The sequence below is a fragment of the Neopelma chrysocephalum genome, unplaced genomic scaffold (genome assembly GCF_003984885.1).
Source record: "Neopelma chrysocephalum unplaced genomic scaffold, ASM398488v2 Primary Assembly neopelma1_45, whole genome shotgun sequence".
Taxonomy (NCBI): domain Eukaryota; kingdom Metazoa; phylum Chordata; class Aves; order Passeriformes; family Pipridae; genus Neopelma; species Neopelma chrysocephalum.
In genome coordinates this window covers 17,170,551-17,292,446 of record NW_020897704.1, presented here as the reverse complement: position 1 = coordinate 17,292,446, position 121,896 = coordinate 17,170,551, and the positions used below count along the sequence as shown (strand labels likewise).

At 42.8% G+C, this 121,896-nt stretch overlaps 1 protein-coding gene across 4 annotated transcripts; it reads right to left on the bottom strand.

The window, feature by feature from the left end:
• Positions 1-4,469: 4,469 nt before the first annotated feature.
• FAM107B (family with sequence similarity 107 member B) lies at positions 4,470-64,732 on the bottom strand. 4 transcript variants are annotated; one of them, XM_027679506.1, is made up of 5 exons: positions 64,585-64,699; positions 62,677-62,797; positions 13,779-13,962; positions 9,606-9,759; positions 4,470-7,613 (listed from the first exon to the last, which is right to left on the bottom strand). In XM_027679506.1, the coding sequence occupies exons 3-5, from the start codon at positions 13,904-13,906 to the stop codon at positions 7,497-7,499; spliced, it is 399 nt and encodes a 132-aa protein (XP_027535307.1). In that variant the 5' UTR covers positions 13,907-13,962; positions 62,677-62,797; positions 64,585-64,699; the 3' UTR covers positions 4,470-7,496. The 4 variants fall into 4 exon arrangements, with proteins under 4 accessions (XP_027535307.1, XP_027535309.1, XP_027535306.1 ...); XM_027679508.1 differs by lacking the exon at positions 62,677-62,797 and having other exon boundaries at positions 64,585-64,732; XM_027679505.1 differs by lacking the exons at positions 62,677-62,797; positions 64,585-64,699 and adding an exon at positions 19,847-19,939.
• Between the last annotated feature and the right edge of the window lie 57,164 nt (positions 64,733-121,896).

The window sequence follows — 121,896 nt, the reverse complement described above, 5'->3', positions numbered from 1 at the left end:
CCCCTCGCTGCGGGCTGGGGAAGGGAAGCAAATACCTGCACGGCAAATCCTTCAAAGAGGCTTTTTGTGGCTTTAAGCAGAACAATTTGACTTCACCCAGGGATTGCTTCTAAGATTTTAGGCTCCTTGCTAATCAGAATGGTCTGGGTGGGAAGGGAACTTAACGATCACCTCGTTCCAAACCCCTGCCATGGGCAGGGACACCTCCCACTAAAACAAGTTGTTCAGGGCCCCATCCAACCTGGCCTTGAACTCTTCCAGGAATGGGGCATCAACAACTTTTCTGCGCAACCTGTTCTGGTGCCTTGACACCCTCTGAATAAAGAACTTCTTCCTAACATCTAAACTACATCTCTCATCTTTAATTTACCATTCCCCCTTGTCATATGATAATCTGCCGATATAAAAAGTCACTCTCCCTCATTTTTATAAACCCCCTTTAAGTACTGGAAGACCACAATGAGGTTTCTCTGGAGCCTTCTCTTTTTCCAGTTCTCTCAGCCTGTCTTCATAGGAGAGATGCTCCAGCCTCCGATCATCCTTGTGGCCTCCTCTGCACCCACTCCAACAGGTCCATGTTTTTTTTGTGCTGGGGACCCCAGAGCTGGATGCAGCACTCCAGGTAGGGTCTCCCAAGGGCAGAGGCAGGAGAGGAGGAATCACGTAACAAACTTCTGCCATCTTCCTTTTCACCCCTATAGGGCTTTTCTCATCACAAGCCTTCTGTTTAATTAAGGCTCTGAGATAAAAACTTTGAGATGTCCATACTTGTTGCTCATTTATGCTCTGTCAGACACCCACTGAATTGTTATTCCCATCTGCTCCTTCCCCCTGCATTCCCAGTATTTCTCATATCCACTCCCCACAGGCCAAGGGCTCAGGCTAGCTTTCCCTTCAACCTGCAGTTGTTAGCCTCAAACACCCATTTTAGGATCTGTCCCAGGGATTCCTCACTAATTAAATGCCTTTCATTACAAACCAGCCCTGGGAAATAATCCAAGGGCAGGGAGGCCTGAATAGGCAGGAAGAGCTTGGGGTGAAAGGAAACAATAGAAAAGGAATCAAAAGCACAATGAGGCTTCAGGTGGAAAAAAAGGCACACAGTACACTAGATGTGAACACAGATTCAGGCTGAGTGCATCATCCCCAGAGTTGTTGTTTAACCTTGGGTAGGAGGTGGAAACGTTCATCAGTCAGGCACTTGCCTTCCCACTGTCTGTTCCTCCTTTTTCCTCCCCAGACAGCAGTCCCTGCTTTCCAGCATCAGGACTGAGTGGGTCTACCCTCAGAGAGGCCTGTAGGTAGTTTGCAGTTCACCTCTAGTCTGGTCATCAGCGACACAATTTCCCAATAAGCAGGGAATAGATTTCTTGGTATAAACCAGAAGCAACTCCCTTGCATCAAGAAAACAATAAAAAATGCAAGATCTGTGTTTGAAGAGAATTTACTCCTTGGTATTTAAAGTTAATTCAATTTGTATTAGAAATGAGAGGAAAATTTCCGTAACAAACCACAGGCTGTGAGGTATGGAGCCCACTGTGCTTAGCAAAATCCCAAAAGCCACTTTGTTGCTGAGGAGAATTCACCTGAAGGATTGGCACCAAAACAAAGCTGGATGAAGACAAGTGCTGAAACTGAACCTTAGGAAAAGTCACCCCTTATGGTCCATGATCACAGTGATAAAGGGCTTTCCAGGTTTGACAGTTTAAGTTTAAAAGGTCTCTATCTTTTCCTGTTGCTACTGATGAAAGCAAATTCCTTATCAGCTTTTCATCAGAGAATCTTTTAGGCTTTATTTACCAAAGGAAGAGTTAAAGGACAGATAACCTGTTGGACACAACCCCTCCTTCAGTGAGACCATTCCCCATGGGCTGGGCTGCCATGTCCTGACTCCAGAGCAGGTGGGATTCACTAAAGGGGTTCAGGCTTGCTGGGTGCTCTTTAATTTTTGAGCACAATGAAGCAGACTTGGCATTTCAATTTCATTATGAAAGCTTTTTTTCCCAATAGCTGAAGAAGAGGAAAGAAGCACGTTTCTCCTTCCCGCCTAATCAGGCTGAAGTTTCCAGGTGCCAGCCTCAATCTGTGTTAAATTGCTCATGCCATCCACCCGGAGAGATTGGACTTGGGTGCATAATAGGAGTTAATTCTAAAAGTGATTACTCAGATAATTAAATACTACAGCTGTAGTGGGTGATTCTGGCTTCTGGACCCCTCTCTCTCAGGTGCTTTGCTTCTCCTCCTTCCTTCACACCACTGTGGAGATGCCACCTCCCCTCCCACTGGCCGGTGTTTGGCCTGGGGCAGGTCCCTTCTCTCCAGCCCCCTCCATGTCCCCAGAAGCACCAGGGCTGAGGACTCCATGGCACCAAGCACCAGAGCCGGTGAGCACAGTGGAGAAACAGGCTCTCTATCAGCCAAGGAGCTACAGAGAGATAAAGGTCCAAATTTACTAAAGGTATCCAGGTGCCTCAACTATCTCAGGGAGCAAAACTCCACGAAAATGAGCAGGTGTTTTTGAGGTGGCGTTCAAAATTGCCCAGCTCCAGAATCCTTGCAATGTAGATAACGTTCCCTCTGAGTCAGGGAGTGTGGGCTCCAGCTCCACAGGGCTGCTCTGATATAAATGGAAAGCAGATGATTAGCTCAAATGTACACACCTGAAGTTCAGCAAAACGGACCCCTGGGTACCTAAAGAACAGGAGTAGTCCCCACTAACCTCAGAGAGGCACCACAGGCAGTGGGATGGACCCAATGCAGCCCTTACCTTGGTCTGAAGCAGTGCCAAGACACAGGCTGTGGACCACAAGCACTGGGGTGGCAGTCAGGATGTCTGTGCTCTGTCACCACCACCGAATACTTCCTCTGGCCGTGGTTTCTGCCATCTCCATCAAAAATATCCATCCTTATTATTAATAAGAGCACCACAAACCTTTAATCTCATAGATGAAATATTCCAAGTAGAACACAAACAGTTTAAAGTGGCAGGGGGAGGGTGAGGATATCTTGTATTTCCACTCCTCCAGGTCTCATTAAGTCTGTGCTCTTCTTATTGCCATGACTTGAGAACCCAACTTGCCCTTCTGTTCCTCACCCTGGAGACGTCAGTTCTGACCCTATGGAAACTGCACCACGGAAGCTCTTCAGTCTCCAGTTATTTTCTTAAGTGGAACGGGTCACCACACGTGCCATCAGCCATTTTAGGTTATTAACACTACCCATGGATCCTGTAACAGCACCTAAGGACCTCAAGGTACTTCTTTCCACATAGCTATGGCACGACAGCCCATCTGCATATGGCCACAGGAGCACAAGCAGAGCCCCCAGCAGAGCAGGACTTGCAGAGCCACATGACAAAACCTATTAGCTCAATGCAATGCAAAAAAGCACACAAAAGGAGGATCATCTTTTCCACTGGACACGCTACAAAAGCAGATCACATGCCCTCACTGTTCTCTTTCTGGAGCTGGAGCGAATATCAAAGGATAATTCAAAACACATTTGGATACACTTGAGGTAGGAGAGCACAGGGCAGTATCTCCAACAGGCCATAGAAACTCACCCCTTATTAACTCTGTTCTTTCTTACCTCCCCCATATTTGACAGCTCCTGGAGTGGGTCCAGCATCATTGCATCAGCAGTACTGCCAGGACCCATTCCACATGCTGAGCAGTTTCTGAAGGAAAAAGCATTTCCTGACATCTGTTCTGAATTCACTGCTCTTCTCTTCCCCCACTTTGTTTCATCCTGTGCTCCTCTCCAGCTCCCCCTCCACTGCCACCTGTCCCTGGCTGACCAGGGCTGTCCAGTACGAGTGAGGATCTTTGTGGAGATCTGATGACCCCCATTTCTTCCAGCCCTGTTCCTACCCCTGCTACCTTCCGTGTCTGCTGCTGACACAGGATTTTGCTCTTAACAATGGCACTGAGCAATCTGACCCTAACCCAGCAAATCATTTGTGCCTGCACTTTCTTTCACATGCCCAAGTTCTTCCTACTACAACCACAGGTTTGAGCATTGGCTAGATTAAAAGAACCTTTGTAGGACTTGAAACCAGGATCAGGCTCATTGCTCTCTTCTCACTGCCTTTTGGAATGGAGCTTTTGCAATGCTAACAATTCTAAGGATAGGGAATGATTTCCACAATTATTTGACTCTCACCTGAAGTTATCCCTCATGCTTCACCTCACCCTGTGCTACTGAACAGTACCTACACAGTCCTGTTAAAAACTGTCTGCATAAAAATATTCAAAATATAATACTGCTGAGAGACACAACCAGCTCTTCCTGCCAACTAATTTGCCAATAATTTTGCATATACAAACAAAGATCCATTTTTAAGGAACCAAGAGTCATCATGTTCTTGATACTTCCCCCTGCATTGCAGAATTTTAAATAACCCAGATGTCTCAGCACACACCCCAACATTTTGCTTTTAGCAGGATATGAAAGACACCATCACATACACCAAGCATGTAGTAGATTTTATTAAGCATAACTTTGGTTCTAAGTATTCCACCCTCATTCTCATAATACCTTTAGTTAAAAACAATTATACAAGAGCAAATACAAAAAATATTAAATTATGAAAACAAATCCATTAAGGCTCCCTTTTTATATTTATATATATTTATATATGTACACTCAAACAAGTGCAGATATTAACAGAAGGTTAAAGCCACAAAAATGCTAAAAAATCTACTACTATACTATCAAAAGCAAGAGTTTTAAAAAAGTACAAAGTGGTAAGTGAGCAATTTTCAAATCACCAAAGTATTTGTTGGATTTTTTCAAAAACCCATATAGCTAAAGGGCAGAGCAGGAATTGCTTACGCTCACTGGCAAGCAGTTTCTTACTTGAGTAGCCGCACAGGACACTTGTGGTGTGACTAGCTGGCCCCCCCACTTAAGGGTCGCCTAATCCTGACTTTAAAGACAAGCTTTTGCCTGTCAAAATGACATGGAAGTGGCTGGGGTTTCTAGACTAAAGGGTTAGCAGGATTCAAAGATGTTTAAACACACACGTTGATGTTCTGTTCACACGGAGAATTAATTCCACTGAAAAACAAAAAAACAACTTCATGCTGTATGTACAAGGGAGTTTTCTGGCCTCCTGTGTTTCAGAAACTCTACCCTGAATCTCAGGCTAGCTGGGGGAGAAAGCAGAATGCCCTCAGCCTTGAGGGGCCCAATCCAACACACCTACTGAAGCCAAAGGTCCCTGTCCCCCACCGATCCCATTGCCACCGACTTCATTTCACTGTGCACATGTGGTAGGAGTGCCACGTTCACCAAGGGGAAATGGCTGACAAGGAATGGTCTGCTCAAGCCAGAGGAGGATTTCCTCACTGACTTCTAGACTTTTCCATACTGAGCAGAAGCTTAACATGGAGTTGAAAGCAGGAGGCTCATGTTTGGTAGGCTGAGAGTGGCTAAGACAAAGCATGAGTATGGTGTGGAAGGCTCCTATATAGTGGTGTCTCAACAACATGAAACAAACTCAATCAGTGCAAGTGTTTGAATAATGTGCTGCCAGAAAAGAAGATCCTCTCCTGCCAGGAGAAGGGAAGGAGAGAGTGAAGAACCTGCAGCATTCAGGGTGCTCCTTTGTTGAGAAAATACATGGAAGAGTCCTATGTTTGGCCTTTGTCTTTTGTATGTCCATAATCTGAACAGTCTGTTAGACAATCTTCACATTTAATCTTCTAGATGTGAGTCACACTGCAAGTCTAAATCAATGGCAATACGCTTATCACAATTCAATTTACTCTCAATCTGATTATGTCGTCATAAAAAATGCCTGTATCTTGACAAATTAAAGTCTGTATCTAGGAAACATTTCTAATTGTGAGCATTTTGTCCTAAGTGTTAGGCTGAAACTGTATTTAAAATGTCCAATACTTACAGGAAAAGCAACTCAGAAAACAAACCAACAAACCCTCCCCTACCACCTTTACAATACAAACACACCACTGTTGATATTAATAAAAAGTGTTTTCAAACAGTTATGTCCAATGTAATTACAAAGTAGAAATTATTGTGTTTAGCATCCTAAGGCAAAGGCTAGGGATTAGATCCTCAGCTGATATGGATGAACACAGCTTCAGTGAAAGCTAGGACTGTGCAGAACAAGAAAGATGAGGATTTCTCCCCAGATATCTGCACCCAATCACACCAGGTAAGAATCCAGTTCTGTAATCCTACATGGGCAATCTGTTCCCCACTCCTCCTCCCAGGCTTTCCTGGATAACTAGTAGTCATAAGCACGAAGGATCAGATTCTGTCATCCCTGTGCAAGCTGAGCAATATTTTATTTAATGGCAAGTCACAGGGGCAACTTGTGGAAAGGCAGAAGATGACAGAATTGGACCTGAAGACTCAGTGGTAACACATTTCCCTTCCTTCCTGAGGCTAAAGGAAAGATGGGATAAAATGAATTTCATTTTATGCCTCACTTTGGGGAAAAAAAAAAATCCATTTCAGTATATTCCAATGATGAGTTTGGTCTGGCTTAGACACTGCTCTACTGCAGAAACTGCAACACATTCCTGCAAGCAAAGATCAGGAACTGATGGCAGATAGGATTCCTGCTTTCAGTTCCAGCAAATGAGTTTAAACACTCCCAAGTAATGTGTTAACACTGTACTCAGTTCAGCATGTCCTTGGAGGAGAAAGGCCACAACACCAAAGCAAGCAGGATTTCAAAACACAGAAAGTAGAAGACAGGTTATTTTGCTTTGAGAGGTAAATTCACAGGTAGCACTGCACAGGCCTGTTCACAACAGTGTAAGTTATAGACAGAGATACATAAGCTTCTGGAGTCTCCCTGGTGAAAGGATCATCAGATTTCTGCTCTTTCATAGCCCAAATTCTACATGCCAAACAGCAAATGGGCTTTAAGGCTGCTTAACTTTTCACTGCTGGTGAATTTTAAGCATTTCCATCTTGCCCATACCTGCCTATCCTAGTGGGGATGGGCAGCAGTGATCAACATACCTTGTATCTTCCTAGATTTGATAAAAATTCCAACTAAACACAAATTATTCTGGGATATGCACAGGCTGTAGGTCTAGATGGAGGAATTCTACCTGCACAGCAAAGCTTCATAAGATATCACAGGAGGATTTTTGTTCTGTTTTAAAGCAAAATATAATCTGTGTATCTCCACTCAACTAGGATCACAAGAGTTAAAGCAGTGCAACACTGAAGGAGATTCTCTAGTATCCCTGGTTAAAATCTCTGAGTAAGCACGTCAGCCTGGTCCATGACACTGAACTGACAAAGACACTCCTTATCCATTGATCTCGGGACTATATTTGGCAAGTCGATCTGTTTATGATACTGTCCTTTTAATCCACACGTCCCAGGAATTAAAAATCTCATCTTCAGTAAGTGTCAGCTGGATGCACTTATTTTCCCTCTTGAGGGGCAAATGTGAGACAACTTGCAAAAGCCTCTCTCTGCAGGAAAGCTGGAAGTCTTAGCAGGCGCTGGCTCTAGGAGTCCGGTGCTTCTGTTGCTTCCTGGACCGTCCTCCTCAAGTTGCCCTTGACTTTGACAAATTCAGGCGCATTTTCCTGCTCTTCCTGTATCTTCTGTTTCTCCAGTTCCAGCTTAAAAGGGAATCACATATTAAAAAGAAAAGTATAGAAAACAGATCATTGAAACACAAGACACAAAACTAAAGGTTTCAATAACTGACAATGCCAAATGCTTTAAACTGCTTCCTTTCTTTGTCTCATGGAAAAGATAAAGTTGCATTTCTTTGGGAGTATCTGTTCCCATAAACAATAAATCTTTTCAAATCCTTGGCTCTAGCACCTTCCAGATGTCCACCTTTGCCAGATGGACAAAACTCTGCAAGCCCAGTACAAGAACAAGATGAAGCATTTTTTAAGAAATTCTTGGACATCTTCATTAAAGAAACAACAATAATTCCCTTCTCTGGCTTTTATAGCAGAACAGGAATAATGTGCCTTGTGGGAGAACATGTGAACAGCTACTACAAGCACACTCACAGAACTGATTTCTGAGTGTTTAGGTATGGAGTTCTGTATCTAACCTGAGCCTCTTTAGGAGTATCTGGTTTGTCTATCAGAAAAAGCAATTAAAAAAAACCCAAAAATCTTCCTTGGCCATTAGTTGTTCATTTTTAAGAGCCCATTTGCTGGCTTTTTTTAACCTAGCTGGACTCCTGCCCATGCAGACACTTGGAATTTCCATGGCAGGGTAGGCATGGCTGTACAGTGCCCACAGAGCACAGGCTCACACATGGCACAGAATATGGATTGCTTGGTGATCCTCAGGGAGGGCAGACAAGTTGGCAGAAAGAAAGAAAAAAAACATTTAGAAAACTAACAAAAGAGCCTGAAAGAACCTTTTTTTTCTTTTTTAACAGACTAAGGTCTCCCTGATTAATGGGGACCACGTACAGCTCACCTAAATAATCTCTCCTTTGTCTCTGGTTCACTGGCAAAGGGGCATGCCTTGTTTCAATAAATCACAGCAATGTTCCTCCATGAATCATGTTGTCAATTAATACCATTCCTATGATGTTTCCAAAGTCACAGCACTGTTTGCAATAGGCAGGTTTTTCCTCCTCTAACAGAATTTTATCATCTACATAATCTACATTGGATAGCTCAGTTTCAAATCAAATCTTTCCACAAGCTGAACCATTCAAAGCTGTGCCCTTAAGAGCAGATAAGAAAAATGACAGGATAATATACTTAAAAATACAATAACTTTTTCCAAAAATATTTCTAAGCCTAATTAAAACAAAAAAGCACCAACCTATAATAAAACTCCAAACCCCAAATAATTACTGGATTATATATCATTTTTAATAGAGTAATTATTTGGCTTAATTGGTTTCCACTGAGAAAAACAGGAGATACTGTTTTAAAGCATGCATTTATAGCATTCATTATTTAAAAATAAATGCAATGCTTAATGCACAGTGACTTCTCTTATGAGGTGTTTCACTGCAGAGATATTTCCTTGCAGGCACACAAAATGTTTTCAGAGGCACAGAGACATTTGGCTGGCCCTGTGCCTAGCAAAAAGCTTCACCGCAATGAACTCCGACTCCAGATCATCCCCATGCTCAGGGTCTGAGGAGCTCTTCCTTCATTTGAAAACACCAACGGCCTCACACATTTTAAGGTTACAAAAAATCTTTGTAAAGTAATCTAGTTTCTTGTATAATGTAGGAGAATCAATTGTTTTTTTAAAATTCATTAAATGTAGTTTCGATGCTTTGCAGTCTAACAGCTATTCTTAGTGGATCATAGTTAAGACTACAAAAATTGACTAATTCACTACCATTTTAATGGTTAAGTAATGTCAGTGCTCCACTAACATTCCTGTTGGCTGGTGCAGGATTCATTTGACCAAAGGCAAACCCCATATGCAGTTCCTACACAGCAAGTGACAAAAAATGGATAATTACAGAGTGTGATTTGACTTATCCTAAAAGAGATATCTGCTGTGATCAGAAGAAATATGCCAAAAATTGGCTGCTGCTTCTTTCCTGTCTGCAAAGGGAGCCTCAGGTGAGTAGCTCAGATGCAGATATTTACAGGTAGTGTTACTCTCCATCTTACCTGCTCCAGTTTCTGTTGTCGTTTCAGTAGCTCTATTTCCAGGTCTGATTTCTTCTTTTGTGCTTCCTCTTCTTTTTGTTGTTTAATAACTTGATCTCGTTTCCTTTTCTCCATCACTTTCTGTAGCTCCGGTTTGTTCTGAGGTGCAAGACCCCTTCAAATTAAAAGAGGGGGAGGAAGAGAAGAAAGATCAGTTTTAATTAGCAGAAATTCACACAGAATTGCAGGCAGGTTTTCTAAACTGAAGCAGTTGCCTATTTAGATACATTGGGATATAAATAATGAATTAAAAGGAAAAAAACATTCAGATATGTTCCTGGTTTCTAACCAAAACCCTAAGCCAGAATTTAAGCCATATAATCCACTGTGGATATTTAGCATGCATGGTAGTATTTGTCCTGTATAATTCATTATTTTAACTTTCATCTTTAGTCTTCACTCTATTCTCTCAATTCCAAAAGAATGGATTAAAAAAAAAAATCACGAATCACTACACTAGCAGAGCTAAAACTAAATTTTGGACAAGAGAAATTCCTTTGCTGGATGATAACTCAGAATGGCTTGGTTCAGATAGCCCTGTGCAGGGTATTCTGCCCATAGAATTTTGCATGGACAAAACTAAAATGTGGTCTGTCACACTGCTCCTGGAAATAGTAGATTCTCTCCTTTCCTTGAAAATGTGACAGCTTTACCCATGCTTGGCTGTGAAGCTATTTCCAGTGAGAGCTCCCAGGCTACACTCAACATCACAAAGAGCCTAAGACAACAAAAATCCAGAATAAAAAAGTTGCCGTCACCTTGGAGACCAGACAAAGCCTGGAGGATTCTCCCTCTCACAAGCCTTTGGGTACTACATCAACTGAATGTTTCAAGTCTGTTCAGCACAAATTGCTTTCCAAGCCAACTACTATGAAATGAGAAAGCTCCCTCTTAGGGAAGATGCATGACATTATTTATACAGGCATACACATGGATACTCACTCCTACTCATTTCTGTGACTTCAGCTATTTCTTTTATCTCTGTTATGCTATGATGGTTTCAAAATTTGTTATGATAAGATTCAAAGCTCTCCCCGTTATTCAGGTATTAGCGTCACTTAAGGCAGAACAGAGAGATCCCAAATCTGTCCTTGTTATTGTCATCTTCCCTCTGAAGATGATTATGTGAAAGTATCCAGCATTAAGTTTAACATCAACCATTTTTCATTTCAACTTGAAGAAATTCAATAATCTGAATAAGCTTTCAGAAAGCGTATTTTTACCCTTCCCTACTTTCTATACAACTGTGGTTGCCTAATTATTCATTAATATGCATATCTGACAGCATGTCCAATAAAACATTAAAATGCCATTTTATGGTGGCATCTAGGAATGACTCCATCTATTATGCAACACTCTATCCCTGCAGATACCCTGACAGAAAAATCAAATATTTAGCAACACCAAATGCTGTTCCCTATTTCTCATAATAGATCTCATGGCCTCAACGCAACAGAAGCTGCAAGATCATGTTCATATTTTATGTTTCATGCTATTTTAAATACATTTTAACACATAAAACTGAAGTCAGGCAGGAAAAGCTGGAGTGATTTTTTTTTTTTTTTTTTTTTTTACTACTACTACTACTACTGGATCAGTGAGAGCAGAATCAGTGGAATATTCCACACTAGCAATCAGCAATCAAGACAGCCACAAACCAGAGTCCAGCTGCTAAGTAACATTACTTGTTCCTGCTTTTTTCAGTCAGGTTGCACCATAACAAAGCAGAGGCACGAGACTGATTTAGATGTGCTGCAGCTGTAACAAAGCTGTAACCTGCAGAAGCTACAAGTAAATGCAACCTCTCAGTCTAATCAGATGGGGTTGCCAGTCAGATCTGTAACAGAACTGTAACGTCGCTCCTATTTCCGCTCTCTTATGTAAAAAGGAAAAGCAACAAACGGGCAGATACTGGATTAACTGGGGTCTTGTATCACCTCCTAGAGATCATTCTGGTTAACTTACAAATCCTAAATTTCGATGTAGGGGAAGCAAAGTGTGCTACAACACTGGTTAGAGATGATAGAGTTAAAATCTCTGGAAGGGACAGGACCAATACTCCACAGAGCTGAGGCTGACTCCTAATAAGTAAAAATAGTTTAAGCTAAGTTACCAGTGCCTTGAGGTAGCACTACCTGAATCTTTCTTTGCCCAAACAAAACTCCATTTCTGCAAGTAAATAGCTACACCAGTTCAAGGCCCAACAGACACTGCTCACAGTGGGCATGGAAAATGATCAAACCAGTGCTGCCTAATATCTTCCAACATCCATTTCTGGCTGTTCAGAGGTAACTGGGCAAAAAAGTGAAGCTGCTGGTGTCTACCCTGAGCCTTCACAATAAAATAAGCAGCATGTTGAGCAGCATAAGAGCACCAGAAGTCCTCCATACATATGACAGTTTGCTGTAACAAAGCAGAACACAAGCCTAATATCTACATTACTGAAAAGCCTCCTAACAGAGCTAGTACAGTGGCACAAAGCACTGAAGACTAACTCTCTTCTAAAAAATACCATTTTTTCTGCTGGTGAAAACCCTCAAAGTATTTAATTTCTGCACCAATAAATAAGACTCTAAAATTAACAGCTGCAGCTAATCAAAATCACAATAAGAGAAGAGCGGGTACTGAGGGCTGCACAACTTCTCTGTGTAATAGGATATTCTCCTTGAAGAAAAGAACTCCATACGATTTAAAAGTGCTTTATGCTTTCATAAACTTAAAAGAAAAAAAATAGTCTTAATTTATTGCAGCCTCCACATCCTTTAGATTAAGATCATAAGTCGGGAAACTTCAACTATTTTTCTTTCAATGACTATAAACTTCTTGGTGCTAGAAAGTGACTTTGATGTTTAATCCCATTAACGAAAAATAGGACAAACACCTATTTAGGCCAGTTTCTTCCAATTCAGTTGGCATTCTTAAAACATCTTCTTCATCACTAAAGAAATGCTATATTGTGTATGCAATTCATTTAGAATTAAGTCTCTAAGCCTAGCATTTGTGAAGATTTTGCTATTACACATAAAAAGACCCCTTCTTCCCTCAAAATACTTTACTGCCAAAGGATTAGGGGGGAAAAAAAAAGGGAGAAACTTCCATAATGCGACTCTTCCTCCTAAACAGACAAATCTAGTTGTGCTGGAGTAGCCAAAACCACAGCTTTCTACTCTCTGTTGTCAAGGTCCTGAGTCTCAAAAAGCCTGAATGGCTGCTACCTCCAACTTTATTCTCAAATGAACTCTGAAATACTGCTTTTCCACCTCTGTTTTATAGACCCCCAGATCTAGCCTTTGGAAAGTCTATTTTGGGTGGATTAAATGCAGCAAATCACACATTTATATCATAGTTTCTGTTGGTTTAAATGAAGGAGCACCAACAGGCTTGGTGGCTTTTCCTCCACCATGTGTTTTTTAAATAAGTTCTCTGTTGCTGAAGAGATTTAGTAACAGAACTTCAGCTATTCCTGGGCCAGGTGGTTGTGTCTCTGCAATTGATGAAATAAAGTTACTGTTATTTACATCTTTAAAAGCAATATATAGAGCAACAGCTGTGCATCCCACCCCAGAAGGGAGGAGGCAGCATTTCTGTAACATACAAAGAAACACTTGTGCAGCAGCAGAGCAGGCACCAGACTATGACACTGCATTGTGAGACAGATCAAGCAAACAGACAACAGTTTCATGTGAAATAAACTATGATTTCTTTGATTTAAAAGTGGCCTCATAAACTCAGTGCGCTGGGAATGGTGAAACCCCACAGATTTTATCATCCTGCTGTTAATAGCAAAATTTTGTCAAATACTTGATAAAGTGAAGAGTACAAGCCAAATTACAGTGCCCAGGTAACCTACATGAAACGTGACAGAGAGAACTGAACTCCTTCCTCCCAAAACTGACCCTGTGAATATTCACAAAGACAAAATGAGAAGGACTTCTATAGCAAGCTTTTGCAGAGAAACTGAAATTCAAACAGAAATAAATGCTATGGTTAAGAATCAGAGTCTTTTAATTTACAAGATCTGAAACAACAAAAAGTGTCTGCTGGGTTTTGGGTACAAAGTCATTTTGATGAAACTAAAACTCAGTCTGTGTCTTTGGGGTGGGAGGTTGGCACAAGTGATTTTTAGACTCTTACCTTTTCTGATTCATAAGCAGCTCTCTATGGAGATCTTGATGATTCCGGGATGACTTCACAGGATTAATTAATTTCTGAGGTCTAATTAACTCAGGATTGTCATCGTCTATGTAGTCTGGTTCAGCCATAATCTTTCTTGGAATGGGATATGGATCTTTGGGTTCAGTGTCCTTATTCACAGTATCTGTAAAACAGGGGAAAAACTTTAGTAACTCTACACCAAAAGGCCTTTTAAAGACATACTAAAACATAAAGGCAGCATGTTCCTTTGTCAAGTTATGCTTTTCCTGGATTTATTTTGTCTGTAGTAAGTAAAGGCTCTCAGAGCAAACATCAGTAGCTTCTTTTTAAATAGACAGCAATTTCATAACAGTGGCATCTTCAACAGCCTTCATCCAGTGACTTGGATACACAACTTCCCACCGTTTTATGAAGAACTAGACAAATAATTCAGGGTAAGTTTGGGAAGGCCCCTATTGATTTTAATAAGCCTATTCAGATGAAGCATTTTTAGATCAGCAGTACTGAGTCCCCAAAAGACATTTTCAATACTGACTATATTAAATACTATGAATGAGACTCATTTTCTGCCATCAGTCTCATGGCAGTTACAGGGAAAACACCTGTGGATAAGCCCTGAACTGTACTGAGCAAAAGCTTCTGCGTGGAAATTGCCAGATCTGCAACTATTGGGGTGGGGGACTGATTTCTGAGTGGAAAGGTAGAGGAAAAAAGTTAGGTGAGGTTGTTTCTTTAAGGCCACAAAAAATCCACAGAAATCCACTGATCTGAAAGCAATTGATGATTTATATCATTTCGAAATCCAGCATTTTCCTATTCTGCTATGGAAAACTTACCTATAGAAAACTTATCTACACATCAAATCACAACATTTTGAATCAAAAACTGACAAGTAAATTATAGTTTTCAAATAATTTATATGTAACCATTCATACCTCTTTCCATTAAAAAGCCTCAATCACAAGAAGTTCAGCATCCAAAACAAAGCACATTCAGAGCAATTCTGCCTGCACCAGAATCTGCAATAGTCAGTTTGATGAAACACTGGCCCCTCAAACAGAAATGCAAAATATAACCTCACAGCCTGTGGGTTTGCAGAGATGCATCAATGGGACATGAATAAAAAGCGAGAGACTTCCACCCGCCTGACAGGCAGAACAGCTGAATGGTGCACCCTGTACACACGGGGCTACGAGACAAATCAGAGAATCACTGGGATTTGCTGTGCATTTTCTAGTAAAAGCTGAATATGCACTTTAATTTAGACCAGCCCTTCCCTCCCTCTCTCACTCCACAGGCTACAAAACCTTTGTTCAGTTGCAGTTTAAATCCATGCACTATTTTTTTCAGTAGGAATCTCATATTGTTGCTTAACTCTGATCGAAATCCACTTGATATAGTTGAAAGATTTCCATTAATACTCCAGTACATTAAAACTGAACAGTACCACATCACCCAGCTTGGGCTGCTAACAGGCGAAGAAGCAAAACAAGATTATGTTTTCAGCAGATGCAGGGAGGACACTCTGGATTTGAGCATGTCCAGTGGACCCAGCATAGACCTTTCAGCTTCTTTGTTTGAATGAATGATGGGGACTGTGTTTTCTTAGTGCTACATCTCACACACCAAGTTTCTGTGGAGTAACTTCTATGAGAAACATCAGTTTGAGCTGCTTCCAGGGTGGCTTCCTTCATGAGTTTTTTAAGGCAAGTTCATATGCAGCATTTTTGAACATGAGGGGATGTCAGGTCTCACAGGGACCTCTCAAATTAATATAAAAATTGTCCACAGTTCCAAACCATGGAAGTGTATTGCTGTACATGACATAAACCTCTTATTGACACTGATCATGCAATAAAAATACTTTTCCCATCACCCCTTCAGAGTCTTCCCTCTTCAATCAAGCAGCCATCTATCACCATACATGCCAACGATACAGGATCATTGGAAAACTGAGGTCAGAAGAAACTTGAAAGAATTCTAATCCAACCTCCTGCTAAGAGTAAGAACTCTTATAAACTCAGACCAGATTGCTCAGTACTTTGCCCAATAAGGTCTTGAAGTTCTCCAAGGCTGCACAGCCTCTGTGGGCAACCCTCTCACCTGCCTTCATGGTGGTTTTTCCTTACACCCACATGAATCTCGTTTCAACTCCTGCCTGTTGCCTCTCACCCTCCAACCGTGCACCCTGGTGAAGGGTCTGCCTCTGTCTTCTTGGTAAGCACCTCCCAGGCACAGGGGGCTGCTGTTTGGTCCCCCCAAGCCTCTGCTCTGGGATGAGCCAGCCCAGGTCCCTCAGCCTCCTCCACAGCACCTGCGCCCCAGCCTGCAGCCCATCATGGTGATCCTTTGCCGAACTCATAACTGAAATCCCTCACTGTTCAACAGCATGCTACATAAACAAAAAACAACCCCCCAAAACCCCAAACCTCAGCAAATTTCTCAACACACACCACACAGCACCTGTTATATGCTGTTGATAAAACGTTTGTAGAGGTCTGTTCCCTTTACCATAGATAGTGAATAAACTAGCTACAGTTTGGTTTTTTTTCTTACATAACATTTCATACTTCCTCAGTGTTCATGTCAGGCTTACCACAACTAAAACAACTCAAATATTACACATCTAACCTGCATCCAAAATAAACACTCCCTGTAAATATTTGTTTTGCTGTACTCCACTATCAGTTCTGTTGCACTGATGGGGCTGTGAGTCTTCTAGAAGCCATTTATGACGAACAGCTCTCCCTTAAAGTAAATCTCAAAATAACCTGCTGCTGCTTCAAGATAAGTCTTGTTTGCTTAGACAAAGATGAAAAATGCAGAATTACCTACAACTGTCTGTCATAAAAAAAACCCTACAATTTTTTTCAACACAAGCCCCTGAAAAACAATTTGATTCAATCATTTCTCAAAGTTTGATGCAATATTTTGCAGAACGTAGATTTGGTTTGAGCAAGCCCTTAGAATGAAGTCTATTTATTCTTCTTTCTTCTGTCCCATCTCTATTTTTAAAACATGTATTCAACTCAGAGGTCAGGAATCATGGTTTCCCACTGTAATATGAACTCTACTTGCAGCAAACATGAATGAATAAAACTCCCCTGGGAAACTGAAGACTCTTTCCATGTGTGATTTAGCTGCAAATGATTTCAGCTAGGATTTCCAAGCAGAGCCAGCACCACAGGGCACCCAGTTCCCACTCAGTGAATCCTCTCATACCCTTTGCAAACCTCAGCCTGGCTGGAGGACACTGACCCTGTCCTGTGCAGTCACTGTGTAGTATTGTATGCAAACAATATAATTAAGATAGTGTGATCTCTACCCACACCCTTTCAAAGCAAACATTTACAAAAGAGCAGGAAAGTTTCCCATAAAAAGGAAATAAAAAGGAAATTGAGGCACAAAGGGCAGACAGGCACCACACCAAAGGCAGACAGGAACAGAGCAGTTTAGCCCCAGAGTTTCATCCTGAGATTCAGGCTCACACCAACAAACCAGTCAAGCTCGATGACAGAATCCCTTAAAAGTCCTTACACAAAATTTAATCAATGTTCAAGCAATAACAATTAAAACATTATTAATTCCACGAGTCTCTAGTGCTCATCACCACAAAAGTCACAGCCCATAAAGCTGCTTCAGATCATCACTAGGTGCTACAGTGGGACATTAATAATCCAAATAAGCACTTAACAGGAATATGCTGCCTTAAGAGCATCCGAGAGGCTCCTTTTAACCATCTGCTGTTACAAGATCAACTGAGAATGCACAATCCACTTCTGTGTTTCCCCATTACCTTGCTCCAAAACAAAGGAGATTTGGATTCAGGGAATGTTTTAGCTCAGCTTGACTCAAGTTTAATACATCCACTAATTTGGCAGGTCCTTCCCCAGTGCATTTGCTGAATGAGCTATTGCTGCACAAGCAGCACAAAAGCATTTATCTAACTTATCTTGTTGTGCCTGAGTAACTCTCACAGTCTTTGTCCACGACTAATCTTAGGTACATGTGGATTTTCATCGAGAAAGGCAAAAAGGGAGATCCTGCATGGAAGAGGAATTTTAACTCCTCAAACAGAACTGTGAAGCAATTTCAATATCCCACTAGACAATGAAAATGCCTCTGTAGAAAAATTACTTCAAATATCCTCCCAGACAGAAGTTTAATGTTTCCAGATGAAAAGATGCTCTTAGAGCAATCAAGTACTACCATACAGGTACCTCAGTCTTGAAGAGCTGAGACCAAGTGGTCACATATTTGCAATTCTCTCATTTAGTTTCCTCAGAAGGCAAGTAAATTCAGGAAGAAGAGAAGACACCTTTCAAAAGTTGATCATACTGAGGAGATACAACCAAACCAGAGCATGCTAGAAGCATGAAAGTCATTTGGGGGAACTTGTCCAACCAGATACGTTTTCTTCTAATGTTATTTATTTTTTATTCTATCTACAGAGTTGGGTTTTTTTCCACAAAAGTCCCTTAATGGTAGTAACATGGAAACGTGTACAAAGAGAGCTGCAGACAGCCACTAGTGTTTTTAACAGATTCAAAGTAGATCTTAACAATGCCAGGTTGATTCAGCAGCTGCCAGAGCTTTTGCTACAGCAGGGCTCCCATGGCTTCCACAGGAGAGAGAAGTTCATGTAAACTGCCCCCCCCAACCCCTCATGTTTATATGGCATTCAGGGAATTGCATTTATTTTCTATCTTATATTCCTCATACCAGAAATCACCCTCTACATATGGAATCTGAATATAAAAATTCCTGTGAGACACCATATATTTATATTATTACATATATATATGGCATTTTCACCCTTCAGATGATTCCCACAATTATTTCCAGCTGTGAAAGCAAAGGTAGAGTTGAGGCCCCTTAAAAAGCAGATAAATAAATGCCTAAAAATACCAATGGACATGAAAATAATAGACTAGATCAGATCCAAAAGTTACATTAAGGCTAAATTCACGTGATTTCCTTTTTGCCTTAATAAATTCTTGAACTAATATCTTCCACAGAAGCATTAGCTCAAACACTGAATAACTCCTGAAAAAGATTTTATTCTCAAAAAAGCTCCAACATCTGTTCTGAGCTGCACTGTAAACCATCAGACGCTATTTTTTAAGACTTACATTTTTAGCTCTTTAAACCACCGCATAGACTTGCGGTTTGTTACAAGTAACCCAGAGGCATTCTTTGAGACAAAAATATTGTTTTACTCTGCCCTTTCCAATTTCATGAGGAATTGAAATAAAAATTCTTCAGCATGTCTCTGCTCAGATGTTACTCGACCAGCACCACCTCGCATCAGCCATCTCGGGTGGAAAACAAAGAGCTACTTAAATGCAGAGTGTTTTCCAGGCTCCACCTCAGCACTGTTTGCACATGAAAGCTCACACCTATCACCTTTATCTATCTGTTCTCAGTGCAGTAAGAGGCACTTGACTCCAGAGATTTACTTGATTAATCCTTGATTATAGATATCATTAATAACTTCCCACAGTTCACTCTTTAATTCAAAGTAAGAGTTTCTGAAAACAGAATACAAAATACTCTTCCTAGCCTAGATGCTCAAGCCAGACACTGTCCAAGGAATTTGGCTCTTATTCACACTGTCTTCCGTGGCTGAAAGGCACGATGGGGTTTGAATCATGGTAAAACACAGCCAGACTGCCTGTGGAGGGAAAGGGGAGGACCAGAGAGGTCCTGGTGGCTGCAATTCTTCCCAGCACCTCATGATTTGTTCAAACAAGCTGCCACTTCCCACCTACAAGAGTTTTGCTACTAGATCAGAAGAGTAGTGTCTTCATTCACTTCAAAATCAAACATGTTTAGGGCACTGTGAACTACTGTGCCACAGGGATCGCTCACTGAATACTGTCCTGTTACCAGGTTACTTACTACACTACTATTCTTCAAACAAAATTAAGATCACTGGACTTTTAAACCCTTTGGCAGGCATCTGGCTTTTGTTTATGGCTCCAGCCTTGCCTTACGGCTCTTAGGAAGGTTATTTTATCCCTGTGTGCCCCAGCTCACATACATACAAGAGAAGAGCATCTTAGAAACCACCACAAGCTTCTGCAAGGCCAATCTCGCTGCTTCCTGTCACACACTTCAATATCTTTGGATTCCAGCAGGCAAAATGAAGTAGCAAGACTGACAGACTTCTGTCCATACCATGCCAGGACAGTTTAACTCACAGCATCTCCCTGACACTGGGATATCATCAGTTAACAGCTTCATTGGTTGCATGGCTGCCAAAAGACTGACAGACCATATAGACTTGTCTCGAGAACAAGGGTGCTGCTCACTTGATCAGGGCAGCCCATAGCAATCTCAGTGATGTCAAGGATATGGAAAGAAGCAGAGCTTGCTGGCTACTGAAGCTGTTCCTGTTGTCACTTTAGAGGACATTAAAATCAACAAAACTACTAAAAATCTCACAGAAACCCAGTTAACGCTCATTTTCTTCCTTTAAGTACTGCTGAGAGTAATGTCAACAAAGCACAGATAAAACATCCACTAGATAAGAAACCAGAAGAAAGAGGGTCATTTTAAAGATATTTGCATTGGCGCTGACACCTAAAGGGAGGCAGAGAGCACGATCTGGGGCACTGCTCCACACTGTTACAATTCTCTCAAGTGCAAAGAGCTGCTTATGGCTCTCATTCAATTTAAACACCACCAGGCAGTCTCTGGTCCTGTGCTTTGAAGTTCAGTCAAGTCTTGGGTGCGAAGGGAACAGCTTAGACCCCCTGAGAGGCTGAGGGCTAAAGAGCAATGCTGGTAAGGACAGAGCGGCTGGTTTCTTAATCTCTACTTCGAAAAAAGATGGAGGAAGACAGCTTTAAGAACGACCTCACACCTTCCACCAAAAACCCCAGGCCCGAAGAACAGGAATTTGTATTAATTCAAAAGACATTTCCCTCAAGCTGCAAGATCTGCAATGAAGCTCTCTGCCACTGACTTTGAAAACAGCTCAAAGTACCAGCTCTAAATAGTTGCATTTCTTTCTTCTCTTGCTCAGTTAAAATGCTGAGGAGGTGTCAGTGCAGCTGCGTGATGAGAGGTGAAAGTGCCTCTCCCGTCCTACCACAACAGGAGGTATAAGAGTTCTGGGAGAGGAGATGGAGGAGATCTTCCAAAAGGTCCCCTTTTTGTCAAATAAACTCAGATACAGACTTACCCTGCAACAAACTAGTTAGCATCTTATCTTAAATACAGGCAGTAAAAAAGACAGAGAGACACTGGATGAAGACCGGCACACTGTGAACAGCGCCCATCTTCCCTAAATCCCGGTCTGTAATCCACCCACTGTAACACCGTGATTCCAATCAGAGACTATCAGCAGATAAAACAAACAATGCATCTTACATCATTTATCTTTTCAAACCTTCCAGCATGTTTATTAAATACTTCATATTCCCCATACTCATTTCGCGCAGGACATGGTGATTACTGAAATCCCTAGACAGGGTTAGGGATGCATCCTGATGGCAAGGAGAAGACCCAGTGTTTTGGACACCTCTCAACAAAAAGACCTTTAGTGTTTTCATCCCACAGAACAGCATGTGGTGCACATCCCACACCATCTCATCTATGTCATTTCTCTAAAACGAGTAAATCATGACTAGCAAAGGCATGCAACTGAATATACAAATACCTACACAGGTAATTATTATACCGCAATAAAATGACTTTCAGGAGATAATTGAAATTATGCCTCTTAGGAAAGGCACTCAACAGCACAGTTTGCCACTAGATTAATCCCCAAACGTAACGAGCAATTTATTTATACATGGGTCAACAGTGACTCACATGCAATTTTGAAATGACGCATTTTTTGAAGAGATTTTAAGATTAGAAAAGCAAATAAGATCAGTTTATACTCCCTGCAGCTGCAGTGTACCATCAGTGTTGTAGATCAATCAGTGTGGGCCACTAAATTAAAAATCAGGGCAAGTTTGGTTGAATAAAATTTAACTACATTAAAAAATAGGACTCCATATTAAAATTGAACCTTGATTCAAAATCAGAAGTCCAGAGAGTGAGCGGACAGTTTCTTCAAGGGCTTCACTGTTGCAAATGTTAAGAACTATCAAACAGTGGCACCCAGTGGTAAAGGACTTCCTGCAAATGGGAACAGAATAGAAAAAGTCAGGGGGGTGAAAGGGGAAGACTGACCCAAATCCATGTTTACACACAAAAACGCTAAACTGAAAGAGCGAACAGACTAAATTCCACACCATTTAACAGAAAAATCTCACTTCTAAGTCATTCTATTCCTGCAAACATCAGCATTAGAGGACAGTGATTATTCAAATACAAGGGGTTTAACACCAAACAGGTGTATTTCTGAGGGAGAGGGGGAAATCCAGAGCAGGCAGCGCCTCTTATTAATTGCTGAGTGGAAATATTTCTAACATCTGACTTGAGATACCTAAGAGGAGACTGGGGAATCTTGAATGCTCTTAAAATCTAGTTCACAGGACTTCAGCACAATTCTTTCAGGGAAGAGAGAAACATGTGGTTGTTTTTGCACTTGTTCTGTATTTTCTTCACAAGATCTAGAGAGTAACATGTCCCAGTGAGGCCAAGCAAGGTCCAGGATCAAAAGGGAGTATGTCATACTCCTGAAACAGAAATCCTCTTCTGGATGCTGTGATGATAATGAGGATAATGATGGAGGGTCCTAGCAAATATTCAACCATTCGAACCATTCAAGTTTATGTCAGATATAAGTCAAAAAGGGTAAAATTACCTCTGATATATGTGGAAAAAATACTCTGGAAAAAAAATATTTTGGAGCAAGAGAAGAGGTAGGTTACTTGGCACCCATGTAAACATGACAAATAGCAAGCAAACAGCACAGCAAACACAGTTTTCTTAGTTATAAAGAAAATAGGAAGTTAAAAAGCAAATGGAAGAGCAACATCTATGAACTGAACATGCCCTACATTGAGGCAGTTCTAAGAGCTCTGTTCATTTGATTTTTAATAAGTGAAGATTAATACCAGCCTGATAATCCTATAAGCAACAAGCCTGACAATGGTTTAAGAAATTTTGATCACTGTCTAGAAAACAAATTGTTTAAATAAAGACCACATTTCAAAGTGAGGGGAATAAACCCCTAGATTTAGTAAAAGATTTTTTTTGTTCAATTGCATGGAGAGACCAAATTACAGGATCATAATTATCCCTTTCAGTTCTACAAATTTAAAATCCATGAGTGCAATTAATAAGTGTTTGCAAGGGGGTCAGAAGATTAAAATCTCTGCATTAATCAGGTAGTTATGCATTCAGTAGCTTGAGCAGCAAAAATGAGACCGAGCAAAGTATCTCACATGCTGCCTCAGTTACTCCAGCGCTGTAAATCCCCAAGTCTTGCCAACCAGAGCACAGCGGGGCTGCTAGACCAGATTTTGCTTCGTGCCACGTGCTGTTCCTTAGGGCACAGCAGCATCCTGCCTGGAGTTCGGGCACAGCACGATCTGCTGAGCTGTCACAGCTCCCCTCCCCTCTGGGGCTTTCTGAATGACAACTTGAAAGGAATTCTAACCACCCATAAAAGAAGCCCATTTTCAACAAGTTTAAAAACACTGACATAATGAAAAACATACAGTCCACTGCAGCTTGCCAGCTTCCTAAACACTCATAGGTAGTTATGTAAAAGTTAAGTACTTCTTCAGACAGAGCAGATACGTATCAATTACCTGCCAACTCAACAACTCAAGTTCCTTTCATTTTCTAGGAATAAACACTTTTCCTAGGAAGAAGAAAAAATCAGCACTGATAAAGATTGCTTTTTTCTTGTCTTTGGTGACAAACAGCTCAAAGCAAGCATCCAGCCTCTGTTTTGATTTCTTAAAACAAGATAATTTCTTAGAAACAGAGAAAAGGAAACAAAAAGAAATTATTTCCTTAAACCTATTGCTACTCCAAACTAACACACTCCCAGTTTAATCACAGGAAAGAAATAAAACATTCACCTCAAGGAGTTAGTCTTGGCTCAGACAACTACATCCACATTCCAGCCTGCACTGTGTCCACAAAGAGACACCCTTCATTGCCCAAACCTGTTTTATCCACTCTCAGCAGGCAGAGATACATTTCAGGTATGTGGCTCCTCACTGCAACTCAGCTGAAAAAGAAACCACTACAAAGGAAGGCAAGAAAGACCTGAAGGAAAAGGCAAAAAGAAAGAGACAAAACTGATGACCAATCTTCCAAAAGTGAGGTAGAGTAAGAAATTAAAGAAAAGGCTGTTCCACACCCTATTCATGACCTTAACCAAAGGTTCGATGCCCTAATGGTTTAAAAGCAGCGAGTGGGTGTAACAACGTGTGGCAGCCAGAACGAGCCTCCTGGAAGCGTGTGCTACAAGAGGCAGGGCATACACCATACGTGCCTAGAACAGCCAGGCCTGATACTCATGATTTTATTAAACTGCAACAGTGATCCACGGGAGTTCTGCAAAGAACATGACATGCCACAGGGCATATAGTAGCACATCTTCTGCTCGCTGTTTGCTGGAAGAAATGAGAGTTCTGAATAAAAGAATTTATAGAAAATAAAAATGGACAAAAAATGTTGACACTGGATTACATCTGTCAAAGCTCATGACTTTTTAGTGGTGCTCTCGATGAGCAGCTACAATCAGCAGCTTCTACTGCAACCTCATAACTCAGGAAGCTGTGACACCAGGGCAGGGCTGAGTGTTGCACATGAAAGGGTAGCACAGCCTGCCCTGCTTCTCCGACGGAAGGGCGTTGTTCTCTAAAGACACATGCCTCCATCTCAACAGTATATTGATGTGTTGCTCACACAACTGAGTTGCCTTTGGCTTTTCAGCCTCCCTGGAATAAAGAACCCAGAATGTCAACACCTAAAACAAAAGCAGTCACACAAGCTTAGCGTGTATACAAGGGTGACTTTAGCTTATCCTCTGGCAGAAGAAATTGAGTTGTGTATGGTGACATGGGACTGTTTCCAGGATGTTTTCTACATTGTCTTCTTTCTTTGGCCTTCTTAGAAAGGCTTGAAGAGGTTCAGGAAGGGAGAAACAGACCACCACTCCCTAATCCCTCAGAAAGGAACTGTTCAACAAATTCCAAATTAACAAAGAATAAGAAACTAGAGGGATGACCCCAGTGTCTCCACAAAGGGATTGTTTGTTGAGCTTGTGAGCTGGTGGCAGGAAAGGAATTTCCTACAATTGTTACCTTTCTGCTTGAGAGACCACCTGGAGGAAAGTCTCAGGCTGTCCTTCCTCAGCAGCACTTATGAAGAGGGCGAGCTGTGTCACTGGAGTTAGTAGGACCCCTCTGCTCTGCTCCTCACATCCTTCTCCAGGCCTTGTGTGAGGATGGCTCACTTGCTTTATGTGCTACAGAAGTGGAATTGAACTGGACTTAAACTTGAACTGTAAGAGCTCTAAAGTATGTAAGTTGAACAAGTGAAAAACCCTCAGTAGTCCTGAGAGGCACTTCAGGGATCTCCATCAAACCGTTACAATAAACCACTTTTATCTCGGAAAGTCACAGACTCGTTCCCAATGGTGGAAATAAGGAAAACAAAATGTGATATTCTTGTCTCTTCATGCCCAAAAAAATAAAGAAAAACCTTAAGGAAGCAAAAAACTGAAGTGCTGCAAAACAAGACCCCAGTAGAGCCAAGAAAGGGGCTGAAAGGCTTTATCATAAAGCTGAGGCTTTATCATAAGCTGAGGAACAAAAGCAGCGTGAGGTCACAGCCTGGCTCTCGCTAGTCAAGGTTCACAAAAGCAGCACACAGAGCCTCCAGAGGAGTGAATGCCATTTGTCATTTGCAGACAGACAGCCTGGCAGCCACCTCTCTGAAAGGGGGTGCTGCCAGCCCCAAGAGAAGAGGGTTTTAAAAAAGCCTCCTCACAAGCCTTGGAGCCCTCTTATTAACATCATTTCACAGGTTACTCAGCTTACTATACAACAGGCAGGCTGAAAAGCTGTCCTCTAGCTCCGGTTTTAACAGCAGCAGCTTAATTAATAGGATGAATACCTATTGATGGGCAATCCTAACCTCCACTGCCAGCTGCACCTCTTCACGCCTGAAGCCAGCTCTGCTCTTTGTTCCACTGCTGAACACAACTCAGGGGGCTCTGAGCACCTGCTGGGCCTGCGACTGAAGAGGGAAACTTTCAGGTCAACAAACTTTCTATGCTGGCAATAAACTGCATGTGAAGGACTCCTTAAAAATGTCACCATGCGGTGTCCTCAGCAGGACATCATCTCACTGTCTCAGATGTTTGTAGAACAAAGAAAGAAATGGCAAGAGGTGTTTCTGCCATCCTCTTCCTGCACTCCTTCAGTAGCTAAATGGGCTATTAAAGTAAAAAACCAACCAACCAAAAAAACAAACAAAAAAACAAACCCAGAAAAATTATCATGAAAATTCCAACAAGCCCATATGAGCCCCAACACTTTTCAAAAGGTGCTGTGCTGCATCCCAAAGAGCACTGCCTCTTGTGTTTCCTGTAACTAAATTAATTTCTTATTTTCTCCATGACTGCATAACCTACAAACACGTTACGGACTTATCAGAAAGAGAAGAACGGTCTTTATGATCAAGGGTGAAAGGTGGACTGGTATTTCTGTATGCATCTCATGCACTGCTGATTCCTGGGGTTGTACCTTTCTACAGGAAAGGTGGTCTGCAAATGTGAGTGCTGTTTCTAAAAAAATAAAAGGAGGTGGAAGCCCCTTTCCTTTACTGTAAATTCTTGACCTGTTACTAGTCCCATAAATCTGAGTAAAACACACTAACCTGCCGCAACACTTTAAAACATTTTGACCCAAGTTGCTCAAGTTCCTGCACACACCACAACTTGTCCATCATCTTACAACACAATTACTTTCTCAACTTGCTTGCTTAACAAGCAGTGGAGAACTCCAGATTGCAAAGCAGAATATTAACACCTGCTTTATTTTTTTTATTATACAATCACATATTTACCATGATTGACTGAGGAATTATGTTTTAAAGCTGAAAAAAAAATTACTGAGTGTGGGGAATTAATCAAAATATGAAGTGGGAGTGTTCATTAGAATGGTCTTGGTCACATCAGAGGCTCAGCAGGAAGGCTGCCCCACAATTACAGTGAGGAACTGAGTCAGGACAGAAGAGAGAGGCTCTATTCTCAGCTCTACCAAAAGCTGGATTTGTGATGCTGAGCAAGTTGCCGAGGCTTAAATTACTCTGGAACAATCTGTGGTTGTCAGTGGAAGACAACATGTTGGATACCAAGTGCGGAGAGAGCAAGACAGGCTTTTGTGGATGAGCAAATCAGCAAGAAACATCATAAATTACAACAACACTATGCTTTGTTCTATTATAGGCAGCATTTTGTCAGAAGTTTTGGAGCTGTTTCATGTTAAGCACTCTTTTTTTTTTTTTTAGAATTGAACAAATGCTTGTTTTAGAATCAAGAGGCAAAATCCAAACAGATAATTTGCTGAACAAAGTTTAGAAAATTAAATAAATGAAGTTTAAAGTAAGGTACAAAGTTATGGATTAACAGAAAATTTAGAGAGATATTAGAACTAATAACACAGAGGCTGTGAACTTGGTGCTGTGAAAGAAATGCAAAGGATTTGCAAGCCTCATGCCTGAAGGACTGACACCATTTTCACTCCAAGCCTATCTTTATGAATTTCTTCCTTCCCAGGTTATTACCAAAGTCCCCAGTGTTTTCTTTTATTTGTTATTTGTCTGTGGATTTATCATCTCAACAACAAAAAGAGACACATTAAACACATGCTTTTTTAAGCTGCACTAGTAAACATGTTCTCAGAAATGACTCCAAGATGAAAATCCACATTGAAAAGCCGGAATGAGAGCTGGGAGCCTGAGGGCTTTCCTATCCCACTGCTGAATACAGCATGTTCTTCTTGAGCATGTTAGTAATAAGACAGAGACATATTTATCAAAATCTGTCCTCTTTAAAACAGCATGTATTCCTCAAAAGCCCGGGTGCTCAGCAGGGTGTAAATGCTGCACCTTCAGCCACTACCCCAATGCGAGTTTATATAATGTTATATAAATTAGTGTTTAAGATTACAGCAAATGTTTGCTACAGTTAAGTCCCATTTCATCAAGGGAATGTTAATAGTCATCCTTTAATGTGAATGTTTACAAGTCAGCCATAACTTTTTTCATATCATCAAAGATAATACGATGTTAAACATAATATTCTGACCTGCTACACTGAACCCAGCACCCAGCCTGCACAGAGGATGTCGTCCCACCTGCTATAATATTGATTCCCAAAAAAAGATTGGAAAAGCTGCACAGAAATACAACAAAGGCAGCAACAGCATCCATTTCCAGTTTAGGAATGCATTTGGCTACGAAAGCAAACAGGCTGGCAGAATTAATCCAGGAGCCTTCCCCCTGACAGATTTGTCAATAATACTTGTTCTGTCACCTGCACCTTTCCAGCACTGCTGAGAGCAGCAACACCACAGGTACCAGTGGCATCACTCTGCAACTCATAAATGTTTGAACATGGTGAATATGGTTTGAACACAGTGTTTGCTCGTCCAGGTGTCCCAGATACCCATATTGGAGAAACTCTATAGCAACTTGGGGTGTACCTGCATGAGCAAACAGGCCCTGCAAGGAAGCAAAATCCATAGAAGAGACAGACACAGTCAGCTGGGATCATGCAGCTTCTGCCTGTGCAATGTATTAGTGAAAATCAGCACATGGGTCTAATCCATATCAGTATCCAGTGAAGTAACTCCAGAGTGGGAACAGCTGTGCCAGCAGAAACACAACCAACTACTGCAGAGAATCCTACCAATTAAACCCTACAGACAAAGCGGAACAACTTGCAGGAAAAGGTTAGAATCCCAGTGATGCTGAACTGACAAGATTTCAATCATATTGAAGTTTCATTAGAGCTCATGTTATACATTTATTTTACAAAAGGCAACTGGAACCAAAATTAGAGCAACCTCACTGTTCACACACACTTGAGAGAGCCATTATGCTCCATCAGTTTACACAGAGGGCTGAATCATTATCTCCACTTTATATTCTGTATCTTCCTGGAAACCAAAGGCCTCTGGGACATAAAATAGGAGAATTTTTGTAAATTTTCTGACTGCCCGCAATGTTGCATCCCTCCAGAGAGACACAACTGTCAGCTCATCTTTCACACAAAGGTAACATCCCGCATTTTAGGTAACTGTTTAGTTCAGATTTTCCAGATAAAAAAGATGTTGATTGCCACCTTCATTCCCAAACCTCACCTTGACAGCATTATAAACCTGTTTGCTGCAAATTGGGCAGCAGGAGGTGCAATATTATGTGCCTTTGAGTAGGGTGACAGTCACCTCCATGAGAGTCCACCAACACAGCACCGTCTGGTATGTAGCTAAGCTAGCAACCCCACAGTTTTGGTTTAAACAGCCTCTTTCAAGAGCCATTTCCCTCTCAACAACACACCTAATTACACATACACCTCAGGGCCTGGTGAGCAAACAGTAAGTCTTTGTGGTTGGACAGGGGTGCAGGTTTTGACTCAGGAAGTGTATGTCTGCAAATTAATTTTGATTCGCACCCTACTGTGCTCAGTGCTTTCCTATGGCTTCTATTCAACATAAACATTTACTACCATTGAAAACCCAGTGCTTCCAGGACAACAATGTTTAGTTAAATTCACACAGTGATAAAAAAATTACAATAAGACCATGAGAAGTTTGAAATCAACAGATGAACTTTGCCAGACGGCAACAGCAGCTTTACTAAAGTGCATGCCAGCAAATGTGCCTGCTCACCCTCAGAAGTACCACTCTCACTATTGGGGAGATTAACAAATTTGTTAGTTGTTTCTAGCAGAGCCAAAATGGGTATGTTTGTAAAGGCTAGAGCACAGTCACTTATCAGGAAAAAGAGATCTATGGACAATTTCAGAGTTCTTCAATGTCATCCAGAGAGTATTTCTATTGCCAGAGGGTGCTGACATCCACTTAACAGAAGACCTCTGAACATGACTTTTAAATATCCCTTCCCAAAAACCTCCCGTGGGACAGCTGCATTACTTCAACAAGTGACTCGAGAGGCAGGAGGAGGCAGTACGTTAAATGAGTAAGGCAAACACAGAAGGCCACAGCAACAAGAATTTCATCCAATTTCTCACATCTCATTCTACCCTTCTTTACATCAGATAAATCAACGTAGTTCAGCTGTAAATGCCTTCTCTTAATCTACCGTTAGCACAGTTAAAAGCATCGACTGTCTCTGTCTCTCTTAAGACCTTTTACATATCCCACTCTAACCCTTATTTATATCATTATGATTATTATCTAATTATAAACAATGACTTGATTAAAACATACATATTTATAGAAGCAGTCATGTCACCTACCTTTAGGTCTTTAACTGCTGCAGCTAAAATGGGAAAGCAAGCTCCTTATAGCATTAGCATGGTTATCCAGAGGGCAAACGAAAGCAGTGCTAAAGTCAAATATCATCACTCTCAAGCAGCTTCCAGACACCCCTGCCTTCCTCCTCTGGAGTTAGGAGAAGTCTAAGGAACCTAGACTCCCAAACTGCTTTTTAACAGAAGTGGGTAAGGTCCCTTCAAAAATCAAAATAGTTAGAAATTCCAGCCCAAATTTCATAAACTACAGTAATGCTGAACAAATCAAACCTGTCACTGCTTTCTACAATATCTGCAGTATGCCAATTACTTCCAGCTTCACAAACTGTATGGTGTAAAACCATGGAAAATATTCAGTTTAATCACTTCCTGTATTATTCACCACATTGTGTGCAATACCTTGTGGATTAATTATCTAGATAACAAAGTGACTGCAAGTGCCATTAATGTTGTTGGTCTGAAGTAGTCATCTAAAGAATGAGAGCAATGTGCCCCTGCCGTCTACAGTGTGAGAGAAGCTGAACCGAAGAAGAACCCCCTCCTACATGCTATATATGGGTGAAGAAAACCCACCTTCCTCCCTGTGCAGGAAGGTGACTAAACCATTATGCAACTGTGGAAAGTCCCAGTGGTTGGGAAAATTGAAGAGGGGAAAGAGCTTTTACACCTGGAAGCTGAACGGTTTAAAAGAATTGAAAGAAGGGTCACCAAGTCTAACACATCTGAGTTTCCTTCATTTGAAATCCAATGAGGAGCCAGAGCCTGTGAAGTAAATGCTATATGGTGAAAACTATTTTTTAGTTCTCTATGTAGAATCCCAAAGAGTTGTGCAATACCATCAATGGCTGAACTCACTGCAGAGCCCAGTGGATACCCAGCACTGCCTGGTGAGAGGGTGGCACACATAGACCCCCCTGCCCCAGGCAGCCAAACTGCCAGAAATGCTCATCTCCTGCCATGGAAGTGGCTAGCTAAACATCAGGCACAGGGCAAGGGTGGAAGAAAAACATGGTCACTCACTCAGTTGGACAATCCACTTCCCCTAACAGTGACATCTAAAAGATACGTGCGCAGGCTAAGCTGGTCCTTTCAGTTGGTTTAAACCAATCCAGACTTTTAAAGCAGAGGGAAAAAAAAAAGAGAACAGCACTTATCCTACGAATAAATGCTGAAGAGAGTTGGGGCTGTTCAGCATGGGGAAGAGAAGGCCCAAAGAAGACCTTATTGTAGCCTTTCAATATATAAGGGCAGTTCATAAGAAATATGGAGAAAGACTTTTTACCAGGGTCTGTAGCAACAGGACAAGGGGCAAAGTGAAAAAGGGTAGGTTTAGATTGGACACAAGGAAGAAATTTTTAATGATGAAGGTGGTGAGAACATTGGCACAGGTTGCCCATAGAAGCTGTGGATGCCCCATCACTGGAAGTGTTCAACGTCAGGTTGCACGGGGCTTTGAGCAACGTGACCTAGTGAAAGATGCCCCTACCCACTGCAGGGTTTGGACTTGATGAACTTTAAAGATCTCTTCCAACTCAAACACTTCTGTGACTCTAAACTGATCACATTTATATTAGGATAGGATAAACATGTGTTGGGGGTGCTTGTACTGGTGAACAAAAGCAGTCCAACACTGAGAGAGATACCACACCCAAAGTGACAGAGCTCCTCTCTGGACCCAGGACACCCACACGAGCGAAGGAAGCCCTCAAGCAGAATTACTGCTCTCCCTAACCGCAGATGTGGCCACATACCACCACCGGGAACACAGCTGGAAACATCTCATTTCCGTGTGTCCTGGTTAGGCAAGAGGCACGGACTTCTGTTTGAAGGCAATCTAAACTGCACTGCTGGAAATAGCAGTGGAAATATTTCTGTTATTTCCAGACCACCAAACACAAGTAGCACTTGCTAGTTTACTACTCTGGTTTCCAATTTGAGAAATGCCTTTAATGGAAGCTCTTCCTTTAACACAAACCAAATGCCACTGAACATAAATGTGCCTAAACTGTCTCCAAGAGAGCTCTGTTTTTAAATTAACTGAGCATGTTCTAACGTAAAAAGGGGGAGAGGAGTGAAGAAGAAAAAAATAAACAAAGAGGAAAAGAGGAGGAAAGTCTCTCTTATGGCATTTTTCTTTCTGTGAACACAGGAAGAAACAGGTGGTGTTACAAGCAGAAAGGAAGACAGATTTACATCTCTCAGTCTCAAAACAAAGAGCTATAAGCAAAAATATTACATTATTGAGGCAGAAAGAGAGGAAGTTGCAAAACTGCTTAACATTTCAAGAAGCTGTGGGGCTTTTCACTCAGTGCTGTAGCTGGGGAAAATAAACATACATTTTAAATATCAAAGAATGGTTTGGATTGGAAGGGAATTTAAAAAACATTCAGCTCCAACGCCCCTGACATGGGCAGGGACACTTTTCACTAAGCCAGGTTGCTCAAAACCCCGTTCTGTCTGACGTTGAACACTTCTAAGGATGGGGCAGCCACCACTTCTCTGGGCAATCTGTTCTGCAATTCACCACCCTCAAAGTAAAGAATTTCTTCCTAATAACTAATCTAAACCTGTCCTCCTTCCGTCTAAAGCCATTCCCCCTTGTCCTATCATCACATGCCTTCTCTAGCTCTCTTGTAGCCCCTTCAGGTACTGGAAGGTGCTCTAACATCTCTCCAGAGGCTTCTCTTCTCCAGGCTCAACAACCCCAGCTCTCTCAGCCTGTCTCCATAGCAGAGGTGCTCCAGTCCCCTGATCACCTTTGTAGCCTTCTGTGGGCTCACTCCAGCAGGTCCCTGTCCTTCCTATGTTGAGGGCCCCAGAGTTGGGGTAGAGTAGGACTTAGCAACTCAGTAACAACAGTCAAACAAATTAAATGCTGCATCTGTTGTTACAATTAAATTAAGCAAGTACTGATAGAATCGTGTATGTTTTCCCCTTGTGTACCATACCCTGGGCAAAGATATTCTGTAGCTGTACATGTTTCCTGGGCTATAAATTAAACACAAGCCAAATTCACCCCTTCCATAATGCTATTAAAAATTGAGGGAAATTACTCCAGGGATAAATCTGGCCTAGTGATGTTTTTCAACAAAACTGATTTTCAGAATAAATTCTACTAAAATAGGGCTGTGTGGAAATACTTGAAACATTTTCACTTGCGTTCCCAGAGCACTTGTTTAAAAATATATTGGAACAGATAGTTCCCAGTATTAAATAGATGGAAAATTTGAAGACAGTATTTTAGAATACTCTATTTTCAGGTGATCAGTCTGATATTCTTATTGTCTGGTTTTATGGCAGATGGTTGTGTCGTTGTTGATATTTCAATTTTTTTGTGTGTGTTTTCTGCTTTTTTTTTTTCTGGGGTGAGGAGGGATTGAAGGGGGTTTTGATTGTTTTGGGGTTTTGTTTCTTTTGGGTTTTTTTTAGTAATTCATATTACTAATATTGGCAGTCTTAAATAAAGGCCACCCTATGTGCAGCTCAGGTTGTGGACCACAACTTGAGGAGCTCAAAAATTACAGGTGTACATGGAAAATCAGACCCATGCATTCAAGATTTCAAATTTTTTTACACTGAGATTACACAATCTGACAAAGTGCTACTACAAATAGCATCAGGTTAGAGTCTCAGGGGCATGAGCTGGAGCCAGTTTATTGAAATCAATTAATCTTCCTCAGCTTATCTGACTCACTCAGGGAATGTGGGCAATATTAATATTGCAGTTATCCACAAAGTCACACATGCAGAAGTGCTGGCAAGAGCAACGGCCTCAGGTAACCTCCACACACAGCAGCCCGACGCTGCAGGCCTGCACGGATGCGCCCGGAACGCTGCTCCCACAAAAGAGTGCATCAACTAGAACGATGAAGACAGTCATAAAACACAAAGTTGCTGAAAGCAATTTATCTACAGCAATTTGCACAGCCAGCAACCATTGTAATCACATTTTTGTAGAAACATAGAAAATTGGGCTGGAAGGAACTTTGAGAGGCCACTCACCCCTTCTCTGCCCCAGGGTTAGCTGTCATACACCTACACACCCCTAGTGCCTCCTCCTTCTGAGGAAGTTTCTGAGCCAATTTTTTTCATTCTTGATCTTAATCCAAAAACGTGATTTAAACCCGGTTGTTCATCTCATTTTAAGCTCCAGGCGTTGACATTTAAGGCTAATAAATATACAGGACGTCAAACTGGCTGGTTAGTTCCGATGTGAACATGGAGTCGAGCCTTTGCTAACATGGGGACAGCAGAAGATATAAACAGGTAGGATTAATGACTTCTTTAGAGCAGGAGTCAGATGTAGCAGAAATAAAAAAAAATAAAAAAATTAAAAAATCTGGTGAGCAGATTTTTTTAACTCCACTGTTGGAGATATTTTTACCACATCTGGAGGAGACCACAGAGGTCATGAGAAAACCTGCAACGGTCTCATCGAGGCCATCCTCTCCTCCACAGGCACCGAGAGGCAGCGGGTGTTCCCACTGCCATACAGAAGAGGCCACTCCATTCCCAGAGAGAGCTCTTCTCTCCAGCCTTGCTCTGACCAAGCCTGGTTTTGACCCCCTCAGCTTTTACAAGCTTGTCACAAAGTCCCCTTGCAGTGGCAGAGGGGCCTGTACTTCTCCTCCCCTCTGTTTTCCCACCAGAAAGTCACAGACTCAGCAGAGTCCCACAGAGCAGACAGCTCCCAGATCTCCTGCCTCCCAAACCTCCTGGGGCACAAATCCAGAGAGAAAGTCTGTGGAAGGAAGAAAGGGGCGGCTGGCAGGGGAAGCCATTAAATGTGCCATTTTGCAGAAATAGCACTTGGATGGCTCTCAGCAGCACAGAAGGATTCAGGACTAACAGTGCTGCTGATGGCTCTTTTGTGGTAAGGTAAAGGGAGAAGGGTCTGGACATCAGATCCTGATCTTAAAAAAGTTTTAAATTATTAAAGCAACGCCTGTAACAAGTAACAAGCCACTGCAGCTTATTTAAAGAAAATAACACACTAATAAGAACATATATTTCCTTCCACATCTTCCAAGCATGGAATCACTAGATCTGTTTGGAAACGTTTCCATTGCTTCTGCCACAGTTCTGAAAACAATGTTATGCTTGTGAAGAGATGCAACCCAGTCTCCTCATTGAGATTCTAAGCCAGAATATCTATTTCTTCTATTTTTCCCCTATATATTTCTTTGCATGTTATTATTCAGAAAAATCATACTCCTTAATCTCTTGGGACTCAGTTTATTGCAATAATTGAGAGGGTTTTTTTCTTCTCTGATGTTCTGTTTTTCAGGGCAAGATTCCTTTTTGTGTGTATGATCCTTTTTCAATTATGCAAAACCCAAGGCAAAAGTGTAATAAAAAATGCAACAACTCTGTAGCTTATTTTTGTGGTTTGACATTTTCATTCCATGTCATAATGAGTCTAATCAATCTCTCCTGCATTACACACATATCGTATTCCTAACCAGTAGCAATTAGAAATAGATAGCCATTTGCTTTCTTCCAGAATTGTAGAAAATTAATGTCACTTGTCACAAAAGAGTTCAGACTACAAAGAGCAATACACAAAACACTAAGTATTTTAATTTAACACCATTCTTCATGTAGTTGTCAAATCAAAAGCAACACTGTTAAGTTCTATTATTAGTCATCCTGCTTGGATCACCGCTCTGAATAAAGGCATTAATGAGATGGAGACCTGCAAAGCGTTTTCTTAGAAGCCACGGAATCAGAAAATTAAACAATTTAGTCCTTAGCATTAAAAATCCTCAGTAAATCCCACAATCACCAAGAAAAGGCAAAAGTACTGAACAAGAAGCACCTGTAGTGGCTCTGTTGCTTTCTGTACAAGTGACGGGCAGGGTAACTCTTGGGTGACAAACGCATGAGACTTCCCACGACCCACATTAGAGATGTTGTACCCGCTGTGATCAGGAGCCACGCTGGCAGATTTCCATCCCAGAGCTCACATTCTCACAGCTGCCCACACACAGGACTTTCCTGCTCTTCTCCAACACACTTCCCCTTGTTTTTGGAAAGGCAACAAGCACAGTTGTCCCAGTTAAACCAGAGGTGTCCTGCTCCAATTCATGCCCTCCTGAAGACCCAACGGGTCTCACATTGGCAGCTGCAATAAAAGCAACTGTTCTACATCCACAAGCAGCATGCACTTGCTGCAACAGCCAGCTCTGTCCCAGCTGACAGAAAGGGGAGATGGCAGTCCTGTCTTCATACGGGTTACTGAAGTTTGGCCTTTAATTTCACTTCGAAGCTTGTCACTGCCTATTGGGTTTGCTCACTTGGTCCGTCAGACTCTTATTCCTTAAAAAGTTCAAACACTGGGAAAAAAGGAGGTAGAAGCTGGAGTAACACTGAGCTGTTTCATATCTGTATCTCTAGAAGTGGCTGTATCACATCCAAAGTCTGTTGGCCTACCTTCTCAGAGGTCAGAAGGCCACCTCGGTTTCAGTTCCCACTGCTGCCTGTCAGTTCCCATTTCTCAACTCTCAGCCATCTACTCAGATGTGACACTCATTTCATAAAAACATCCACCTGTTCCCCATCCGTTCATGGGAACAAATAAAAAGCTGAGTTTTGCAGATGTGCAAAGCTCAGACAATGACAGGTCACTGATCAGAGAAGCTCTCCAGGTGTATTCACTGTGAAAGACGGCACGAATTTTGTTCCCTCTCAAGGTAACCAGACAGACAGACAGCAATGCCTATTGCAGAATTGCTTCACAAAAAGCAAGTGACACAATGAGGGATCCCGGACTTCTGCACACAAACCCATTTAAGGTGAAACCCATATGGCACAGACAGGAGTGGGGGTGCAAGAACTGCACAACTGGCAGTTAGCTGGCATATTACCCGAATCTTGGACAAAATGTCCATGGCCAGCCATCCTAGGGATTTCCAGGGCTGACTTAGGAAAGTCTAACAGCTCACCAGCTGCTACCAAAATCTGTGCTCCCCAAGAGGCTAAAAAAACCCCCAAAAAACAGGTGATCTCTTCTTATTATATCCCAACTTGCCAATGAACAAAGTACCAAGACAGGCAGGATCCAAGGAGTCTCCTTTATTACAGAGATCCCTTGAGTGAAATAAACAACTGTAGATTTTGAATACTGGTTATTCCTCACCCATATTTGTACATATCTTCCAAGTGCTGAGTAAATCAAAACCCAGGGAGACACACACTGTGTAGGCCAGATCTTCCATCAGGTATATGGTCTGAGCAATTCTTCATACATAATTACACTGCCAAGTACTTGGTGAAAAGAATTGAGTGGATGTCAGCATATGCTTCTTGTAAAGCAGACAAGAGGACCTTTGTCAGACAAGAATTAAATTAAGATTCACTATAGGAATTGTATCATGCAGCTTAAAAGAAAACCACACTGTGAACACATGTGCAGGCCTGAAAATGGGGGTAAAAAACTTGAGGAGAAATGCCAGCTGAGGTCTGCTTCTTACACAGGAGATTCAACAGTAAGGGACACTATTATCCATTGCATTCAGAGAACTGGCAGGCTTGCTGCTCCAAAGCAGCTGCTTGAGTATTTAGCTTGAAAGTTGAACTATTCCTTGCCTTTTCTCTGGTATGGCTTTCAGCTGCACTGCTAAACCCTCTGGTGGCACAGCAGTGCCAAACATCAACGTGCTTCATGTGGGACCAGAGTGTCTTTAGGCTGAGTGAGGGCCTGGGACAAACTGCACGTGGTTCGTAAGGCACCCTGAAGTGGAGACCACAGCACTGTGCTGATGCCAGAGGCACCTGGAAGCTGTCATGGAATTTTTGAGGACATGGCTCAGTACATTCACACCAGCAGGTTGACATGAGCCATTCTCAGTGCTGGCTATTTGTTTCAGAGAAAGACAAAGAAGGAAGCAGCCAGTGAGAGACAGAAACCTGTGCAGTCAGCAGAGCAGCAAATGACTCACACACTGCAGAGGTGCACACAAGACTAGTCTGTGCTTGTCAGCGCTGGATATTACAGATAATAACTCCAACAGCCTGCATGGTACAGATACCAGGTTTGCAGCCTACACATCTGCCAGTTTTCCTGCTAGATACTGAAAACCAGCACCCATCTAATCACTCACCAGCAATAATTCCCTTTCCTGCTTCAATCTTCTGTTACACAGTGTCATCTGCTCCCTGAGACTTAAAATATACAATATCTGATTTTTTTGTTGGAATAGTGGAACAAATAACTGATACATTAAAACTTTAAAAAAAAAAAAGGCAACAAATTGAAGTTCAACAACTGCAAATAATTTGCAAAGCAATGATTCAGCTTAGTGTGCGATTTTACACACACGCAGAGACACAGGTTTTTTCCCATATTAAAATAACACTACTAATTAAACGCTACTAATGAACAAAAGATGTGCTCAGCTCTCCTTTGAAAAGCCTATCACGCAAGTAAGGCACCTAATAAATAAGGAGACAACTGTAGTCAGATACAATATGGCAATTTCATTCTAACACAAATCCTGCTGGCACTGAGGCTGAAGATAAACAGTTTCAAGGAGAGCTTCTAGACCTTTCCTGGTGTGAATATTTAATGTTTTGAGAGAAGCAAGAGGATTTTGTATTTAGAAGTTACTCCACCAGAAGCACACACTTTTCTCTTTAATGTTTTGCTTTAAATAAGGGATAAATGACTTGTAAGATTGCTCAAAAATCTTCAACCCCTGAAGAAGCAAATCAAGAACTCCATTAGAAAAGCTGTGGGCAAACAAGATTACCAGTCTCGCTTGCAAGTGAGAATTGCCTGTGAAAAAAAGGCAGAATCACGTTTCCATGTGGAACATTTTAAAAATATTATTACTAAATATAATATAATAACATTTCAGATTTTTCCTCTCTCTTTTATTTCCAATAATACGCACACTCATCTCCGCTTGTTCCATTAGATAACAGCAGGTAGCAGAGCCAGTCATGTTCTTGTTCAAAGTCCCCTGGGATTTGAGCCTTTCCTTCCAGGTTCTCACAGAGGGGAGCAGACCACAAGGAAACAGTCAGGCACATGCCAGGGGGAGAGGAATAGGGAACACCTGCATGTGGCTTTCAGACCCATCTTCATCACAGGCCTCAAACTATCCACACAGCTGGCAGAATTCCCATACCAATCTGAACTGGAGAGAAGGGAGGGAAAGACTGAAATATCAGGATGTTCCAATTTGAAAATGTCATTAAAAATTATAATTCTTAGCTAATTATATGGGCAGGGAGGGAATAAAAATCGAGCAAAGCGGTGCCATGGCTAGATGGCAAGAGAGAGGCATTTATTCCGCCACACTGAGATATTTTATATTCACAGTCATCGCCGCAGTGCTGAATGACGTGAAGCAAAGTGTTGCTGCTTCTTCCTTGTACCATTTTCTGCTACAGCACCCTCTGCCATCCAAATTCCCACTCCCTCTCACACCTTTACAAAATGTCATTGCAGTGACTTTCTAGGAATTTGGGCCAAGTTCAAGAATCCCCATCTGCTCCCGCTGGAGAGGGATGAGATCAGACTGTAAATGCATGGCAGACTCCTCACAAGGAGACATGTGAATACAATTTGGACACATATACAAGTCAGTCCCAGCCTTCTCCATTTAAATTAAAAACTTTAGACTCTCCTCTGTCTCTCTGTAATGAAACATTCATATAATCAGTTATTCACCCATTTGGGTTGAGTGCATGTATAGGCAAGCACTCTCAAGACATTTCATTAATCTACATTTATCTTAAAGCTGTTTAGAATTGCAGACGTGCATGCACAAGATGAGTTTTTCAAGACTTAAAAGCAATTAGGTCTTGAGAAAAGTGGCTTTGGTAGCACATGTTCTCAGAGTTATTTAAATAAATTCAAATTAAATATATGTTTAAATCAGCATGAGACTTCTCATTAGACACCAGTGTTTTTTCCAGTTTCAAGAGCTTTTTGGCACTGCTTTGCACTGCATACGTAGGAGCAGTGCACCTGTGCAGGAGCTTGCAGGATGGCTCCCCTTGCAAACCTAAACACACACAACATGGGTTCAAAAATTGAATTTGTAATACTTTTTTGTTATAGCTGGTAGAAATATGAAAATAAATATACAAAAGATATCACTCTCTGGAGGTTTCTCTCCACACCTGACTGGTTATCACGATAGCCCAGGGCTAAAGTCAGGAGCAGGAGCATAGTGTTCACCTACTAACTCTTCCCAATTTATCTTTGTGGCGCTCTCTGGAGCTGAGATCAAGCTTCCACATTTTGTAAGATGGTGAACTTTTTTTTAAAAAAAAAAAAAACAGAACAGAAATCAAGTTACTTGAGGAATTACGTAGAACTGGAAACTCAAGTTGGATCATGTAAGTCCCAGCTGAGCCATGCAAGATAAGCCCTTCTCCATTTAACCAAGTCCTACACTTCTAGATGTGTGGTACTTTCAAATCCGGCCTATTTAAAATCTAACTGAAGAGTCATGAATTTTCCACCATTGGAAAAAGATGACCCTAATTCTGACAGAGAATATTAGATTCCTTTATAATCCCAAGTGTCTCTCTTGCTTACATCTATTTATTTTCTTTTTAAGTCCACTAATGGACTTAAAAGGAGACTAAATAGTTCATTTCTTGCCCACAAATGTGGCCAAGAAAACATAACGTGATTACATTCTGTGTGTGGCTAAAGACTGAAGCCTGCTGTTTTAAAACATACACATAAACATACAAATACATATGTACATACATACTCACACACGCAGACTTTGTTAATAATCAGAACAGGTCTTGATGAATCACCTCTATTTGATATTTTTACAGTGTTTCATGTAAAAAACATTCTCCAAATGTGCAAACTATTATGGAAATATGTGAAAAACAAAGTCTGACTGGCAGATTAAAGTTGTAGGCTGAATAGCACATAAGCCTGTTTAGCATTAATGCCAGAAGAACCCTTCTCACTCTAAAAATCTGACATATCATTTGCTTTATTAGCTCTAAATCAACTATTCATTTACTTTACATTAAAAATAGGAAAGTATAAATTAATACAGATTATTTAGAACTGAAGTCATGCAAAGACAGCATTTCTTTTTCAATAGACTTTCAGTTTGGAAGTGAATATTACTGCATACTCCTGAATTGCTACAACAGTCCACAAGGCCAGCACTGGAAGTCTGTCGATTCAACCATTAAGATTTCATTTACTAAGAGTTGATTAACTCGTAGCTTCCTTTTCCACTAATTAATACCACAAACTGCCTCCAACTATTATGAGTTAAGATCTGAGTGCATGAGCAAGGAATGATTATCTTAAACACCCCCTAGAATCACAATTTCACACATCTAGTAAATGAAACCTTTTTAAATTGGGAAAAGAAAAAGAAAGGCAGGATAGTGCTTCACTCTAGTCAAAAAGTCACTGCAGCTCTGATTAACTTAGAATTCGTGAAACTCTAGTCAAGAAAGTAAAAATGAAAGTCTGACCCTTAAAAAGTAAGGCCAGATGTTCCAGTCATTTCCTCTTACATTTTTGTGAACCACGTGGTTCATGGTCAGAGAAAAGTCTATTACAAGTCACAAATATGCCTCCAGAAGAGATCCAAGAGTTTCCCTTCCAAGCTAGAGACAATTCCCAACAAAACAGAAGACATCATTCCAGCACCAAGCCGAATAAAGTGCGCCAGAGGTCATCAGCAATCACATCTAATGGAAATGAGGATACAGAGAAACAGCTCTGCAGGCAGAGCCTGTGGCTGGCACAGCTCCCAGGGCATCGGAGCGATTAACTCCAGCAGAACAACATTACAGTCACTCAAGCCCCTGCTCACTGCAGGAGCCTTGCTAACATTTGTGTTTACTACTCCAGGTCAATGCCAATAACTTCACAGTCCTCATCTACTCAGAAGTGCTATCCCACTCTAACCTGTCCTTCCATGTTCCCACACTACTAAGGACATGCCTCTTACTCCAAGCACCTCAAAACTTCATCTAAGACCATTTTAATCACACACATAGAGACTTTCTTCCCTTCTAAGATTTTCAGTGAACATAACATTAGAAGAGGCTGATAATTTTTCCTTTCCTAATCTTGAGAAAACCCTTTTCCACTAAATCCTCTGTAACAGGGCTGCTGCAAAGCACTATGGCTGGAAACAAAGGGTTTATAATGGAAATGGTGAGGTAACCTCAGACACTGCACCAAGCTGCACAAAAACCCTGTCATGCTACTGAAAAGAAAATGCATTTAAAGCCTAAGAGGCTCTGTCATCACCATAAAATGCACACACTGCTACTGCATGCTCTCAAACTTTATTAAATGGGCCTGGGTACAGCAGCAGTGAAGTGCAGTCTGCCCTGACTTCACACAGCACGTGGGCTCACTGCCACCACCAGCTGTGACCACCTCCACACTAACAAGGAAGGGGAAGAGAAAAATCTGCACTACATTAGTGATCACAAAAAGAATAAGGGGAAAAAAATTGGTCTGAGTAGAAGTCAGTGCTGGAGGGTTACTCTCACTACCTGGCCACTATATGCTATTCTTTGCTCAGCATTAACACTTACCCATTTCTCCAACCCAGTGACTCTCATTCTCATTCCTTTGTTGTTACCAAACCAGCCTTCCTCTGGGAAAGGTCTGTCAGCTGCAATGAATGCTGGCCACTGTATTTAGCGTAAAATTTGGAAATTTTGAAATTAAGACAGTAAATCACCACTATCCTCTGCATATAAGAGACAAGTCAAGATGTGACAAAGATATAATGATGCTCTTTTATTAAACTGGTAAAAGAAAACCGAAGAGAAGTGAACGAGACTTGACTTAGTGAACATCTGAAATTTAATAACACTACATTAATAACCCTGATGAGGACTGCTGTTACAGAGATCTCCAGGAACTTAACACAGGATAAGTTTTATTAAAACTATACTCCCATCTAAAGTGCTCTGGATTATTTAAGATTTATCTAAGTGAGAGCAAGGAGACCCCATCTAATCAGGAAAATGCTGTAATAGCCTATGATTCAGAAGCCATCAATTTACTTTGTGTTCACAGACTATGTGCAAGATACCATAAAATGAAATAATAAAAAGCAGTAAAAGGACAGAGCTTATATGGCAAAAGACTCAAGCACTAGCAAAGAGGAGGAAGGGAGTGGAGGAAAGGATGTTTTAAAGACAAACTACCTGCATGTGCAGTTCTGAAATTATAGCTCCCAACTTCCCTATCTCATTACTGTGTGAGCTGCAGATGAAACAAAGCAATGGAGAATAACAGGGCCATGTTGCCTCTCTTGAAAATAAAACTCCACCATCATGGAAAGCTAATAAAGAAAATAAAAGCAACAGGCAAGATTAAGAAAGCAGAGAATGAAAAGTAATAGTATTGATTTAAGTGGTTCATTTTTTATTCATGGGTATTCTTTCCAGTGGATATCACAGCAGCATTTTATGCCTAATAGGTGCCATCACTGTGTAAATGTTTTCTAAGCAAAAAAAAAAACACCAAACAACCCAAAACAAAACAAAAAACCAAAACCTACTTTTTACCAAAGCAATAAATGGCTTCATAGCACACAGCCAGATGCAGAATTTAAGAACCAAAATGAAGCATGGACAATGTGAAACAAAAGAAAACTTACCCTCTGTGAAAGCCCTTCTGTATTGAAACAATTTAATAGAAAGTGGGTGCTATAGATTATATGTTTTCATATAATGAAAAACCTTAAATAATGAAGTTTTTCATATAATGAAAAACTTAACCCTGGTTAAGTTCTCAGAGAAGGTGTTTGTATTTCTGACCACCTCTCCGAGGGCTTCAGATGAAAAAAAAAAGAACAAAACAAAAAAAGAAATTAAAAAAATATGCATTCTGTGCCCTCAAAGGACCATTGAAAGCTTAATCCAAACCCATTCTGGGAGCTCCACTGAACAGCAGATGTTCTTCCCACTGGGTCTAGACCAGTGACCCCAGTTCACTGCAGTTGCTGAAACAGCTTTCTCACAGACTACAAGGGAAGACAGAGAGAGTTCAGCTGGATGGGCAGTGCTAGACAGGATGAACAAAGGTCTGTGGAAACTCTTATAGAAACCACCAGGTGCTTATAGTACTGACATGGCACAATGCTGAAAATCACACACTAAAACTTTGGCAGTTAAAAGGTGATGCTTTCCTTAAAAGAAAAATCAATATTCAATAATCAACACGACTAAAAAAACCCCAAAAAACAACAAAGCAAAACAAAACCCCCCATTGAATACACAAGTCCTAATCTCAGAGCCTTACAGAAAGCCCAGTTGCTTCCTACTTCTCCCCCTTCCTATTCCCACTTCTAGTTTAAATTCTTACAATACTTATGTTTTGAATATTTATTGCCAATTCACAAACTTTAACTATAAAACCCTAATTCAGATAACAGATTAAACCCCACTGTTCAAACTACAAATTTTAATCCAAAATTAATATGTAAACCAAGATCTCTATTTATTTTGCATAAATTGTTCTCCTCCTCCCCCAGTCTCCATGAGACAGAATGTTGTTTCCCAATACTTTACTTCATAATCTCATTAGCAGTCTCTTCTTCCCTCTCCCATCAGGCAGGTTTTGTATTCAGATAGAAATGTCTTCAGATACTGCCTGGCGGTATCCTGGAAGCAATCACATCCGGTTGGAATTGAAAATGTTATTTATCTACTGTGATTTTGCTGATATCAAATATTCAGGTTAATAGTAAAGACAGTGGTGGTAGGGAAATTGTAACAGCTTTGGAAGGATGTAACATACCCATTTCCTTCGTTTACTGAGCAAACATGCTGCCCTTGGGCAAACGAGTATCAGATGGCTAATAGTCTCTGTGCTGAAGGGAGCCAGGAAGCAGACGGTTAATGAAGCCCAAAGGGTACTGGAAAGAGGCACTGGGATAGGATTGGCAATCTTCTTTCAAAAACCAGAGCCTCACTGGTGCAGCTGACCTACATTCTGCAACTCAGGGTTGAAGGCCCAGTCAAAACATGCATAAATTAAATAATGGGTCCATTTCAACTGGATCTCCAAGCATCCCGTGCTGGTGAGAACAAGCTGTCTCCTCTCGTGTACTACTCCAGCACAAGCCACAGATGCTAAATGTGATCCCAAACCACTCTGTTTTAATTTGCATAAGGCCCTTTACAGACCAGACTGTACCTTGCCAGAGCTTCGTGTTAAATTGCTATTTATTGACTCCAGTGGTGGTGAGAAATCCAAGGTTTTAAATGACCAGCATAACCCTCGCCTTTGAAATCTAATTCAAACCAGTTTTAAGACTTCCTTCTTATGAGTAATTCCCTTTAACCAGGCATCTATTAGATTTAAGGAAGAAATCATACCAAGCTTCAATTTTCAAACTCATTTTTACCCAATGTAATCTCTCCTTAAAAGACCACAAAATTTCTTCATGATCTGCACATCTAAATATCTTCTTGCACAGCCAGGGGCAATGTCCGCGTATCGAAAGCTTGCAGTCTGTGGGTTTCACTGTTTTACATCAAGAGCAAAGCACATGCAGGCTCAAAATAATCCCATGCCTCCATTTTTCACTTCAGCTAAAAAGGATTCAACAAGACACATCAGAGGAGAATGCACTGGTGTTGATTTGTATTCCAGAAATGAACAGATGCTAAAAAATGAAAATTATTTAAGCAGAAATCTTGATTGCTATTCTCTGCAGAAGGGTTGCTGTAACATGAGCCTTTTGTTTGCTGAAGAGGCAGATAAATTGCACCACTAATTTGTCCCATATAACACACACTTATTCAAATCTTTATAACACATGGAAAATGACTCAGTTCTAACGCTTTAAGTGAACATGCTTTCAGCTGTTATTCCTATCAGCATTGCATTAAGAGAAGTAAGTGAAGGCAGAGTAGGTCCACAAAACCATCAAAGCGAAACTGATTTTATTTACTTAGATAAAACCCCTGAAGCAGGCTGGGCACAAAGTGGAACAGACATTTTGTTTATAGATCAAATTTATGAAAGTAATTATTATCTCAAGTTCACGAGTTGATTATTATTGGTCCTGATTCCAGATTTTAGAACTACTGGAGTTATCTTTTCCTATCTTAATCACATTCCTGATTTTTCATCACTTTCTCAGCTTTGGAATAACTGTTTATTGAACTGAAATAATTATTTGCTGAATTCATTGAAAGAAATAACAATCAAGAAAATATCTCCAAATTTGACAGAAAGAATACTGAAAAATTTTGCTTGTTTCTCAAAAACACTTGTTCGGACCTCTTAACTAATATATTTCAACAGGTCACAAAGAGGGAAGCCTTAAGGTGTTCAGATCAGGGAGGAGGGAAAGTTAAGTTAGACTTCATTATGGTTAGACTACACATTTATATAAAACTTATTTACAAATAAGAGTTTTCACCATTACTTTTATGTATATCTAATCAGTTAAAATTAATGTTTTGATCTGCACAATCCTAAAGGCCTACCCCCATTTATACATTCAACAAAATACTTAAAAATTGTCTTAAAGCAGACAACCCAAGGCATTCCATCCTAAACCAGCTCTTTGCCAACCTTGAATTTGCGGTTAGCATTTCAGTCTTGTTGCCCCAACTGAGAAGCTAAAATAAACTCCCCTGATCTCACCCTGGACAAGACTCAGTCCTGTATCACAATGATGCAAAGACAAAGGCACAAACACAGTGGATGCTCCCATACCTCATGGAGTCACCAGTCAGACCTGCAGTGAAGACCACAGCAGTACGGCTTTAGCACTCACCAGAGCACGATCAGATTCACACCAGCCCTAGGTCTGGCAGAAAGCCTTCCGGCTCTGGTTGCCTGCACTATTCTTCCCTGGAGAAGCAGAAAACAACTCTTGGAGGCACAAGGCCCCAGGAGCTAAAGTTCTCTTCTTCTTGCGACAGGCCAGCTACCTGCATTCAGGCAATTGATGCAGGTATAGGATGGTCCCTCTTTCCTGGCCTACCTTTTATCCTCACCTTTATTGGCAACAACAGAAACCACCTGGGTCCCTATATCAGATAGCAGAAGCCATCCTAATTACCCCACAGCAGCTGCCACCCGCTCTCCCCCTCACTTCTCCCATCTCCCTGCACCAGCCCTGCTTTGGAGTCAGTAGTTGCATCCGGGATGCGATGGGAATGAAGCTCCGGCTTGGGAGGCTTCAGTGCCAAGAGGAGTCCAGCACGGAGAGGTGGAACCACCTTGTAATCTCAGCCTCTGTTAGCTAAAAAATACCAAGCAAACATGGGATTGTGTGCTTTTGTGTACACATCAGGATAAAAGGAGGCAAAGATGGTCAAAAAGATATGGCTGCATAAGTTGCAGGAGCACAAATGCAGGTGTGCCAGGGGGACATGCCAGAAGCTTGGGAAGCACAGCAGATGGACAGCCATGACAGGCATGTTACAATGAGGGCAAAGATTAGAGCACTGTAACAGAGAAACCTGAACTGGTTTAACTGGGTCCTTCTCCTTATAAAATAGTTATAAAAAGAAATGTGAGATTACAGGACCAGCTGAAACTGCCATGCTAATAAAACACAGGAAACCATTGATCTCAATAAGAGTTATTTGCCGAATGCTTACAGAGAAACAAGTCTGCAGGGCTAAAATATCTTATTAGTTATCATTAAATTCTTTTAAACATATACAGATCCTTGTGAAAGTCAAAGACAGCAACTGGAGAGAACCCACACCCAAATGATTCTACAGTGATAGTGGGTTTGCTGAAATTCTGAAGGTAGAAGATACCGAAGTGTTTCCTATATAAATGCAAGGCTGACCATTTTAAAAATCTTTCCACAACCTGCCAAAATAACTTAGACAATAACACAGCATCTCAAAAAAACCAAGGGTAACAAGGAGTTCAGAGAAAAAAAACAGAAGTAAATACAATTTATTTTTTTCTTCACATGAATGACTGTGCAACTGAGATCCCTTTAAACTTAAGCATCTCTAACATTAGCCAGTAGCATAGAAAGCCAAAAAGCAGAACTAGAATACAAAAGGAGAGATGGAATTTGCTTTAACAAGGTCTACAATAGATCCTGGCACATCTCTGCCTCAGGAAAAAAAACTAAAAGACACTTACCACAGAATTTTGTAAATATGGGTTGATGCTCACATACCACTCAGTGTAATATGCAAAAACTCACTCTGTCTCATGAGCTCAGATGCACACACATACACCCAAAAGTACAAATTTATGCCAGCTTTTGCCAGAACCAGTCAGACGTTTTCCTTTATGTTCACAGCTGCTGAAGTACTATTTCATCCGCACCCTATCATGTCCAAATTCTCCTGGCTTTTGAAATGATCCACGCTTCCTATTTAAAGCTTTGAGCTGGAATGGATGGTTAACTCATTTCACAAAGAGTTTGGTTATACATCTCCCTTGATGAAAAATTTAAATTGTTTGGCTAAGAAGCAGTGTCTTTTTACCCCAAGACGCTCCTCCAGCAGCAGTTCAGTAAATAATGAGAAAAAAAACCAGGGAAAGGAACCAAAGTGTTTTGTAACACAGAGAGGGTTTTGGTTTGTTTTCATAAAGTTCAAACAGAAGAATTTTTATGACTTAAGTAAAAGGAGTGCAAAAGGGTTTGGAGAAGGAAGGTTTCCATTAAACAGATCAGGACTGGTTCAACAGTAATTTGAGCTCCCTATGAGCTCACTTTTTGCTGTGCCACACTCAGGAGCGAAGCAAAAACTTCACAAAACACAGGAGGGAACTGATGACAGATGAGAGGGCAAGACGCAGCGCAGGGCCAGCTCTGAAATAGTTACTTGCACTATATTACAGCCTGCCATGAGAGAGCCTTTCCCACATTTTTAAAGCTGAAAACGTAAAGAGCACATTAAAGGAAATTTAACTTGAGTGGTGAACCAGGAACTGAAAAAAATGGGCTGGAAGAAAATGATGGATTTTCCTGTGCGTCAAGGAGCAGCCCTGGGAAGTCCAAGCTCTCAACAGAGAATCCCACTTGGGGTCACCAGGTCACTCCATCTGTAGGGACTGGATTTCCCCCATCCCGTGCAGGCTGTCACAAGAGGCTGCTATCAGCTGTGGCAAACCCCCCGCAGGGACACGGGGATGATGTAAGGCAGCTCATGTGCCGTAAGCTCAACTGCTCTGGGGGTCTGGCTGAGACACCCCAGCTTAGGGAGTCATGTTTCACCTGCATCTAAGTCAGCTCTGATTCATGGCAGAATAATCATTTTGATGGTGAAAAGCAACTATTAAAAATGCTTTCTTGCAACAACACTGCCAAGAAAAAGCTGAGCCAGGGACTCTCTGACAGCATCTGCAATTTATGGGAAATGGGCAATCAAGAAACTCTCTTGGGCCAGGCTCAGTGGTAGGTAATGCTGCCTGGAGTTCATCCCTGGCCACCAGCACCCACATTGCACAAGGCAACCCGAGCACAGTCCCACTGGTTCCTGCAGTAGGTGATGAACGTGACCCTTTGGAAAGAGGGCACCACAATCCCATGGCATCAGCCCACAGGAGGGTGACTGGGGGACAGTCACAGCAAAGGTGCAGCCAACAGGAGTCCCAGCTCACACCTGGTGCCAGGGCTGCACTTACAACAGTGCAGATGTTGTCTCTGCACTCTCCCCTCCTGTGGCGCATACAGGATGGCACCCAGGGACCACTGGGCTTTGGAAGGCCATGATAACTCCTAGTTTGTTGAATAGGGATCTAAGAAAACACCACTTCATCTCAGGCAGCACACCAAGTCTCCCTCCTGACAGCTTAACATCTGACCTGCAGATCTGTGCGTAATCAGCTCAGCGTTAGGACCCGCAATTAAACCTCATTCATTGTCTGAGCCTGAAGATTAGAGACAAAAACCAGGAGATATAGGAACAAAAAGTAAAGCAAGGCAGGCAGAGTTGTTGTTTCCCTCCTCATTACTCATGACTGTAACTGCAAGCCTTAGGACATCTACTTGCAGTTAGCACCGATACTGGTTCACTCACTTCTGGAGAAGGTGGCAGGCTGTTACTGGTCTCCTGTAGAAAAAGTTGAGAATTATCAAAAACCTCACAGAGATTTGGAGCAGGGAGGTTCATTCCTCCTGGGGGAGGAAAGATGAGTCACCATCTGCACTGAAAGCCCAGATGCCCAATTCCTGCTCAGACAGTTTAAATCCTGAGTTACTCCCTTCACATGAAGACCTTACATCAACAGGAACCAGGTTATGGTACAGGAGGAGGCAAGGCACAGGCTTTGCTGAACAGGAGTTTTTCTCTCCCAAGAATTCTGCAGATGGCATCCTGCATACTGCAGTAAATTGAGACAACCCTGGAAGTGTTCAAGGCCAGGCTGGATAGGGCTTTGGAAGTCCCCATGGTCTAGTGGAAGGTGTCCCTGCCCATGGCAGGAGGTTGGAATGAGATGATCTTTAAGGTCCCTTTCAACACAAACCTTTCTGTGATTCTACAAACCCTGGGCAGACCTTACAAGAATGTCAGCAGGAATTCTGCTGTGGAACCCATACTTTTTGCAGGTACAAAGGTGATTTTAAATATGGATTGGCTTGATAAAGGCAACTCTTTAGTACACCAGTGCAAGCATGCAAATGTAGGGAAATGCATAAGCTGAATAACCAAGATTTCTTTGCATATTGAGACTTGCTAGGCAGTTCTTCTTCAGCTTCACTGTGAGATGGAAATGTAAAGGGAAATGTAAGTATTTTTGATAACCAATAATAATGACTTAGGAGAGCTTCTCTGATTTTTATATATTACATGGGCAAGAGGCCAGACAGAGCATTTAGTTAATTAAAGTTTTATTGATAGTAGTAAGCGGTACCCTTTTGACATCCTCCTACCTTTTTCTCCCTGTACAGTGTGATCCTTAGCCTTCCTTTATGTACAAAACAAAATGAAAAGAAAAAATAACTATGTAACTTCCTGCAAGAGACAAATAAAAAGAGCTACCACAAAAATAAATAAATAACTATCAAATTCAACATTCAACATAGCCATATCCACAGAAAGACTAACTTGCAGATGAAATGGGAAAGGACTTTGCCTAGGCTGCTAAGGCGAAATGCTGTATTAAACAGATAAATTTCAAATAAAAAAAAAAGGCAGGAAGTAGGAAAAAATAATGAGATCCTTATAGTCTGCAAGTCGGCCAAATGTATCAACCCTTGTTATATTTGGTTTTCATGTGTTACTCACTAGGCATGTTCGTGCACTGGGAAGAATACCAGATAAAACATGTGGTTATTGGCCCGCAGAGATAACAACGCTAGAATGCAAGCTCCGGTCTGCAGCAGCTTTCCTTAATAAGTATTCCCCATTTAAGCAAAGATCGATCCTACATGATGTGACAGGCCACTGATACAAATAAATTGCTTTATGATATAATCTGTGACTGTAAAAAAAAAAGGCAGACAACATATATTCACCGTGGGCTTACTGAGTTCCACACTAGTGTGTCTAAGTTTCCACTTCATGTAAAATCAACTTTTATCTCTCTGTGATACAACCCAGCAGTACGTTGTAATCAATTTTTAATCTTTCAACTCAAAGGTCTGAAGCCAGTTTACAACTACATAATAATTTGAAATAATAGGAGTTTCTGATCCATTTCAATTTTCAAGCCTTTGTGTTGCACATGTCATTGAATTAACCGAGTAGCTCATGCAGTTACAGAAAGCTTCTAGAGGGGAGTGATAAATTAACATTACCCTTTATTTTTGTAACCAAAGGAGGGGACTTAAATATTTTGGGTTTTTTCCCACCTTCAGCTGTACAAAATTTAATATGGTTCATTGGTCAGAAAGTCAGCAAGAACGAAAGCACATCTACTGTTCCCCATCTCGGCTACCCACGAGTTGGCAGTTAAATAATGTTGAAGGAAATTGGTGTGGTTTGCTTGCACAACAGCCTTTCTAAAATGGTAGCAACCATGTTGTAAATCATTCACACAAGAAGTAGGACAATTCTAGGACACTATTCTGATGCCCATATCTTAGTGAAATCAGTATGGCTCTAGCAAAACCAGACTTCAAGAGCCACCACAGGGAGTTCCCTTGGTACAAAGTTAATCTGCAAAAACACAGCAGAAAACACAGTCTCTCCAGAGAGACTGCGCCATAACCAAGAAGCAAATAAAGGGCCAGGTCAAGATTTTAAGAAGTTAAGAATTTAAATTAAACAACCTTCTTGGATTTCTTGTGTGATAATTAAAGTGTGCACTTGCACATCTCCTCATAACCTTTGGCTGGTTTCACCTGAATTTTTAAAGGGTTTGAAGCCTTCATGAAGCTCCCCTAAAATGTAAACCCGAGGCTGAGCAATGAAAGACTTCAGCCAGGACTCCAGGTTCTGACAGGCTTTCAGTGCTTTGAGACAACACTTACAAGTAACAGCCTTTGGAAGAATGTTAAAAGCAACAAACAAGCAAACAAACTTTTGAATTTGAATCAACAGGAAATTAATTGTCAGAAAAACAAAACCAAGGTTTATGGAAGGCAAAACTGGAGGATCCCTACACTCACCACATGTGAACTGTATGACAAAGGGATGTAGTTATGCAACACAGAAGAGGTCAAATATGTGATGATGGAGTGAAAGATTGATGCAAGCTTATATCATGCAGATCAGCTAGAAAGTTTACAGCTTCAGGCAGTAGCAGAAATACGTATGGTACAAACATATGGTACCAGCCTTTTTTTGTAGTCATTGAAGTTATCTCACATTTCATTTTCTTTCCAGTCTAGTATTACAGTCTGACCCACTTTCTGTCAAAATTTATCAAACATGAAGATGAAGAAACGATCAGCTCTAATGTAACCTACCTACCCACCTGCATTCCTTCTGAAAGTAGGTGTTCTGTAGGACACTTCTGGCTTCTGGTTAAAATACAAGGAACTCTTCTATTAGGAAAAACACACTAATATGAGGAAAGAATCTGAAACTTTAGTCATGTTCAAAAACTACTTTCAGTCATTCTACAAATTTCCTGTTGTTTGTTATTTACAGAATTGGCATCTACAATCTAAAGCATCTTTCACTTTAGGGGAAAAGAGACAAACTACTAACCTTTAACAAATTGTCCTGTATGGGATAATGTAACAAGGTCTAACTCTGCCGCAATGAGAATAAACTCAGTTTAATCCTCCAAACCCTAGATTAAATTACAAACCCTATGCAAAGGTAGAGAAAGCCCTTTTAAAAACATTCTTCTACCCCTCTTCTAAGGACTTCAAAGTAATAACACTTAAATCTAGTCTAGACTTTCAATGTCCCAAACTTGAATGACTCAAGATTTTCAGCTTCCATTCAACCACTCTTCATTCAACAGTTTGTTTACAGAAAGATATTTAAATTGTTCTGAAGAGCACCACGGCTCATTGTAGGGCCTTTTGATTCTCTAGCATGCACTGTCACTTATTTACTTTAGGTTTTCCATTATTCAAGTGCTGGCTAGTTCACATTCAAATGAATCACAAACACCAGAGCAAACAAGACAGTTAAGGCAAAGAAACTCAATTCAAACAACATCCAGTTCAGAAGACATTTAGAAGCCCAGAATACTAAGAGAAGTTCTCTTTGCTTTTTAACTTGGCAAGCTTAGAAACAAAAAATTTTCATTACAAAAGTCTGAAGTTGCTTAAAGGTATACAGAAATGCCACTAAAAATTTCCTACCTCTCAATTTTCATCAGTGACACAAAGGCATTGGCTGAAAATTCTAGATACTGCAATTCATTAAATTCTTTCCAAAATTATTTCCAAAGGAATTTCCAGAAAGGGGGGTGCAAATCCTAAATCTTGTTACAGGACTGCACTGTTCTCCCAAAATGCACAAAACTGAAGTGGGGCAGTAACTGTGTGAGTGCTACCACCCCAACAGAATGCAACTTAGAGAAGCAAGGGAAAACTGTGCTTTGAGATCCATTGTCCTTTACTTAAAAAAGTAAAGGTGATGGCCCTTGTGAACCAGAGAACTTGCCAAAACCAAAAACCACATTTATGCTATGCTCAGCCTAAACTGCAATGAAAATTAACATTTGACCAAGACAGAGAGAAAAATGCCATTTAATGGAGCTGCAGTTGGTGACATCCCAAAAAATGATGCCAATCACTTGTCTTTGAGTCAGCTCCATTCCCACATTTTGTACAAGTGCTCTGAGTGACTCACACCAATAATCTATGTGGGAGATAAGTAAAGGAAATCTCTAACATGATTTTGCTGCAGCTTTTCAAGATGAAGTGTAATTTGCCTGGTTCTCTTTATATGAACTTCAATTATTTGCAAATTTAATTTAAATTCCAATTTGTCTTTAGGAATTTTCTCAGAAGCAACAAGCTTAATGGGGGTAATGCAGCACAGACAAAACTGGCAAGTAAGGTAATGATCTGGCCTAACCAGTTCCTGTTTTCAGTAAGAAGCAGCTTTTTAGGCTGCCTACTTGCCTAAAGGCATTTACAAAAATATAATTTCTATATTAGGGTAGTAGTTTATGCTTGAAATATAAAGTTTATATTATCCGTTCATTATGTTTCTATTTGCAGTGTTTCATCTGTTTATTCTTCTCTTGGTTCAAAGTCCCAAGTTCAGATTCTATCCTTGCATTAATTAGTTATAGCTGTAGGCAAGTCAATTCAGCCTTTGTTCCTCAATCTGTAAAAGAAGGACAATAATAAATATTTATGTACTTTAAATAGATATTGGAATGATTTGTTTACCCTGACACAGTCAGTTTTTCAAATATACCACTCTAAAATTCTATGCAAAAATTACCTACTTTAACCACATTAACCAGAATGATTGTAATTTTTGTAAATGGCTTGTTGAACTGTCATATCCTTTCCTTCCTCAGGGAGACCATTTCCTACAGCACACTTCTAAAGCCTTCCATTTAGCAAGCCATGATACTCTGAGCTGAGTTCATGGCATCCTAACAAACAAACAGAAAAACCCACCACACAAGTACATTGATTACAAAGACATTTAATCTTAAGATTTTTTTAGTGTGCAGAATTTTTTTCCAGTCCCCTTCCTGGGGGAAAATACCCAGAGGAATACGAGCTCCTTTTGTCATTGCTTTTACAGTGATAAGTTAATTGTGATATTCAATGTTTTGTTGACCAGTAATCTGGTGCTTTCTAAATCCAACCCTTGCCTGACTTCCTCGCACTTGCAGTGAATTTACTCTCTAAGTGCACACATTCATCTGTGGCTGTTTTAGCAACCAATTAATCAGCTTCCTATTAGGAAGAGGAAATACCCTAAACCCAAGTGAGATTTTGGAGACAAAATAAAGATGAATCTCAAGCCTTGTGAAGCATTAAACCTGAACAGGAAAATCAGCTGAGGCTTCTTTATCATTAGAGATAAAATAGGAATAAGAACTCACGACCGGCTCAAACTTTAATTCTTAATTCTACAAGTGCTGATGTTACTTGCAATAAACAGATTAATATCCAATACTAAAATGGGAGGAAGGGTTTGGAATGATCCCTTAAAGCAGTGATTTAACAAGGCACCATTTTATCAATGCATGCTATGCCAAATTTGATGGGACACTTCATTAATTCAATTTCAATATCGAAAGGAGTAAACTCTTCAAAAACACACACTCCTCTACTTCAAAGTTCATTCTAAACTCTTGCCTTTCGGTGCACAGAACAGGCATTACACATGCAGCCCTCCCTCTGTATGCTACCAGATGCTGGCAGTCAAAAGAATTAAACATTTAAACAAAGCCCTCCATTAATACAAAAATAAAAATCCACAGGACAGTAAAACAGGTGACAATATTGTGCTTCAGGAACCAGAGTTTCCTTTTCTTGCATAATTCTGAGGCAAAGGAAAGGAAAAAAAAATTATTCAAAGAACAACTTTGCTGAAAGCTGATATGAGGATGCTTCAGCAATTAAAAATTATGTACAACAGACACCCAGACCTTAATTAGCATAACATTATAAACCTGGGCATCCTTCTGGGGCAAAGCTGTGTCCAACCCACACTGAGCAGACCACAGCCTCAGCACCACAGAAGTAAGAGCCTCTCCCTGGCAGATGCTGCCTGCAGTCATCCCGTGCTACCAACTCTGTGACAGCTTTGAGGGAAGGAAGAACTACTCAGCCACAGGAAATCAAGGCAGTGGATTAGGAAGAGAATAGACAGACACAGGAATTACAATTTGAGCAGAAAATTTAGCTACTTAGGTATCCATATGGCCCATGGCTACAGCATAAGAGGTCCTCCAGGTTTTAAATACATTACTCTCTTTTGAAGTTCTTCACCCTGTTTCTTTAAAAAGCTGTCTCAGTATCCCTGACCTGGCTGACCTTTGACTCTGCATTTCAAACTGGCCTCCAATTTTTAGAGTTGTCTAAGACTTCACAATTAAAGTGACAGCAGTTGCAGAAATTTTCTAGAAAAAAAAAGCACTGGTGCAACTTTTAGTAAGCCTTGTTTTCTTTGAAAATAAGATTTACTATATAGGCCTGTGCTTCTCCTTGCAATATTTTTGGCTGAAGCTGGCAAATGGATTACATTTAGCTAAAGGAACACGTCATCTTGGATCTGTTAATCCTATTAGTTACCTGGAAATAGGTAACAAGGTTGAGGAGATGCCTTTTTAGTGCTTCTACAGAGAAAAAGTAGCCCTAACTATCTGGAAATTGTATAGATCCCTATGGGACAGCTTACAGTGTCGAAATTTCTTCCTGCAGTGCAATAAACATGAGCAATGAAGCATCTTTATATAGATACATAAAGATACACTGGAAGTTTCACTGAAAAGCTGTCTCTCCAGCAAAGCAGCTGCATTCAGTGCAAACTGATCTCTGATGCAAGAAAAATTTTTCTATTTCAACTCTCAAAACTACTGAGCAGGTGTCACAAAAAAACGCAACCCACACCAACATGCTTCACCTTTTTGTGTCCCCAATATCCATTCACACACTTTTCCTTATTTAAACTGCAAATTCCTCAGGGCAGAGACTGTCTCTTTAGGACAGTGCTAGGCAGGAAGGGCCCTTAGGCAACTGGAAAACAAAACAATACTTGGCACACTTATTTTCCAACTTCATGTGCTGACTTGTCCTCACACGCTCAAGCAAGGAAATTTATATTATTCTGCTTACACACTACATTAAAAAAAATATATATAATCAGTCATTGCACTTTGAAAGTTCAGCACTTTTGCATGACTATGAAAAGGATGTAGCACCTAACACAACCAGCTGATGCCTTCAACCTTTCCCTCTTTTTGTTCAGTTTCATGATTCACTAACTACAGAGAAAGCAAGAGAGGCCCATGAACTCAGATTTGAACTTCCCCAAAAGAGGGGTTTGATCCAGTGGTATCTGTAACATGTGCTTCAGCCTTTTAAACTAAATCCTTCACTTGAGACGGACTGGCACAGACATTCACAAACTCCAGTCTTCAGAACAAGCTTCAAGACTGGCTTTCTTGTTGCTAAACTTCAGAAAAACATTTTTTTAAGACTTTTTGATGGGATGCAGCTTCACACCGAGAGAAAAATGCTTTCTGCTCTTCAGAGACATTGAATATTTTTAATTCTACAGCTAGCTTTTAAGGTATTTTCTGAAAAAGGAAGAATATGTTTGCTCATGTTTTACGTAAGAGTTTTATGACTTGTTCAGCCTTCTCGTACTTGAAAGAACAAACAGATCAATGAAGAGTAACAGGCATGCCAAGACTGCCTTTGGAGAGCCACCCTGCTCCAACAGTTGCCATCTGTGGTAGCAAACAGCACACACAGGACAAGCCCTTGCACAGCCAGGGCTTCCTTCCAGAATACACCAGACTCCCTGCTCCTGAACACTTCTGATCAGGTAGTGTATCACTGCACTGCTCACTATGACAAAGGACACAGGAGGATGGTGGGACAGTGGAAGGCAAGCCGTGCTCACCTTTGAAAGGTCACCTCTTTGCCTGGCAAAGCCCACTGCCCACACACCCGAGACATCAGGTACATTCCCGTTTGCTTCTGCACATTACAGAGAGGGATGGCCTCAAATATTCTTGAGGCTTGGAAGAAAAAGGTTGTTTACTTTTAGAAGTACCAAAGCACCACCTCCCAGCCAAGAAATCCCAATACTACCACGACTCTTTCCCTATCCTTTCCTCCATTGTCACCCAAACCTGGGTATAGATTTCTGACAGACTGTTTTCAGTGAGCAGCAGTGATGTGCCAGGTATTTTGAGAGTTAAACATGTGTATTACAGCCTGCATTATATGTCAGAGCTCATCCTCAAGGACAAGTAACCTCAAAGTTCTGGGATTAAAAAAAAAAACACAATTGTGGTATCATAAAAGAAATCATAACCCAATCAAACTCCTATTTGATCCTATTCTCTCCAAAAATGAACACCACAAATCCCAGTGGCTTCACATGGAAGTTGTCTTTCTTCTTCTTCCAGCAGCCAAGCCCCTAACTGCACCTCAGGGCGAGCCCAGGCACTCACTCTTCCTTGAAATGCACCAAAGAGCTCATCTACCACAGTAAGTCTGAAGGACATTGCAGCAATGCAGTGCAACATTCAGCAAATCACCTTTGTCCCCAGTGACACTTCAGAGGAAACTGAGGTAGCAGAGACATATTTCAGTGGAAACAGCAGAGCAGTGCACATATTTGAAAGGCTGCTCAGCAAGTTGCCCTGCCAGAAAGAAGAAAATTTCCTATGACTCAAACTAAACTTCCAGTTCTTCAGAGGTACTAAAAAGTAAAGCTGTACCTCTGTGGTCCTCCTAACATGCAAAGTTACTCCAGACCATCCATTCTGATCCCTATCCTTAAGTGCTCCGCTCAGCTAGAGGTGCAACTTCATCTAGCTGTCAGCATAAACTCCAGCTTCCCTGAAATCTTTTCAGCTTGTTTAGAAGCATCCAGCACAGGCACTGGCCTAGATTAGGAGTGCAGTTATGCACACACGAATGGTCTTGACCCACTTCTCGCCACATCGTCCTGACTACTCAGAGCTGTGAACTCTATTTATTATTAGCACCAGAACAAAAGCCTGTGTATGTCCATGAGGCCTGACAAATACCCACTCACTGTACAGGCAAGGAATGAAAAGAATTGTTCTATTATTTCCCATCATCATCCTACCTCTCGCCAACCCACTGAGTGCCATTGCTACTGAAATACCTTTGACTGGCAGTATTTGTCTCTACTTCAGACCAGATGCCACAAGGCCTGGTGAGTTGGCACTAGTGGGCACTGGTGAACTGAATGTCCTTGAAGATGGACAGAAGAACTGTCAATATGCAAGTAAGCAGAAGCAGCTTAATGTGGGTTTCCTCTACAAAGCAACAAACGAAACAGTTTCCCCTCCATAAAATATACTATACCGCAAAGCAGAGCTTCAACCAAAGTCAAACATGAGCACAGTTTCTCCTTCAGAAGCATTTGTGGGTTTCAGCTCTACAGCTTACAAGAAAGGTAAGCAATTCCCAGGTACAAGGTAAAAAATAAGACTCATCCCACCACAAAAAGCAGCAACGTTGCTCTCCAGTGCATTAAAGCACCCCCGATAGCAGCAGCACTTTTCATGCTTTGTCATCACAAGCTCTCTACAGGACTCTAATGCAGCTCACACTGAGGGGCATTAAATGTAAAAGGTTGAGATTGGCTAAAGGGCAGAACAGAGGTTTTATAGTTCATCCTGAAGGCACATATGCTGCCTGAAATTGCAGTGTAAATGTAAAAATAAATAAATTGAGCTTGTCTAAAAGAAAGAGATTTGCTCCCTGTTCCTAAATGACTGTGCTATTCCTCTTTTTGATGAGGAGCATGTATGTGCCCAAAAGGCAACCTTCTGCCTTCACATTGCCAGAGAAATTTTTAAAATGTAAGCAAATACAAGAGTTTTGCTCCTAGGATAAATAAAGCTAAATAAGGCAAAGGTTATTGCATTTGTCCTCCCTGATGACATCATGAAACTAGGATACTCGTCCCATCTAAGCAAGCTGATGACCTGCTAAGACTCAGTAAACTCCATGCCAGAGCAGATCTAGCTGCCACAAAACCTGCCCTTTCAGCTGTAGACCCAGGCTTAACCATTAGAGTAACTACTGATTTCAAGAGTTGTTTTAATATATGACACTGATCAGCAGACAAAGCACTTTATACAACTTCTCCAAAGTCCTTGTGGCTTATTCTTTTATAGACAAAACTTGGAAACGCTGTTCTCCCACCTTTGAGTTTTCTACGCTTCAGTACACAAAACTTACTGCACTGGCCTAAACACAAGAAGTAGTGTGTCAGCTCAAAACATGTTTTGAAACCCAAGTTACAACTATGACAGATTTCGCAATGATAACCGTCAAGCACCAAGCACAGCGCTGTAAGGAAAAGCATTACTTCAAACTTTTCTCAGAGTGACAAAACACAGAGGTAGCAGGTACCCTCCAGTGCTTCAAACTGTATAGAAAGAGTAAGAAAAGACCACATCCTTCCTTTTCTTGCAGACACCAATGCCCTCTGCTCATATAACCCCTGCAAGATTTCTGCCACAGCAGAACTGCCGCACGCAGCTCCCCACTGTCATGCAACACCCACAGCCCTTCACAGCAACACCCTGAAGCAGAAAAGCAGCCACGTGAGAACAGCAGCTACGTGAGTGCCTGTGCATAGCACAAGGAACAGCAGCTACCCCTTTAGAAACCACAAGACTGGTCTCTCAGGGTGGGGATCTGCACTCTCATCGCCTCATCCATCTAGCGTGGTCACAGAAAGGCAGCCCTGGTCTTGCCATGACCCTCTTGGCTCTGCAAAGCCTTCTCTGCCCTTCTGCTGGCACCTGGCACAGCTCCACACAACTGTACAATGGGACAGATGAAGGATCTCCCCAACAAAGATCCAGCCAGAGACCCATCTGTAAAAACAGCACCCTCTATTTGAAGGTAGGTGTAGAAAGGAGAAGAAAAATGTCCCTTTTTTTTTCCTCACCTGTGTGTGTCAAATGTTTTTGTTTAAGCATTTATCATTACACAACCCTTCTGTTTTTCACAGTCTAAAAAATACCTACATGCATGGGGTTGGTGGAAGAGCAGTCAACCACTGGTTGCATCACAGCCAGGTAACACAACTGATTTTCATACTGTGCCTCTTCTCCTACTCCTTCTTGCAGGGGGGAAGGACTTTCATTTCAACACTAGCCAGTGGCTCAGGAGATGAGTTCAAGTTTTTGCACCACTACCCAGTTTGTGGGGTCACAGACAACCCATTTACTTCCTTGTGCTTTTATTCCCCATCTGCAAAGGGAAGGTGTCTTCCCCACAGCGGGAAGACGGGGCACCTTTCCACTTCAGCATGATTTTAGAAGATTAATATAAATGAAGCCCGCTCAGAGATAAGCTTGGCAAGAGCATGCAAGATGTTGGAAGGGGAAGTATCACCAAGAAATGCAGTTGTAGCCACAGAATTTACATTTCTCCTAAAGATATGATATGTTTTTCCTAACAAATTTGCAGCTTTATGTTCAGGTTAGCATGTGACCAATTCCCTTTCCACAGCTGAACCCTTCCACTGTCTTATGTCAAAACAAAACATCAAAACCCCAACTTACAAGCTTTTCAAGTAAACACAGAAGAGCTGCAGGCTCTTGGCAACATCACGATAAGCTGCAAACCATACTTCCACTGATACTCAAAAACACGCCAGGTCTGGCCAAACCAGAACAAACTTTAGACTAATCACTGGATTGAAGAAGCACTAAGAACATTTTCTTCCCCTCCACAGTGAGACGGTGTATGAATTTTGCTCTTTGATTCTGTGCCAGAACGGCATCAGCCGTGAGTTGTGTCTGACATGCTCTTTTTGTGTCCTTATGAGATGCAAATAGATACAAAGTTGTTCAGCGCAGAGACATCAGATACAAAACTGCTCAGCACAAGCTGAGCATTGAAATTTGGTCTGTTAACAACTACCACAGCCCCAGAACAGACTATGAGTTGGCCACATGTATTTAATACTGTTAACCACGTACAAAGATAACATAGTTTTATTCAATAAAATCTTTTTTTTTTTTTAACTTTGATGGAGCCAAGGTTCTGTTAGAGCCAATTACTGGTTAAACAGTTCCACTCTTCTTCCCACAGCTAGTAAACATGAATATTTCCTTCCATCTTTCTCCATTTTTCCTTCTGCTCCAATTTTTAGGTGGTTTCCCTGTCCTTACTGATGTCATGAAGGAGCGTTCTCAAAACCAGCTGCTTCTCAACATCCTGAGTAGTGGCTTTACATAAAAACCGAGTGACTCCCGCACCCCCAGCCCGGTCTATCAGTCGCTCTCAAGCCAGGCTGTTCCACTGCGTGACTCTGACAAACAATCTGCCACTTCAGCAAATGCACGACCAGAGCCACCACACAAATCAGCCTGTAAAGGAGAGCGTGTGCGAGAAGGATCTCCCAACTGCAGCTGCCACACAGCTCCTCACTTACCCAGTCGTGCAGGGGTGGTGCAGGGTTCAACACAGGCTGCCTCAAAACTTCTAAATGCTCGAGGGTGAACTGGAGTTCAGAGAAGCTTCTTAATTTTGAAGAGAGAAAAAAGATGCTAAGACTGAAAAAGAAGGAAGAGAGTAAATTAAGGGATATGAGATCTGAAGCAGAAAGGAGAAAGCAAGCGGGAAATTATTGTGAGGACCTGATGAGATGACTCTCTCGCCTCTAACTTTTGGGAAGCATCAGCATACCATTTTAATTAACAATACTCAAGTGCTGAAGACAATACGGCAACATTACTCTTGAGCATTATGGACACAGAAGTGACACTTCACCTGCCAAAATCATCCCTGGCAAAATTCCACTGACATCAGTGGAACTACACCAAGCATGAAATTGGCCCACAGTTGCATTAAGACAATAAAGGCTTTGTTTCAGGAGATATGGGGCATTTGTGGTTCTTTATAATAAAGCCCAGCAAACAACTGTTTATTGTCCCTGAGCAAATATCATTGACAACAAGCAAGCAGCCATCACATTCATAGTACATGCTGTCTGTCCATATATTGCTAGGAAAACAACCATCAGTAAAGTAACAGATTCTCAGTGTCCTGCTCATATCACAGGGAATTTAAAGACAGTTTAAATGCCTCTCAAATTGCCTACCAGATCCACAAGCAATCATTCTCATTTCAACAATGTTCTTCCACGCTCCTACTTCTCTTGCTAAGTCTATGAAAGTTGAATATCCTGACTGGTACTACAGGACTTAGCACACACATAGGAGTACCACAAAGGCATAGCAGCTCTGCTGCCAGAGTTATTCAACAATACTCCCAGCACAAACTATACACAGCGACCACACTATGCTCACACAGAAGCATCTTTTCCTCCTTTTGTTGCATTTTTGTGTGACGTGAAACCCCAAAAGTTCACATGTTTCTGCCTCTCTCTTGAGTTTGCCACAAGCATGCCCTGGACTTACAGACTCTGCTCCAACGCCAGCCACGGCTGTACACCGCACTCAAACAGTATTGATTTATGCCAGAACTCATTAAGCTATGAAAAAAAATCCAATGGCCGAAGCAAACAAGTAGTTCAGCCACACAGAGCTCCTGCGCTGCACCGTTTCCCCTTGTGCACCCCCAAAACACGTTTATCCACGCAGTTATCCTGGCCAGCTGTGCAGCCTTTCACCTCAATGCACAGGAAAACCTGGACATTTGGACTCTCCAGGTCCTTGAGGGAAACTTTGACAGATCCAGGTTGGAGCGGTGGGAGCACAGGAAAGAGCAGCTCCTCGGGGCTTGCCCCGCTCCAAGCTTCTACTTGTTTTAAAGATTTGTAAGGAAACATCCACTGCCCACACCAGAAGTTCAGCTGCTCTGAATACTCGTTTCACAGGACAGCACTTATAGGAAATAAAACATGTATAATACTTATCCGCCTTACCTTTTCTTTCCATTCACCACCACACTCCCCCGGCCCCACCAGCCCGCACCCACGGACCCAGCCGGGCTGTGGGGGTGCTCCCACTGCTGCAAGAGTCACCAGACAATCAAAGCTGCCCCATGGAGAAGCTGAAACACCCACGGGCTCCACGGCCCCGCAGAACCGGGGACAGCCGCGAGGGGCGGCGGGACCGGCAGCACCCCCGGTGCCCCGCACACCCTTCTGCTTCTCCCCCTTCGCTTTATGCAGAGCCGCGATGAACTCCTCGTGTTTCCCTTCGCGACTGAAGGCGAAGAGACGTGGCTCTGCCACAGGACCCCCACGGCCCGGGGGTGCCCCCCGGGACCCCCCCGCTCCCCTCCCCGGGAGGCGCCGTCCCTCAGCCCCCCCGGGCTGGGCTGTCCCGTCGCTCCGCGCCAGCGCCTTTGTGTGCGGAGCAGACCCAGAACCTACCTCGGCGGGGCGGCTCTACCCGCCCGGCAGCGCGGGGGTCGAGGGCAGGGGGAGCCGAGGAGGGAAGGAGAGAAGGAAGGAGAGAAGCGGCAGCCGCCCGCTCGATGCCCGCCGGAGTGTCCGCCCGGCCCCGCCACACGCGCGGAGCCGGCCCGGCCGCGCCTGAGGGGAGCGGCGGGGCGGACCGGGGGCGGGACCGGCGCTGAGTCACCGCCGCGGCCGCCCCGCCGCCTCCTTTGTTGTCAGGCGTGGAGAAATCCGCGGTGGCGGGGATGGCTGGGGGGAAACCCCGAGGGAAACGGGGGGAAAACGGTGTGTGTGGGGTGGCGGGGATCCCGTGAGGCGCCTCTCCCCGGGAGAGACGGCACGCTGGGGGCACTGTGAGAGACCGGACCCACGGGCGGTCCACAAAGTGCTGCCGGGGCCGCAGGTCCGCGGAGCGGCCCCGCTCACCTGCTGGAGACACCCCTCCCTCCTCATGGAAGAGAATCATCTCCCAGCTGTGCCTGGCTTTAACTTTCCCCGAGTGGTTCTTTTCTCCCTTCCCGTGTCTCGGAGCCCTGTCCGTGCGGATATTCCCACGGGTCATTCTATTAGAATCAGGGTCCCCATGCAACTAAGAGTCCAAGAGGTCACGGCCAGCCAGCCAAAATGTGCCTCAGTGTACCCAAAATCTAGTCTCTTAATGAGTTACTACACGATGAGTTACTACATGAGAGAGAGCCTGGGACACAGAATAGCGTGCACAGGCTTTGGGAGTGAGCCCAAACAAAGGCAGACTTTTGGGGATGAAATGTATGTTTATACACTGGGGGACATTCTGGAATTAACTAGATTTCTTTTGTATATTTATCGTTAGGATTCTTTCATGTTTCTTCAAAGCAGATGACATGAATCACAGCATAGCAACTGGAGTCATCTCAGGGATGGAAAGCTTCAGCCCCTGATCTCAGGAGCTCAGTAATTTGAGGAGCTGAGCATTCAGCATCCCTGGGGCTGCACAGGCAGACCCTTCCCCTCCAAAAGCCCCAGTCCCAAAAGTCCCAGCAAGAAGGTTGTTGGGTGCTCAGTAGATGGTGCTGTTTCCACCGAATTTATCCTAAATAACCCACTGCCCCCCAACTGTGTTGTCCATGTTCACAGTGTCAACCTGTACAACAGGCAGCTTCATTTTTCAGTGCCTTTTGCTTTACAGGAGCGTTGTGAGATATAGTTGCTCTGTATGTGGTGCTCATGGATACTGTATGGAGAGAAACCTCATAAAAATTGATTTTTTTTTTAAATAAATGTAGTAAAATGATGTGCCCAGATGAATGAGGCAGTATAAATATTGATTAGTTCCCTGTTCTGTGAACAGCCCTCAATCTGAGGCATGGGAGAGGGAAATGGTGTATGACTGGGGAATTGTAAACAACAATGAAATAAAATGAACTGCAAGGCCAGCGGAATGCTGGACTTCCCTATCTTTTGCATTCTTGACCTTACAGACCTCTCCATATCATTTCTGTATGCAAGCATTAACCATGTCTATTCTAAAGACACTTTGTAGCCCTGATGGAGTTTTTATCTCCCTTGCTTAGACACTGCACAGGCAGTTCTCCCTGCTCCAAAACCTGACACTTTACATCAGTGTTTCCCAGCCCTTCCTCTGCTCGGACAGTTATTTTGCTGTGATATGTACGATATTCCCTGCAGATCCTGCACATCCACACCTTTAAATGGAACGTAACACTTTGCTTTAAGCAAAATTAGAAAAAAATTCTGGATATCTTGCCATGGTTTGTCAAGAGAGCAGAAGTGTTTTTCATGGTTGTAACTACTTTGTTCCAAAGTTACATTCAGTTCAGGTGTGTGGTATGTGGCATCCTTGGCAGGTGCAGATTTAGTAAAGTGCCTCCACACACAGGCTATTATCTTGTGCTCCATGACATGACTGTAATGCTGCGCAACCCCTAAGCTACCATGGCTCTATCCAGACTTGAAAAGTATTTCTGGACATAACCGAGAAAGGAAAAGATGTGGGAGGGGCAGAAAGTTGAAGGACTCACCAAGAGCACACCTGAGGACCAGCAATGGCTGATATGAACCTGCTATCCTGGTGTCTTAATTCGTCGCTCAATGCCTCACACATGACAGTGGTCAAGTGATAGCTCTGAGTCAAACATCTCACAAGCAATTGAAGGGATATCTTGAGTCATCACATTGCCTGGTTTTGGTGCAAGAGCTGCCTGGTAGCCCAAACCTCTGAGTCAGTCCAGCTCAGCTCCAACCTGTGAGTGAGGAACAGGGTCATATGAGGAGTCAGTATTGTCTCCCATCTGTGAGCCACTCCAGTTTCTGGCTTTCTTATTCCTCCTTTAAGGCACATCATATGTGTCTCTTGCCTTTTGACCACATGAAAATTACAGTGTGTGGCTCATGTGATGAAGAAATTTGGCCACAACTGCATTTTATTCTTGACAAGCCTTCTCTCCCCCAACACCGTGGGTACTGAAACTCCAGAAAGTGCTCGAGAAGGCCTCAGGGATCCTTCTAGATGAAAAGCAATATATAAATGTAAGATATTACCAGTTTATTTTAAATGAAAAACAGTGTGTTGGAATCCAAAAAAAAGAAAAAATAGTGAACTGGCTACACTTTGGAACCACTCTGAGACAGAGTGATGCACTGGAAATACTTAACATGATAAATCCCCTTTTTATTAATATTGTAGCCAAAAGTGCACAGTCATTCTATTGTATAAGTGTCACGGGACATATGTGGTATGTAGTTTGGCATTTTGGTATCTCATGAATCAAGCCTTATGTATTTTAATTGCACATTGCTGTTTGCATTTCTTTTTAGTCAAACTGCAGAAATAAAAGCAAAATCATCCTTTAATTATTTGAGTTGTCCTCTTTGTGAGGCAGGGAATTGCATTTTACTTCATGCCTGCACCATACCTGGCCTTTGAGTGTTACCACATTATAACCCTAAATAATAGTAATAACAACTTTACTGTGGCAGAAACAAAGTGGAGTCAGCTGCTGTGGGATTCCCCTTGCTTAATTTTAGCTGTCTGAAAGTAGACATCTCATCCAAGCAGGTCATATGAGCTGGGGCAAGAGGTAGGTACCTCCAGAGGGAGATTTGTGCCTCCTTCCTCAGGTGTCTGTATTAGAACTGGATTAATTTCTTCTGGAAGTGCTTCTGCTGGTTAAACAAGGCAGTACCTGACCAGCTTCAGGTAGATGCCTTCCTCAGAATTTCTTTAACTTTTTGTAATTCCTTTACCCAAAGTGGACAAATGCCTCCTGGTTGCCTGCTCCCACTGAGCGCTGCCTCTAAGGCAGGATTTTTATTCCATATAATATGGTGAGGCACTCACATGAACCACAGGAGAATGTGTTTTTTCTTTATTCCCCTGTAGCCACTTTAAATGTTATTTTTTCTACATTTTTAATTTAATAGAAGTAAATCAACTGTAATGCAGGTTGTTATGAAGGTTTTTCCATACCATAATTCTGCAGAAACATCAGTTAAGTATCTGAAGAAACATCTGCTATGCACATAGATATATGAATATATATAGGAGCTGAACAATATGACTTTGGAGCTTGCAGAGTTTTCTTTACACAAAGCCAGGGGCATAAAAGGGATTTCCTCCAAGTTTTCCTGTGTATTAATAATGAAGATCAGGATGCCACCTTTGTTTCCTCCCTTCTGAGCATACAGTGAAAGGAAATGGTTCTGGATAGAATCATGAAGAGCAATGGAAAAAAACACACTACACTCCACGCTGGCACTCAGAAGTTTAATTATCCAGCATGCTGCATCTTTATGGAAGAAGGAGACAGATAAATCCCATATGTTAATAGTTGGCCCCCTGTGGCTGACCTTTGGCTCAAATATTCCATATTGTGATTAATGTCGCACAGTTGGATCCAAAACATGCTCATTCCCCAGACTGCAGAAAAAAGGGGGGATTTAATTTACCTTCCAACAGCAGAGTTTCATTTGATTGCTCCTTCGGAGACTGATTTTATCCCTGCCTGTAGTCTGGCCTCTAAAAAGCTGTTCTGTGCTTCCTCTGCTAGGACTCTTAAGACCCAGCTTCTCATATTGCCTCCACTACTGGCTCACTCAGCAACCTGAAATAAGTAATTTTGCCTCAGGTTCTGTTCTCTTGCTCAAGTAGAACAGAAAAAATAACCGTAACTTCCTTGCTGGCACAGTTTGAAATCTGCAGATAGAAGACACTAAGCAAGGTTCATCTTCAGACAAAATTGCGTATTGACCTCTAGAATTTAGAGGTCTCGCAAGATTAGTTCAGAAAATCATAGATATGCTTGGATTGTGGCTTTCTGAACACTTTCTGCCCTAATCTTGCAGTTCTTATGTGCCATAGGTTGTGTTTGTCTTCTCATGTCATTGTAGTAATTTTACATCATGCTAATAACACAAACTGTACCCCTGGCCCTGGCACAGGTAAGCAGGCACCAAGATCTCTGAGCTTATGTGTCAGTTTGACCCTGAAGGACACAGAATCTGTGGACAAGGTGCACATCCCATATATTACAAATACACAGTGCCTAGAACTTCATGGCACTTTTCTGAGGAAATCAGATCCTCAAATATACAGCTATAGGTGGGCTCAGAGTTGTACTGAAGAACATTTTAACAGACTCAAGACCATGTCACTGGCACCTGCTGTAGGGTCAAAGCCTTGAGGTGCTGCAATTAATAATGCCAGAATTCCTCCCCATGTGACTTCTCTAGGGTGACGTCTGACACAGAAAGGCTCATCCATAGCTAATTAAAGCCACTGCTAAAATTGCCACAGCCCTCAAGTGAGTTTAGACGGAGCCCTCATTTCTGCCTGCCTCCTAGATGAGATGAAGCAGCAAAGCCTGAGGAAGGCTTGGAAACCTCTCCTACTCCTGTGGAGATCATAAGGAATTTTGCTTGGACTGGGCCTATAAAGACATGCCCAGCTGTCTTCCCATGGATGACAGAGAAGAGTCTGTGAAAATACAGCTGTAATAGCTGGAGATACAGAAAAATGTGAGACAAAGCCTCTGAGGAGGTCTGTCCCTACTTCCAGCCAGGGCACATATGGACTGTTGTGCAGGCTGGGCAAATTTTTCCATTTCCGACCTGGTTTATTTACCAAAGTTGACAGGCTGTACTTGGGCTGGCCATACAGCAATTGGAGCAATCTCATATAATTTCCCACTACAGCAGATAATTAAGTGCTCTTTCCCTCATGAAAGGAAAGATGGACAGATTTCTCTGTGCTCTGAACCATAAAGTACATGCAAATTGCAAGGAACAAGTGGTTTTATTTCTGTCCTTTGTGTGGGAATGATTGCGCTCCAAAGACTTTCCATGGGTCACATAAGTGTTTGCAGAGGATCATGCACATGGATCAAGAGTCCACAGCATCTTCCATCACAGGATCTTAAAGTGCTGTTAAACCTAACAACTTGTTCTGGGCTGGGATAAAGTTAATTTTCTTCCTAGTAGCTGGTACTGTAAGATATCAACAACCATGCTGTTTGCAGCATGTCCATCACCACAATATATAAACGTGTCTAATTAAAAGATGAAAAACTACAGATTTTCATTTTTTGAAAACTGTCAACCCTAGTTGGAGTTAATGGGAGACTTAGAGATCATCACACCTGAAAATAAAGTGGGAGGGGAGGGGAGGGGAGAGGAGGGGAGAGGAGAGGAGAGGACAACAACAAAACAAAAACAAAACCCCAAACACCTGCTGCCTTTGATATCTAAAAGCAGAAAGTTTAATCTCTAGCTGTTGAGTTCTCTATATTTCTGTGTGGGTTTTCCTATGCAGAAATCCATGAATATGGGTTATGCTGTGCCAAGCAGAGAGCCTTGAGCAAGCTCAGCATCTCAGACCTTCTGTGCAAGCTCTGCAGACTTGGTGGGTACATGCCCAAGTAGTTTTGAGTGTGTCCAAATCCCTTTTCATGGGCAGGTTAGACCAGCTTATCACACCACAACAGTTGCTGAGCATGTAGAAATCCTCAATTTTAGCCAAACTGCTCTGGTTTTCCATAATTTCCTAGAAAAACAGAAAAAACCACAGGATGGCAAATAATTCAGAGAAGTGGTAGGGTTGACAGAGACATCCAAGCCAACACACTGGGATAGTAGCTGTTCTGGGATGAGGAGTCAGAGCTCCAGGTTCTCACTGTCCCAGTAACAGGTGGGTTGCATGCTGGAGTGTGTCTCCACCATGGAACTGGTTCAGGTCTGTGATCTGCATTTGGCATCTCTGATTGACTCAGGCCCATGTTAGGCAGTTAAACCATGAAGTTCTGCCTGGATTCTCTCTGGCCCTGCATGCTACTGGGATTTCTGGGGTCATTCTTCCTGGGGAAGTTGTGCTAAAATAAGTTCAAAGTCACTCTGATTCTTTCTCAGTGAGTCATTCATCATGGGAATGATCGTCTTGGTCCTCCAGACACATGGGGGAGAAGTGTGGGAAGAAACTGAAGAGTCCAAGTAAACGTGTTAGGATCCCAGGGGAAAGCAGAGCCATAGTCTGCACTTCAACTGTGGCTGCAAAGCCCAGTGACAGTGTATTGTGTATGATCAAGAAAGAAAATATGGGGAACACTGTACCAGAGCCTTCAGCTGTGGGTAGTGAAGGCACAGTGTGAGCATAATAGGTCCATTTCAGCTTAATCAGTTTACAATCTCAGCTGAGTGTCTAGTCACCAGTTCTACCACAAATAATAACAAAGAGTAATGACAGCAACACGAGCAATTAACAGAAATAGGTTTCAAACTTTTTTCCTGGTTTCCCACTTGAAATAAATCATTATTCTGTCCTTAACTCTTCATTTTTATTGTCTACCCCCTGTGGTTTAGTAACCAGCTGGCATTCCTTACAAAGAAATCAGCAGGTTGATTGACACTGTGGCTACCCTGAAGTCCTCTGAGGCTTTCTTATTGACTGACCATATCTTAGATAAGGTTGCCAGTAAATTATAGTTCTGCTTAAGAGCATCTGCCTCAGGGCTGCTCTCCCCTCATTATAAATCCTGATCTAATCCTGCACGTCTCTTCAATTATTGGAGAGTACAATTCAAGAAGTGGCTTCCCCAGTGAATGTGAAATGAGATAAACTATTCCTAAGTAGGGTAAACATGAATACTGTAGATGGAAGACCAGTCAGGCATTTTCAGGCCAGTCTCCTTCTGATTTTCATGTGGTTTCCAAAGGAATAACATGTCACCACTCCTGTTAATGTTGACTGTTATTTCACCACAATCAGTTTTAAAAATCAGTTTGAAAGTTCTACCTGTCAGTAGAACTTCTTGTAAGTGTTTCTGTCTGCAAGAACCACATGTATGACAGCTCAGGTGACAACCTTAGGAAAGGTATCAGATAAGTCACTCGCTTTAGAGTTCCCAGTCTGCCACAGAAAGTCTTGGGAGATGCTTCATCACCAAGATACAGGAAAGACATTTAATTTAGGAAATCAATGAATGTGAGAGAGCAAATGGAAAAGGAACAAGCTTATCTTAACATTTTTGCACATTAGGCAGATAAATTATGTCCTGGGTTGAAGGATGTGTTCAACACATCAGTGCTGATGGAGATGAGTTAGCCCATGTTACAGATCCATGAACAAAAATACCTCATTTGCGGAAGCATCCTACCATACTGAATAAAGTGCTCTTGTTGGATCAGTACCTGTTCCAAGTTCCGGTAACTGAGACAACTGGCATCATTTTCTGTGTTCTTTCACACACATCTCAGCACAAATATCCAGCTTTGCAGGTCCTGCCTGAGCTCTAGGCCTTTCATGAGCACCCTTTCGCTGCAGAAAGCATTATGTTGCATGTTGCCTTTATACAAATCTAAAACCTGTGTTTGAGTACTAGTAGATAGGTGATTTTTATTTACAGCTTTGTATTTTCATCTGGAAAAATAGGAAGAAGCAGAAGGATTTTTTCATTCGGGGCAAATGTGCATCTAGCAACGAAATTAGTGGAATCTGTGAACCCACGCCAAGGTTATATGACAGTTTGACTCAATGTAATGTTAATGACTTATTCTAATTGTGCTTTAAAGCTCCAGATTTTGTTTTTCCACAGTATTTCTCTCTGTCTAGGGGAAGTTTGTTGTTCACCCAGCTCCAAATACAGAGTGAATTTTAACATCTCTAGTGGGAAATCAACAGCATGTCTCGATGCTGCTGTCATCGACGTGAGCTGTTTGTTAGATCATTAATTTGTGCCAAGGAAGGCAGGATAGCTTGGGATATCAGATGGTAGAAAGAGGAGCTCTCATCTGAGGGTATGGTGGGACTAGACACAGATCATCCTTTCTCAGCCTCAACTTATGTTGCCAGCCCAAGGAGCCTGTCCTGTGGACAGGACTCAAAGGATCCCCATGGGAACCTCTTTTCTTGCACTTCCTCCTGATCTGACGTAAGTATAAAGACACCAAAAGACTGTAAGAGTGGCTGCAGTATTCAAATTACAATTCTGTCTAGACCCATCTTTAGCAGTGAACAAAAGTAAATTCCCAAGGAATACTACAAGAAAAGGGCAAACATACATGGTACCCCAATCACAGCCTCTAGACACCCACAGCTTCCTAAGCTGGCTGTAGATTTCTACTCATTTCTACAAATAGATGAAGATTTATAGATATAACTGTTGATAGATCTTTTTTTCCCTTGAACCAGTCCAGCCTCCCCTTAAGTTCATGTAAAATTTTGGCAGTATCTTTTGGTGAGAAATTGCAAAGCTCAGTGATCTCATTCTGGAGGATACTATGCTACACTGGTTATAAATATTTTTTGTAAATAGTTATCACTATTACTCAATATAATTTTTCATATAGGAAACATCCACAGGCTTCTCTGGTGTTGGATCTCAGCAACGTTATTTAACCCAGGCCCTCTCAAAATCAGCAAGAGGGTTTTTGATTTAGTCAGATCCACAATCCCCAGGAGACGGGAAAAAATAGACCAAATTACAACTTAGTCAAAGTGAGGTTTGACCTCTCCTAAGTACCCAATATCCTTTATTACAGTTCTGGCTTTGTAATCCTGCTTTAGTTTCTAGCAGGATTCATCAAAACATTAATTTCCCTTCAAAAAAAAGCTACAGAGTGTTTCTTAAGGAAAGATGAAAGGCTGAATGGTGAATGGGGCTGCTCCACTGCAAACAATTACTGAAACAAATAGGTCCAATAAAAAAAGATCTGCTCTCATTTACATGGCTACAGCACTCATCTAGCTAAATTGTGGGCCCTTTTATCAAAGGTTCTAATCTGGATGATCTCCTTGTAATTCCCTCAAATTTATACCATTTGTATCCTTGTTTTGATCAGCTGTTTCTTCTGTGCTATTAACTAAGGCAGAGGCACCCTGTAAACACAGTATACTTCAGCGGACTCCCTTATTTATGTACTTACAGGTAATTTCAATATTTCCCCAAACAAGAAGTGCCACCGTGACCCACAGAGTCAATACATATTGCATTTGCATTCTTTTATAATGCAAGGCAGTTGTTGAATTACGTACAAATAGACCTCCAGGGGCCTGACCTCCCAGCTGTATTAAATAAACCCCCTTAGCACAAAAGAGGAAGAAAAGGAAACAAAGAGCTTCCTGCTGGCTTTTCCTGGAAGCACAGAAGTGAAATAATTCACTTCAGTGTCCTGTGGAAATAAAGGGTGGTTAGAAAAGATCAGAAATGAACCTTTACAAAAATACAGCCCTAGAAGGAAGAGAGTAAACATCTTGCCTGTGGAGAGGAGAGGAGTTTTCCCAGGGCATTCACTCACCATTACAGCCCTGCAGAAAGCATTTAGTCTTTACTCAAACTAAATGTCCTTGTGCTGTGGAAATCATAAGGGGAAAGTGTACCACTTGGATGGACTTAACTCCAGAGTGGGTTTTGGCAGTAGTGTATATAAACTTCTCTGAGATGATTTATACTGAGCTGCAAATTTGTGTCTTTATTGGTACACATGCAAATAGTCAATCTGACTCTGATCTGATAAAAGGAGCTGTTTAGACATAATTTCTGGTTTTCTTGCAAAATATTTAAATGAAAGTTTCAAAACAATTTTGTATCAGTTTAAAATCAAACATTTTTTTCAAGTTTGTTTATATATTAACCAAATCCCACATGCCTTCCTAAAACTTTTAACAAATATTTTCATTTAGTCAAAAAAAGCTGTTTCTGGAAAAGTCTTCTTTTGGAAATATCGATCTTGTAAAAAAATTGATATTAGACTTTTGGTGATCCTGGGCAGACCCTGTAATGTGGGTGATTCTCAGTTTGTTCTACCTTGAGGGCATTTTATGCATCTGTGTATTAAACCTGGACAAGTGGCATTTCCATTGCCTTTAAAACCAAGCCCTCCCCTGTCTGTATTCCCTCAATTTAATGGCAGTGGAGGGATATCTCATTCATGTCCTGTGATGAGTGATGTTTTTCCATATCTCTGTTCCCACAAAGATACAGAATGGAAAATCAATGGGTTTTTCTAATTTATGTGTGTGTTAACAGGATGGATCTGGAGAGGGAAGCTCAGTAGTGCTTACTCATGACCCTTTCGTTTTGTCCACTGATGCCATTGTCCTGGTCTCACAGCATCCAGAGCGGAGACAAACATTTTGTCAGCAATTAAGTGAATGGAAAAAGGCTGGCAAAGGTTTGCCCCGTGGCTCATTTCATTTCAGAGACCATTGAAATCAAGGGATCAGAAGGAGAAGCTGAAGCTTAGCATGTGTCACCAGCCCTCCTAGGACCTGCCATGTCTTGCATACAAATGTGATTTTACCAATCCAAGCACTGAATCTGAAGCCCTGTTTGCATATGACAGCATATGCCAGATTTTTGTCTGCAAAATCCAAAGTGGGAATGACTGGGACATAATCAAAAGCCCCTGACTGGGAAGTGTTAGATGAATGGTTCTGGTTCTGGTTTCAATTCATCTCCTTTGTTAATCTTATTATTCAGTGACTGCTTAGAGCCATCTCATGCTCATTTAAACTAAATACATAACCCAATTAAAACAATCCTGAGCTATTTAGATCTACAGAATTAGACTAAATTTCAGTGCTTCTGACGGTTTAGATCACTCAGAGCTCTAGAGCATGAATATCTATATGGTTATTTTGTCTTCTCTCATCTCAAACATCATTACTAAATTGTACATATGGGTTGGGAGATTCTCATATTTCATATATGACACAACAGTTCCAGCCAATTTCCTTAATAAACCAGCACCTAAATGACTGGATACTGTAATCCCCTGGTATGGCTCTGTGTCTGACTACAGGATACAGAACTTGGGTCTGCAAATCCACTTGGGTGCCTGGGATCCTGGGAATGTGCTGAAGTGATGGCAAGAAAGGACAGAGGAAAAGGGTGAGGCCGGAAGCATTTGGTCCATCAGCACAACTTTCCTAGCAGAGCTGGAGCCTTACCAAAGGCCTGATGGCTTTTTTCTGCTGTAGGAAATAATCTGCTAGCTAGAGAGTTCACAGTGGAAGGAAACAAGGAGAAGGGGATAGACTGAAACAATGAAATGCTTTTCTCATCAACTGTGCTTAAACCCAGCTGCAAGTTGATCTGTTTTGCTAGGAACAGGCAAGCAAGGTATTTCCAGGGGATTCTCACAAGGTTGTGATTAAAAACAAGGAATATGCAAGAAATTAAGGTAAGAATTTAACTAAAACAAGGGCAAGAAACTCATGGCAAAAGGGAAGCTTAGCAAATAACCCCAAGCATAATTTGTTCCCTGGACTTTGTACCATTTACATTCACAAACTGTTCATGAGCAGATTGCAAAATTAAAACAAGCAAACAAATGAGAAAACATTTATTAATTATGGAATAATTAATATACAATATGTTATGAGTTAGAGATAACTCTTGATCTCCAAATTGTATGAGCCAAGATTGTGTGACATACTTTGAACAGTCTCACTTTGTCACATGAGTCAGATGGCTCTGCGAGGACTCAAAACCAGCACAATTCATCCCAGCAGTAAACAGAAAGCTTTGATGTATCCTCAGGGACCTGGTGGAGCTGGAGAAGGTACAGGGGAAGACAACTGAAGTCAAGGGGTTGGAGCAGCTGCCTCATAAGGAGAGGTGGGAAACACAGAGACTCTTCAGTTTGGAGAAAAGGCAGCTGAGAAGGGATAAGACAGATCTGCCAGTTCACAAAGGTGGTGGCTAGGTTCAAAGGAATAAGTTAGACACACATCCCTCAATATTTTAACAAGTACAACAACCCAAGAGCATCAGCTACTTCTTGAGGGGACCCATGAGCTGATGCACTGCTGCCAAGGGTGCTCTGCCTGGGGACGTGACAGCAGCAGGGAAGCAAGGCCTCCCAGATAAAGCAGGGGTTATGGCTGAAAGGTGGTGGAGAAAGACTTGCAACTGGACCCCTGCTCGGAGCATTCAGACATTTCTTATGTCCTTAACTCATTTGGTGTGGGATGCCCTTCACACAGGATAACTAAGCTGCAAAAAAAATGAGTCCCAGTTGTACAAATTTTCAAAGGTGTGAAAGAATGTGTGTGAATATGTTTGTTCAGCCTGAAGAAGAGAAGACTTTGGAGTTACCTAATTGCAGCCTTCTAGTACCTGAAGGGAGCCTACAGGAACAATGGAGAAAGTCTATTTATGGCCAGAGAAATTGCAGATTTCCCATCCTGGGAAGTATTCAAGGCCGAGTTGGATAGAGCTTTGAGCAACACAGTCTAGTGAAAGGTGTCCCTGCCCATGGAGGGGGTTGGAACAAGAGGATCTTTAAGGTCCCTTCCAACCCAGACCACTCTATCATTCTATGATTCTATGGCATAACTTTGATTTTGGTTTGAACAGTTCAGGTCAGATTCCACCTCCCTGTTCGTATGCTTGGACTAGTGCATGGATTCTTTGCCAGTCACGCAGGAGCTGGGCTTCCCAGCATCACATATGCTATCAATTAGAAGTGGTGTAATGAGTAGGATTCTAGTACTTTCATTAGTAGAATGAAAGAAACTCAAAAAGGCAGAAAATCTGATTTAGTTGCACAAAGGCTCAGGTCTGAGACATTCCTGTGCCCATCTCTTTGGGCAGTGTCAAACATCAAGGACAAAGAGTTCATTAATTGTCACTCAGCCCTCTGCTCTGTGTTTTTACCTTCTCAGTTTGCTTTCTTGCCTTCCTGCCACAGCTTTAAATTGCTTCAAGGTACTTCTCTTTCTCATCCATGCCTTCTCCTTTCACTCCCCGGTGCCCTTTCACAATCTGAATGTGCATTTGAACCTGACAGACACAGGTCCCTGCTCTGCGACAGAGCCTTGACTTCTTTCTTCCTTTTTAAAATATTTTCTTCTTTTGTACCTGCAAATTATTGTGGGTGGGATTTTCTGTCATCAGGTATAGGAGAGGATAATTTGTGCCTCTCACAGGGCTTAGCAAAACTGCAGGCACTGGTTCCTTTGTGCCCAGTTCTGGAAAACAAAACATACCTGCAATTATGAATCCACAGATGCAAATTATAAGGATAATGCTTAGACAAGACTGGAATTTTCCACTGAGGTGGATTTTTGCTAGGAAATGAAGAAAACAAAGCTGATCCACCTGAGCTGAGGGGGCTTGTAGGAATTTTCACACCAGTTTCAACAACAATGGCATTTCTGGGAAAACCTGCATACAAGATAATAATCAGCTTGTCCCATCTCAGAATAGTAAGAATTGAGAATTTAGAGCATTTCTTAAGATAAGGGAGCCACTGTCAAATCCTACTGTGCCTAATTGACTCTGAGGTCTCACATCTCAGGGCATTCCCTACCTGTGAGGCTACCAATGACTCTGCAATGTCTCCATTTGAAGTTGTCTCATGTAAAATATTGAGTCAGCTTTAGGAAGTCTGGCTGAGTGCCTCAGCACTCACAGGACTTATTAAGACTGAGGTTCACAGCTGGGTTTTCATTTAGACAGGGCAAAATCAGTTCTCCCTTTAGACTGAAAATGGTGTAAAACTTTTCAAGCCCTAAACACATTATGCATCACCCTATGCACTCCCATCCTCTTGAGGCAGAGCCAGAAAAAGACTTGCTGCTGTTGTTTTCCTAAAATGTCTGTTGATAACTATAAATAACTTTCAAATTCAGGCAAGGGTTATTCCAGATGGATCCAGGTACTCCACGAGTATGCTGTGGGCCATATCTGTCTCCTTTTTCCAGTAGGAGGGTGTACACTTGCATCTTTCTCCATGTGAGAAAACAGTACACATATTTTACAACCTATTTCCCTCTTCTTAAAGAGTGAAATCACATGAGAAGAAACCAGCTGGTCTAGCCCCCAACAAATAGCCCTGGCCAGCTGTAGGGAAAGGAAACCTGGTAGTGAAACCATATGAAGAGGTGTCTGCGGCTGTACATTGGGCTCCTGCTTCCCTTTTTGTGCTGCAACACAGCTGAGGCTGGAGACAAGGCCAAGACAGGGAGTGAGATTTGTCTCTCACAAAGTTGCTGATGTGATTCCTTTGTCATGGATGTCCTCTCTTAGATTCAAAAGTCCTAGTCATTATCCAGGACCAGGTGCCAGAATTCTTTCCACCACTGATGCTGCAGACTAGTCCTGATCTATTTGTAAATATGATGGTAAAAAGCGTTTTTGAAAGGCATGAGGAGTTTGGAAGGACTTTTTTTTTTTTTTTTTTTTTTTGTGGTAGGAGCCTCTTGCTTCTAGAGAACTGACCTGAACAGGAAGCATCTTGACTTGACCACTGCTTAGTCCTCTAAGCTTCATTGCTCAGTGACAGATGACATTTCTCAGCCTTCTCAAAAAAGGACAGCACTAAATTGAAGCTCTGCCTCAACCTGCTTCATTAGAACATAATGAGGAAAAATTACAGGGTTTGCTGGCACCGCTCAGCAATCCAGCACCTCGATGAACCTCAAAGCCAGCAAAGGAGAAAGCTACCAGCCCCTCCTGCAGCACCTGGCACGGATTTGGGATCAGTGCAGAACATCCACTCAGGCTTTTCTAAGGAGTCAGCCATCATGATAGCATCTGGCATACTAAAAAAATCCTAAATAGCCCCAAAGGGAGTAGGGGCAAACAGAGCAGATGTGGCAGCTGAAAGACACTGGAGCAGAGTTACTCCGGCATTGCCGTTCCTAAGGGCTGTAAGGGGCGTTAATGGGCCCCATGTGCTGCAGGAATGCAAAGCTCTGCGTGGGCTGGCAGATTTATGCTCTTGACATTGGGGGGACTTCCTGACTGAGAGCTAATTGCTTTGGACTGTGTCTCTGCTCTGAATTACCGTCACTTTATTGAACAGTTAAACCTAAGGAAGCAGCAAAGCCAAAAACGGTCGCTCGTCCTGTGTAAAATGCTACTGGTTTAATCTCACATTTCTGAGGATGTGGAACATGCAGTGTTTTTGTTTAATGAAATTTGTATTTAGTTATCATCTAAGTGTCATTAAAAGATGAGACTGATCTCATTATGATTGTTTTCTAGTTTATGTCTTCAACAAGGTCCAACAGTGAAGGTATGTGGAAGAATGTAGGGACAGATGATGTCCTTGTGTTATAGTAAGTTTCAGTCATTTCAGTGATTTCTGTGAATTTGTCCATTAGTGAATTCATGTAAACTGCCGGCAGTCAAAACATCCCATAACTCAATCAAACATGGAGTGATTAACTGTCTACTTTCCTTTGATTTGTACTTGCTATTTGGCAATATTATACTTCTTACATGGTATTTAGGTGGTTGTGTGGGTTGTGGTGTAGTTTAATTGACAGAATTAGTTACTTGAGACTGACAGAATAATATACTTGAGACTAGACTCGGAGATCCAACTATCCCCTTTTTTGTTCATCTCAGACTGCTGACCATCACACCTGAAGTCAAGCTCCCCATGGTGAAAGAATCAATGCTTTTGAAGGGTCTGCTTGAGGTGAAATCACTTGAAAACATGGACATTCAGTCACAAGTTCAATGACCCAAGAACTTTGCTTTTATCTGTGTAACCCATTAAGGCACTTAACAAAGGTTTGGATGAGAGGGAACATGAAAGTTGATAGAGGGACATACTGCAAAAGGAGAGGAAAATTATGAGAGGAAAAATGAATTAAAAAAATTGGAGAAGACATATGCACAGAGGTACAGTAATGGATGGAGATGTCAGTGGGATGGAGGGAGGAAAAAGAAACATAATGTTCAGTGATTAAGTTTGATCTGTGCTTAGTTTGCAATAGTTTGTTTTGATAGTGTACAGAGAATTAAGAAAATCACAGACCATAAGAATGACAAAACCTGAGGAAAACAAGGTCCCTTCTGAAGGGACTCTCCCTCTGGCCACCACATCGTTAACAGGACCTTTAGTCCCCAGCCCCTTATAAACACATAATTCTCAGGCTCTAATGTGAACCTCAAATACTTCTAATTCATTCCTCTGGTTCCCTGCACATTCAAACAAGACAGAAATTTAGTTGGGTAACTTATTTAGGAAAGCCTTCTCCTCTTTCCTGTGCTGCTCACATTGCAGTATATTGCTGGCATTGTTTAATGTGTTACTGGCAAATAATATTGTTTTGTGCATTATAAATAGAAATCAGGCAGAAAATGGAATTAAATGTGGACTGAAAGGCACAAATTCCTGAGCAGAACAGTCTGTGTGTCTGACAGGAAATAGACAAACTTTGTTAAGTTTGCCCAGGACCAGCTTAATTTGATCTTGGATTTTTTTTAAATGTGGTTTTACATGTCTACAAAATGTAACAGCTTCTTGAAACTGAAAACAAAGCCACCAAGATAAGATCTCTCCAGGGCATTCTAAAGTATTTAAACCTGAGCTTTTCCAGTGTTCATGTGCAACAGATAACAGCAAACAGCAGGTTAAAAATATACATTGTTAGGGTTACACAGACAGAAAGTAACAGCAGACATTTGTGAAGGACACATTAGCAACAAATCCCTGACCTGGATGGTGGGATCAATTGTACCCTGATAAAATTTGCCAATGACACCAAACTGAGCGGGGAAGTAGATGCTTTGGAAGGGAGGACCAACCTGCAGGAAGACCTGGGTAGGCTGGAAGGGTGTGCTAACACAAACCTTTTGAAGTTCTAAAAGGACAAGTGTAAGGTCTTGAACCTGGGAAAACACAATCCAGGAGTGCAGCACAGGCTGGGACCTATCCAACTGGGGAGCAACTCTGTGGAAAGGGATCTGAGTATCCTCGTAGACAACAAGCTCAGTAAGAGTGAACAGTTGCTGCTGTGACAAAGAAAGCCCATGGGATGCTGAGCTACACCAAAAAGAGCATCACTAGCAGAGAGAAAAAAGTCATCATCCCACTCTACCCATAACTTGTCAGGCCACACCTGGAATTCTGTGTTCTGGTTTGGTCCCCACTATGAAAAAGAGGTGTGGGCAGGCTAGAGAGGGTCCAGAGAAGGGGCACTGAGATGATCCACAGACCAGGAAGTCTGTCATATGAGGAAAGGCTGGGAGACCTGGGTTTGTTCAGACTTGAGAAAAGAAGGCTTAGAGGAGACCTTATCACCATGTTCCAGTACTTAAAGGGTGGCTACAAAGCAGATGGAGACTCCTTTTTTACAAGCGGTCACATAGAAAGGCGAGGGGTAACGGGTACAAGTTATTCCTGTGGAGATTCTGATTGAGCACAAGAAGAAATCTTTTCACAAAGAGGACAGTCAACCATTGAAATCATCTCCCCAGACAAGTGATGGATTCCTCAACACTGGACACTTTTAAAATTCAACTGGACAGGGTCGTGGGCCATCTAGACCATGCTTTTGCAAGGAGGGGATAGATGAGATGATCCTTAAGGTCCTTTCCAACTGGTTGTTCTATGATTCTATGACATTTCTTAAACCATGTAAAACATCAACTGTGCTGTAATCCAAGATGCTGTGCATACTCTGCTGGTGGGGAATTGTACCCATCTTTCCATCAGGATTTTCCATCAGGTTCTATACTATCACATAAAATATGAAGCAGCTGTAAAAGTCCTCACTGAACTTCTGAGAGTCTTCAGCTTATTTTTGTATATCTTGATTAATTTTATTGATTTTCTTTTTAGTGTTGCTTCCAGTTGTAACTTTCACAAGAACATTGTGAGCAAAGAATGTCAAGTTTCCAACAGCATCTGTCGTTTTCTGCTGGGGTAGCAAGGTCTTTTGGAAGATTAAGATTAATCTTTCCTGCTTCCTGGCTCCTAAAGATAGCATCCAAGCTCTCCCCTAGCAGCACTGCAAGTTCATTCCACTAAAGCTAAAAGCTGCCCTTATCAAAGATCTATTTGTACCCCTCCCTCTCTTCTTCCTCAGCTTGCTTCCTCTTTGGCATTTTAGAAAAAGATTTAGCCACCCTGAAGTTTCCATATCAATGCTCAACACTGCTGAGTTGCAAGAATCTAGTCTGGTAATGGCTAACTGGAGATTTCCTCTGCAGGAATCTTTTGTCTTTTTGTAAACCTCCAAAATCAAAAAATGTTGGGTTAGAATCAGATAATTTTCAGTTTTGTATTGAAAACCTTGAAACAGTTTATTTTTTTTTTCCATGAGATTTATATCAGAAGTTTCTTATAAAATGTATTTATTCTGAAAACACATTTTGGAGAATCCCAGCTTTTCTCTCCAGTACTGCTGGAAAAGCAGGAGAAATCAATGTCAGCTTTACTTTGCTGGAAAATGCTTTTTCAAACTCTGCTGGGGAGGAAGGGCTCCAGAATGCAAGGAGAGGTACATAGAGATCTGAGCTCTTCTTTAACTAGGCTGGACATGGACCTGTCCTGATCTGAAAGCCAAGTGCCTGAGCATTCCCAAACTCCTTGTCCTTGCAAGTCAAGCATTTTCCCACTTTGTGTAGCAAAGGAAGAGGCATTGAGTGCTGACACCCAGCACAGGTGCAGCACTGAGGCACCAAAATTATAAACAAGGACCAAATCATGCTTAAGGTTGTGCTGAAGTCAAACAGTGTCCTGTGCAGACCCAGACACCTGGGGCTTATTCCATGATCATGGCCCAGATTGGTGTACGTGATCCTACACTATGGCGAAGCTCCCATTGGTCTTCATTATGTAGGATGAGGACGTTAATGAGCTGGGACTGAGGGAACACTTAAGACACAAGAGACCTTTATATGTATTTTAATTACAACCCCTTGCTTTAAAATTGTAACCATGATCTACACCGATAATTTATTCTGCAGATTGGTAGTAGAAGTATTGCGCAGTCAGTGTGATATTGCAAATGGGAGTTTAATAATTGCTGATTACTTTAGAAATGTTGTCTTGTAAAAAAGACATAGAAATAAGTGGTAATCAAGGGCGAAGGGATTACTGCTGTTGATTTAAAAGCTTGCTGAGGCAGATTCGAAATCCCTAAGCCAGAACATTTCTTTTAGCGAAAAAAAAATGCAAAAAAGAACAGACTGGTGGAGTCCTTGCTCGAACAACTGGCAGACAAGTAGCAATAAATCATGAGAAAAAAATATTTTCTAAACTTTCCCTTTTAATAAATTAGGTGTTGTTTGTAAAATAGCTTGGCAGAACATGCTAATACAGAACTGCTAGCTACGTAACGAGCCAAATCCATCTCTGCATTTCAGCCCAGTTGCACCAGGGATGAATTTGGCTCCATCTCTCTACAAACATGAATCAAGCTGTTTGCATTTTGTCATTACAATATCCCTGACCCAAGAGGATACATTTCCTTGGCAACAGCAATTAAGAGCCTGGCAAAAACACTGCGCATTATCTGCATAATTTTTTTCTTCCTTAGCAAAAGTTGCATTTCCCCACTCCTGCTCTTCCCTAAGTAAGGAAGATTAAGGGGCCCATCCAGTTTCCTGTGAAATCAAAGATAAAAATTCCACTGGTTTTGACAGCAACAGCAGTGCTTTCTTCATTTAGTGATTATTTATTTGATTTACGGCTGAGGCAGGCAGCAATCCCAGCTTTATTGGCTCTGTGCTTGTCTTATAAAACTTCTCTTTTCCACGGCCATGGCCATTTTCTTCCAAAGAGAAGAGGAAGGTGCTGCACTGGTGATGTGCTGGGAGCCTTCTGAGTTCCCAGGTGTTTGCGGGAGATGGCAGCAGCTGACAGAGATTTCTTCAGGAATTTCACCAAAAGTAGGAGCAGCACAGGTATTTTGGGATCACATACATCTAGTTAACCAAGAGATTCACATTATCCCTCATGGGTCTACTCCCTATAGAATATTTTGAGGAATGTAAACCCTCTTCCAAGCCCTTATCAGACTTCCCTTCCTGACCCAATGCAAATGAAGACTAAATAAAGTGCATAGCTAGCAATTACAGGAATTTCCATCATGGCTTTTCTCAGCTAGATTTTACAATTAGGATGAGAAAAATCACATGTGCATCATTTATAACATGTAAGATGCTACTTACTGAGCATCGGCAAACCTCTGCTCAGAGCAGTGCAGAATGCAGCCCCTGACTTTAAGGAATATTCTGTGCAAAATAGTTTAGTCCTGTCAAATTCTATTTCCAGAGGAAACCCTAAAGAGCGTTTCAGGGTTTATGCTCCCAGGCTTTAGACAATCACTGTATCTCTAAGTAGTGTATTTATTCCCTTACATGGAGCTGAGCTGTTGATAATGCAAACTCCACTGAATGTTCACCTCTGCTGGAGATAAAACTTGCTTCTGCTAACTTGAGTTGGCTGAACTTGACTTGTAGCCTTTTAGCTGTCATTGCAAGGAGCTGGGAAGTGACCAAGAGTCATCACACCCAGCCACTGCAGTCAGTTTTACAGGAGAACAGTATTTCCATTGGCTTCATCTGAGTAATCCACCAAGGTGCCCTGTGAAGTTTTTACCTGACTGATGGTAAGAAAAATAGTAAGAGACCATAACAAAATCTGTTTTCTTCCTGCCTTGCATGTTTGCATGGCAGCATGATAACCTCCTGTTGGAATCAGCAGCCCTTTCCCTTTAGCAAAACTAAGCAGTCATTACCACCACACCAAAAAAGAGCACGAATCTGCTTTTTGCTCCTTCTGAGTGACAGGCTGCAGGGGGGAGGTGGATTTTCCACATCTGTTTCCTCCATTCACCTCTCGTTTACTGCTGCAGGGCAGGAAACAGATTGCTCCCTGCACCAGCAGCTGACCCCTCCGGGAGTCAGCCTGCAAGCAGGGCTGGAAGTCCTTCACACTTCATCTGGTGGAACTTTGAAAACATGGATTGCTATTAAAACCAGCCTGACTTGCCGCGTCAGGGCAGGAGTCTGAGCGGAGAGTGTGTTTACTTTGGGTGTAGTAAAGAGAAAAGAAAAAGGGGGAAAAAAGTCAGTGAAGGCAAGGAAAAACAATGAAACCTGGCCTCATAAGGCTATTTGAGATCTATGCATGCCAGTGTGAGGAGATGGCTTCTTTGTGGGTATGTCCTGGTTGTCCTTTCACACTGTGCTGCAGATTAGTGCTACCAAGAGTTCCCTTATTGCCCTCTTCTCTCTGCTTCATAAATCTCCTTCAGTGTGTCCTCTCTACGGGAGGTGCCATTTTTGAGCCTTTTCTGCTATGAACAGGGTCCCTAAAAGTCCATCACCTGGATGGAATGACTCCAACACTTCCCTATCACAACCCAAAGAGCCCAGTCCCAACGCAAGGTTATCACCACTCTGCCCTCCACCCCTGACTACCATGAAGTTCCCCTTCAACCTTTATGTTCTTCGGGGTACCACCAGCCAGTGTTACACCACAACATGATCTGCCAAGAAACTTTCCTGCTTGCTCCAGTGCTTCCTCTCTGCATGTGGCTGTCGGATCTTGCAAGGGTGTTTGCTGTAGCAAGGATTTGTCTTTTCTTCTATGACTTCAAAGCATAGAAAAAGATGTTGTTCTTTACCTCCCATCCTCTCCTGACAAAGAATGCTTAAGAGCAATTGGAGATAAACACTTGTCATAAAAAAAACTTGTCAACTCTTTTCCCAGTAACCTCTTGGCATCTGGCCCTTGTCTCTACTGCAAAGCTAGATAAGTTCCCTTCCTGACTTCATCCAGCTCATTTTCACACTTTCCAAAACTTGAAACTTGCATGCTGATGAGCCCTTGAGACTGACTGAAAATTGTCTGTTTTAAGCAAAACCACCAGCCAGGCCTTCACTGTGCAACAGCCTTTCCCAGAATGTCACACAGCACCTTATGTAATTCAGTGGAGGCCAGGGTGTCACTTCAGAGATCAACTTTTCAGCTTGGGTCTCCATGTGTGACTTACAGGGGGCCCTACCTAAGGCTGACTCCCTCAACAGCAAGGGAGAGGAGACAAAAAGGGAAAGAGGTTTTAATTTTAAGAGATTTCTAGCTCCTACAGGAAACGAGAAGGCAACACTGAATTGTACCCCTGAAGAATGCAATGGCTTCCTCTGCAAGGCAGGTAGAGCATGCACAGAGACCATCGGGGTCTTTCTGGCAGAGTTGTGCCCTTCTGCAGATGTGGAGTGTGAAGAGATGTGGATTGGGCAGGGATGGGGAGCGTGCAGGGATGGGGAGCGTGCACAGCCATTGCTGTGTCATGGAGGAGACCATGCAAGGTAAGAAAGAGAGCAAGAAATGCAGAGAGCCGTAGAAGGGCAAGGATACAATGAAGTGCTCTGACATAACATCTTGACTCCCCCCAACAAAATCAGCAGAAATCAGTCTGAGGTAGTGTTGTCTATCTCACACTGTGAGGGACCTGCCTTCATCTTCACCTCACCCCGACCTTTTAATCCCACACGTTCTCCTTAATGAGACATGCTCTGAATGCTCAGCAGAGACGAGTGCAAATGAACCCATGCACAGAACTGCAGGGTTTAGCTTGGGGTGTTGATACAGCTCTAGGATTATAAACAATTAGACTGTCTAGACCACATTCAGGAGGGATGTGAATGGGATTACCAGCTGGGAAATCAGATATTCAGTGAGAGGGTGGGCAGCTGAGTTGGGGCAGGAGAGGAAGCCAAGTGGAAATGTAAGAAAGCACCAGATAAATTGTCACTGGCCCAGATTTATTGTATGCTCTCAGCTTCCTTGCACTGGCTATGCCCTGTGCTCCTTCTGCAACAGCTCAGCTCTTTGCAATCTTGCATGTCTTTCTTCCTCCACATCCCTGTTAGCATGGAAAGTGACATTGCCTTCCATTAACCCTGGTCAGTAAGACACAAATTGGATGGTGATCATAGAATTGTTTAGGTTGGAAAAGGCCCTTAAGATCCTCATCTCCAACCATTAACCCAGTGCTGCCAAGTCCACCATTAATCATGTTCCCAAGTGCTGCATCCACATGTCCTCTAAATCCCTCGGGATGGAGACTCCACCGCTTTCCTGGATGGCTGTTCCAGTGCTTGATAAGCCTTTTGGTGAGGAAATTTTTCCTGATATCCAATCCTAAACCTCCCCTGGCACAACCTGAGATGTTCAGGTATGCTGAGCTTCACCTCTCATCTGCCTTCTCTATATGTCCTGGTGCTTTGAAGACACCAAGCCTAAAAGTCTCTTGAACAAAAAAAGCAGACACAACTCTGTGTGTGCCCATTCTGTCCTCCTGGTTCATACAAAGGGTTGTGGCAGACCAAAATCTGAACCCAAGTCCTCAAGCTGTTCTTCTAATCATTGGACCATGCTCCCGTCCATGGTACTTCCAGCCTCCTTGGATGTTGACCTTATCGCCAGGTATAGGAGTATTCCTAAAGAAATCAGTACAGAGTCACAAACTACTTGACATGCTACAGTGAGTACTTCTCACATTGAAAACAAAAAATGTCCTATTCCTCTTGATATTCCCAGCAGGCAACTGGGCCCAAATCTAGCCCTGCACCAGTGCTGAAAATCAAAGAGATTCACAGGGGAGATGATTTGTCCCTCCTTGACCTGAGGCTCGTGGCACAGAGTTTGGTTTTCACGGGGCAAATCCCAACAGCACTGAGTGATATTTTTACTTGTACCCTGAGCTTTAATACCCTGAAATTACTCAGTATAACATGAGCTCTCCTCTTCTGCCTCTCTGGGGCATTCTCCAGGGAAGTAGGTGTAGACCTGCTTCATGGACACTTTGCATAGCTCTCTTGGGACATGGTGGGCACAGATGAACCTTGGTGGATTGCTCCTGTTCTTGCTCCTTTGGACCAGGCTTTGCCTGGAGCCGGTGTTTTGGAGCCAGATGGTCCTGAAACTTGTTGCTTCTTGCAGTTGGGCTCTGCCAGCCTGAGCAGACGGATTGGAGGGGCCTTGGCGAGAGCAGGAAACCACGTCTGCTGAAGCGTAGGAGCTGTTTTAAACACAGCAGCAAAGTCTAGCGTGGAGAAGGCCCTGCTGCCTCAGAAGCATATTTAGCCAGTCTGATACAGAAACCTGACATATTTTACAGTGTGCATCATTTACCCTGCTCCAGGCAGGCCTGGGACTGGGAGGCTTTATGCAGTTCCAGCCATTAGGAAGGAGAACCCTTTCTCCAGCAACCAGTTGAGGAAGACCAAATTTTTCGCTGCATGATCAGTTGAAAACCAAGCACCTCACTTCATCTGCTTCTTTATTTACTCCTCCCTCAGTGCTGTTGGAGTACCTTCAGATACCTTGTGGCATCACTCTCATTTTCACACTCTCCTCACTGAAATAGGACAGCAGGTTTGGTGGGGGGGTAAATGTGAATTTTCTGCAACACCATTTAACCTGTCCACACTAACCCCTGTGGGCAGCAGCTGTGCTGGCAGATGCCCTGTCTGCTCTAACCTCAGAGCATCATGAGCTTTCATCCCTGCCTGGACTAACTAACTGGTACTACACTCAGGGTATGCCTTGGTGCTGGGAAGTGTGGGTGCTACTGTGCTGTTTATAGCAGAAAGAACAGAAATTAATCTCTCTCTGCTCTTGTCAGTCCTTATATCACTGATATTACACAGTGTCCAGCTCTTTGTAGTTTCCAGTAATACTCCTGGGCTCTGTGTAACACTTCAGTGGCTTTCCCTGTCTCCTCTTGGCCCTTCAAGATGTGCTGCCACTGTCTGATATCCCACTTTCTGCAGGATGGAGGCAGGAAATACTCTGTTAATCTTTTTGGCTCTAAGGGTGTACTTTCCAGGCTGAACAAACCCCAAGAGACTTAAGGTTTTATTCTTACTGCATGACAAGCATCAGGAGCCATAGGTGTGTATCCCACCACACCACAGCTGACAAAACAAATCTTTCCACAAAGTTTTCACCACCTGTCCAGCTTCCTCCCCGCAGGAAATCCAGCCTCCCCCGCTCCCAGAGATGATAGCTGGACCTTTGTTTGCAGCTTCCCTGTTACATATAAAACCAGTGCTGACTAGTAAACACAGTACCACTAAACATTGAAAGCAACACTCAAAGCTTGGAAGATAATGATGTTCTTTTCTACTGACTTGGACAGTAGAGGAGCTGCCAAATCCTTGAACTGTGTGCAAATAGCTCCTTGTTGCTGAAATTTTCTTTCCAGCAGCATCCTAAAGCCCCGGTTGGGACTGGGGTCCTGCTCTGCACCGGCTCTGAAGAACACGCATGTTTTCTGCTTCTTATGCAATTGGTTTAGAAGCTGGTTGGGGTTGTAAACTGAGATAATCAGGGCCATATCCAACCTAGATCCAAAACTGACTCGTCGGGAAGAGTTTAGCTGCGAAGAGTGTGGCATGAAAATGGATAAAAGGTACCTGAGGATCACTGCACTGGATCTGACCTGAAGTCCAGCTAACTGAGTATCCAACCTCCAAATAAATCTGAAACAAGTGGCTTCAAGAGCAGATAAGCATATGCCTTCAGCCGTGAGGATTATATTTTCCCTTCTAAAAGTGCTGATAGTTTAAAAACCCTTAAATTTGGTCTTTTTATATTTCTCCTGCCCTAACTAGCCCCATACAAGCTCTGTATCTCCCTAATAAACAAAAGAGTCTCAAGGCTGAAGAATTTGAAAAATTTGAACATCATATGAACCTCCATTTACCTCCTCGATATATATAGTACTTCGTTGTCTTGTGTTAAAAGAGACTATAAGAAGAAGAAATAAGAGGGTTAGATTGGATATTAGGAATAATTTCTTCACTGGGAGGTCTGTCTGCTAGAGGCTGCACCACACAAAGAATCTGCCCAAAGTGACACTCTCCAGGAGAGGGAATGTCCTTCCTTACACAAGCAGACTTGGAGAGGGACAGTTCATCTGGATCCTTCTGTACAGACTTTACTGAAGTATGCCATGACATGCAATATTTTTATTATAAAAACTAATTACTTTTTTCTTTTTTAAAGTCATTTTCTAAGAACTGTTAGCTTGGAGCTGCTGGAGAATCCCAAGTGAGAAATAAAAACCTGAACCAAGCCTATAGTGCCAAAGTGGCTGATCTCTCACTGAGCACAGAGGAAGACCTAATCCTGGAAAGAATCTGTAGGATACAAAAGGCTGGAGGAAAACTCCTTAGAGGAGCTTCCAGAAGAGGATTTCTATCTAGCAGGTCTGCCAGAGGCTCAATGCTCTCTAAAAACCATGCTGACAACAGATTGTTCCCCTGGAATTTGCTTTGGGAAATGACTTTTATGATTAAGAGCAAAAGCTTTAAAAGGTCAGAACTTTTGCTGACTCTGTTTCATGGATACTGATATTTTAATGGAGAGCATTGGATTCTCCAGTAAGAACTTTTTGATGGCTAGGGATCTGTGGTGGTCCAAAAGTAATTTAAAAATAAGTGAGTTACATTTTCTATAAAAAAAAAGCAAGAGGTGGGGAAAATTTCACTAAGCACAATGAAAGAACTCTGGATTTATATGGAATAAAATAATAACCAGGCTGAACTGCCAAACCCTTTAATGACCACGTTCCTTTTCCAGAGATGGAAAAAAAAGAAGGACTAGCACCTTTTTTTTTTTTCAACTTCACATTTCCAGGAATCTCTTTGCTTTGTTTTTCACATCAGGATTGGAAGAGGTAGGGGTAAGCTATCGAGATAAAGGTCATCCTTAAGTATATTTAGTCTGATTGGAAGTAGGAAATACCATAAATCCCTCCAGATTCGCAGGTCCACTTGACCATTTCAAGAAACACAGATAAATCCCCCAATATCTGCTTGCTTATCAACCACACCAAAGGGAGACTGCAAACCATCTGCTTTTTGGAAAGCAATACCCAATGCATTTTTTTTCCTGCACTGGCTGGTGCTTCATGCCCTGAAACTTCTCCGTGTTAGTGACTGAGGGCAGGGAAGGGACATCCCTGGAGAGGGACATCTCCAGCTCCCTGGCATCTGGTGGAGCTGCCAAGGAACACCCTGCCTCTGTCTGGATGAACTGTGCTAAAGGCTCCTGCTCTCAGGAAAGCCAGGTCAGGACTGGTTCACCTAACGTGGAAGAATTCTCTCTGATCCCTGATGTGTTACGTGGAGTTTGTGTTTCAGATCAAGCCACATGTGCCATGGGTTGCTATTTTAGATTATATTCAAGGTGTGTGCTGTATATTTGCATCCTGTGCTGCAGGAAGGGATATTTTTGAAGTTCTTATTTTTATCTCAACGTAAACAAATGAGCCATAATTTGGAAAAGCATCTGTTATGATGCTGATACTTTGAGCAAGAAGACTCAGGTTTTTTCACTGGAGGTTAAGCCATATTGAGAGAGCTTCTTGTAATAAAACACCCACACACCTAGTGTCCTTTCTCCTTCTTTACTTCCAGCACTGCCCATGGTTTTCATTTGTAGATGGCATTGCAGAGAGGAACACACATGAACCTTAAGATATGGGTGCTGTGTAATGGATGGAAAAAAAATCCGGATCTTCCTACCCACAGCCTCATGCTCTTGCTGTGAGGTCACAACTGGCTTGACCATTGGTCGCACACACAAAAATTGCAACATGCTTGAGGGAGGTGGAAGGGAAATAAATCTGAATCACGGAGTATTTTCTGGTTTGCAAGACCCAGATCCATCTCAGATTGAACTTCCCTTGGCACCAGAGGGTTACTTCAGCTAAGTACTTTTTTGAACCCTGTTTCATTTGTCATTTTTTAACCTGTGGCTCCACTTCTGCTTAAGCAGCTTTTTGGCCAAGGACAGAAATGCCTTGGCCAGTTTAGGCTTTTCTTGTGTTAGAAGCTACCTTAGAAAAAGATAAAGTTCCAGATCACAAAATATTTAGTTCTCTGGTAGCTGAAGAAGGAAGTTGTGGCTTTCTGGAGAAGCCCAGTGAGCAGCAGAGAGCCATGAGCAGAGGAGAGACCCGCTGAACCAGGAAAACTGTGTCTGTTTTGCAGCTGAGCAACAATGCAGTTGCTTCAGCACTGGTTAAAAATACCTGCGGCTTGATCCTGCCAGAATCAAAGGAAGTCTGCCCTGGGTTAAAAAAGGCATTTTAAAAAAAATCATTTTGCAACAGAGCAGATGTTTGCCTCAGTGTCACCGGCAGCACAGGCTGGCCTGAAAGGCAGCAGAAATGAACACGCCCATGTCTTACTGGGCAGCTCACCATCCAGTGCTGGCATTCTATCTCCTTTATCACTATAGGATGATTTAAGCATATTTCCTGGTGCAGAAGCAGATGAGCAGCACATCCAGTCAGAATTCTTAATGTCTTTAATTACTGCAGCTACATCCACTTGCCAGTTACCTGCAAACCCTCTGAATCCTGCTCAGAAATGTGCTTTCTGCTTTGCTTGGGTCATGGCCAGTTGGCTTGTGGTGCAGCTGTAACCACACCACGGCAGCAAGAAGAAAGGAGCCACCCTGAGGGTTTTCTTTAGCAAGAAGCCAGAACATTGTTTTTCCTTCGTTTCCCTTGGTTTCCTACTTTGGCTTTGCTTTCAAGGTTTGTGTAGGAGGGATGGGTGGTTTTCAGCTGGTCTGTGGAGTTGACCTTTCCCTGGACGCCGTGTCCCTGTGGCACTCACAGCCTGTGCCAGCACTGCTCTTGGAGTCTGTGCTGGGAGAAGTGATGGGTGATGGGGCTGGTGAAGACGCAGTTGCAAAGCAGTGGTGAGAAGGCTGACAAAACTTGCTCTTTGCATTGCACGGGGGTTACACTAAATCCATTTGCACAGATCCCTGTGCCACAGATGTTTAGGTCATGGCCCAGAGCTAAGGAGGACCTGCCACCAGAGAGCATGAGGAGGAGAAGGGTGGTAGCCCAGTCTAGCCCAGAGAGCAAAGATGGAGCTGGCTGCCTACAGAAACTAACACGAGGAATCTGTGGCAGAGTTTCCCCTCCTCTTTCACTCCCCAGGCAGCACAATGTCCTCTCCCATTTCCTCCTCGTTCTGCCTGGAGTATTACTCCTTCTTCCACTCTTTCCAGCTTGTTGGGATCTACACATTCACCAGGAAGGTCCTCGGCAATATAAAGGTCTGCCTGAGGGCAGAGCTAACCCCTTTTTGCAGTAACAGTACATGGGCAATCACAGTAGAGGAAGGTATTAATCTAGTCCCTACCTAGAGGCAAGTCTAAGGAGGTGCCAAGGGGAAAACTCCCTCAGCCTCACTATGGAGGGCCTGAAAACCAGCTTCACAGCCACCTAGCACATCTCCTACCAGATTCCATGTCCAGCCTTTCAAATTGGATTGGGTCTGCATTGAGAAAGGCTGTTCTGTGCTGCAGAGTTATCTGCAGACAGATGCAGATGGCAGCTGGACATAAAGTGGTTCCCAGAGCTTTGGTCTCTCCTCCCAGTTCCTCTTGGCATCTTGCTGGTCCTGAACTGGGTTCTGTTCAGATATTCATTCCTGGAAGTGTTCAAGGCCAGATTGGAGGGGGCTTTGAGCAACCTGGTCTAGTGAAAGGAGTCCCTGTCCATGGCAAGAGGGTTGGAACTAGATGATCTTTAAGGTCCCTTCCCAAAGCATACTATGATTTGTTAAAATCAACTCCTTTTGTTGATTTTTTTAATGAGTATTTTCTTCATGAACTTGCTTTTCTTTAGTCGTTGTTCTGTCATTTCCTGTTAAGCCAGGAAAATATGCGGTTTTCATTTTTGAAAAAGACACATTCTTGTGAGCAATGTTAAAAAACAACAAAAAATCATGTCTGAACTTTTCAGACTTTGCAAGGAAAATATTTGTTATTCATCTGCTCAGAAAATGAAATAAACCATGCTCATGTTTTTTCTTTAGTGGAATTTAGATAAATCATAGTTTGGAGGGCTCAGTATTGATCTCCAGTTGACTCCTCATACAGCAGTCCCAGAGCTGTGTGCTTCTCAGAGCACCTCTGCTCGCTAATTTGCCTGTTGGATCGCAAATGCCAGAGCCGGGAGGTTTGCTTTCATTTCTCTGCCACAAAAAATAAAAGCAACCTTACAATTGATTCTAACTGATGAAGGATAAGAGCTACATCGGTACAAATGTTTCATTTCATTGCTGCTCCCTTACAATGCTGCCTTCAGGACGTGGCACAGATGTTGCACATGAACCCCGTGTGTCAATGCCAGGCAGACTCAGTGCTGACATGAGTGGGGAAGATGAAAGAGCTCATATTTAATGCTTTTTTCCCCTACATTATTTCCACAGCTCTATCAGCTCAAATGCCTTATCCCTCAGCATTTTAGTCCTGCTACACTGCCCTGACCAGCAGCTGTTCAATTGATGCAGTGGCGTTTTTCCTTCTCCAGTCCCAGTATCCTAAATCTCAGCATCTGCAGCTGCTGACAGCCATTTGCACAAGAGCTTGTATTATCATAAATAAACGGGATTCAGGTTACAGCTCACATATGTTCCAGCGCTGGATATTACCAAGCAATTAATTCACTTGCCCAGAAAATTTTAAACACCCTAAATAGATGCCCAGGCAGCTTTTTCCAGGGGCCTTTTCCATCTCTAATCTCTCGCTTGACGTTTGAGTGGGCCCATATTAAATACTGGCACCACTTCAATCTATAACCACAGATTTGCTGGGAACATTTTATTTTATTGCTCTGCACATAACAAACTAGGCAGGGAGGGAAAGGTGGGGGAGACCCTGCACAGCTGAAACTTGGGCTGGCCTCTTGTTTGTTTTGCCTCATTATCCCAGAGGATATAATCCCTCTGGGTCCAACCTCGCATGCAAGGCTCCTATGGCATCAACATGTGCTCAGCACTTCTAAAGATTTTGGGAATCTGTGATAATAAGCATCTGTGCAAGAAATACAGGTGCTTAATACTGTACACAACTGGAATCATGGTTATCTGGGATCTTCTCCCTCTCACTGTTGTAAGGTTAACTCTACGTCTCAGAAGCTGAGGTAATTTCACTGTGACATCCTTCCACCCAGCCAGCTGCTACATCAAGTGTGACTAACGGAATTCATACCATTTTACCAAATTACCCCCAAATTTAAGTACAGTCTGGTCACAGGCCAGATTGACTATCCCTCTGAGTTTTGATTCTACAAAGCAGATGCAGCACCTAGATTTGAGAGGTGACAGGAATACTGATGATGGAGGCATTCTTAGCAGGCCTGAGGTCTTCTCTTTTTAGAAAATACCTCTTGTCCACTCCCCTCAACTCACATCTAAAAGCAGGAGATGCACAAGATTCCTGAAAACAAGTCTGGGCAGGTAAAGGGAGGAGAAGCGGGAACATCCCACCAAAACAGGCTCAGAGTGGCAGGAAACAGACACTGCCTGATACCTTTTTAACAGATCCTTTGAGGATTGCCAGTGATTTTAACAGCCAGATCTACCAAACTGGAGTTAACAACCTTCAGTCTGGCTGTGATTCATATCCAAAACTTTATAGAGAGTTTCATGGACTGTCGTTTCTTGCGAGTGAAAAGCGAATGAAGATCTTTAAAGGGGAAGAGGGACAAATTCCTCTTTATTCATGCTGTAAGAACCCATGTATGGACTGAAGGAGAGATCAAATACTGCACGTACCATAGTCACTATCTTTTGCAGGGGAGAAGGTCAAAGCCAATCTCAATTGCATTAGCTGCAAATGCCTGACCCACAGAACCAGAGTGTTAACAAATTGAAACAAGTCCCGAGACGATAGACAAGATATAACAGACATGACACAGTTCCCAGGCCTGTTATCACTGATATCTCTCCTTTCATTTGCTGTGATCTGAATGTCAGCACATTATCATCCCAGCTCAGGCCAGTTTAGAAAAGACTGGTTTTAATTTGTACCACAGAGTGGATGCAAGCTCCACACATCACTCATACCTGGTAAAGGCTCATTCTCCAAGACTGGCAAATCCAGCTGCTTCTGTGGTGACTCTTCTTCTTCTTCTTCATCTTCTTCTTCTTCCTTTTATGTCGCATTTCCCAAGAGAAAGCAGGAAAAAGAAAAGAGGGAAAATGCAAACCATTAAATTGCTTGTCAAAAAGAGTGGTACTAACACCAAACAGAAACATGGATTACATCAAAAACATCTTTCATCAAACAGCCTTTTAACTCATACCTGGCATGAAAGCAGGGCTCCCAACAGCCTTGTGTCAGACATCACCTCCCCATAATGCCAGTAGTACATACGGAGAATGTCAAGCTCAGAAATCATGTGAAACCTCACAGAACTACCCAGCATTTGAGTGATAGAGCTGGCTGGAGCCAGCTGTAAATCCAAGATTTAATCTTGACACTAGATCCCTGTGTTGCTTGTCTTATGCTCCAGGAGAAGACATTAAGCTTCTCTGTCCATTTCATAGGAGAAAGCCTTACTAGAATTATTCAACTTTTCCTTATTAAAATACTAACTCCACTCCTTTGAAAAATCCATTGATGCCAAACAAAGCAAAAGGCTGAATTATTATTTTTTCGGAGACTTTGCCATTTGGTAAGTGAATGTGGTAAGTGAACAGAGGAAAAATCTGTTCACAGCTAAAGTTTGGACTCACCATCTCCCAAAGTTCAGTTAAGAGAAGCAGCCCAGTTCTTTTCATAAATAGGTTTATCTAAGTAATGATGTAACCTGCTGGCCTCTGATGCTGTGTGTGCGGGGCACATACAGCTGCACTCAATGCAGTGGAAATAGCTTTGTTGTTACATCTTGCAGAACAAGGGGAGGATCACTGTAGGACTGTGGAGGTGGCAATGCAAGTCCCTCCCTCCATATCAGTCTTCTTACATGTCATGGGCAAATTGTCCCAAGAGGGATCCCTCTCTCCTCAGCTTTATCTTCCTCAAGTCTACTCTAAATTTGCCCTGTAGGCTCCAGGGACAGGCACCTCCAGCTGGTGGCTTGTCCCATATAAGACAGTCACCCAAGATAAGTGAGGTGAGTTTGAAGAGAGTTTATGATGAACCAGGGACTGTCATGGGACAGACACACAGATCTCAGACATCTTTAGCAATATCAGGTGTGCCCTCTCATCTATTGTATCAGCAATAGTGAGTCCAGCAGGACCAGGGCAGTGATCACCCAGGACACATAGAGAAGGCAGATGGGAGGTGAACCTCAGCATACCTGGACATCTCAGGTTGTGCCAGGAGAGGTTTTAGTTGGATATTGGGAAAAGTTTCTTAACCAAAAGGGTTGTCAAGCACTGGAACAGGCTTTCCAGGGAAGTGATGGAGTCACTATCCCTGGAGGGATTTAGAAGACATGTGGATGTGTCACTTGGGGACATGGTTTAGTGGTGGCCTTGGCAGTGCTGGGCTAACAGTTGGACTTAATGATCATAAAGGTCTTTTCCAACCTAAATGATTCCATGATTCTGTACTGTGATGGACACTGAACAGATGCTTCATGGATGGAACTTTGCAATACAAGACTGCAGCCAGATACAGTCTGGAATTAACATTGTGAGGTGCAGTTGAAGCTGAGCAGAAATTAAGATTTTACTTTTAGCACTTTCAAGTCTCTTGGGGTAATGCCTGTCAGAAATATCCACGTGATTTAAAAGGGAAAAAGGAGGAACTTCAAGAGATCTGGATGGAGGTTTGAGAGTGTGATGGAATCAGGTTTCATGGTACCAGGCTGGAAGATGAATGTTTCTCTGGAGAACTCAGAGCAGCTGTGATGTCACAGCTCATAATCTTTCTCTGGTGTGAATAGCTTTCCTGCATTTAAAATACTAATTGCCTTTTTTTCCTTTAATGTGCTTCATTACAGCCAATTGGACAGCTTGACCTCATGCAGCAAATACAGCCAAGCAGATATTCATCAAGAAAACCAAAAAGCTGTGATTTCATCCAGCTTGTCAAGATGAGCAAAAATACCATCAGCAGAGCTTTCTCAGCAGCGATGGCAAGATGATAGAGTGTGGATCATGCATTGTGTCGACAAGTTGTTCTCACCATGGCATGGACCAGCCTAGGGACCTGGTTCCACCCTCTCCTGCTCACACGCTTCCATTTCTCCATGCCTCAGTTTTCCACCCACGAGCAATAGTCCAGCATCCCTCCTGCAGGCTGTACATTGGTGTACAGGCTGTACAGGTGTGCACACCTCTGCTGGGATACCCAGCCGGCCACAGACAGGGGTATGAGCGATGCAGCCCAGAGAGCTCAGTGCTGGCAATGGCAAAATGCCATGGAGCCGCTGGCAAGGCAGGAAGGAGCTGCCAGTGCATAAAGCAGGCAGGAGATATCATATTCGTCTTCCAGAGTAGTATTTCCAGATTAAATATAAGAGGGAAGCTCAGAGAGGTCAGAGGCTGAGATTGACTTTCAGAACAGTGCCTTTGACGTCCAAAGAGGGAGGACAGGCTTATTAAAAATGCAGTGTGGATTGCAAATCTGTCACACACCCAAGGCACCACGTGGAGCTGGAGGATGGATGAGGCGGTTATGGAGAACCTGCTGACAACAACAGCCTCTCGAGTGACGGGTCAGTGAATAGTTTGCTGCTATTCAGCATTGTTTTGACAGAAACTACACAAAGCAACTGTGTGGGGGCCAAGGAGCAAATGTTCTCTTCCACTTGGAGGCTTGTTTATAATCCTGTGGTGGGGAAATAAGACTATGAATGAGAATTAAGCTCTGCATTGGTTTTGGAAAATCAGTTTAGTGGGGCAGAACAGGGAGGGGAGAGAAGCAAAGGGGTGATCATGGGGGAGGAGGAGACGAGATGGCAACAGCAACAATGGAGAGGAAGATCAGGGAATGCCATGGGGACATGCTGGGTGAAGGCTCTGCAGGTTCTACCATCTCCCTGGCTTCCCACTACTGCGTCTGCTCTGGAGCACACGAGGTTCCACCTGCTGTACCATTTCTTGGCCACAGTGAAACCCCTGTAACAGACTAAAGCTGACAGTGTCCGGCACAAAGGTAGATGCCAAGCAGGGAACCACATCATCTGCAGGCAAAGGTTTTGCATGCCCTGCACCATTTCACTCCCCCTCTTCTTTCATTCCCAAGCTGCTGCCTGATAGCTGCCTCACCACCTTGTTGACAGCAGCATTAACTTGCTGCAATTTGAACCTTTCCCACAGGAAAATCCTCAATGGAAAATTCTTCATGTTTGATGAAAATTTAAAAACAATGGTATTCATCAGACACTGACTCTTGGAATGTTGCCAAGATGCCTCACAGGTGTTTAGTTTGGATTTGAGCCTATGGATGAGTGGGGTATGCTATAAGAGCTTCATTCTCATCTTATAAGGCATACTTCATCTCTAAAACCATCTCCTATTTTCAGGAGGTGCAAATTTCAAGCAGATTTTGGGGAGATAGAAGCCATATATCCTGGAAGATACAGATCACGATGCAGTGGAGACCTGAGATAAGGGAATTATATTGCATGAGTCTTTACTGCAACATACTGAAATTTTTGGTAAGGGAGGCATTTATTGTAGTTGCAAGATGGAATATCAAAGAATCCAAACAACTGCAACTCTCCACTGAATGGGGCCACCACCTTTTCCTGGCAAAGTTTATTCAGACTTAATTATCTTGAGTGTGGTGAGACTCTGGCACAGTTTGCCCAGAGAAGTTGTGGATGCCCTATCCCTCGAAATGTTCAAGGCCAGGTTGGCTGGGGCTTTGAGCAACCTGGTCTAATGAAAGGTGCCCCTGCCCATGGCAAGGAGGTTGGAACCAGATAATTTTTAAGGTCCCTCCCAACCCAAACCATTCTATGATTCTGTGATCTCAGACTCATGGAGTTGGAAGGACATTTCCCTTTTATATACTTATAATAGGATTGGAAAAGGTTTAGAGAGGGCAGTAGGAAGGATGGGTGACTTCACACGAGGCAGCTGAATGACTACACAGGACAGAAGCTGGACAGGGGTTCCTGAATGCACAGAAACCTCATCCAGCTCACGCTGAGCTGACTGCACATGTAGGGATGCACTACATACATCTGCTTATTCTCCTTGTGTGTAAGTAAAAATTTTAACTTACACTGCACCAAAGAAAGAAAATCTACCTAGAGCCAGATGCAGTGTCCAGCAACAAAGCGTTTCAAACACATCAGTAACCAAGGAAGTAATATCTGGTTTTTATCCATTAAAATTATCACTTTGTACCTGTAATGCACTAGCACTGATGCTACACCAGACACCAGCCTCTGCAAATACCCCAGCTGCATGCATCAGCCCATCCCAGGGAAAGAAAATCCTCTCTCTAAGTTGTGTTTAGAATCAATAAGAGCATGCCATCATGGTAGCTCGCAGCAAAAACCTAACTGCAAGAAATGCCTTTGTCCTTCCTACTCCTGCTGATATATAAATGTATCAATACAGATAAAAGTAGAGGCAGCTTTAGCACATATTGAGTCACTTCAGGCACAGCTGCTCACATGTGAGTGCGCATTCCTGCATTTGAAATTGAAAAGTTTTTGTGAAATCTGCTTAGAACTCAGCAGCTCGGTCCTGAATTACTTTCTCCATGCACCTCCTGAGACTGTAGGGCAAAATGACCCAGTCCCTGGGTGCTGTTCAGCTGGAGAAACTTTCTCCCTTTCTCCCTTCCTTATTTTCTATGACTGCTTCACATGTCATTTGTTTGCCACTGTCAGTAGGATCACTGTGCTGGTGGGAGTTAAGAGCAATGCAGGATTCATTAGTCAGGAGCTGCTGGGTGGATCCAAGGGGAGAATGTCACTTTTCTGCTTTTTTATTTTTCAGAATAAATCAATTTTTGTATCTATCAGAAAAATAGCTGCCTCAGGCAGTAAAAGGAAGCTAGGAGAGAAGCTACATGGGGTAACACACTCCCTGCCAGCAAGTGCTGTGAATATCTTCTCAATACCAGCTCCCAAGGACCCTTCTGAGGGAAAGGAGGATGCTCACATCCCCGGGGCTTACACCAGGCACCTGTTCAGCCTGGCTTGGGTCCCAGGTAAACTTTTCCATAGAGCCAAGACTCTGGAGGATGCAAGCACTAAGCCTTGCAAAGGGCAAGAACCAAATCTGGGGTCATGTGCCCAACCCAAACAGATCAGAAAACAATGGGGCACAAGCAGTCCACGAGTGCTCCTCCCTGTTGGGAGTGGGCTGATAAGGATGGGATGGTGTGGTTAGTGACATGCCAAGGGGGTGAAATAATGTCTTGAGTGAAAGCATGGTGATGGGCAAGAGCCATATTTATGGGTGTGTGGGGCAAGTAACATTTCATACGTATTTCAGCACTTCCAAGATAAAAAGAAAAGGTTTTCTTACGGGCCTTGTGGGATAGATAAGAGGATTTATAACAGCTACATTTCTGGCCCATAATCCTTGGCAATGTGTGCATTTGCTCTGCATGCCAGCTATGACATAGAGACGAGCTACATGATCAGCTCATTCCATCACGTAATTTGGGCTGTAACAATTACAGCTGATCTTTCTGTGTTACTCCTTGGCCTAGCAGAGCGTGCAGCTGTATCACCCTGCAGGGAAGTTTTCATGTGGTTGAGAGCAGACCATGGTTGGGGCAGTTGGGTGGAAAACTCTCACCCCAGGTCTTGGCTGTTCAGCTCTCTCCTTTTTCTCTCCTGACCCACCTCCTCTAGAAAGTCACCTCCGGTTTCCCACCACCACAACTGGTTTAAATTCAGTGACACCCTTCTCATATGAGAGTTATTTGGGAATCTGTCCAGCAGGCACTCATCACCTCCATCCCTCTCCTGCAGCACAGCCACAACTCAATGAAAATTTGGGCAGAGGTTTGACACGAGGGGAGAGCTTCAGTAAGCAGAGCCCTTTGCCCCTGCAAGTTGGCCCCACAGAGAGACAGAGCTGGAAGGGCCCTGCTTGGGGAAGAAGCATCTCTTAAATCCAAACCTGAGGTTAAGGGAGGTCTTAAAGCAGCAGACCGAGGATTACTCCTGGATAGAGGGATTCTTTCACTTTGGCTATCAACAGTTTATTTGAGCCCAAGACATTGGCTAGATGATCCTTCCCTGTACATTAGCATGTGTTGTATTGGTATGCAGGATGGAGCTCTAAAGTTTATTTCTCTTCCCAAGCTATTCCCTTGCTCCCTTGCTTCTAGACCTTGTGAGATGTAGTAACAGCACCCACTCTTCTCCCCCATGATATGAGGGCTGTGCCTCCTCCTCTGATCAGATTTGGGGGTGTTTGGCTCTTATGGATGAAGACCTGGTAAGATTCTGAGGCTGGCAGCTAGGGAAGGATAAATTCAGTCTTGCAGCCACATCTCATGTGTGGTCCCTGGTGGCTCCTGGACACCTCCCTAAGACACAGGGCCCAATTTTGTATGCCTGGATGAGCATCTCCCTGAGATGTCCAGCCCTGAAAGGGATACCCAGGTCGCACACAATTAAAAAGAAAGGCCAAGCAGTAGATGAGTGACCATCCTTGAAGTTTGAATAAAGGATAACTAAACCTTCGTGATTCACCTCCCCAGTTCCATGTCAAGGGGAAGGAGATAGATGAGGAATATGGCTCTGTTCAGACTTCCAGCTTCGATCATCACCTGTTTCTGATGTTCCTCTGCTGCTCACAGACAAGACAAAGAATTTTCCCCTTGGCAGAAAATCTGCCTTTGTGCTTTTCTGACACAGAGTGTGCCTTTTTGGTCCCTGACAAAGAACAAAACCCACCGAGTCTCCAGGGATAAATGTAAAGCTTGGAGAAAGCTGTGGGATCCTGAAAAAGCCATTGATAACAGGATGCACAGGAAGGATGGAGGATGGGTGTTCACATACGTGCTGTCTGCTGTATCTTTTCACTGCCCACCAGGCCAGCAGTGAGCACTTGATCTGACAGATGGTTTTCTTCAGCCTGGACAAGTCATGGGGGACATCACACCCACCCACACTTCCCAGCTTCCGCTCCCAGGCTCTCCTAAATCCCAGCAAAGAACCTCACTGCTCTTTCACACAAATGCCTGGAGACTAGTAGCTGCCCTCAAAATGTCCACATCCTCCTCTGAGAACTGTCAAATTACTCCTTCTGAGAAGAAAGGACTTTCTGACTTGTCCTGACCAAAGCCCTGACCCCTGACACAGACACAAGCTCCAAGTGTCCCCTTCATGGACACTGTCCTCAAAGTGGCAGGAAGGTGGCACCGTAAAGGTCACCTTGAATCCCATGCTTATAGCATGATCATCACCACACTGAGCCCCAAATAATCCAGAACAGTCTGTGAATTGCTCATGCACACCTGAAATTGCCCACTAGGACCACAAGAAGGTGACAAAAGCCAAACCAGCCTCCCTAACCCAGGACCCAGGGTTGGTGAGGCACAGCATCAGCCATTCTGTGCCAGATGTAATCTCTACCTTCAAAGTCGTGGAGAATGGAGTCTCTCTAATCCATCCAGACTGGCTCTGTTTTTGTGATTGACCTCAATAAACTCATAGGTAAGAACTTTGCTTGATCAGGGCTACAACTGGCTTTAGTGGGATCCCCAAAATGTTTATTTCTAGGCATACAAAACTTGGTATAAACTAAAAGAAAAAATCCCATCTTGTTCCCTCAACAAAGGCACCAGACTAACCTCAAGGTCAGCTGCTGGGCCACACAGCCATCCATCCCTCACTCAGGTTAGAAGTCCTTGAGAAGATTCCCCTCATCTTCAATTTAGGGTGCGGGTCTAAGGCAAGCACGTTTTCCCTTAAACAATGAAGTCACACAGCCCAAAAGCATGTGGGAGCCAGAGGCTGTTCTTGGCTCAGGGTTTTCAGCTCTGGAAGAAGCTTCCAGATGTGTTATGGGTTGGTGTATGCTGCCCATTGCTGTGGGATCTGAACTCTTTCTGCAAAAAATCAATAGCAAATCAACAGACTCTTGTTTGCTTTCTCTCTTTTTTTTTTTAAATATACAAATCTGTGTATAGAAATAAATACTATTTCTCAAAATTATATTTGATGAAATGTTTTGATTTTGAGACCACATTTATTTTGTGGCTGTTAGAGTTAGGAGGTTAGTGGAAAAGCCAGCATTGCAAAGTGGCATTGTAGAGTGTCCTCTTCATGGTAGAAAGGCTTTTTACAAAGAGGGGTGGCATTTTGGAGGGGTTTAAAGCCGGTTAAACTGGTCTTGTCTGATCTCTTCCTGTAGTTCACTCCCTCTTGCTGGTTTTCCTCAAGCAAGAATGCTTTGTCACAAGCTCTCTCCAGCCTTGCTCTGGGCTTTGTGATCAAATGCTGAAGCCCATATAAACAGCCTTTGTACTTTCTGCCTGGAAAACCTCTTTGTCTCCTTAGAGAAACATTTTCTCACCATTTCTTTGGGCAGAAACCACTTTCCAGTTGAAATAAAAGCCTCACTTTGGCTGTCTCTAAGCCTCTTGATTTTATTAAAATGCGCTGGATGCATCAACAAATTTTAATTCCACCTAGAGATAAAAAAGGCCTCTCAAACACTTAACTCTAATGTCTCAGCTTGGGATCATATTCCAGTCTCCATCCTGTTTGTCAAAAATAGAAGGTCAATCCTGTTTTTCCACCCTCTGGGTCTCAAAGGTGGCCCTGAGAGTGGGCTGAGCCTGCAACATTTGTGTATTTCTAAACTGAGAAAGGTTTGCAGAAATAAACTTAATGAAGGGTGATCCCAGGCCTTATAACAAATACAGGATAAAAAAGGCAAAACCTTGCTGGCATTTTATAGATTTCTTGCAGAATGCAGGATGTTTATGGAAAATTTTGAAAGCTCTTGCTTTCAGACCACTTTGAAGAAAAATCAAATTTTGCTTGTTTTTGTTTTCCCAGGAATAATATACCCATCAGAAAGAGACTGTGATTTTCAGACAACTTATCTACAGCCAAGTCACTGCTATGACACAGCACATTCCCTGGCTTAACTTCTTGATTTCCATGGTTTTTACTACCCTGTTTTCTGCCTTTCCTGCAATATTTGCTCTACGCTTGTGAAAAGACACACACAAGCTCTAGAGTACAGGCTGATCCCACTCCCCCAAAAGAGAATTTACTGGCAATGGCCTGAAATAGCCACATTTTTAATAATGATTGAGTGGCTAAAGCAGTGAGAAAAGTAGGAGTTAGATTAAAGCTACTTGTCATTACTCTGGAAAGTTGAGGAGACAGGAGGCTACAACAGAAAGGATTGCTCAATATTTGAGCAAAAGAGAAATCTCTTTATATCCCTTTTCTAAGACCTTTACAACACTGTGATGAACTTTCCCCAAACCAGAAAGGGAGGATAAAGCTCACAAAAATCGATTGTGAGTCTGTCCAGTGCCAAAGAGGAGATGGAAACCCACACGCGACAAACAGCTCGAGCAAAATGGGGCCATGAGTTATGGCCCCAAATTTGTCACTGAGGAATCTGGTCAAAGCTTTCTCTGCATAAAGGAGCAGGTCAGAGGCAGAGCAGAAGAGATCCATCCAAAAACTGGCAGCAGAATGTCAATGCAGCAGTTACACAGGAGTTTCTGGGCAGTGAGAAGAGGAGCTGGACACAGGCAGAGGGATGAGCCTACCTGTGCACAGCAGACACATGTATACTTTTCCATATAGAGGGCACAAACACAAATCATATTTATCACAATAACAGTATTTGCACATTTTTTCCCCAAAGAACAAGTCATGCAGGCTTCTTTACTTCTTTCTTTACTTTGATTGACATTTGCCTTAAGTCTTGTCATTGAGACATTTAGTTTTTTGGTAACAGTTTCCTTCAACTTTCATCACATCCCACACTACCTCTGGTGATCCCGCCAGGGTGTAGCTATGTTTGAGAGAATGGATATTTAAAGAATACAATCTAGAAGATAATTCCCTTGAATAAAAATATTTTTCCACCTCCTCACCCTTGCTCTGTGTTAGTGACCTTAGTTTTGGTGCTGAGGGAAAATGCTGTTGCAGTTAAAGGATGTGGAGCAGCTGAGGGATCTGGAGATGTTTAGTCTGAAGAAAGGGAGGCTCAGGGGGGACCTTATCACTTTCCACAACTCCCTGAAAGGAGTTTGTAGCCAGGTAGGGGTCGGTCTCTTCTCCCAGGCAAACAGTGATGGGACAAGGGGAAACAACCTCAAGTTGCACTGGGGGATGTTTAGACTGGAGATTAGGAAAAATTTCTTCACTGACAGAGTGGTTAAGCACTGGAACAGGCTGCCCAGGGAAGTGGAGGAGTCACCAACCCTGGAAGGGTTCAGAAAAGGAGTAGACGTGGTATTTCATTATATGGTTTAGTGGGCATGATTTTGCTGGGTCAAAGGTTGGACTTTTGATGATCCCGAAGGTCTTTTCCAACCATAAGGATTCTATCATTCCATACCATTATATCCCACAGCTAGAAAAGACAGGCGGGCAACTTTGCCCAAAGCAAGAAAGTAAAGTTGAAAGCAGAGGAGTAAGAGGAAGAGGAAAAGAAAGGAAATCCTCATCAAACCCTCATTTATATATTTGCCCTTGATGCAGCAATACTGCCAGATGGCTGAGACATGAGGCCAAGTTGTGCAATGCTGCAAAGGCTTTGCAAGAAGAATTGAGGAAGCAGAAGCTGCTGGTTTCTGTGGTTAAAACCAGCTGCCAAATACCCAGGACTGGAAGATGTCCCACATCAGGGCAGTACCTGCCTATTCTCAGGCCACTGACATCCCAGCATGTACTACAGGTGGTTTCTCCAAACTCACAGGAGAGATCTACAGCAAGGAGTCTTCAAGGAGCCTCCCTCTTCCCTGGGAGTGGGCTGGGCTCTGAGACACTCCCGGACCAACTCATATCTCTTCTCACTCCTCTCCCTTCTCTCAGAGCACCTTAGACCATGCTGCTGCCCGTGGGCTTTTGCAGGGGTCAGAGTCCCAGTCAGAGATGCAAACCAGAGATACCAGCACATGAACTGCACCACAGAAGCAGAGGAACATGAAAGATGGAAAACAGAGGGATACAGGCTCTGTCTCCCACCACAGTGCTCCTGTACTTGATGCAGGAAGCACTGGGGATGCACAACACAGCTTCCAAGCAGGAACAACACCACAATCCACTAACAAACCACAAACAGGCAGCAAACTGCCTTCATCCCAGCTCTGCAAGGGGATGTACTGGATGAGCAGGGCTTAGGTATTTGGGTAAGAAGGGTCCCTTCCAGCAGAGCTTGTGGAGCAGGGGAAGGGACAGGCGGAAATGTTGCAGTCCCCTCTCTCTTGATTTTTAATTGAAATTTATTTAAGAAGCAAACAAAAGTTTGCTCATGCATTTTCCCTTCTCTGTCCAGCTCTTCAGGTTGCTGTTAAAAGGGAGGAAATGGGGACAGAACAATGTTTCACTTCTCGGTCTGGTGGAGAACTCAGAGGCTTCAGAGAATTACAGGTGACTGTGGGGAAAACATTTTCCAAAAATGTGGGGCTTTGTTAGAAAAGTGATACTAGTCATTTTGTCATTGCCAGGAATTAAGATCTTAGAGGGTCCCCTGACCTACAGGTCACTCATAGACAAGTGTCTATCCCAAGGCCAGGTATGACAGACACAACTCAGGTACTGTGTTGTGTTGCCTTTGCTAGAGAAATATTGGAGATAATCATATTATAAAAGGAAAGATTGAAGCCAACAGCACTGTCCTTCACCCTAACTGCCTCAGGATAGCTTTTAAAGTGCTGGTGAATGTTCATCATTTCCCACTAAGTCTTCTTCCAGAAGGTAGGAGCTAAACCCTCTTGCAGCTGTTCCTGTGCTCATGCGCAGCAGGGAAACAACTGAGAGATTTTTCCTTCTCGTTTTTCCCTTTGCAACACTCAGCTGATCTCCTTTAGACTACAGCAGTGGAAGAAAACAATACTGCTCTGGGATGGCAGAGGATGCTACGTGCCCTTAATCCCACACTTGGATGTGAGTGTGGGTGCACATCACCTGCAGGTTGTGAAGAGAGGGAGAAGCCTGTCCTGTGAATAAATGAGCACTGCAGGGCGACATAAAGGCAAAAGTAGATGCCACAGATAACCTGAATAATGTTTCCAGCATGAATCTTCAGTATTTTCAGGCCTTTTTCCAAGACACGCAGCACACTAGAGGCCTCAAGTGACACAGCAATTCAGATGTCACTTAGGTCAAACTCCCAAGGGTGTCCTCTATGGACAGTACATCACAGGATGTAACTTCAGATTCCTGGCTTTGCACTACATGTGTGTAGATACCATTAGAATTCGCCAAGCAGATCTTCCTATTCAGATATGTGTTCTCCATCACCTTTCCATGTGATATTCAGATGTACCACACATACAAGCCCTTCAGCCTCCTGTACAGCCATTCCCTCTTTTTCCCATTTTCCAAGTTTCCAAACAGCTTCACTCATGCACCCACATAACATCTCTCCTGATTTAGCATCTGGAAGCATGGCTGGAAAACTCAAAGCAAAAACGTTTTTGCTTCCTACTCCTCTCAGCATCCCCTCTCCCTCCTCCCCAGTGCAAACCTCCCCCACTGAGGTTCTCTAGCAGACACCTCTTTGTTGGCCCTGGGGGCCATGCTGAGTGTCTTTTACGTGTTCCTCAATGGGTTTCTCAGCTCCCCTACCCCGGCTTCAGGTGTACCCCCTTTACCATGGCAGAACTTCCTTCTGTCCCTGTGCATCCAGTGATGCTCTGTTCTCAGAATAATTAAAAACAAAAAAAAATCCCAAAAACCCAGAACAAGAGACACAGCCACTAGAATCAACCTTAAAATGTCTCTGGTTACTTTTGCCTCAGAGCCCAGTGATTCAGATTGTTCTGTACCTCGCAAAACTATCTGGGAGCTAAAAATATATGACCTCTACAATGAGAAATACATAAATCTGCTTGGTCTTCACAAGTCACCAAACTTTCAGGGTAAAGAGCGTTCTGCAGTCTCTGGTTTATTTTCAACTTCACTTCTGCAATCATAAATGTCTATTAGTCCTGAAAACCTGGAATTGAACTGCCCTTCGGAAAAACTTAACTCAGATTAATGTACAACTCGGTCTGCTCAAAAGCACAAATTAGTCACGCAATAAAACATTGAGATAAACTTCTCAGAAAGGCAAGTGTCTTTCTTTCATGACTGGTACTTGGCTATTAATAAGTTAATTAGTGTAATAACTGCTTTTCTTGGCTATTAGTCATTCAGAGGTAGCTGTACTTTTGTCCCAAAAGCGACTTGCTCTAAGTCTGTTATAATCTGATGGATAATACTTCTCCAGTCTGCTTGTTCTTGTTGTGGAAGTTTGAGCAAACTTAAACCTTTTTGGTAAGTGTCCCCACTTCTCACAGAGCAGTGTCTACTGCAGGCTCTGTCTGCTGGCCAGGCACAGAGGATACACTCAAGTCCATGGGTACCCAAACCTGCAGAGCCTGACAAAGCCCCCTCAGCCTCACTCATGGGAAGTGAAGTGCAGAAACCCCAACTATTTCCCACATGTTGGAAGGAACAGGCTGGTGATCTGGTATAGTCAGAGGTGGGCTGGAGAGAGACCTGCTGGACCAAGTCCCTGCATGCAGCAGGGACACGTGACTATGTCAGACTGGAAAGACCCTCCTGAGTCGTGAAGTGATCACCCCCAAACTCCTCTGCAACCCTACAGTAGGGGATGGGCCAGTCATCAGCAAAACAGCAGCAGCCTCTATGCTCTTACTTCTGATGAAGCTCAGTAGAGCTTTTGGGGGAGGGAGGTAAGAGATCTTTATCAGCAAAGTAGCTTTAATAATTCTAACACTAAATGTTTTGTCTAGCAGAACAGTGCTACGGGGCATGTGCAGTAGAGCCTTTTCAACAGGGTAAGGATAAAGTAATGGGAAGTCCAATCTGAAAGAGATCTGGGTTGGATTCAGAAAAATAATGGAAAGTGCAAGGGAGGTGCCTGAACCCACTTGCTGGGAACTTGGACTACCATAATTTTACCATGGAAAAGTGGAGGTTTCTAAGCAGTGTTCAGTATAAAAACATTGAAATCAGCGGCTGTGGTGTGTCTGGTTGTTCAAACTATTGCTCTTTCTCTGCCCACAAGCAACAAGAGCTGCAGGGCAAGTGTGGTCAGGGTGCTCAGCAGGGAGCTGCGGCCAGCCACGAGCACAGCATGAGCAAGGACAGAATCTGGGCCCTGCGTGGCCCCATGATCCACAAACCTGCAATTCTCACAGTCTGGGAGAAGAGGGAGAGCTCCAGGGAGGGACAGCTGAAGGGCAGGATGGATGCTATCTCTCCACCTAGGTCAGCAGCACTGAAAGCCATGAGGGACCTTCAGAGGAGCAAACTCGGTTGGGGTGAAGCTCTTTGCTCAGTGTCAGCACTGTGAGCCTCTAACAGTTCCTTATCCCCAACCACTCTGTAAATGCACCAGTGTTCATGACAACACAAGGACAGCAATGAGGGGAAGGTAGAGGGAGAGAATGGACTGCCCTTTTTGGCTGGTCTGTAACAATGAATTTATGCTGTAGGAGCCTTCAAGGAAGGTTTCTTAGCCTCAGCCATTCTGTCAGTTCCCTTGCCTTGTTGTAGCCCTGTCCCTGCATCTCTGGCTGGCTCAGGATTAGGTCTCCCATATTTTCAGCTGAGGTTTGCCAAAAGGAAAACTCCTCATTGTGGTTTGGGAAGTACAGTGCGAGGACAATGGGCAGCTGCAGCAGTGATGGCTTGGACTTCCTGGACACTCAGCACCCAGATCAGAGGGGCTGCACTTCTCTGCTGGCATTAAACAGAAAAATGAACCAAAGAGCCTTGAAAAACTCCTTCATCTAAACATCACCAGTGGTGGTAGAAATACGATCTAAAAATATTCTGCTTTCACAAGATGCAAACACCAAGCACAGCCCTGCGGCGCCTCAGCACAGGGGTTTGTCACGTCCCCCCTTAATGGGCACGTTCCTCCTCAGTGATTTATCCCCAGCTCTACTCCAGCCCCCCTCTGTGCAGGTGGCATGTGGAGGGGCTGAGCTGTACATCAGGAGGCTGAGTACAGCGTGCAGCACAGCAGGAAGCACGCAAAAATGCAGACCACAGGAACGATATCTGGAGAAAGACATCCCCACACCGAGGGTGTACTAAAACCTGGGAGCCAGGAACAGCTCATGCAATGTGTGTCTTGGGGGAGGACACAGCTTCAGTGGGAACACAGTTGTTAATATTGCACGACTCATTAAATGCATGTTACATTGGGTAGTAGCAATGTGGAGATGGTTACTCCCTCCTTTATTGCCCCAGGAAATTCATCTTTTCACCCACATGCAGGAATGAATGGAGCTCATGAGAAGAAAAGGTTTAGGGACTCTTTGTGTCCCTTCCGGCAGATACATCACTATCTATCCAAGGGAGACACCACCACCACTTCTCACACGGGCATTTAAAACTTTATAGCAGCAGGAGTGCAAAGGGTTGGGATTTCATAAACCAGCTCCTGACCATGACAAGCCTTGGCAGGGCAGAACTGGTGATGTGCTCCCACATGTGGGCACTGGCCAGGCTGCTGGGCTCGGGTCCCATTGCACTCCTCCCACACTCTCCATGCTCTGGTTGCAATCAACACCAGCCTTTCTCTCGACCTTGGTCAAGAGATTTTCTGGTCTCTGCTTATAAAACCCTCTGAGGGAAGCAGGACCTCACTGCCCTGGACAAGGACAAACACTGGTGTAACCCATCAGTCCCTACGCCCATGGTTCACAATTGGTTTAAGCCAATCTAAGACCACACTGTCACACAAAGATGTGGTCCTGCCTACTCCCTGCCCTGGCTGCATGTTTCTGCTTGCTCCCTTGTGTCAGCACAACTTGTGGTGAAGCTACCAGCAAGTTGGATCAGTTTGGTGGGTCATTTTTCAGCCAGATTAGCAGGCTGACCTGCCCCACTGTTTGGTTCCACAGCTGTTAGCCTGGCACAGTGGCAGCGTCAGGAATGCACAGCCAGGAATGGGGTTGGGTGGGATGGGACAGCAAAGCAGGACTGTCCCTTTTGGCAGCCAGGCAGAGCTGAATTGGCTTGAACTCCTCATGAAAACCTGCTTTTAATTTTCCCTTTGGTAAATACGAATAATTCTGTTTTAATGGGGAAGTTGTGCGGCTCCCTTGTGTTTCGGAGTCAGTCTAACCACAGCATCTTTCTACAGATCATAACCGAGTTAAGTGTGTTGAGCAAATAATATTTCAGCTGCTAACAGTTGAGTCAACAGCAGGGTGATCACGATTTAATCTTCTATTTCGCAGGGGGAGACTGCACTGCTATTTTATAAAGCCTTTTTCATCACAATAGGATTCCCTGAATCAAAGGCTTGCAGGTGTGATTTTTGGCTGGGAACAAGCAGTTGCATTCCTATCAAATGTGTTCTACTTTCCAAGCACAAATAGCCTTCAACTCCTCGCATTCGAGAGAATTGTTTTCCAGAAAAGGAAGGTGTTGCCTTCCCATGAGTTCAAAGGCCCGTCAGGAATGTGGTGGTTGGGATGTTGCTAACAAGGAATCTTTCATTACTAGGGAACAATTCCTAGAAGTTAACCAAGTAAAAATGCCTACGGGAGGCTCAAACTGGCAGAATTTAGAGAAAGCAGCAAATTCAGCCGTCAGCAGTGAGAAGAAGGCTGAGTCTCCTTTTCTTTTTTTGCAGAAGCTGAATAAAAACCCTCACACTCCTTAGCTCTAAGCAATGCCCCTTTCAAAATTGATGGAGTAAAACAAACATTTCTTTCAAAGACAAGCTGAAAAGCTGCTGAATTTTCTTGTTGGTCTTTGTGGAGGTATTACTATATAATAACGTTTGTGCTCTTTGGGAGGTTAGATTAGATGTGCATAAAGATTCCTTCTGCCTTTTCAGGTTATTCATTTTGTCATATGGATTTCTTTCAGAGTGCCTTCTTTTCATTACATCAACATTCTGAAGATGGGCAGTGTTTTCTAATTCTCTAGAGTACTTTGCATGACCATATCAGCAGAAATGAGCAATTTTATCCTGCAGGGATGTGGGAGTACCATAAGTGAGAGGCTCACAATATGCAAGATGTAAAGAAAAGCAATTCCTTTCCCAGGAACGTGAAGTGGTCAAGCCTTTAACAGCCAGCTAGGGTCTGATTTCCAATATCTCATGAAAGATCAGAGGAATTTGATACAAATTCATTTCTTGGGCATTTTAGTATTGACAGACTTCCTTGCAGAATTTACGCAAGCAGTGGATTGAGGCCAACAGGTCATCTGAGCCTGCAGACTGCCTGCCAGGGCATATCCTGGATTAAGGCAGGAAGGTGGAAATAAAAGGATGGAGCAATCCACTCGTGTGGGTGGGATTTGTCCATATGCAACCTTGCTCTGTGGGGAAGTCATTTGCCCCAACCTTTTTAGGACAGCTTCTTATCCTTAGGTTAGGACAGACAAGGTTAGACAGCAGAGAGCTCAGTGGAGCATGGAGCCTGTATCTCACCAGCTACTGCTGACCACAGTGAACCTCAGTGTTTGCACGAGGCAGAGCAGAGCCCTGTTGCAACACCTGCCCTGTCTGTGGGGTTACTGCAATGAGACTGCTCCCTGCCCTGCCAAAACCTCCTCCAAATCTCCTCATTCCCAGCTGTGGCAAGAAACTCGGGATACAAGGAGCAGAGAAGACAAATGGAGAGGGCAAGAGTGCAGGTAAGGGTGAGGTTGATCAATGAGCCAAGCTACAGGCCAAAGCTGTGAGAGGGGTCCTACCCATGCAGCAGAGGGCTCTGGAGGGGAGGAAGGCTCTGCTGAGGAGGAGGACAGAGGAGCAGCTGCCACATAAATCTGAACCACGTGCTGTTTGCGTGTGCTGTTCTGTGAAATCTAGGTTAAAGAAGGAGATGGTCCAAAACTGGAGAAAAGTATCTCTTTGTAATACACGTGCAATCCAGATGTGATATCCAGAAGGAACAGTCACCCTCATCTTCAGCAGTACCTGGCAAGCTTGGGGTACTGACGTTGCAGACTCTTCTCTGTAGAAGTTTTTGCAAATAGAGGGCAGGAGATTTTGTTTGTGAGAGTCTCCCTGAAGTAGGGAGAAGGAGAGTGATCTTAAGAGGTGGTCCACAAGCTGAAAACAAACCACCATGCTCTGTACTACATGGTTTTTGCTTAGAGAGCAGAAGGAACTGAAGAGAAACCACTAGCAGAGCTGTAGCAATTTGGGGCTACAGCTGTCAGAACCACTGTAAACTGTCTTGATATGGTGGGAAGGGGGACAAGAGAGGAGAAGGGGAAAGGGAAATGAATTGTTGAGAGGGGGAAGCCACCATTATTTGCTTCTCTCAGCAAGGCAGGGCTTAATGTCTTCTGCAGACAAGGAAACAGCCCTCCACCACTGCCCTTTCCCAGCCCACGCTCACAGCAGATAGCAGGGTAATAAATCTGTCAGTCCCTCAGCAGAGAGACGCCTCCCCTCTGCATTCCTGTGCAGACCTGCAAAGGATTATTAGCTGAATATCTCCCTTTGAAATCAAAGCTAAACTTCCAGAGCTCCTAATCTGACCCTGGCAGCGTATCAGCTGCACAAATCTCCTGGTAATAATAGATAGGATATGACATAATTCGCAGTAAGGAAAGCTCTGCATCAGACCCCTGCATCCCAGTTACCTGGGAGATTCTTTTCCAAACATCCCCACCTTTGTTTTCAAGCCAGTCAAAGGACAAGGATAAAAAAGAGGTTAAAAATTGAAGTGGAGTAGCTCACTTCTAATTTATTGCTGGAAAAAAGTTGCCTTGCCATCTTAGTTTGCCCTTGTCCCCTGAAAGACTCAGAACATTAATTGCACATGTTCACCACACTCCCCTTGGGTAAGAAGAAAGATGATGGGATACCAAATTCCTGCATCAGTTCAGTAATTCTGCTAAGCTGCTCCTTATTATTTCACTTACAGACCCAGTCTGCCATGTAACTGGCTTGGGTTCTTTACCCCCAGCTCCACTTGCACTGAGCAGGCTGGCAGGAGGAGTGAATTACAGTGCTGGAAGATACATACCCATTATCTTATTACCCTTTACCATCACCAGAAGTCCATAATGTCTGAGGTCCAAAATACACTAAAAGCCTTGGAACCGATCATTTACAGAAAATCATCAGCTTTGTTGTGGTTGGGTATTTCTAGAGGTTGGCAGGTGTCACACTTCTGATGCATTTTATGATACAGCCAGGAAAGTCAGGAGAGCAGAGCCTAAATACCCACTCTGGTATGAAACATCAATACTTTATTAAGCCATATTATGAAACTAGAGCTTTCTGACATAAAGTCGTGATGAATATTAATAAACTTATTAGAGCTGATCCAAGTTTTCCATCTTGGCTTTTTGCTTTGTTTTGTTTGCCAAACAACAACAATAAAAATTTCTTAAGCAGAAACAAAAATAATTTCAGGCATGACGGATGCTTGGGCTGTGGGATAATGAATAAAAGACTGAAATTACAAAATACATATTCAGGTCTCTGTGCTGCTCTTTTTCAAACCACACTGACTATGGGAGGAACAGGAGAGGAAACAGGATAGGACAGGTTTCAGTCACCTCCCAAAACTTGCCTCACTTCCAGCTTTTCAGCATTAACAGAGTTTCTATTTCCCTCCCAACTCTGCCTTCCTGCTGGCCATGCTCTCGAGCTGTGATTTCTTGGACGATAGGCTGGGCTGGGGACTCACATCCCTCTGCACTTAACTCTCACCCTCCCAGGAGTCCACCACCTCTGCAGCTGAACTTGAATGAACTGCATTGGGTCTAAAGTCATCAGCAAAAACAGCTCACGAAGCTCATCAGCCCAAAAATCTGCATTATTTATTTGTTTTGGAGGGACTGGGAAGGAAGTGGGGGAGCAGTGTCCTCCAGATCCCGTATCTGGCATTTCTTGTTATACATTACACAGGTTTGCTAAGGCATTTCAAAGGCCAGGTTAAGTTTTACAACAGCAAATGTACTTTAGGGAGAAATATTAAGAAATAATAGATGAAAGGTAGGCTCAGAGGAGAGGAATGCAAGGAGTGTGGAAAAGAACTGAGATGCCAGACCCACATAGCTGTGACAGCTATCAGAACAAAGGGGGAAATCACAGTGACATCGTATTTTGGAAAAGAAGCCCTTCATGTAAAACTCATCAGATTAGATTAGACTTCTTTCCTCCAACACATTGGTGCATCTTGGAGAGTAGCACGGTTTCTTTAAATAACCTACATGTTTTACATGGTCCTGCAGGTTGGGGAGAGTGTTCAGGATACGCAAAAAGTCCCTCTGGGCTCAAACACTCCCCCCCCTGTGCTGGAGCTTGGGTGCTCATGCCTCAAGGGCAGGTAGAGCTGGTGGCCACTCTTGCTCCTGCACGACACGGAGATGAGCGGGAGCCCACCAGAAGCCCCCCAGCATTTCACCCTGTAAAAGGGAGGAGTGGCAGCACATCTCTGACTACGTGCCCGTACGGGCTGAGTGAGACTCCACCTTGGTGTGTCAGTGTGAACTAATATGATTGCAGCTCTGTCTAGCACCCAAAGCAAGTGTCCTAGGAACAGCAAGCTGGGTTCCAGATGCCTCTTTATACCTGAATACTTGCATTCCTCCCTCTTGGGGTTTAAATCTACCTGAGCTTTGCAATCAGCTTCAGCAGAGCTGCCCCTTCTCACTGTTCTTGCAGCAAATGATGAGCCCCTGACATGAAATAGCTCAGCATTTGCCCATTGGAGGGCAACATAATAACCAGCTCACTCAATCCATACTTTTTTATCTGCCTGTTCTTCAAAACCGAGCAAAGCCTGAGCTCGCACCCTGCCAGGCCTTAGCAGCTAATCCCAGGATATTCCACTCTGGATGGTGTTTATTTTATTACTTCAGATGGCAATCACAGCTAACGAATCGACACGTGGGTGAGGAGAGAGGGAGAGCTGCTCACTGGGGGGCAGGGAAACCCCCCTTCTACCTCCCCACATCCCTTCTCCCCCTTCATCCAGACCTCTGCTGCTGCGATGCCTCTGATTTACAAGTCTCCCATCTCAGGGCCCTACAGACAGTACCAGTTTCTTGTTATTTTTGTAAATTTTATTGACAAATAACGCCTCTAACCAAACAGATCTAAGTGAGATATTATGCCTGTTGTCTGCATGTGCAATTCTGCTGATTTTGTTGGAAAATCAAGCTCCTTCCTGTTGCTGGTAACATTTGTTCTTCGGCTGAGAAATGATGGCTGAAGGGAATGGAAACAATAGAATTCAATGAGCATTTGCTTCTAGGGGTTTCTTGCCAATGCAATTCCACAAGCAAAACTAACAATGCTGAAAAATTACGTAAGTGTTAATATTATCTCTGAGAAGAAGTTGAATTGCACAAGCCTGGGGGAGCTAAAAGAATGGTTTAATTAAAATCTGCTTGTGTCTTCCTTCTTCCCTACATGCATGAGCAAAGCCCACTGGGAAAATCCTCGTACAGGAACGACAAATCCCTCAGAAAACTGGAGAATTCCCGAAAACCTCATATCCAGAAAAATAAGGGCAAGCAGTTGCCTAAGGCCAGAGCCCAAATAATTGGGTCCAGCCCCGGCTGTCCCTGGAGCTGGGGCAGAAGCAGCAGGTGCCTACAGGCAATTACTGTGACTTTCAGAGAGAATCTTTTTGGCACAAAAATTCTCTTCTCCTGCTCTCCAACCTCACCTATACATCCACCTGTACCTATCATCTCATGACCATTTTTGGACCGTAAATACTTTTCTTTTTCACCACTCTGAGCTGCATGAGAACAGACTCCTTCCTACCAGTGAGATTCTTCTGCCAACGGATGGTGACTCAGCGCAAATAATTTTCATTTACTGCTTCAGTTTATTGTTTGTGTTTCCTGAGAGATGGTTCTTCCACTCTTCCCTTTCAGGAATTGTGCATGATTTCAGACCAGAGGACCTCAAGATCTGGGACTTGATTTCACACACTTTTCTGTTAAACAAAGTTATAATACTGGATCATGTGTTGCTGAATTGTTATGCAATGAAGACAAGCTTATCTTGAAATTATGAGGTTGCAACATTTGAAATGATTTATATGATTATATTTGGCTGATGTATGAGAAATCTATCTTTGTGGATTTTTTTAATTATTCATTTACAAATGTCATAATTTTTAAAAGCTGCTAAGGGTGAAGGTTGTGTATAATGGGAATTTTATGGCACCAGCACAATGAATATTGGATGCTTCTGTCAAAGGATCATATCTGATTGAATAATAGCAGAGAAATGGGAAGAAAAATTTCTAGGTATGTCCTCCAGGGAGTGGAGAAAAACATAACAGAAGGGCCTGAAGCTCACTCAGATTTTGAAGCTGCATAGAAGGAAGCAGAACTGAAACTGATTTTTGCATAAAACATATTTGCTACAAACATCTAGAAGGCCTTGTCCCTTCTCAACAGGGAGACAGCTGGCACCAAGAAGGCAAATTTTTTCTCCGAAAAATAAATTTAACTCTGAAAATTGCCCCACTTGGTGGGAGATGGGCCTCATCCCATGCAGGTATCAACCCTTTTCTGGATCACTTGAGCACTCTCCCTAGCGAAGACACCAATCAGTCCTCAAGAAATTGTACCAGTCATCTAAAATCTCTGTGAGCTGAAACCTGGACATCAAAGTCACAGTGCATTTAAATACTTTTTTTTTTTTTTCCCCTTGAAGGTTCTAGATCACAGAGCTGGGCTATGGAAGATTTAGATCTACCACTGAAACAAGGCCCTCCACTATTACTACTTTCCATTGCCCAGTTTTGGTTAGCTGGGGTTAATTCCTATGAATGCCAAGTGAAGGGCTCACGTTCCTCAGCAGCAAGAAACATCTGTCAAAATTTCATGTTAGGTACCTAACAATTCATTCAGTCTTTTGGCATCCAGCCACTGTTTTTCGTAATAAGCCAAAGGACAGGCCCACATTGTGTTAGCAAACAAGTCAGACAGGTCTTTCTACGAATCTCCACTACTAAGACCTGAAATGACAGAGCAAAGGACACGTGGTTTATGGATGTGAGTCTAAATGTCATTCAACAACTTCTACCCACTTAATGATTTGTTAGGTTTGTTTATATGCCTGTGCTTAGCTTTTCTTCTTGGAGCCAGGACAACAGCAGGGCTGGAGGCAGCTTTGTGTGTGTATAGGTGAGAGGACTGTCCTGTCCCCAGAGAAGGCATGGTCTTCTAGCCACAGCATCTGTCTACTTTGTGCCAGGGTAGGAAAGCTGAGGGCCCCTTCTGCTAGTGCTGTGGCATTGTCCTGCCTAATTAAAAAGTTACAAAAGAGCACTCATTTAAACAGGGCAGCTGGAGAACTGTGACTGCTGGGGTATGGAAAAGAGGGTGACATTCAAAGTGTATAGCTGGTCCCAAAGCACAGCAACCTGCCATTATTCTCAACCCTTACCCAACATAAAGATCCATGTGCTGAAGCCTGCAAAGCTCAAACAACAGCATTTTGCATGTGATGCTCTGAAATCAATGACAATCTCCACCAGGATGGACCCAGCACATCAAACACTTGGGTCTCTCTGTGCCCAGCTGTTTCATTAGGGGGACTAATGGCCCAGATGATTTGGGGGTTTTGCACTGTTGGCATACCATTTGCGGTCTAAATGTTTCCAGTAAAAATAATCAAGAAATAAGACCTTTCTTCTTATGGTTTAAATAAGACTTTTTTAAAAGGTCAGGATTTAGATGTGCTGGTTGGAAAGAGGCTGAGTGCTCATCTCATTGTAGAGCTGGACAGCTGCCAAGCCATCACCTTTAAAATCAGTATTTTGTGTTAACACCCAGCCCCAGTACATTGGGTACAATAGTGCTCAACCCATGGAACAAATGGGACAAATGCCTATGGAACAAATAAGAAAAGTAGAAGCAAAGATAAATGTTGTCATGCCAGAAGCGTGTCATGTCAGAGTGATTGGACTCTGAAGGTCCTGAAATAGTTATATTGCAATCTGTTATATCTGAATATAATTACATATCTATAACGATACACATAGTATGTATATATATTTATATATATAAAAATAAGATTTATAAAGTTTTGGATTTCTTGAGCTCCAAGTCTCTGGGCCAATATAAGGTCATGTTCATGTAAGACTTGGTCTTGGTTCACAGGCAGAGTCCCTAAGGTCTATGGTCTAAGGCTGGAAAGTGACTTCCTGGGGGGCTGGTGAGCAGTTTGGTGCTGCTGGATTAGGTTCCTTAGCTTAAGAATGCTTCTTAAGCTACTAAAACTAACCCCAAATGCAGGATATTGTGAGGGACCAAATCAAAGGCTTTCCAGAAGTCCAGGTAGATGACATCAGTGATTCTTCTCGTGTCCACTGATGCAGTCACTCCATGGCCACTTAGTCAGGCACAATTTGCCCTTGGTGAAGCTATATCAACCTTTCTCTTCTGCTTTTTCAGCTGGAAAGGGTGTGGCCATGGCTGTACCAGATGGGAAGACTGCTCAGCAGCCAGCCCTGGATTGGTAAGAACGCACAGTATTGACAGAGTTTGTCTTATCAAACGCTGCCGAGCCACAAAACAGCAGAGCTGCGATGTGTCAAGTCATAAATAACTCATCGTGAGGAAAGTGTGCACCGTCTGGGCAGGGAGCCACAGCATTCATCCTTAGATACCCATTCAAATCAGCTCCATTAGTGTCATATTCTTCTGTAATTACTCCATTGATTCAAACTGCATCTTATCTCCCCCCGAGAGCTGCGAACACCCTTTAATTTACTGAAAGGAGGATACTTCCACAACATTCACACTGTGTTCAGAGCAAGACTATGGAGAACACGCAAACAGGGCATGAACACCTATGGGGGCTGAACCATACTGGTTCTGTGCTAAAGTTAGCCAAAGTCAAAAACTGAATGCCAATGGGATGCCAGTGTTTACTTACACAGCAGCATCCCAGGACCATCCTGCTCACCATAAGAGTGCAAGGGGTATGAACTCTTCAATGACCCTGGGCTGTTCTGTGTTGGTGATGAAACCCAAAACCTGTCAAGTTTCATGCGGTCTCCAATTTCCTAGAGGAGGTTTCAAAGTGCTCCTGTTACAATATCTTGTTTTCAGAAGTACCTTTCATGAAACTTCACAAATTCCCCTTAATCCCCTTTAAAAGA

What these genes read in the sequence shown, in the direction of transcription:
- FAM107B (XM_027679505.1), bottom strand. An exon ending in CTGCTTATGAATCAGAAAAG is followed by an intron (nt 9,760 to 13,778) that starts GTAAGAGTCTAA and finishes TTTAATTTGAAG; the next exon opens with GGGTCTTGCACCTCAGAACA. An exon ending in GACAACAGAAACTGGAGCAG is followed by an intron (nt 7,614 to 9,605) that starts GTAAGATGGAGA and finishes TTCCCTTTTAAG; the next exon opens with CTGGAACTGGAGAAACAGAA.